Raw genomic sequence first — 139,570 nt, forward strand, 5'->3', positions numbered from 1 at the left:
CAGACAGTGAGCCTGTTGTTAGGCCTGGAATGAAGTGGACTTTGTAGTCTCTTGCAGTGAGGGAGCCGAGAAGGCAATGGCACCCCACTCCAGTACTCTTGCCTGGAAAATCCCATGGATGGAGGAGCCTAGTATTTTGCAGTCCATGGGATCTCAAAGAGTCGGACACGACTGAGCGACTTCACTTTCACTTTTCACTTTCATGCATTGGAGAAGGCAATGGCAACCCACTCCAGTGTTCTTGCCTGGAGAATCCCAGGGACGGGGGAGCCTGGTGGGCTGTTGTCTATGGGGTCGCACAGAGTCGGACACGACTGAAGCAACTTAGCAGCAGCAGCAGAGGGTAGAATAAGCCATGGAACATGAACCATGTTAAGAAAAATTATATTGTTTATTATTGCTCACCACTCATGACAAGATACTTTCTGAAACAAACGAAACAAGACAAAAAGAACTCAGGAGGCTCGCCTTCCCCTGGTTTTTGAGTTAGCAAGGTGCCCCCAGAGCAGCAAACAGAGGTACAATCTCCATCTCCCAGACAATAGCTCCCAGGTTTCGCCTCGAGATTTCAAGGAGCGGTCGAACCAAGCGTCCACTTCCAGACGGAAGAGCGGGCATCGATTTCTAAATTATCAAAACCTAGAGCAGCGACGGTTGGCGACGTCTAGACTGACCGCATTCGCCGCCTAAGGCCGTCCTCAGGAGAGTTGCACCTGGCCCGCCAGCGCGCGGAAGCATCACCGCTGGGCGCTGCACCAAAGGGCAGCCAATCACGCACCGCCTTCGCCCAGATTCCTCCGCCGGAGGCCGCGCCGCAGCCGCAGGTGGCCCGGCGAGCGCGTCCACCCAGCGCCGCCAATCGCGACCCCCGCCGCCCGTCCCGTGATGCCCCGCGGCTGACCTGCGACCTCGCGGCTCGCCTTTCCCTGAGGCCAGCTCTTCTCCCCGCCCCCCCTCACACCCCCCCCCCCCCTCACACCCCCCCCCCACCGGCGAGCTTGCTAGGGCTCTAGCGGCCGCGAGGCGTGCTGCCGGGAGCAGCTCCTCCCTGAGCGACCGCGGGCCTCCTGGCAGGCGCCTTCCCTTAGGCTCTCCTTCTCGCGGCGGGGCCCGGCGGGCGGGTAGCCGCGACCGCGTCCGGGAGGCACTACCCGTCGGTGAGTGGGCCGGGCGCGAACTCCGCGGGGCGGGGAAGCGGGCGGGCGCCGGCGGCGGCGCGGGGCGGGGCGGCGGGAGGAGCGGGAAGGGGGTGGGGCGTCGGGGCCTCGCTTCCTCCCTCAGCGCCATTTTGTGGCAGCGAGACCCGCAAATAAAGGGGAGCGCCGGGGTTGCGGCGCGGAGGAGGAGCGCGGGGGCCGGCGGCGGCGGCGCGGTCGGGCGGCCTGGGCGGCGAGAGGACAGCGCGGGGTCGGCCTATGTGACTGGGCGGGCGCCGGCGCGGCCTCCGTCTGGAGAGGTAGGTGCGGGCCGCCGCCGGCCGCAGCGGAGGCGAGGACCTCCGAGTCCCCAGGCGGCTGAGGTGCGGCCGCCCGGCCCCGGAAGGGGCCAGCTGAGCGCAGGAGGCGGACTCGGGATTCCCGGGCCCCCCGGCCTCCCGTTAGCCCCCGCCGTCTGCCCGCTGACAGGGACGACACTTCCGCCGTCTCGAGGCCATTTTACCTCGGTTCTCAGGGAGCCGGGGGCGAGGTGGGCGCTCCCGCGGGACCGGCAACGCCGGGAGGCCGTCCCCTCGGAGCGCGCGTCCCGTCCCGTCAGCGCCTCGGCGTCGCGGGCTCCCCCACCTCCCTCGGCAGGATCGTCAGGAGTGGCGGCGCCGATGAGCCGAGGGGAGGAAAGCCGCGTCCGTGGAGCACGTTTCACATCGCGCAGTAGCTTCCTACTGCAGCTGCGTTGTCTTGTAGACTTCCATTTTTAAATGAGTGCATGCCTTCTAAAAAAAAAATAGTGAATTCGAGGGTTTCGTGAAATTTTAAAATCTCGCCTTGGATCCCTGTAAACCGTATTTCTCTAGTCAGTGGGGAACACGTAGTGGAAAAATGTCCACGTTTGTTTTGATGAAGTTGGATATTTGATCCCAAAGGACTAGGTTAAAATCCGGAATAACCGTGTTCATAAGGGAAGAAATGATCCTTTTCCCGAGATTAGAGGAAGGTAGAAAAATATTTCCACGAGAATGTTATGGTCCTGAGTTCACCTAGTTTTCTATTTCAGAATTTAGTTCCATCACTGAGGAGGATAAGTTGAAGTCACAGGTCTGTCACCACAAATTCTACCGGGTTTTTTTTTTTTTTTGAAATATGGTTGGTTTACACTGTTGTGTTTCAGGTGTATAGCAGAGTGATTATCTAGAGTGTTTTACTTAAAAATTTTGACCATTATGTTTTGTATAACATAAACACTTTTGTATAACATAAACATATTGTAGCCATTCAAAACCCCGTTTTAAAAAAAAAAAAAACTATCGTGAAAATCTTTTCAAGATGTCTAAGTGTTACACATTTACATATGTCATTTAGTATCATCTGATTAGGCAAGTTGGGGAAAGATATTGGGGCTTGTGATAAGGATGAGGTTAAATTTCAGTGATTTGTTTCGCTGTATTCCTACAATTCTTTCAGATCTTACATTATCTTAAGTAGTTAGTTATAGCTAAGTGATCAGTGTTTTCACTTCCCAGTAGCAGAACTTAGGCAAACTACCTAAATTTCTAAGTCCCAACTGACAAAAGTAATGATAATCAAGTGTATCCCAGACACAGCTATTTTTTTGACTTAACTCATCTAACTTAGAACTTCACCTGTTTGAATTTTGAGTATTTGTCAGAAATGAGAGAAATACAGAAAATTCATAGCCTTGTGGCATGGAGACGAGAGTTGTAATAATTATATTTGTCCAGTCCGTTACAGCACTCAGAGTCCCTTACATTCATCTAAGTATGTATATATGTAATACACAGTTCCCCTGAAAATACTGTTTATTTTAGAGGTCTTGATCATTTTCATACAATAGAACATTATCTTGCCCTTGAAAAAAATTTTTCTTAAAAATTTTCTGTTGGATCCTTTAGCAAAACAAGACCTAGACAGTACTTGGCTTTATTTTTGTTTTTATTAATTATCTCCCACTATTTTGCCTCTAAAAGTCCTGTCTGACTCTTCTGCTACCCGGTGGGCTGTAACTCACCAGGCTTCTCTGATCGAGGAGTTTCCCAAGCAAGAATACTGGAGTGGCTTGCCATTTTCTTCTCCAGGGGATCTTCCTGACCCAGGGGTTGAACCCATGTCTCCAGCGTTGCAGGTAGATGAGCCACCTGGGGCTTAAATATATTCTAGTACTAAGCTTACTGGAACAAAACTTCTCAATATTCCTCTAACACTATATCCCATTAGATATAAAGGTGGTGCATCAGGCTAGAACTCCGTGCTATAAAGAAATGGTCTTAACTCTTGAAAATGTAGTTGGTGGAATTTAATTTTTCCTAAGTGCACGTTAAAATTCTCTTATGCTAATATTAGTATTTTATTTGAATTATATTTGTTTGTAAAGTATATGGTATTTAGAGCATTGAGATTTGTAGCACTTTGTGAGGCAGGAAATTGGCATCCTCTTTGCTGATTTAGAGGCTGCAATCTAAAGAAAATACCTTGCTCAATATCACATGACTGATTATTACGAAGTTAAGAAAAGCTGGTCTTCCGATTCCTAGCTAGTACCCTTTCTGCTGTTGTGCCTTGATTAGTACAGTGTCAGATTATTAGTTTCTTGCATTTAGTTACAATTAGTTTCAGCAAGGTACTGGTTTGTTACTGAAGTTGTGTCATCTGGTACATGCCAAGTCGCTCCAGTCTTGTCTGACTTCTTGCGACCCTATGAACTGCAGCCTGCCAGGCTCCTCTATCCATGGGATTCTCCAGGCAAGAATACTGGAGTGGGTTGCCATGCCCTCCTCCAGGGGATCTTCCTGACCCAGGGATGGAACCTGTGTCTCTTATGTCTACCTGCATTGGCAGGCGGGTTCTTTACCACTAGCGCCACCTTGGAAGCCCACACCATCTGGTACTATTTTATTAAGTGAAGTGAAAGTTGCTCAGTTGTGTCTGACTCTTTGCAGCCTCAGACTATACAGTCGGTAGAATTCTCCAGGCCAGAATACTGGAGTGGGTAGCCTTTCCCTTCTCCAGGGGATCTTCCCAACTCACAGATTGAACTCAGGTATCCCGCATTGCAGGCGGATTCTTTACCAGGTGAGCTACAAGGGAAGCCCAAGAATACTGGAGTGGATAGCTCCTCTCTTCTCCAGTGGATCTTCCTGACACGGAATTTCATGACTTAGGATCATAATGCTAAAAGCCTGGGAAGCCCTGGAATATAGGATGCTAGGCACCTAACCAACCAGAACTGAACTTAACATCATAATGTCGTTTCTCAGTGTAAAGGCATCAAGAGTACAAGGTACTTTTGACATTCTAAACTTGAGCTATATTATCTGTGTTATCCACATGGATAACAAACCTTTACATAAAACTTGAAACCATGTTTCAGCCAGTCTTTTTCAACTTGCTAAGGGCAGCTAAATTGGTCCGTTTTTAATTTTTTTCTGTTTTGCTTTTCTGCATTGTCCAGTTTGCAAAGCTTGATCATTATTAAGGATGGAGGAATGGAAGAATTACCTGTCCTCATTGGTACCAACTTTTAAGAAGCACTAAATTTGGGATCCTCAAGCCTGAGTTTTTAAATTAATAGCTGTTTTAATCTGAGCCGATTACCTAGTGATTCATAGCTTTAGGTATATATTCATTTTTTTTTTCCCTTCAAGATTCAACCCCAAATAATATTTCCAGTCATTCTGTTTTTCTGATAGATTGTTCTGAGAACCTGGTATATCCATTGTCTTTATGAATCTAGAATTTAGGTGGTTATTGTGCTTGTCACTTGTGCTAAAAAAAGTACCTTGGGGAGTAATAAGTGTTATAGCACATGTAATATGAAAGTTGTAATTGAGAATCATGTTCTGTTTGGATTAAATAGTTGAATGTTGATTCTTTTAAATTTTAAGCCTGTTTCTAATTTGCCTTTTGTCACACTGTCCATTTAACTATTGTGGTATATCATAGAATCTCAAGCCAAGATTGACTTTTCACCAGCTAAAGATAAGGAAGCAATTTCTTACGAAATGCTGATGTTTTGATTTCCCAAGTCGTATATTCCGTAATATGTGAAATGATAGGTGATTGAGAGTCAACATATAAAACACAAACATACGTACAAAACCTGTATTTATCCCTGACTTACATTACAAATTTAGACATTTATTTTTATAAAGAAAATCTAGATATCCTTTAAACAATGTGTAATTAAATTCTACCTAGTGTCAGACTTTTTAAAAAGGAACATAAGCTAGTGTTAGAAGTGTAAATTACTGTTTAGAATTCTAAAAATCAGAGATACCAAGTAGGGGCTGCAGTAGGGCTTAGAAACAGGAGCGTGTTATGATCTTATCCTTGTCAATTTTCTCCTCAGAATCTTTAAAGAGTGATTGAGTCTTTTTTGTGGTGATTTTTCTCTCTCCAGTGGGAAGAAGGAAACTAACAAAGTGCTTACTTTGTGTCAGTTACTATACTAAAGATTAATGTATGTCCTCAAAAATAGCACAGTAATTCTGAGCTTTGGCAGTGGTAATCCTTTTTGAGATGGGGAAAGTGAGGCTCAGAGGTTCTGCTGTTTTTTGTTTTCAAAGTTTACACCCTCTTCAAAAAAGGGGAGTTACTAGAACTTTCTTCATGTGTTTACCAATCCTTTAAATATCCTTTAAAAAACAGATTAGCTTATTTGTTGCTAATTAAGCTCATGGTTTTAAGAAAAGAATGAACAAATAAACCTGGGGGAAGTGTCAAATTGTACAAGTATATACTAGTTTAAACTGTAATTTATATTGAATATCATCCATGAAACTTTGTTTTACAACCAAAATTCTGAGTAGCTAGGGTGCCTAGTAACCAGATAGGTAAACTCCCTATCCGTAGTGGTAAATTTAGCTGTTTTCAAGCTGTTGGTCATAGAACTCAAAGTACGTGTTATATTGAGTTTATTCTCAGAATTTTACAGTATGGTCATCTTGGGTAATTTGGGGGGGAAATTAGGTTGTCTTATTTAGTTCACTCTTACAATTTAAATAGTAAATGAAGCTGATTCATTTGTTCATATTTTCATTTACCATATATTTGAGTGCATACTATGTATTGAGATATCAGCAGTGAATGAAACAGTTCTTTCATGGAACTTATTCTATCCCTGGGGTAGACAGATAAGTATACAAAATGTCAGCTTGTGATAAGAGTTGAGAAGAAAAATAAATCCGGATATGAGGGGATAGCAAGGGATTGGTATGCACAATTTTTGGTTTTTGTCTTTTATTGGAGTATAGTTGATTTACAATGCTGTGTTAGTTTCTGCTGTACAGCAAAAAGGATCAGTTATACATATACCACTTTTTTTTTAATGCTTTTCCCATGTAGGTTATTACAGAGTATTGCGTTGAGTTCCCTGTCCTATATGGTAGGTTCTTAACTGTTACCTGTTTTATATATAGTAATGTGTATATTACTATATATACAGAAGAGGGACAAATAAATAAGTACACATTTATATACTGTTGTTTTTTTTCAGTCCCTAAGTCGTGTCCAACTCTTTGCGACTCCATGAACTGCAGCATGCCAGGCTTCCCTGTCCTTCACTATCTCCCTGAGTTTGTTCAAACTCATGTCCATTGAATCTGTGATGCCATCCAACCATTTCATCCTCTTTCTCTCCCTTCTCCTCTTGCCCTCAATCTTTCCCAGCATCAGGGTCATTTCCAGTGAGGCAGCTTTTCGCATCAGGTGGCCAAACTGTTGGAGCTTCAGCATCAGTCCTTCCTATGAATATTCAGTTAATTTCTTTTAGGATTGACTGGTTTGATCTCCTTGTTGTCCAAGGGACTCTCAAGAGTCTTCTCCAGCTCCACAGTTCGAAAGCATCAGTTCATCAGTGCTCAACCTTAAAGTTCAGTCCAGTCACTCAGTCATGTCTGACTCTTTGCGACTCTATGGACTGCAGTACGCCAGGCTTTCCTGTCCATCACCAACTCCCGGAGCTTACTCAAACTCATGCCCGTTGAGTTGGTGATGCCATCCAACCATCTCATCCTCTGTCATCCCCTTCTCCTCCCGCCTTCAGTCTTTCCCAGCATCAGAGTCTTTTCCAATGAGTCAGTTCTTCGTATCAGGTGGCAAAAGTATTGGAGTTTCAGCTTCAGCATCAGTCCTTCCAATGAATATTCAGGACTGATGTCCTTTAGGATGGACTGGGTTTATCTCTTTGCAGCCCAAGGGACTCTCAAGAGTTTTCTCCAATACCACAGTTCAAAAGCATCAATTCTTCGGTGCTCAGCTTTCTTTTGGAGAAGGAAATGGCAGCCCACTCCAGTGTTATTGCCTGGAGAATCCCAGGGACGGGGGAGCCTGGTGAGCTGCCGTCTATGGGGTCATACAGAGTCGGACATGACTGAAGTGACTTAGCAGCAGTAGCAGCTTTCTTTATGGTCCAACTCTCAGATCTATACATGACTACTGGAAAAACCATAGCTTTGACTGTATACTAGTGACGTTCAAATGGCACAAATTTTTTTTTTTTAATTTTTAAATTAAATGTGTTACTGATATTTACCTACTGTCTGCTGCTGCTGCGTCACTTCAGTCGTGTCCGGCTCTAGCGACCCCATGGACTGCAGCCTACCAGGCTCCTCTGTCCATGGGATTTTCTAGGCAAAATTACTGGAGTGGGGTGCCATTGCCTTCTCCGAACCTACTATCTAGCTCTGGACAAATGGGGAGTTCCAAGGAAATGTTAAACTTGACATGTGGATTCCAAGAGGTTGCAGTCTAGTAAATGTACATTAAAGTCAGGCCTCTGGAGTTAAACACAGTGAGGGTTTATTTCTCAGATGATTAGATTTATTAGAAGCATGTTAGGATAGTCACTAAACAGCTATCTATAACTTGCAACAGAGGCTATAAACTGGGTGATAAGGGGCCTAAAGTAGGCAGGGGTCAGTTTAAAGAGAAAAAATACTGATTTTTAAAAAGTAGAAATACAACCGTGTCTTCATAGGTATTAGTTGGTCAGAGAGACTTGATCAGCTACATCAGCTCAGAAGCAAATGATACATACTCAGGTTTTTGTTCATTACATCCAATGACAAGATCATCAAAGAGGGAAGAATTAAACCAGTTAATTGATGGCATAATCAATATATAGTTTTTTTTTTTTTCTCTAAAATGTACTGATTTCTTCAACTCAGTGTACTGAGTTGAAGATCAGGGTTCTGAAAATCAGGGTTTAATGACAGTATGATTAAAATATTTGATGTTTGAGTTGGGATTGTATGTAATATAAAAAATGGTATTAAAGATCATCTTCTTTTGAGGAATCTCAAATATTCACTAAAAGTCAAGTAGCTTTTAAAACTCAGTTTTATACTCTAGATTCTTTGGTTATTTTTTATTGAGGTACTGACATGTGACATGTTGTTGACATACATTATTTTCAGGTGTACAGCATAATGATTTGATATTTATATACATTGCAAGAGAAGCACTCATAAATCTAGTTACCATCCATCACCATGCATAGTTACAAAATTTTTTTCTTGTGATGAAGCCTTTCAGGTTGACTCTTTTAGCAGCTTTCAAATATATAATATCATGTTACTAACTATAGTCACTGTGCTGTACATCACATCTCTATAACTTGCTTACTTCTCTTTGGTTAGCTTTTTAATAGTTAACAGAGTTTGTAATAAGTATGGGTAAGTAAAATAAACTAAAAGTTTACGATATAAGGGGACATTTATGACTTTACTATTACTAGAAGGGATATCTAGGAATAACAAGCTAATTTTGAGATTCAAATTATTCTGTGATATGAAGTTAAATAATGTCGGTAATGTAGGAATATTTTTATTAAGATGTAAATACCTTCATTCCTGCATTGTATAGTGGTGAATTATGACAGTGATAAACTTGACCTTACTGTAACAGTATTAATTCTGTAAAAGGCAAGGCTTATCGATTGGTATTACCCTTCTGTATCCTTTTAACAAGATGCCTGGGATACTGCCTGAGGCCAGTATCTGACTTCAGCACAGATCTGTCCTTTCTGCTGCGAGATGTCTTTCACAGGGCAGTTGTAAGAATGCATTGAAAAATTGCATTTCTTTCAATCCTTTGTGGGAACATTACAAAGAATGATCAACTTTTTTATGAGAGAATTCTTTAAAAAAAAAAACAAAACCTAATGACAGTAATAATGTAAGATGTTAACCAAGGAGAACCTGGGTGCACAGTATACGGGAACCCTGTAATACCTTTGTAACTTTTCTGTAAATCTAAAACTAGTCTAAAAGATGTGTTTTAATTAAAATAACCTAATGATTTGGTCATAACTGAGTTCAGTAATAAATTCTTTTGCAAAAGCCAGTATATTTTGTTTCTACCTTAACTGGAAGAAAATCAGGTGACATTCTTGTCTTTATTCCTTTTCTAGGATTCAAGATGACCAACGAAGAACCTCTTCCCAAAAAGGTTTGCTTTCTCAGCAGTTTTTAAGCACTTTATTTGAATAATAGAGTGGAAGGGACTGTCCATATTGTTTGCTTGTTTTCCCGCTTGCTATCAGTTATATAGCATTGTGGGTATATAATGTGTGAGACATCGTATCTATATGTAATGTAGATTAAGAACATTTTCAGCCTTTGGAAAACTTGTAGTATCCCCATGATCTACTTGTAACCTTTATCATATGACTGTTCCCAGCTACGTAGCTACAAATAATGTCAAAGTAGGAAAGTATTTTACAAGATCCTCTAAGTTACTTATTTTCTTTTTCTTCCTAACTTAAATCCCTTTGGTTTTAATGCAAAACCACTTTTATATTTAAAAAAAACAAACAAATAGCTAAATTCTACCTTTTCCAGTTAAGTTTTATTTTCTAGTCTCACTTTCCTTGTTTTATTTTCCTGTGTTAATTCAGTTTAGGCACTGTGACACACACACAAAAGAGGTTACAAAGGAATAACATTTTCTAAGAGGAATTTATAATGCAGTTGGGAAAGCGGGAATATGTGCTTACTAACCAGTGAGTATTTAAGTGAACCATTTATTGGATAGTAAACATGGAAATTTTTATCCTAGAAAGTCAAGTGCTTTAATAATCTGAGAGTTACTGGGTGCTTTCAGTTAGGCTTAGTAATATATTCTGATGCTACAGTGATTTTCCCTCTTTTGTTTCTGATAGTAACACTTACATTGTGGCAAATGCTATAATTTGAACCATTTTTATGAATAAAAATGTTTTAATAAGGGAAATTAATAAGAATTTTATATTAGGATAGGTTCTTGAGCTTTATAGTCTTCTTTGCTTAGAGAAAACAATATTTCTCAATTTACAAAGCAGTTTCATCTTATTAGAATATTCTCATCTTTAAAAACTTTATTTTGAAATAATAGTAAGCGGCAAAGACATGTACAGGGAGGTTTTGTGTACTCTTCACCAAGCCTCCTTCGATGTTAACATCCTGTGTAACAGTATCAAAACCAGCAGCTTGACCACTGGTACAGTCCACATGCTCAGATTTCACAAGTTACATGCACATTCTGTGTGTGTGTAGTTCTGTGCAAGTTTATCACTTGTAACTTAATGTAAATATCAGCGCAACCAAAACAGTTACCTGAACCATCACCACAAGCCTCTCGATGCCACTCCTTTCTTTATAGCCACATCCATCCTCTCCCACTCTATCCTCAACTCCTGGCAACCACTAATCATTTCTTCATTTACGTAATTATGCTACTTCACAGATGTTGTATACTTGAAATAATGCTGTATTAAGGGTCCTTTTCATTTTCTCACAGCATCATTTGCTTGCGCTTTCTCCATGTTGTATATGCTGGTGGTCTGTTTCTTTTTATTGCTCAATCGTACTTCGTGGTATCATAGCCTACCATTTACCTGTTGAAGGACATTTGGGTGGTTTCCAGTTTCTGGCTATTACAAATAAGGCTGCTGTTAACGTTTTTATACAAGTTTCTGTGTGAAAATAAATTTTCATTTCTTTGGGATATGTGCTTAAGAGTATAAATGTTGGGTTGTATGGAACATCCATTTTTAGTTTTAAAAGAAACCACCAAATTACCTCCAGAGCAGCTGTATCATTTTACATTCTCAGCAGCAATGTATGAATGCTGTTTCTCTGCATCTTCACTCCATATTTGGTATTGCCACTATTTTTTTATTTACTTGTTTTAAAACTTTTGGAAAGAGCACTTAGTTTATATCTTAATTCTCTTCGTAGGTTCGACTGAGTGAAACAGACTTCAAAGTTATGGCACGAGATGAATTAATTCTAAGGTAAAATATTCTTTTATGAAAAATATAAAAATCTTTCTATAGAACATTATGTTGTGATTTTATACCATAGTGTTTATATCAAATACTGTTTCGTTTTTAATGTTAACACATCTTCAGATCATTTAATATACTTTTTTCTATGGCCTGTTTCTTCGTTGTAAAAACATTGGGGAAAGCATAACACTTTAAAGAACTAAAGCACTAGCTTGGGTAACTTCCAGACTGACAAGTAACCTAAATTTTTTTCTTGTAGAGGCATGTGTTCAGAACTCTTAACTAGAGAAGCATTTGTACTTCATGTATATAACTTGGTATGGGGAAAGACACTGCTCTCAGAAAGCTTTCAGTTTAACAAATGAATAGACTTGTTTTGATGTTTTTGGGTTTTTTTCCCTTTTCCATGTAACACGTGGAAAAGTTGTAGCCTTCAAGGATATTCTTCTCATGAAAGAAATATATTATTTACTGATGAAGTGAAGTTAATCTGTCTTGTGACTGTGACTTTAGTCACCATTATATCCTTCATTTTCTAATCTGCAAGTTTAAAGAGTTGGATTTAATTACTTTTAAAGATGACATCCAGCTCTGAATTTCTGTGGTTGTCTTATAAATGTCTTACTAAAGCAGACTGTCAAGTACAGCATTATGTTACTCATTTTTTAAATGTAAGAAATCAGAAAACGGGATCACACATGTTTTGTGTTTTATAACTTAAATGTATTCTTTCTGCATTTTATCACTGTTGTAAGTTTTTTATGAAATAACTTTTAGATAAAAATTAATGCTTTTCAGAGCAGCCTGCAAGATTATTGAACTTTTTCCTCTAGAAATTTCAGGGAATTTTTACTTGCTGAACTGAGTAAATTTAACAGGTTGGAAGTGGGGGGAGAGTAAAGGTGGTTTGGGCTCAGTGGTAGAAAATCTGCCTGCCAGTGTTGGAGGTACGGGTTCGATCCCCAGGCCGGGAACATCTCCCAGAGGAGGAAATGGCAACCTACTCTAGTATTTTTTCCTGGGAAATCCCATGCACAGAGGAGCCTGGCAGCCTACAGTCTATGGGGTTGCAAAGAGTCAGACGCAACTTAGTGACTGTGCACACACGCATGCGAAATAGGGAGACACAGATGATGTGCTCCCTTGTTTGTTAAGAGTCTGTGCTCGTTCTCCTTAGCTCCTGTATTGTGGACATGCTCTTTATCTTTCTTTGCCATCGTCTCATGCATAGGATAGTTTTCCTATTGCATAACTTTATATTCCTGCATATAAAATTTAAATACTTAGCATTTTAGATTACTCTTGCTATTTTTTGCTGATGTAGATGCTCGTGATACACTACTCGTGTGTTGATGTTCTCTTTCTGTTTCTGGTATGGTTATGACTTTTAAGTAGGTTTTTTTTCTATCTTCTTGATAAGGATGTTTGCGGTTGAGCTTTTGTATTTGTCTTTTCTTCTAAAATCTTACTTTTAGAAAGGAGAAAAGAAACATCTTTTTTCATCCCGAAACGTTGAATAAACTCCTCTTTGGTCTCCTGTTAGGTCTAACTGAAGAGCAGCTTGAAAACATATTTCTTCAGTAAGCAAGGTAGCAGACAGCTTACCGTCCAGAGCAGTTGCTTAAACATAAGACTGGGGAAACTTTGTTATCTGCAATAGTTGCCTAGAGCAACTAGTGTGTGTGTGTATATATATGTGTGTGCGCGCACGCTCAGTTGTATCCAACCCCATAGATTTGTAGTCCGCCAGGCTCCTCTGTCCATGGGATTATCCTGGCAAGAATACTGGATGGGTTGCCATTTCTTTCTCCAGAAGATCTTCAGATCTTCCTGACTCAGGGATTGAACTTGAAACTCCTGCATTTGCAGGTGGATTCTTTACCACTGAGCTACCTGGGAAGCCCTGAGAGGTGTTTTTTTTTTTTTTTTTTTATGGCTGCACTGGGTCTTCGTTGCTTCATGCAGGCTTTCTCTAGTTGAAGAGCCTGGGGGCTACTCTGTTTTGGTGCACAGGCTTCTCATTGCAGTGTCTTCTCTCATGTGGAGCACGGGCTCTAGGCGAGTGCAGCACGCGGGTTCTAGAGCATGAGCTCAGTAGTTGCGGCCCATGGGCTTAGTTGCTCCAGGGTGGTGGGATCTTCATGGATCAGGGATCAAATTTGTGTCCCGTGCATTGGTAGGCAGATTCTTACCCACTGTGCCACCAAGGAAGTCCTAAAGCCTATATATTGAGGGTAGAGGAATGTAATAAAGATCCAGATAGCGTATGGCATTTATGCAAGTTGTTTCTGCCAATTAGATATGCTTTTGAAAAATAGTATGTTCTGTTTTTTATACTGTACAAAAAGGACAGACCCCCTTTTTTATTACTTTGTCAGAAAGCACATACTACTTTCACATAAGAGCTGAGATCACCTTCAGTCCCTTAGAATTCGGCACATTTTAAAAATGCCTTTGTTTGAGGTGGACAGCATATCTGAAAAGTGGTGGTGAGCTTTTCACTCACCTTTTACAATCCAGGCATCATGCTGAACGTCAGTGATAACGCTGTCCTGTATGGTGTGTGATCTGACTCATGGGAACGCCTCTTGTTGTATACTCAGCAGAGAACACTTTTCTCTGTACTTCCATTTATCTAACGCCTATAAGTTCAAGAAGGAATAATTTTAAAGTGACTAATTTATTACGGCTTATTATGGGTTAAACTAGATTTATAATTATCGTAAAACAATAAGAGTGTGTGCATGTACACTCATTCATGTCTGACTCTTTGCAGCCCCATGGACTGTAGTCTGCCAGGCTTCTCTGTCCATGAGATTTTCCAGGCAAAAATACTGAAGTGGGGTGCCATTTCCCACGGCAAGGGATCTTCCTGACCCAGGGATTGAACTGGAGTCTCTTGTGTCTCCTACATTGACAGGCAGATTCTTTACACTGGTGCCACCTGGGAAGAAGCCCCTGTTAAAATGGGAGCGACGTTAAAATCCACACAGTGGAATTCTTAGTATTTAAAGTTAATGGATGTGATTTCTAGTATATTTAGTAAAAGCAGTTTAAACATAACTAACGTGGCTTTATTTTTGTATTAGGTGGAAACAGTATGAAGCCTATGTGCAAGCTTTGGAGGGCAAGTACACAGATCTCAACTGTAAGTTAGAGTTTTAGCTTCCTAAGGACTATGTGAATATTTCCTTTTAGATTGTTGTTATAAGCACAGGATAGTTCGTTTTACTAAGTAATTTTTATTCTAGAATTTTATTAAGGACCTATGTCCAGGCACTGCATTTGATGCTAGGAAGTATAAAGATGAAGGAGACATGATCTCTCTTTTAGAAGAGTTCACGTCATTGGAGAAGACTGACATACAGTAATCTTAACAGTAACATGACTTCAAACTGAACAACAGGGTTCTGAGAGTGCACAGATAGGGAAATTCACAGCTACTTGAAACTTCCTTGATGTAGCCCTTCCACAGAAATACTTGAAGTGAAACATGAGTTATTACTCTAGCAGGGGGAAATGTAGAAGCAACTGGTATTAAATTTATGATAGCTTAAATTGTAACAGTAGGAGATAGCTGTGTATTTATGGATTTTTCCAAAATCTACTGAAAATAATAAAGTTTATAATTTTAGACCATTTTAGTCTTTATCACTTTTCACTGAGTTTTAGAGTAACATATTATTTGCGAGTGTAAAAACCAGTACAGTTTCCCAAGTTCAGAAAGATTAATATTTTAAGATCTCAATTGTATAATTATGGTATAACCCATAAAAGTTGTGAATAGTGTTGTTTAATGTCTGAGTCACGTCTGATTCTTTTGCGACTCCATGGACTGTAGCCCTCCAGGCTCCTTCTATCAGTGAGATTTCCCAGGCAAGAATACCAGAGTGGGTTGCCATTTCCTACTCCAGGAGATCTTCCCAACCCAGGGATCGAACCCACATCACCTGCATTGGCAGGTGGATTCTTTACCAGTGAGCCACCAGGGAAACCCTTGTGAAAGCTTAAAGTAATAATTAGCTGTGCAGTTATGGGCATGTTTATATTGATGAGGTTAAACAATACTATATAGGATTTTGTGAATACTTTGTAGTAGAAACAAATGCAAATAATGGAATTTCCTGTCTTTTTTGGGAACAGATGAGACTATAACAGCATAATTCCATCTAGCATTAAGTGGTTGTGGACCAGTTTAACACCACTAACTCTTGAAAAAGCACTCATGATCAAGAATGAAGTTTGTTGTCATAAAAGTTTAATTTAGGATAGAAACTAAAGACTTCAATTTTTGTACCATGGTTTTTATTATCCTTGACAAAGGGAGTCAGAACTTTAATTTGGTTAATTCAGTTTGATCTTTAAATTATGTTTCATGATGTTTTGGGATTTTTTTCCTTTTAATCATCAGCTAATGATGTAACTGGCTTAAGGGAATCTGAAGAAAAACTAAAGCAGCAGCAGCAAGAATCTGCACGCAGGGAAAACATTCTTGTAATGCGACTAGCAACCAAGGAGCAAGAAATGCAAGAGTGTACTGTAAGTGTTTCAGATGTTTTAACCTTTATGAGGGTTTGGGTTTTGGTTCACATTATTTTGTGTGTTAACTCACATTAAGTTAATTTTATATAATTAATACTAATTATACATGTACATTTTGTTAAGGTAGATATGTTTTGAGCTTCAGTGTGCTAAATGTAAAATTCTGATACATAATTTCTCATCATTGGATTTAAAGTAATTTTTTGTGGCCAAGAAGTCAGAAGTTTAAGTTATTCTCTGAAATCTCTGTAATTTATGAGAATTAATGTATTGGTTCATGTATCTTTTTTTTTTTTTTTTGGTTCATATATCTTTAAGTAACATAATACCTGAGGGTATAAGCACCATTTACTCATTTTACTTGGCAAGCTTTCTTGTTAATTTCTCCTTTGCTGTCTTTATGTCTTTCTACAGAAAACTAAGTATCAACTTCTACTGGGTCTCCTTTTAATTGTTAACACCTTTCATTTGTACTGTTTGCCATGTCTACATATATCTGAAATCTATTGACATATTTGATCCTTTAACCCTGGTTGAATTTAGACTCAGTTTTGTCTTCAACAGCCTTAGCCCTTGTTTTAGTGTTTTTATATGTAAGTTACATAAGATAGAGGCAGCTCTTTCCCTGTTGTTTTTTATTACTTTTGGTTTTTTTTTTTTCTTTTCATTTTTGAGCCATGCCACGCAGCTTGTGGAATCAGACTTCCCTGATAGCTCAGTTGCTAAAAAATGTGCCTGCAGTGCAGGAGTCCCCGGTTTGGTTCCTGGGTCGGGAAGATCCCTTGGAGAAGGGATGGGCTACCCACTCCAGTATTCTTGGGCTTCCCTGGTGGCTCAGCTGGTAAAGAATCCGCCTGCAATGTGGGACACCTGGGTTCAATTCCTGGGTTGGGGAGATCCCCTGGAGAAGAGAAAGGCTACCCACTCCAATATTCTGGCTGGAAGAAGTCCATGGACTGTATAGTCCATGGGGTCACAAAGAGTCGGACACAACTGAGTGACTTTCACTTTCAACCAGGGACTGAACCCAGGCCCCTGTGGTGAAAACGTTGAGTCCTAACCTCTGTGCCACAAAGAAATTCCCTGTTGTTTCTAATCTTAAAAGCTGCAGTTTTCGTGAATAATTTTGTGTAATATCCATTTGATAGTTATTAAAATCTAATGCATAAGCCAGTATTCTGGTCATTGGAGGTTAATAATCTATGGGACACACTTCTATTTCTTTTCCTTCTCTCACCAATAAAATGTTCTTTAGGATTTAATCACGGTCTTTATTCTTCCTGTGTCCACATTTGCACAAGTCTTCAGTCCTTTCTTCACTTTTTCAAAATGACTTCTTTACCTGTTACTTTGCTAAAGAAAAGGGTAGCCTCTTATTGTCTGTATATTCTCAGCGCTCCTTTTGTTTCTACCAGTTACTTTCCACCTTCACTGCCACTACATTTTTTTCTGTAAGGTCATTGTATTAAGAAAATTCTCTTTCTCATCACTTTTATGTCTTCACTTTCCCCAACTTTGGCTTTTGGCATTCCTTCTTTTGACTTTTTTTTTTAACTTGGGTACTTGGTTCAAAGAAGTCTTAACAACATTCTTAGTATAATGGGTTTTGTTTTGTTTTCTGTAACACCCCTCCAATTTTTTTCCTCTTGGGATTTTCATATCTAATGGTATGAGTAGTACTACTGAAGTGCCAAGTCCCAAAATGAGTTAATTCTTTTTGTGATACTTCGGATTCTAGGTTCAACCCTTCACTCACTAATAGTTTTAGGTTTCCCTGTTGACACAGCACTGTACTAGATGCTAACACATGCAAAGGATGGCTCTTACCTTCCAAATGCAGGCACCTGGTAGGTAGTGTGAGTGGATGGTGCCAATGATAGTGTCTCACAAAACCAGTGTGTCTTGATTTCTGCCTCTTGAGTCCTCCCTACTCTTGACATCCTGGTCCGGGCACTTCTTAACCACTTAACTTGGACAGTATGTGCTGTTGACTCACCTCAGCGATTCTACAGCCATCCCATATACACTGGCAGTTTTGATCATTTTATTCCTAATCTAAGCCTTGGTGCTGCCTCTTCACCCTTCGGTCATCTCAACCTAGATTTAAGATTTTTTTTCCAAGTAGAACCTAACTTACCAGCCACATTTTTTTTTTTAATAGCTCTTCTCTGCACATCTCAGCTGAAGCACTTAACTGATCTTTCAGTTAGAACACAGTGAGGTTTTGCAGAAAGGGCAGCAGGAGCAAAAATCACAAGGAAATGGCAAGCTTATAGTAGTAGATGAGGGCATTTCATTTTGTAAACTTTTAAAATTCCTTAAGCTAAAAGAAAGAAAATTAGTTCTGTTTTCTTGGTGAAGTAGTAATTAAGTATAGCTTGATCCTCTTAGTATATTTGTATCTTTTACTAAATTCATGTTAGACATTAATAGCTGTTTTAGAAATATTATTTTTAATCCTATTTAAGGTTTAGAATGGAGTAGGATCTTGAACCTGATCTACTTTGGGTGTGAAGAAAGTGATGCATTTAATGCTAATCAACTGTATTTCCTATTTTAAAACTGTGCTGACAGTACAACCAGAGTTGAAATTGAAGGTTTCATATATAAGTAGAGGGATTTGGTATGGTGGGAAAAGCCTTAGACTGGAAGTCAGGAAGCTTGAGAATAAGAATTCTAGTTCCAGTACTGGCATTGAACTAACTGTGTCCTTGAACAAATGGCTTCTTTAATCTCTCAAAACTAAGCAGTTTGGACCAGGTCAGTCACCTTTCAGCTTTACAGTGCTGTGATTCAAATCTGCTTGGAGGGAAAAAAGTGAATATGTGCTTAATTTTGGGTTAAGGTGCTATTTTTAAAGCTGTAATGCCAGTTCATGTAAATATGTAAGTACTATGTATTTTTATTTAGAAATGCAAATATGTTTTAAGTTGTAATCTTGTACCTGGTGTAATGTTAGGGAACAGTTTCCCAAAAGCACAGATTTGTATGAGTAAATCACTATACTCTTAAATAATTAATATTTTAAACTTTGCCTTTTTTTTTTCCCTCATTGGGCATCAGCATTTTTAATAAACACAGCAACTTTTTTTTGTTTGTTTTTTTGTACTGTTTCGATTGCCAACATGTAGTTTCCTTATATTTAAAGTTTCCATATATGGAATGCAGTCAAATGCTGTTTTTTTTCCTACGTGGATAACCTTAGTTTTGTGAGTGTTCTTTTTTGTGGGTTTTTTTGTTTTGTTTTGGAGTTTTTTTGCTGCAAGGCTTGTGGTATCTTAACTTCCCTGACCAGGTATTGAAATCAAGCCCTAGCAGTGAGAGCAACTGAGTCCTAACCACTAGATTGCTAGGGAATTCCTAAATAGTTGTTCTTAATTTGTACTTTTTTTAGAGGATTTTAAGATAGAAGGGAGAGGGGCTTAATAAGCAAGTTGGTAAACCAGTGAACAGAAAGGGATTTTATCTCCTCATCTTAGGTATGTTTCCTTTGATTTGGTAGTAATGGGGTTTTTTTGCTTTGCGCAGACTCAGATCCAGTACCTCAAGCAAGTCCAGCAGCCTAGCGTTGCACAACTGAGATCAGCAATGGTGGACCCAGCGATCAACTTGTTATTCCTAAAAATGAAAAGTGAACTGGAACAGACTAAAGACAAACTGGAACAAGCCCAAAATGAACTGAGTGCCTGGAAGTTTACGCCTGATAGGTAAACAAATCATACTCCCCAGTCAAGACTTCCCTGACAGTCCCACTGCGAGAAAGCTGTGGTGGGACAGCCACGTACTCGTTTCCACACCAAGACTCAGACTTTTTGAGCCAAAAAGCCACATTCTTATACTATCCAGCTTGTAAAGGTTAATGTAAAACTTACCAGATGAACCTTGTGTTTCAGCTTTTTTCTCTTCCCCCTCCCCTTGCTTCAGAGGCCTGATGGCGTCGGACTATTCCGAAGAAGTGGCCACCTCCGAAAAATTCCCCTTCTAGAACATGTAGACACTTGAGAAATGTTTCTGTTTGAAGAAAATAGAGGGAGAAACAGAAGTCTTAAGTCTGTGGCACACTGTGTCTTCAGACAGTTTGGAGGAATGAAAACCTAGAGATTTAAAACCATGAATTGAACATGTAAAATTCCAGTAAATGTAAAGATGGAATATGCATCGCTCTTAACCTTGAGCATAGTGACTTAGAGACACTGTATATCAGTTTTGCCAATAAGACCGTGGACTTCGTGATTGTTGTTGAACTTCTGGGTCACACTCAAATGAGGTGAATTTTGCCTTTAAAGGGTTTATTTGCTAAGAACCAACTTAATAGTCATGAGTGAATCAAATAATAGATGTCAGTACAAGTAGTTCATCTATTTAACCATTTCGTTTGGGGCTCTATATTACTTGATTGAGCCTTAAATCTGTGGTTTTACTCAATGATTTGTTCTTTGAATGGTTGCTAATACTGTAGATAATCTTACCGAGGACTGTACAAACATGAAGGTGTGGTGTCAAACTTCAGGTTTTAAACTGTTTGAAGCGTTATAAACATTCATTTCACAACTAGATTGTATAAGGATATTGGCTGTGATGAGACTCACTGCGTTATTTTTTTTCAGTAGTGAAATTTATTAAATCCCCATCCATTCAACAGGCACATGTTGAAAGAGCATTGTCGTTGGTGTTAATGGGGGAATGTGTTCCTTCATTGTATTTGGGCCTTTTGTATTGCACTCTTGATATTAAATTAAATGTGCCTTGAAATAGTTGTTTTTTTTTTTTTTTTAAGTTCAAGGATTACTATGATGATTTTGTTGTACTTTTAACATTTTGATTGGGGGGGCGCTGTGGAGAGCAGATTGATTTCGAAAAAATTGTTGGTGTGCTCTTCAAAGTGAAGGAAAAGGCTCTGTGTCTCATTTTTTGAAGACCTACTTTTTTCCAGCTGGTATCATAAAAAAACAAAGAGACTTGACACTTGTTGCTTTTTGACACCTTGTCCCAGGATATTGCAGTAGAAATTAATGTGGGACAGCTTTACAGGGTGCCTGCCAGAAGATTGGGGACAGAATATATCGGAACTGTGGGCTGGCCTAAGTGAGACATTTTATGAATTGAAAAAAAAGTATAGTGATCATTTCTAGCAAATTCATTTGCTCATTAGATAAATGAGGCATTATTTTCTTCATGCTTCCATCCAATCCTGGAGGTGAATTTTTTCGTCAGATCATTCTATAAGTCACCAATGCGAATTTTCACTTGGTGATAATGGAGTCTAAGATGAGTGGAAGATAAAATGTTCCAGATTGTCCCAACGTTTAAGTGCAGTTTTAACAAGGGTGACTTAAGTTCTCTCTTAATCATTCCAATCAATTGTAAGTATCTTGTATGTCTGTACTTGAGGGAACTGATTGTGGGGCAGAGGGCGGGTTGAAGAAGTGGTTTGTGTGACTTCACAGCAAGAAATCCGCTTCTAAGATTCTCACTGTGGGGGTTGGAGGGTAAGTAACCACATCTGTTTGAAATTAGCTTATTGTACCCGAATTAAGGCTTTTGTATATATTTTATGTCATTAAAGAATATAGTAGAAATGGGCTACGTATTTTCAGTAGGTCAAGAGATAATTAATTCATAAAAGGTATTATGTACTCAAATTTAGCCAAGCATTTTTCTTTTGCCACTTAAGTAACAGTCACGTTGAGATGGGGTTTTTTCTTATTGTTAAAAAACGTTTAATTAATAAGATAACACATGCTCATGTATAAGATTGAAACAGCATAAAGAAAAGTAGAGGTGTAAAATAAGTTTTACTCCTGGGTGACCTTCCCCTTGCCCTTTCTATTCCCCAGGAATAGTGACCATTTTTAAATTTCTTGGGTATCAAGATAATTTGTATGCATATACAGTAATTATATGTGTATTGGTTTTAAACAAATGCGGACATGCATATGTACATATAGATGATTTGTAGCATGACTTTCCCCAGGCCCCCTTTATCCTTGGACTTTTTTTCCATTTTTTAGTATATTTAGGTTACTTACCATTTTTAATGGTTGTATAATATTTTCATTGTATTACTTTATTTTAACCACCTATAAAGGGAATTTTGTAAAAAGTGAACTATAAGCTAGAGTTCATTGGGTGGTATAACTACATCATTAATTTGAAACAAACAGTGCTCAGTCAATACTCTGTCTGCAATAATTCAAATAGAATGGGTTGTGTGGGTTTTGTTTTTCACTTTTTCATTGTTTAAATTTTGAGAGAGAATGATCCCCTGAATTATGTTGTCCACTTTAGTTAAAATATTTCAATCATGTGACAGTGTGTATACTTTAGAATAGTTACAGGGAGATGTTGCAGAGTTTTGACAGTTTTCAGTTTGCATTTATAAACAGTTAGTTGTGTGTGTACACCTTCAGAATACCCTCATCCCTTCCCCTTGATAACAAAGCAATGTACAGTATCCGTTCCTTCTCTTAAATTATTTTCTACTTTTTTCTTTGTGAGTTATTTGATTTTTAGCAATGGGTTAGAATATTTTTTAATTAAAAAAAAAATTACTCCAGAGCCAGGTTTCTTGAAATTGGATTCTTACCATTTTTTGTGATACAATGAACACAACACAAATTTTACACAACATAGTAAAGTGGCATAAAATTACAGAATGTTTAAAGAAAACATTCAGTGCAGATTTGTTTTAATCATTTTAGAAGTGATAGGATTATTTTTAGAACATTTATTAAAAGGCGTGACTTCATAAATGAAATATTTTTGCGTTAGAATTTGGTACTTTCTATGAGGTTAAGTCAGGTCACAAATTGCTCTATTGATTTTACAATTGTTTGTATTTAAAAATTTGATACAAAAGAATTCTCAGGTTGGTAAACTGATGTTTTCACAAGAAAGCGGAGTTGGGGGAAGCATAGGCAGTGAAATGGAAGGAAAGCCTCTGTCTCTGATGATAGTGCCTGTTTCTTAATTCCTCGTTTGGTTTCTCTTATTCAGTAGAGGCTAAAGTCTGAGGATGCTAATAGGAAATACGGGAAATCTGGAGCTGTAATGGCAACAAACAGATATCAGCGGATAAAGTTGCCATGTTGTGAGAGAACCCTTCCCACGTGCTAACTCGTTTTCATGTGAGGCTTCTTTGTGCAATAGTAAGCCAGGTTTTGGGCCTCCCTGGTGGCTCAGTGGTAAAGAATCCCCTGCCAATGCAAGAGATGCGGATTCAGTCCCTGGATGGGGAGGATCCCCTGAAGAAGGAAATGGCAGCCCACTCCAGCTTTCTTGCCTGGAAAATCCCATGGACAGAGGAGCCTGCTGGGCTACAGTCCATGGGGTCACAAGAGAGTCAGATACGGCTTACTGACTAAACACCACCACCAGCAACCACCAGGTTTTATTTCAGATTTGTGTAAGGAAAATATATCACAAACTTTCACTTGAATCACATTGGGTTAAAACATGTGCTATTGATAAAAGAAATCTTGCATCACAAACCCCAATAACAGTGTCTCAGTAAAACTTGAGTGCTTTTCTTAGTGTCAGCAAGAGTTCTGATTTAAGCATACAATTGTGATGTTACCTTAGAGACTTGGAAAGGGACAGTTTGATATTCTTACCATAAAGTTGAGAATGATCTTACTGATGAAAAATTTTTTTGCTGACACTATTCTTTTAATGGGCTTTGATTTGCCCTATATATTACTTCACAATACATCATCTTATTAGTAATATATAGAGGATGAACCTTGATTGATTTTTGCAATTGCTGTATATATGCATGTAGAAAGTATGGCATTCCTAATTTGGCAGATACTCACATATTTGCATTATTTGTGCTGCTGCTGCTGCTGCTGCTAAGTCGCCTCAGTCACGTCCAACTCTGTGTGACCCCAGAGACGGCAATCCACCAGGCTCCCCAGTCCCTGGGATTCTCCAGGCAAGAACACTGGAGTGGGTTGCCATTTCCTTCTCCAATGCATGAAAGTGAAAAGTGAAAGTGAAGTCGCTCAGTCGTGCCCGACTCTTAGCAACCCCATGGACTGCAGCCCACCAGGCTCCTCCACCCATGGGATTTTCCGGGCAAGAGTACTGGAGTGGGGTGCCATTGCCTTCTCCGATTATTTATGCTAAATAACCCCAATCTTATTTTTGTGTCCTAAGGATAATCTTTTCAACATGAATAAAATTTCACCATATATTAGTATTAAAATTTCAAAAACTTATATCCCAGTTTAAGACAGCTCAAATATATATATACATATATATCATATAAAGTTAATTGAGGGATTGATAAATAGAAATAGTCTTGAGTCTTAAAAACAATTTTTGAACAGGCCTCACTTAATGCAATAAACGTTCTTGTGGGAACTGCCTATTAACAGGCATCCTTATAAACACTGGTCTAGCAAGAATTTATTCTCATTTGTATATTTATAGGTACTGATTTTATATATTAGGTAGAAGTTTACATTTGTGGTTGATGTTGCATTTACCCTTTCAAGAACTTTTCTGTTTCATAAAGCTAAGTACCTTAGAGTTTTATTAATATTGATATATTTGAAATGTGTGTCAAATAACTGGCCTGTTTGTATTTCAAATTATAATTTGGGATAAAAGTAGATTTCAGAATCAATTATAATGTAATAGAAAGTAGCCACTTAGGTATTTTTTCTTCAGGTTTTATCTTTGCTGCTGTATTGGCAAAATACTGAAATGTACAAGATGGATGTGTCCGGAAAAGAAGATGGTAATTGTAGGCAGGCGTCTACTGTGACATAGAGTTATATTCTGTATGTGTTATATCTGTTGCTGTAATAATTTCAAACAAAGAAGGTTGTCAAGAATTTGTCTTCATTTTGTGATGAATGGCTCTTTCCTTTGCAGCCAAACAGGCAAAAAGTTAATGGCGAAGTGTCGAATGCTTATCCAGGAGAATCAAGAGCTTGGAAGGCAGCTGTCCCAGGGACGTATTGCACAACTTGAAGCAGAGTTGGCTTTACAGAAGAAATATAGTGAGGAGCTTAAAAGCAGTCAGGATGGTAAGGGGTTTTTTGAAAAGTTTGGTTAACTTTGCACTGGCTTTAAAATACTGCCAGGCATGAGTATTATAGATTAGAGTCTTTATATGCTAATCTCTACCAATGGTTCTATGAAGTTATAAGTGAAATATTTCCAGTTGAGTCAACAAACAAAGCCATTTAATTTAGTGGTTTCCCCCTCCCCCCCCCGTTGTTTGTTGTGCAAATTTCATAAGTTTTTGTTTTTTTAGGGGTGGGGTTTTTTTAGGGGAGGGCTTTTGTATTAATAAGGCATTCTGTAGCTATATAAATTTATATTCAGTGCTTAAAAGGATATATTCAGTGCTTAATATCTTCACTTAACCGATTTCTCTAAGTGTAGATCTTGGAAATATTTGGCCATGTCCAGGGATCTAAAAATATGTAATTGATTGTGGAAGAATTCCCTAGTGGTCCAGTGGTGTGGAGTCAGTGCTTTCAGCTCCTGGGCCAGGTTCCATCCCTGGTCAAGTCACTCAAGTTCCTGCAAGCTGCGAGGCATGGCCAAAAATAAGAAATAAATACAGAGTTTCTGTTTAGTGAATAAGATGTAATATTTATTTGCCCAAAGAAATGGAACTTGTCAGCCACCATGCTGGTCTAGTACAGCTGCATGCATGCTCTTTCTCCTTTGTGAAGAAAATTAGTAAGAAAAACACCCAGTCTCTCTCAAAATTAAATTAATTGCAACTTTGCAGGTAATTGCAAAGAAGGTCAGTAGTCAATATCTTTAAAATTGCCTCTTCAAAGTGGTGGTTTTTAGCTCTTACTATTTGTAAATACACTAAATAGGAGTCTTTTTGTATAATAGTGAAGGAACTCCCTCACCCCAAGACCTTTTTAGAACTTCATAGATAACTGTATTTTCATCAATTTCAAGAGTTATTTTTTCTGAATTTTGTTCTTGAATGTAGAATAATCTTTGCTGACAGCATAGGCTTCTTTGGAGTGTTGGAATCAAGGGCTTCCCCAGGGACTACACCTGCTGTGGAGCTGAACATGGGCTAGGCGGGTGTGGAGTAAGGGGCCAGGCGTGTGGGCCCATAGGCAGGCAAACGTGGAACAGATTTTGTGGGCTGTAACCAGTTTTATGTGGCCAGATAGTTTGGATCGTTGTAAATTTGGTTGCTTTTATATATTCAGGCTTTTGCTTTCTCTCACAAATAAACTTGTTGTTGAATGGCTATTTTAAAATTCTAAGCAAAACCTTAAAATATTCTTTCGTGATTTTAGAATTGTATTTGTTTACTTAAACATTTATTGACTGCCTAGCTTTGTGCAGGCACTAAGAAGTATTTTTAATTATATTGTAAGAGATATTAAAGTAGGTTTGGCTCTCCTTTGCACAGAACTGAATGACTTCATCATTCAACTTGACGAAGAAGTAGAGGGTATGCAGAGTACCATTCTAGTTCTTCAGCAACAACTGAAGGAGACGCGCCAGCAGTTGGCTCAGTACCAACAGCAGCAATCTCAAGCCGCAGGCCCGAGTACCAGCAGGACTACATCTTCGGAGCCTGTAGGACAGGCAGAGGCCACAGGTAAAGACTGCAGTCGTCTGGCCAACGGACCAAGTAATGGCAGTTCCTCCCGGCAGAGGACGTCTGGGTCTGGATTTCACAGGGAGGGGGACACAGCCGAAGATGACTTTCCTTCTTCTCCAGGGAATGGGAATAAGGCCTCCAGCAGCTCGGAGGAGAGAACTGGCAGAGGAGGTAGTAGTTACGTAAACCAACTCAGTGCGGGGTATGAAAGTGTAGACTCTCCCACGGGCAGTGAAAACTCTCTCACACACCACTCAAATGACACAGACTCCAGTCATGACCCGCAAGAGGAGAAACCCGTGAGTGGGAAAGGTAACCGAACTGCGGCCTCCCGCCACGTTCAGAATGGCTTGGACTCAAGTGTAAATGTACAGGGTTCAGTTTTGTAAAAAAACAAAAAAATTTCCAGCAAATTTTTATACAGTGTCATTTAATTTGGAAGAGGATACTGTCCAGTTAATTAATGCATACTTTTGTCACAATTTGCCTTTTTTGTGGGTGGTTTTTTTTTTTCCTTTTTTCTTTGCTTCAATACCTCTGCCACTTTGGAAATTGTAACAGTTAATTACTTTGAATGTTGCTAAAAGGACATTTTGTGTAGGGTCAGGTTATTTTTATATGAGTTAATGTGAAGTTGTAAATGGAACTTTTTGCTTAAAGTATAACACAGTGATGTCTGTGTGAATCTGTGTCTACCCTAGAACCTGTGCTGTGTGAGGGCATTCTTACTCATGCTGTTACTATGCTTATGCACCATTCAGACTTGTCAGAGTAGATGTGGGTTTATGACTGCCAAGTTTGCCCAGTACAGTAGTTTTATCACTAAAAGTTGGACTTGTTGAAGGAGTCCTATAGTAGTTTCAGTGTTAGATACAGTTTTTCCCACCATACATCTGTGCATTTTCTCTTTAGGTGATTGAATGTTTAAGAAATTTGTGTGCATAGTTACTCAGTTTTTATGAATTGTTGTATCCTGTTAATGCATATTGCTCTGTGACTCCAGTATATCTTACCTGTACTGACCAAACTTAAATAAAGATTTTTATTGTAACTCCTTACATTAGTTGTTTTTTTGTTTGTGTGTATGTGTATAGCATTTGTCATTTCTTTTCATTGAATAGCTGAATGTCTACTCCATTTTTCCACATACCACAAAGGTGGAACTTAAGTCCATGCATACATTTAATTGTGCACTTTGTTTTTCTCCTGCCTTATACAAATAATTGTTAAAATATTTCAAAATTCAGAAAAATGTAAAGAAGGAAATAGTCACCTAAGTATTTGTTAGGTTATAATTGAAAAAGTAGGCTTTGTGAAATGATTTCCGGTAATTAGGTATCGTGTAGTCAGTGATGTTTTAAAATCTTGTCCACTTACACGGTTTTGTACTAATAACATCTGCTAATATTATGTAATAACAGTGTGGAGTGTTAGAATGAAGGCGAAATGTTTTAAAGAGGTAAGACTGTTTGCTTCATTTCCTGTCACGTTTTAAACATTAAGTATCAAGGTCCAGTTGGGGGTGGGAGGTAGTCTCAAGAGGGAGGGGATATATGTATACTTAATAGCTATTTCATGTTGTTGTACAGCAGAAACCAATACAAATTGTAAAGCAATTATTCTCCAAATAAGTATCAAGGTCTGGAATGGAATGGCTCTAAAATAGCTTTTCATATGTGTGGTTAAGATGAAGTATGAGTTTTGCTAAAAGCAAAATACTTTGTTTTATATATATCTGTAATATGATCAGGGAACCTCAGACGGAGAGTTAACGGCATTTGAAACTGAGGTACAACTTGAAAATAACTTCTTTGGTTTTGCTTAACTGGCATACAAATATATCTGGTTTTCATGGTGTAGTAAAATACTGAACTTGTCTTTTGATTAACCTTTTGTGCAGTCTTCAAGTGTTGAAAAAGATCCTACACAATTTTAAATGAATTTGCTTATATACATTTTGGTATGTACTGAAATAACTATTTCCTTGGTGTATTAAGTAATGTGGACTTTGGCTTTAATTGTATATACTTTTAACTTGCTGAATTTAAACGGAATTTCTCTTCCTTTTTGTGGTATGTAATCATTGGTGTGTGCAGGAAGAAATTTTTCAGCTAGTGATAGAATTGTGTGACTAAATGTAATAGGCCTATTATGTATCATTACCAATTTTCAGAATTCTGTTGAGTCTGCGTTAATGGGTGAATGACTTGGGCAGAGAGAGCTCAAGGTTGTTGGTATTTTTCGTTTCTGGAGTTGGATGCTTTATTTGCCTGGTGTGCCTGATTAAAGAGATGGTAAATCATAATGCAGGTTAAGAGTGACCTAGATTTTAATAGGCTGGAATCCTGGCTTTACCGTTTATCTACTTCATGACTTGAGTCAACTACTTTATCTCTGTGGCTCCAGTGTTTCCCTGTAAAGAGCAATAAATGAGTTAATACATGTAAAGTGCTCTCAACAGCACCAAGCATCTAGTGACTGCTCACTAAATGTTCACATGACTGTTACCTTGAAGTTCCAGTCCTGGTAACAGACTGTCTCCTTTGGTCATACTCCCAAGTAGAAATTTTTATTGTTTGGGTAGTTTCCACTGATGGAACAGGACAGTAGCTTTAATGTATTGTTGTATCTTGGAGGGAAAAGTCAAAAGCCGCCTGTATTATTTCATTTCTGAGTTTGAAGTGTCTTACTTCTTAATGCTGGACAAGTGCAGGTGCCTAAGCATTCTTGAAGATGGAGAACCCAGCTTTTGGCAAAAAGCTTGCCGAGTACTGCCAAAGAACGGTAATTTTATGGGCAGACAACTTAGTTAAAGCCCAAGATGATAAAGTATCTTTGTTTCTACTTGAACATTATTTTCAGAGTGTTTACTATGAAGGTAGCAAAAAAAAAAAAAAGTTCAACATTTTTTGACATGTTTTAAGTACTTACATGCCAGAACCTGACGGATATTTTACATGCATTATAATTTTTATCATCACTCCATGAGACAGGCACTTGTTATCCCCACCTACACATTAGTAGATGTGCTTAAAAGGGTCCTGTAAAAAGCAAAGGGTTGGCAAACGTTCGAGCTGCCCTTCAGGTGCTGTTACTAAAGCTCTCTGGACATGTCAACCTCAAAACTGGCCGCTGACCCAGGTCTGATGCCAAGAGCTGGTTCTTGACTCTGCCATTCTGCCTCCCTTCATCCTCTAGAGTAAGAGGAAAACAGTGTACCTGAGCTTCTAAGGAGGACACTTCACCAGCCGCCTGGGTGGTCACTGTGGTAAGCGGGTCAGAAACTCCCAAAACGGCAGTGCAGTATGGGAAAAATGCAAACCATGATTCTAAGTATATAGTTCAAGATGCTAGCTAAGGGAAGAGGGTTTAGTTAACCTCTCAGAAGTGGTTAATTTTAGCCCTCGAAGGAAATGATACTAACTAGTTTGTGGACAAAAAGATTGAGACTGCATCTGAAATTACTAGGGGATATACCAGTTGCTATCTCTTAACAAGATTTAGCGGGTACCACTGCTGGGATGATTTTAATGAGAAAAAAATGTAAAAGTGCTTGTTACATAGGGCTCACTAGACTAGTTCTCTTGACCTCTCAGCTATGTTTGATGCAACAGAGCACTCAGGTTTCTGGGACACTTGTGCAAACAACATAAAGTCATTCTGGCAGTTTTCTCTCAGATGTTTCTTACTGCTCACTAATTCTCACTGTTCCCTGTGCCCAACCATTGCCTACTGCTCTTCTCTGCTGGCACTTCCCTATCTGGCCCATATATAGCTTTGGGGTAGACAAAACTGTGAGGACTCCCCTGAGGATAGGTGCTGTGTGGCCACTCAACAAAAGCAAACAATTGTCCTCAACTTTTGCTGTTAGGTTGGTGGGTTCTGAATAGAGCCTCAGGTGGGAAACAAGTGAATACATTTCTTGCATTCAGAAGAATATAGTCATTCAGATATATAAGGCCCTGAGCTTAAAGAATGTATTAATTTATATTGTAATGTGCCAGGGGCTGTGCATAAAGCAATACAGCAAGATCTTGTGAAGACAGAAGTAGGAAGTTTAGTATGTAGAAAGACAAAGATAGAACATGCTCAGAGGTACTAAATAGGAAGTCTTCCTGGAGGAAGAGATGTCTAAGTGGAGTGCTACATGGTAGGCTGGTAAACAGAAACTCAGCTTTGAATAGAGATAGAACAAAGACTTGAAGAGGTGGGTACAATGGGTTTGGTTTAGGCATGTTAAATTTGATGTGCTTATGGCAAATTTTCATAGGGTCTGTCAGCTCAGAAGACAAAGTAGGGAGAGATTTCCAAGCAGTCAGTAAAAGGGCAAAGTAAGCCTGGCTGAGAGTGGCCAGAGACGTAAGGGGATGCTGGTATAGAACAGAGTGTGAAATCGAAGGACAGGTTCCTTAAATTCCTTAGAGACTCATGTTTCTGGACAGAACACATTCCAGTCAGAAGACTGCTGATTCCATCAGGGTTCCAAACGCTGAGGATTCTCCTGACCACCATTATCCAAGCATTTCCTTCTCCACAGGGCCTGTGCTTTATAGTGCATGTCTCTGTAAAGTCTTAATGTGGGTTCCCAGGACCTAATGAATTTTCAGTCTACTTGAAAGCTCTTCAGAAGGATCACCCCTGTCTTGTCAACAGTTTTCCTTCCACAACCTGTAACTAAATTTTCTTCCTCCAGTGTTCTCAACAAGTTGCACTGCCTGCCTGGAAACTCTTTGCTTCCTAGTATATTAGGCATTTCTCTCTGATTTACTGAACAGAGTAACTTCTAGGGAGTCAGCCTGGATGAATCAGGATGCTTTAAGTTTAACGGAACAGCTTAGCTAAGACGGGCTTAAACAATAGTATGTGTTAGTCGTTCAGTCGTGTCCAACTCTTTGCGACCAAATGGATTGTAGCCTGCCAGGCTCCTCTGTCCATGGGATTTCCCAGGCAAGAATACTGGAGTAGGGTTGTCATCCCCTTCTCCAGGGGATCTTCCCATCCCAGGGACCGAACGCAGGTCTGCATTGCAGGCGGATTCTTTACCAGCTGAGCCATTCATTAGGGAAGTCAGGACTTAAACAATAAGGAAAACTTTTCTCACACTGTTGGAAGATGAGAGGTTGAGTGAAGTCTGGAGTTGCTCTCAAAGATGTCCTCCAAAGGCCATAGTTCTGTTCATCTCTGCTCAGATGTCTTCAGAGTGTTGGCCTTGCAATCATGCTGGCTCTTCTCATGATCAAAATGTGGGTGCAGCACTTCCAGGCTTCACACCCAGACACCACAATGTCCATAGGGAAAAAGGATCTATCTCTATCTTTCAGAAGTGAGAATACATTTCCCAGAGCGACCCAGCAAGTTTCCCTTCACATTTTTGTGGCCAAGATTAGGTCAGTGTACATTCCAAAACCACTGGCCAGGGCTAAGACTATTTAGGGTAAAATGAATGTTTAGGATCCAATCACTATATAACTGGGCTCATGGGAAAAAGGTGAAAAATACCGTCTTTTTTTTTTTTTAATAAACAGGATAAGTCTATTCAGCTTGGAAATTCCAGCCATCACTGATTACCCACCAGTACCCTTTACTCAAACACCTTGTCAATACAGAAAATTGTGGTTTAGTGTTAATTATTAACTCTGTGTCTATTGCCAACTCTAACCTCTTTGTATGCAACCCTTGGGCATGGGTAAAGCTCTCGGCTAATACCATGAAAAATGCATTAATATCTCTTTTACAAGCATTAAGACCTTATCGTGTGTCCAACACTGTCTTATTGCTAGAGAGAATAAGACAAAGCAAGACTTCTCTCTGGGAGACTAGATTTTTGGAGTGAGTCCAGGGCAAAATCGCCAGAGCTGAGGCTGGCAAGCGGGGCCAGGTACTGAGGTTCCTAGAACTCTGAAGGATTTTGAACTTTGCCCAACAAGGGATAGGAAGTTGGAAAGGGTTTAAAACAAGTCATCCAACTGTTGTTATTGTACATGCTCCTTGCCTTCCAGACTATCTACACGGTCAACTAGGGGAAATCCTTTTGATGTGTGGGACAGAAACACTTTGCTCACACACTCGCTGCTATGGCTGATCCTCCAGGATAAGAAAGGCAAGGGGGCCAACCCCACAAAAGGGCACGGAGTCCTCCCACTGTTGGCAGAGAGGAACCAAGCTAACCCCCTACGTAAATGAATGATGGGTTACGGACGCCCAGGCAAAAACAAAGAGGAACTTGAGAAGCCCCGAGAGCAAAAAGCACGCATCAGAGAGGCCCGCAGGCCTGCAGCTGGTTGGATTCACACCGAATTCTCAATGCAGAGATACAGAGCCTGGGCTGAACGCCGGATACGCCTGCCGCCTCACTTGTCAGTGACTCCAAAAAATCCTTAAATTCAAAAAAAGACAACCTTCCTGAGTCGGGAAGATCCCCCGGAGAAGGAAATGGCAATCCACCCCAGTATTCATGCGGGGGAAATCCCATGGACAGAGGAGCCTGGCAGGCTACAGTCCATGGGGTCGGAAGAGTCGGACACGACTTGCGACTAAACCACCACCACCATCCCCCAAGACAAAAATAGTCAATGCAGAAACGACAGCTCTGGGGGTATCCAGATAAAAGGTGGTCGGCTGCTTCCGGGCGCAGAGGCCCCTCCCTCCGCCCCGGGCCCAGAGGCCAGTAACCCCCCCAGCCTCGCCCCCGCTCCCGTCTTGCGCATGCGCACCGGCGGCCGCCGAGGCGGCGGGCGGGGCTGCCAGAGGCCCCGCCCTGCCGCGCGGTATATCCGCGGCGGAGCTGGCCCCCTTGGTTCACTAAGCCGGCTGTTCTGGGGCCCATAGGAGCTGCTCGGGAGGCGATTGTGCGGCAGGATGAGTGCAGACTCGGACCCGGTGGTCATCGTCTCGGCGGCGCGCACCATCATAGGTGAGTGGAAAGACGGACCTGGCGTGGGGTTTGAGCCGTGAGCTAGGCCTGGCCTGCTCGTGGGGACCGCCTTCCGCCGCACCCTCAACCCACCCACCACAGGGCCTCCGGGACGCTCAGAACCCCGCGCCTCGCGCCTCTGCGGCCGGCCTGCCTTCCCTGCCCATTCCTCGCTCGCTCTCATCTGAGTGTTCTGATTGGCGTCTTGGGTAGGGCCACCGCGGCTCCTTGCCCTCCTATTGGTTGGCGGGGAAAGACGCTTTGCCGCGAGCCCCCTGATTGGCCAGCCACGGGAAGCACCATCTCAGCCTTGTGGCCACAGGGGGCGGGGTCGCTGGGTGGTCTGAGTTGGCGCGGGGCGGGTGGGGGACGCCGGGCAAGGGGGTCGCGTAGCTTAAAAGGAGAGTTAGAATTGTCCTAATGTCCTTAGCGGTATATAGATTTCAAAGGCCCTGGGCACGCTGGAGTGGGCGCCTTCTTTTGTTAGGGAAGCTTTTGCCCGCGCCCATCAAGCTCGGATTTGGGGGAGTGAATGGGTAGGTTTCCCGCGGGTCCGCAGTCTCTCCGCACACACTGGGGACTGCCTGCCTGGGATTCGACTGCTGCGCGTCCCCCGCGCTCCTCTCTCTGCCCGTAGTGGGGCGTCTTTTCCGAGGGAAAAAGCACCGGCCCGCCGGCTCCCCCAGCGCCCCAGGCTCCCTCTCCATCGACCTCGTCTTCCCTTCTGTTCTAGGCTCCTTCAATGGTGCCTTATCGACCGTTCCTGTCCATGACCTGGGCTCAACTGTCATCAGAGAGGTCCTGAAAAGGGCCGCTGTGGCTCCCGAAGAGGTCTCGGAGGTCATATTTGGACACGTTTTGGCAGCAGGTAACTGCCTAGATCAGGGTTATTGGAAGCAATAACCTCTCCTCCCCCTGCTCCCTACTTCACACACAGAAACATGTGTTCTTGCCTCTATGCATTTCATCTATTAGAATGTCTCCTGTCGCCTTCTGCCAGGCCCCATCAGTAGCTTCTCTCCAACTTAACCCGAGGGTCTTTAATATACGTTTCCTGGTCGATCCTACATCTCCGTCCTCCGCTGCCTTTTCATTCTTTAGAGGCAGGACCAGCCTGAGGTATGGGAGAGGATGCAGGGCCTTCTGTATTTCCCTAGTTTCTCACATTCAATAAAAATGCATTGACTTCTTCTGTGTCCCGCTCTGTGCTGGGTGCTGGGACAGGGCTCCACCGGCACAAGTCAGTCCTTGGCCTGCACCGGGTTCACTTCTGTGCTGGCCTGGTGGGTGGCTCCCAGAGAAGGGTGCATCACCCCTGGAGGGGCTGCTGTAGATGAATCTCAGGAGTGTTCCAACTCACTTCTGATTCCCACTAGGTTTACAGGCCCACACCCACTGACAATTCCAAGTTAGTTATCCATAACTAGTGCTCATTCAGAAGCACAATAAATTCTAATTATTCCTAGTGATAATGGTGTCACACTCACGGCCAACTTTTGTCCTTACTGTATCCGAGACCCAAACCATTTTTCTGTACATTTACTTTGCAGTTTTGTAGTTAGTTCCTCTTCCTAGTTCTCCTTTTTCACTTTGTCCTCATGGGCTTTAAGGTTGAAGCACATTACTTTTCTCCTGACTTTCCAAGGCATTGAAGTGTTTGAGTCACACCCTCAGGTGTTAACTCATTTTTTGGAACACTGCCTCCTTTCTTCCCAGACCCAAGCTCAGACTTGTTCCGTTGCCGTAGGGTCCTCCACTCCAGGTTTCTCTGTTACCTCTTCCACATCACTTTTCTCCTCTTGAGAGACTGAGTAACGAATACAGGATCACAGCCTTGAACCCAGATCTGTCCTACTCTTTAAGCCCCGGTCCCCTCCACCGTTGTGTAACTAATATTTACTGAGCAACTGCTGCACTCCAGACTGCCGGGGTCCTGCCCCGGCTGATGCAGGGTGTTCGAAGGAGAGACGGCCTAGGCGACTATTTATATGCTAATTAGAGATATAAGAGTAATAGAATGAGGATAGCTCAGTAGGAAAATTCAGTGGAGAAAAGAGGCTGAGTAGCTTGGTTTACGCGGGAGACCAATAAAACTTCAAGACAAGAAGTTTGCACCACTTAAGTAGGCCGCAGGCGCCCTCTCGAATAGCGGAAGGTGCCCCACCCTAGACACCTTCTCGAGTGGGTCTTAGAAGCCCAGGCATAATTAGTAAGCGTGGTGGGTTCCGCACTCCAGATGGAGACTTCAGCCAGAATGTGAAAAGAAAGACATGGGGAGACCAAGCGCTGGTGAGCAAGGCCCGTAGCTTTATTTTTAACAGGGGCTTATATACTCTAAGTTACACATAGAGGATAATAGGGGATGCAAAGTCAGCAGTTTTTGATCCTTATCAAAAACCAGGGTTTCTTTCCTGCAAATTTATCGTATACAAATGGTTTAGGTGATTTACATCATCTTCTGGCCAGAAGGCCTATTAACATTTTATGACTCTTGACAAGGACTTATCAACAAAGACTTATCTTCTCTTAGAGTAATTATTTTAAGGTTTGGCGCCATCTTCCGAAGATAAAATTGCATTCCTATAGGGCGGATGTGTAATGGGTTTACAACAAAGGAAAGAATTTATTACCTTAAGGGTCTAAAGTTACTAACACCAAGGCCACTACTTATTTTTTCTACATACCAACTATATTAATTAATACACATTCAAGGATACAATTCAGGGGATGTGAAAACTTGGCAACAAGCATTGGCTCATCAATGAAATCCTTTACTAGTCTTATTCTGACAGTTTCTAACTCTCTGAGAGGCTCTAAGCTATTTGAATATCTTAAGCTTCCCGTGAGACTGTAAACAATCATATGCATAGCTGTAGGAGTCCGGGTAACTTGTCAGGCAAGTTAGAGAGTCATCTGAGGGGTTTGGATTTAAACACTCCTAATTGCCCAGGAACTTTATTAATTGGAGCTGTAAGTTAACTCTTTGACAGAGAGAGCGAGATGGTGGTAGGGGACAGCCCCCAGTAAAGTCAGAGGTGAGAGCACAAAGCAATAAAGTAGGCAGACTCTGGTTTTTGGGGGGCACATGCTCGAGAATATCCGGGGGGACTCCTGAGGCTCGATCCCGCCTTTGCGTATGCTGAGCCTTCTTCCTCATGACCTTTGTCACGACTGGAATGCCTCACCGGCTCCCGGCACCAGACATTATCAACTGACAAACAATGTTCATGTTAGATGGAAATCCTCAATTCTCACTGAGTTCACTTTCTGCTAAATGCAGACCATTAATTAATTCTGTTTGGCACTCATTTCTTAACTTTAAGCAAGATCCTCTGGAGTAGGAAATAGCTAGCCATTCCAGTATTCTTGCCTGGAAAAATCCCATGGACAGAAGAGCCTGGTGGGCTACAGTCCATGGGGTTGGAAAGAGTCAGACACCACTGAGCAACTGAGCATGCACGCACCTAAAGATGGGGATTATGAATAAATGCATACTTATTTATACATACTTATGTGGAAGGAAATGGCAACCCACTCCAGTGTCCTTGCCTGGAGAATCCCAGGGACGGGGGAGCCTGGTGGGCTGCCGTCTATGGGGTCGCACAGAGTCGGACACGACTGAAGCAACTTAGCAGCAGCATGTATGAATAAATACATACTTCCTTCCCTGAAGGAAGTGCCCACAATTGAATTGTGGAAAAATATTTGTCAGTTCTGATTTTGTACGTGTCTTGTTATATAACCAGTTAATCATGGTGTGATCAATATTAAGCAAGTAAAGAGGTGCTTCTTAGTAGAGGTTTCCTAAGTAGAGGAAACTTTCCTAAGTTTAACTTCCTACTAAGAGGTTAAACCTTAGTAGAGGTTTAACCCTCTTAATCCTCCCGGGCTTTCCAGGAGGCTCAGGGGGTAAAGAATTTGCCTGCAATGCAGGAGACGCAAGTTCAATCCCTGGGTTGGGAAGATCCCCTGGAAGACGGCATGGCAACCCACTCCAGGATTCTTGTCTGGAGAATGCTATGGACAGAGGAACCTGGTGGGCTACAGGCCATAGGCTTGGAAAGAGTTGGACACGACTGACTCGAATGAGCACACGTGCACGCTTACCCTCCCAGGTATCTTAAGCCATGATGAAGAAAGCAAACAGCCCTAGTGAAAAACAGGAATAATGCCAAATTTCTGCCCTATTTTTTTTCCATGTGTGCTCATTCAAGTACACACTTGATCAAAAGATCAAGCAAAAGATCAAGAAGACAGTTCCTTCTTACAGTATTAATAACTTTGTGGAGGAGGAAGCTTATATTCATGAAGTTTCTATGGTACAGCACAAGAGAATATGTATTCAGGGCTCAGACCGGGACAGGTCCATACAATTCTCTGCCTCTCTCAGGAACTTGACTTGGCTGGGAAGTGGCCGGAGACCCAGTTGGCAGCCTCTTGAACTCTGCATGCACTTTCATCCCAACATGCTGTCTTTCTCTTTGGCTGCTGAGTGGCCTCTGTGATTCTTCTTCCAGGCTGTGGGCAGAACCCTGTTCGACAGGCCAGTGTGGGTGCAGGAATCCCCTACTCTGTTCCTGCATGGAGCTGCCAAATGATCTGTGGGTCAGGCCTGAAAGCCGTGTGCCTCGCAGCCCAGTCGATAAGGATAGGAGACTCCAGCATTGTTGTTGCAGGAGGCATGGAAAATATGAGCAAGGTAAGGCCTCTGAAGAGATGGCATCCCACTCACTGAGGAATTCTGTGCATTGCCACAGCAGGGTCGACTGATGGTCTGAAAGCTGGAACCAAACAGGGAGCAAGAAAAATTTGAATTGAACCTTGATCCCTGCCTGCATGTTAATTATTCACAGTGATTGGGAAATTCAAGTGAAGAAAAAGCTGGTCAACCAGTGTGATGTCCTTAGTTTTACATTTCTTTCTCATTGTGAGGAAAAGTCAAAAACCAGATGTTGCGCTCACCTTCCTGCACGGGACAAAGGGTATTCCTGGGGACCACAGCCTGTCGACCTTTTGTAGGTACACAATGTGGAAGAGAGGACCCACTGAGTGGTGCCCATCTCCAGTGGGCTTGCCAGGTGGGATTGGCTTCACCAAGTTCCATCCCTCCCGCTGACACAGTGGGGGAAAAGGAAAACGTGTATCCCCTGCTTCCTGCAGCAATTCAAGGTCTCCCCTGGGGAACCCCTGGGCAGAGGCCGATTCAGCCCTCCTTGCTCAGGCCTGGGAGGAGACAGGGTGAGCGCAGCAAGTGCAGAGTGATTCTGGTGGGGCCGTAGCAGCACCTGTGTGGTGCTTCATGGGGTGCTTTCACACATGCGGTCATAACAGCCCTTGGTTTGGGCTTTATTCCCAATTTACAGTTAAGGAAACTGAGGTCCAGAGCCAGGACTCAAAATAGAGATCTTCAGACTCTTCAGTCTTTCCTTTCTAGCTGCTGTTGAGTTGGTAGGAGTTGAGAGGGGGCTTCCCTGATAGCTCAGTTGGCAAAGAATCTCCCTGCAGTGCAGGAGACCCCGGTTTGATTGGGAAGATTCCCTGGAGAAGGGATAGGCTACCCACTCCAGTATTCAGGCCTGGAGAATTCCATGGACTGTATAGTCCATGAGGTTGCAAAGAGTCAGACGCGACTGAGCGACTTTCACTTTCAAAAGGAAATCCTTTGAAATCCCTCCACTGAGAAATCTCTCCCCATCGGTTAATCAGGCAACCTGATTATTCTCACTCTAGGCATTGTACGTCCCATCGAAATAAGGAACACATTGTTAGTATCACTTAAGCCCATTGATCAGTTCTTTGTGTAACAAATTGCTGGTTGCTTTGGAAGAATAAATGAGCTTTTTAAAGAAATAGGACAATATTCATAGGTTTATTTGATGGAAAGCTGCAAATGCATAGGGAAGAGAGTTACAGGTGGGTTTCCAAGGGCAGGTGGGGTGGAGTAGCCTATTAATTCCAGGGGTCTTCAGGCCCTGGGCCCTCGGTGGTGAGGAGGATGGGCTGGAATGGAGAAAGGTCACAAGGGGGACTCGGTGAAGACTGAGGAACCACTGGATGGTTTTGAGGAGAGCCTAAGGAGAGGACTAGTTACAGCTACGCCTAATCCATCTGTATTTCTTGTTTCCAGGCTCCTCATTTGGTTCACTTGAGGACGGGAGTCAAGATTGGGGAAACACCGCTGGCTGACAGTATACTTTGTGACGGGCTCACTGACGCATTCCACAACTATCACATGGGCATTACAGGTCAGACGGACGCGGCTGAAAACATCCCGACTGTAGAAAGGTTAAAAGGTCTCTAACATTTGGTTTTGCAGGTGCTTTTCCTCTTTAAGGGTAGGGACCGAGTCCTCATCATTTTGTATCCATGATGACGGGGATAGTTCCCATTTGATGTTGGGGAAATATTCCCTCTCTCCTTTGTGACTCCTTGATTGTCGGGAAGTTGGTGGTGGGAAGAGCCTCAGAGTTCCTCTGGGTCAATCTCTCATTTTATCATATGAAGAAACAGGGCTCACAAATAGTGGCTTTGTGGCAAAGGCAAAATCAGAGATAAGCTAGTACTTCTGGTATCGAACTCTGTATTCGTTGCAGTACACAATCAGGTTTTCATCCACCCGCAAGGCTTGCAATATTTCAACTGTCTTTTCATTATTGTATTCATTATGGTGTTGACCATCTGGTGATGTCCACGTATAGAGTCTTCTCTTGTGTTGTTGGAAGAGGGTGTTTGTTATGATCAGTGCATTTTCTTGGCAAAACTCTATTAGTCTTTGCCCTGCTTCATTCCGTATTCCAAGGCCAAATTTGCCTGTTACTCCAGGTGTTTCTTGACTTCCTACTTTTGCATTCCAGTCCCCTATAATGAAAAGGACATCTTTTTGGGGTGTTAGTTCTAAAAGGTCTTGTATGTCTTCATAGAACTGCTCAACTTCAGCTTCTTCAGCATTACTGGTTGGGGCATAGACTTGGATTACTGTGATATTGAATGGTTTGCCTTGGAAACGAACAGAGATCATTCTGTCGTTTTTGAGATTGCATCCAAGTACTGCATTTCAGACTCTTCTGTTGACCATGATGGCCACTCCATTTCTTCTGAGGGATTCCTGCCCGCAGTAGTAGATATAATGGTCATCTGAGTTAAATTCACCCATTCCAGTCCATTTCAGTTCGCTGATTCCTAGAATGTCGACGTTCACGCTTGCCATCTCCTGTTTGACCACTTCCAATTTGCCTTGATTCATGGACCTGACATTCCAGGTTCCTATGCAATATTGCTCTTTACAGCATCGGACCTTGCTTCTATCACCAGTCACATCCACAGCTGGGTATTCTTTTTGCTTTGGCTCCATCCCTTCATTCTTTCTGGAGTTATTTCCCCACTGATCTCCAGTAGCATATTGGGCACCTACTGACCTGGGGAGTTTCTCTTTCAGTATCCTATCATTTTGCCTTTTCATACTGTTCATGGGGTTCTCAAGGCAAGAATACTGAAGTGGTTTGCCATTCCCTTCTCCAGTGGACCACATTCTGTCAGATCTCTCCAGCATGACCCGCGCATCCTGGGTTGCCCCATGGGCATGGCTTAGTTTCATTGAGTTAGACAAGGCTGTGGTCCTAGTGTGATTATATTGACTAGTTTTCTGTGAGTATGGTTTCAGTGTGTTTGCCCTCTGATGCTCTCTTGCAACACCTACCATCTTACTTGGGTTTCTCTTACCTTGGGTGTGGGATATCTTTACGGCTGCTCCAGCAAAGCACAGCCATTGCTCCTTACCTTGGACGAAGGGTATCTCCTCACCGCCGCCCTTCCTGACCTACGTGGGATAGCTTCTCTAGGCCCTCCTGTGCCCGCGCAGCCATGGCTCCCTGGACGTGGGGTTGGTCCTCCCGGCCACAGCCCCTGGCCTCCAGCGTGGGGTTGCTCCTCCTGTCCGCCGCCCTTGGCCTCAGGGGTGGGGGCGTGGGGTAGCTCCTCCTGCCCGCCGTCCCTGGCCTTGGGCTTGGGGCATGGGGTATCTCCTCCTGGCCGCTGCCCCTGACCTCGGACGCAGGGTAACTCCTCTCGTCATCGCCCCTGACCTCGGATGCCGGGTATCTCCTCTTGGCCGCCCCCCCTGACCTCTGACGCGGGGTAGCTCCTCTAGGCCGTTCCTGCACCGTCGCAGTCTGGTACTCTCTGCCACTGCCCCTGACCTCCGACGTGAGGTAACTCGTCTTGGCCGCCGCCCTTCGGGTATGGGGTCCTCCCGGCTTCTGCCCCTGACCTCGGACGTGGGGTGGCTCCTCTCGGCTGCGCTTTAGCGCGCCCTCTTTGCAGCCAAAGATGGAGAAGCTCTATACAGTCAGCAAAAACAAGACCAGGAGCTGACTGTGGCTCAGACCATGAACTCCTTATTGCCAGATTCAGACTTAAATTGAAGAAAGTGGGGAAAAACACTAGACCATTCAGGTATGACCTAAATCAAATCCCTTATGATTATACAGTGGAAGTGAGAAATAGACTTAAGGGCCTAGATCTGATAGATAGAGTGCCTGATGAACTATGGAATGAGGTTCGTGACATTGTACAGGAGACAGGGATCAAGACCATCCCCATGGAAAAGAAATGCAAAAAAGCAAAATGGCTGTCTGGGGAGGCCTTACAAATAGCTGTGAAAAGAAGAGAAGTGAAAAGCAAAGGAGAAAAGGAAAGATATAAACATCTGAACGCAGAGTTCCAAAGAATAGCAAGAAGAGAGAAGAAAGCCTTCTTCAGCGATCAATGCAAAGAAATAGAGGAAAACAACAGAATGGGAAAGACTAGGGATCTCTTCAAGAAATTCAGAGATACCAAAGGAACATTTCATGCAAAGATGGGCTCGATAAAGGACAGAAATGGTATGGACCTAACAGAAGCAGAAGGTATTAAGAAGAGATGGCAGGAATACACAGAAGAACTGCACAAAAAGGATCTTCATGACCCAGATAATCACGATGGTGTGATCACTGACCTAGAGCCAGATATCCTGGAATGTGAAGTCAAGTGGGCCTTAGAAAGCATCACTACGAACAAATCTAGTGGAGGTGATGGAATTCCAGTTGAGCTATTCCAAATCCTGAAAGATGATGCTGTGAAAGTGCTGCACTCAATATGCCAGCAAATTTGGAAAACTCAGCAGTGGCCACAGGACTGGAAAAGATCAGTTTTCATTCCAATCCCAAAGAAAGGCAATGCCAAAGAATGCTCAAACTACCACACAATTGCACTCATCTCACATGCTAGTAAAGTACTGCTCAAAATTCTCCAAGCCACGTTTCAGCAATATGTGAACCGTGAACTTCCTGATGTTCAAGCTGGTTTTAGAAAAGGCAGAGGAACCAGAGATCAAACTGCCAACATCCACTGGATCGTGGAAAAAGCAAGAGAGTTCCAGAAAAGCATCTATTTCTGCTTTATTGACTATGCCAAAGCCTTTGACTGTGTGGATCACAATAAACTGTGGAAAATTCTGAAAGAGTTGGGAATACCAGACCACCTGACCTGCCTCTTGAGAAATATGTATGCAGGTCAGGAAGCAACAGTTAGAACCGGATATGGAACAACAGACTGGTTCCAAATAGGAAAAGGAGTTCGTCAAGGCTGTATATTGTCACCCTGTTTATTTAACTTATATGCAGAGTACATCATGAGAAATGCTGGACTGGAAGAAACACAAGCTGGAATCAAGATTGCCGGGAGAAATATCAATCACCTCAGATATGCAGATGACACCACCCTTGTGGCAGAAAGTGAAGAGGAACTAAAAGGCCTCTTGAGGAAAGTGAAAGTGGAGAGTGAAAAAGTTGGCTTAAAGCTTAACATTCAGAAAACGAAGATCATGGCATCCGGTCCCATCACTTCATGGGAAATAGATGGGGAAACAGTGGAAACAGTGTCATACTTTATTTTTCTGGGCTCCAAAATTACTGCAGATGGTGACTGCAGCCATGAAATTAAAAGACGCTTACTCCTTGGAAGGAAAGTTATGACCAACCTAGATAGCGTATTCAAAAGCAGAGACATTACTTTGCCAACAAAGGTTCGTCTAGTCAAGGCTATGGTTTTTCCTGTGGTCATGTATGACTGTGAAGAAGGCTGAGTGCCGAAGAATTGATGCTTTTGTGGTGTTGGAGAAGACTCTTGAGAGTCCCTTGGACTGCAAGGAGATCCAACCAGTCCATTCTGAAGGAGATCAGCCCTGGGATTTCTTTGGAAGGAATGATGCTAAAGCTGAAACTCCAGTACTTTGGCCACCTCATGGGAAGAGTTGACTCACTGGAAGACTCTGATGCTGGGAGGGATTGGGGACAAGAGGAGAAGGGGACGACAGAGGATGAGATGGCTGGATGGCATCAGACTCAATGGATGTGAGTCTCAGTGAACTCCGGGAGTTGGTGATGGACAGGGAGGCCTGGCGTGCTTCGATTCATGGGGTCGCAAAGAGTCGGACACGACTGAGCGACTGATCTGATCTGATTCATTATGGTGATCTGAATAACCATTTGACCTAGAATAAGACAAAACAATTGGGGAAGGCAATGGCAACCCACTCCAGTACTCTTGCCTGGAAAATCCCATGGACATAGGGGCCTGGTGGGCTGCAGTCCGTGGGGTCGCTAGGAGTCGGACACAACTGATCAACTTCACTTTTTCACTTTCATGCATTGGAGAAGGAAATGGCAACCCACTCCAGTGTTCTTGCCTGGAGAATCCCAGGGACTGGGGAGCCTGGTGGGCTGCCGTCTATGGGGTCACACAGAGTCGGACACGACTGAAGCAACTTAGCTGCAGCATCAGCAGCAAGCCAAAACAATATCGACAAAATAGGAAACAGGGAGGTTTGATCTTTGGTATTACCACTATAGCTTGCTCCAAGGCTCAGATGATGGTTAGTGTGTTTTTAACAATAAGGTATTTTTAAATTAAGATATGTACATTGTTTTTTTATAGTGCTATTGCACACTTAATACACTGCACATACTGTACAGTGTAGAAATATGGTGGATATCACTTTAATCAAGTGAGCAAAGTTGACATAACCTGAGATAAACTCCAACATGTATCCTGATAAGATACATGAAAAAATGTAAAAATGAAAAAATATCATCCAATACTTTCCCACATTATATTCTAATGCGTTAGAATATTCTAATGTTATATTCCAATGTGTTATCTAATCTTGAGGAAACATCAGGAAAATCAGGATTGGTGACATCTGACAAAGGAACTGGCCCCTACCCTTCAAAAATACCAAGGTTAAGAAACATGGAGATATGCTGAGGACCAGTTGCAAATAAAAACTGAAGAGATTGACAGTGAAATGCAGTGTGTGATCATGGATTGGATGATACTGAACAAATTAGCTATAAAGGGCATCCCTGGGACAACAGGTGGACCTTGACTGTAGACTGAGCGTGGAGATAACAGTATTTTATGAGTGTTGCATTTCCTGATTTTGGTAGCTGTGGTTATGTAAGAAGCTGGCTTTTCTTGTGGGGAAATAATACACTGACGTTAAAATTTAGAGATAAATGGGCATGATACCTACAACTTTCCATCAAACGGTTCAGAAACCAAATGAGAAGGCAAATGGGGCCAAAAAATAGGAACAATTGGTGAAGCAGCAAGAAGGAAATTTCTGAAAGGTATTTTATAGAAAGGAAAGCAGAAGGAAGGCAGCAAAGAAAGAAAACGGCTTCTTAAGAATCCTTGCAACCTTTCCATACCTGGCGGGAGGCAGGAGTGCCACAGAGGACTGTCTCAGCGCACCAGCGGGCCCGCCGGTGTTGGCCATCAGTGCTTGAGCCAGCGCCAGAAGCCGTCCTGAAAATGTTTGTTTTTCTTTCACAGCTGAAAATGTGGCCAAACAATGGCAAGTGAGTAGAGAAGACCAGGACAAGGTTGCAGTTCTGTCCCAAAACAGGACAGAGCATGCACAGAAGGCGGGCCATTTTGACAAAGAGATCGTACCAGTTTTTGTGTCTTCTAAAAAAGGTGGGTGTGTCAATCGTAAAGGTTTAAAGGTCAACAGGGCTGTCTATAAGGCAATCATTACTAGTCTATAAGAAAAGCATTAATAGTCCAAAGGATACCATACAGGAATGTCTGTGCATTGTTATCTTAGTTATGTCTCTCAGGATGCAAAGAAAAGCTGTATTCAGGGTCAATCTGAACATGAGGTGGGGAGGAGGCTCTCCTGGCCCGCGGTCTCCCCGAGGCTGTGTAGGTACAGCGGTTAACGAGACAGGCGTGCTGGCCCCCGGGGAAGGCAGCAGCCCACCTTTCTGCCCCTACCAGTTCTCTCTTCAGAAGCGACTGTCCATTAATTTCTGTTGCTTCTATGTGCGCTTCATATTTCTTGAGGGTGTCATCTTTTGGGGTTACTTAGCTCTTCTCCAACACAACGGTCAAGTTCTTTTACTGACTGACATCAATTATGTCCAGCCTTTGTGAGAGACTGGCTTTGACACCCTAGACCCAATCAGCTATAACCAGCCAAGACCTATACCCCAAACCTTAGCAACCTCTTACATGAAGAACTCCTTGTGACTGCCTTCCTCAGAAAGGGCTGTATTGGTATGGAAAACACTGAAGACGGTACTAATATAATGTCACAATAATTTGTATTACTGTGGACTTTTCTATTAGAAGTATTTTATAATAAATTTTTCTTCCAAATGTGCATCTTTCTGTATCACATTTGAGGAATCCATCATTTCTAGTACCCTGACTGCCATCTTTGTACTAATCTTGGGTCATTTATTTTCTTTTCAGGTCTTACTGAAGTTAAAACAGATGAGTTTCCTCGCCATGGGAGCAACATGGAGGCCGTGTCTAAGCTAAAGCCTTGCTTCCTTATGGATGGAACAGGAACTGTCACCCCAGCTAATGCTTCAGGTTAGATTATTTGAAGGGCGGTTTGGGGAATACCATCTTCTGCAAGGAGTACCATGTACTAAGATTCTTCTTTTTTGGATGGGGGTGGGGGGGGCTGTGCCTGTGGCCCGTGGGATCTTAGTTCCCTAAGCAGGGATCAAACCCATGCCCCCTGCATTGGGAGCACTGAGTCCTGACTACTGGGCCACCAAAGAGGTTCCTGTACAAGTTATTCTAAAATCTTGTTTCAGTTGCTTTAGGGAAAAATGTAGGTTTGACCATTTGTTTTTTATATTAGACTCATATATAATATACCGAAAAATGGATTTGGCTTCCCTGCAGTATCCTAACAGGACATACACATGAAAAAAGCCAATCAGATTTTATCTACTACCTTTGTGCTTTTCCAAAACCAGAAACTCCGATTACCTTCTGTGATGTCTGGGCTACTTCTTCCACTTCATTAACCTCCTGTCCTCCAGTGCTTCCATCTTCCTGTTCTTTCTCCCGTGGAAATGTTCTGTAATCAGTTGTATCAGATTGGCAAACCTACCATTTCTAATTACACTGTAAAGCCTAACAGTACATGACTTTGCCAAGATGTGTTAAGGCTGACTTAACTCACGTCTCCTGGTGTTAGAGAAAGTAGACACAGCTACTTAACGAGGATGGCTTCCTATTTACAGGAATTAATGACGGTGCTGCAGCAGTGGTTCTTATGAAGAAGTCGGAAGCTGGCAACCGTGGGCTCACACCCTTAGCACAGATAGTTTCCTGGGCACAAGCAGGTGTGGAGCCTTCGATTATGGGAATAGGACCAATTCCAGCAATAAAGCAAGCTGTGAGTTTAATTTTCAGTGTTGGTACCTGTCCTTTGTCGCCAAAACCTCTATGGGAGCACACCCGTAACTTGTAAATGCTTTATTTCTGTCTTCTTCAAACCTTTGCTCAGATCCTTCCCACTCCAAAATGCTGAGACGAGGCTTGATTTTGTTTTCATCTTTATTCCTATCAGGTTTCACCTGCGTGTCTCTGAGCCTTCCAATTAGCCTTAAATGTGCTTATTCATCTAGTTTTCGCTGTTCTTTACTAAAAGAGCAGCCAACATTTGGATCACGTGCTCCATAACCTCATGCGGACCTAACAAATGTAACTGGTTCAGATTAACTGGGCAGTTTTTAGGAGATCCTTCATCACACAGTATATATCCTGCTTTTACATCTACAACAAAGAATGGTTCCGCCTGAGTTCTTAAACCTCTGTTCAATTTAACCTTTCCTTTAGGTTGCAAAAGCAGGGTGGTCGCTGGAGGATGTTGATGTATTTGAAATCAATGAAGCCTTTGCAGCCCTCTCTGTTGCAATAGCTAAAGAACTTGGATTAAACCCAGAGAAGGTAAGCATAACCAAGCAATCCTGAGAACTTGCAAATGAATGTTCACAGTGCAAGAAATTGCATGCAGCTGTGCGTACAAGCGTGCTACATTGTGTCTGATTTTTTGTGACCCCATGGACTCCTCTGTCCATGGGGCTCTCCAGGCAAGAATACTGGAGTGGGTTACCATGCCCTCCTCCAGGGGATCTTCCCCAGGTCTCTGGCATTCTGCTGCAGTGCAGGTGGATTCTTTACCACTAGCACCACCTGGGAAGCCCCAGTTTTAAGGCTGTCAACACCAGAATACAGGCTATGTCCCAAGTCTTGGCCATACAGTAATGGGTGGGCACTGGGTGGGTTCCTACTGGGACTCCAGGGAAGGTGACATTTTTTTGCTTCCTAAGGCAAAAAACTTACCTGCATTAGTTCACTTCCCACAGAAAGAGTGCATTTTAAATCTTTGTTGTGGGATAGCTCCTTGACCAGGGACTGAAACCAGCAACCTCCTGCAGTGGAAGGGTGGCGTTTTAACCACTGGACTGCCGAAGAATTCCCGTATTTAAAATCCTTTAAACTAGTCAGAATGAATGGTACAAGGGTAAAATCACTTCCTAAGCAACTGAAGTAAAAACAGAATTTGAGAAGGTAGTTTACTGGTATGACATTAATGATTTTATGTCCAGAGAAAACTATAAATGACACAAATCTTTCTGCCCCTCAGGTCAACACTGAAGGAGGAGCCATAGCCCTGGGCCATCCTCTTGGAGCATCTGGCTGTCGGATTCTTGTCACCCTGTTACACACACTGGAGCGCAAGGGTGGACATCGTGGTGTTGCTGCCCTGTGCATTGGGGGTGGGATGGGAATAGCAATGTGTGTTCAGAGAGGGTGAAACTGCTGCCCAACAGCTAATTAGGCTGAGTTAAACTAAAACCACAATTGCATTTTTTACTAATAATACTAAGTCATGTGAAACCAGAGGACCAAAGTGAGGGTGGAAACTATCTCCCACTTCACAAGGAACACAAGACTCGGCAGCCTGTTGCATTTTAATGTGTAATATTCGAGGTACAAGCAAGCTGCATCTAACATTGTCATAAATAAAACAGATCAGGCATCAAGGGCTCCAGAGTGAACAGCATCTTCATAACCTCCATGCTTATCATCTTTGCTTTCTGGGTGTAATTTAATAAGATCATCAATTCGAAGAATGGTAATTGCAGCTTCAGTGGCAAATTTCAAGCTCTTAACTTTAACTATGGTTGGTTCAAACACCCCTGCTTGTTTGTTGTCACGGGGTTTACCATTGACCAAGTCAAGACCAATCCTGCAATTTAGGAAAAAAACAATTGAACAGCCTCTTCCGTAATTCGTATCCATCCCATTTTACCTCTTTAAAAGCTGGCTTACAAATGCCAGCTATTCCATTAAAATGTTAACCTTGGGAAACCTGAGGGCAGATCCCTTTAAGTAACTAATTATGGATATACAAATTCATCACTGAAAGAGGTGTAGAAAGCCTAGGTGGAAGTCAAATATTTCTAAATGCCACTTAGTATCTTAAAGGGAGGCTGCTTAAAAATAGGCATGGACCACCCAAAAATAACTTCCTCTTTCTGGGGAACCTTCCTACTGTACGTAAATGACTACCTAGAGAGAGGTGAGGAATCATTTGGTAACTAAGACACACCAATGCTAGTAATCACTAGTCACCCCCTTAATGAGTTTAAGAAGAAAAACCAAACTACCGTATATGATACACAAATGACAATGAAAAAGGGAGCGTATGCTTACCATTTTAGATTTTTTCGTTCTGGGTTAACCTGAGCCTCGTTATGAAAAGCTCTTAATTTTGCAACCAGATCTGTGGAGTCCTGGGCAGCATTAACTGCCAGAGTATTAGGAATAACAAGAAGAGATCTTGCAAACTCCGCAATAGCGAGCTGTTCCCGGGAGCCCTAAGAGGAAAGACAATGAGGTGTCTTCACAAAAGAAAGAAAACCCAAAGCAGCAGCTTATGAACCAGAACAGGCTTCAGGGTGTTCTCACCATGCTGGTCGCGTAGTTCTCCAGGTAAATGGAAAGGGCCGCCTCTACAGCGCCCCCACCTGGGACCACAGACTTTGACTCCAAAACTCTCTTCACCACACAAAGGGCATCGTGTAAGGAGCGCTCCATCTCGTCACACATGAAATCATTTGCGCCACGTAAGATGACCGATGCAGAGGTACGAGCCTTAGTGCTATTTAAAACAACAGCGATAGTCTTTAACAGTAATAAGTCCATGAAGAAATTCACTACTACTTACACAGGACATTTAGACAGGGAAGCAATGTCTAGACCATGGAGAAGAGATGAAATGGTAACTTCACCTCCATTTACAAGGGCCCAGTATTGTTTTATCCCATGCGTATAACTGCTCATATCACTGAAGGACTATAGCAGCAAATAAATGGGAAGGTGATCTGTTTTTACTCAATACTAAAATCTGTACAGCCTTACAATGTATGAAGTAGCTCTTACTTTTTAATTAAGATCAGTTCATCATCACAAATTCTCTCCTGTACCACTTCTTCTGCTTGTCCCAACATTGAAGCTTCAAAAGTTTCTTCGCCTTCCAAATTGGCCAGCGTTGACAGAACAGTTGCTATTAAAAATAATTATAAACACCTGTAAGCACTGTTCTCTCGTGAATATTTTCAACCCTGCTTTAAACATTCAGAAACATGGAATCTACCATAGAAGTGACACATAATCTCAAGTTTAAGGCTTACAGTAAGACATTCAAGGAACCATCCTATCCTAAGAGAACGATGTCACTTCGAGGTGAAGAACACTGAAGAACTTTCCCAGTTACAAATGCACAAAAGATTGCACACATTTGTACACAAAGCATTAAGGAAGTTTTCTGGATCTGCTTATCTTACCATCCAACGTAAAAAGAACGTGACAGCTGCAGGAGACATACCTCCGGAAGCTTTAGCAATGCGTTTAAGGTCCCTTTTCAAAACTCTTCGAACTGCCATAGCACCAGCCTCCACAAAATACTTCAGACACATGTCGTCAATTCCACCAGTGGTTAGGATAACGTTGGCACCAGTTGCCAGGATCTTCTGGATTCGCTCCTTGGTGATGTCAGATTCTCTACAAAAATGCAGTACTTGAGTAGTAACCCAAAGTTATCTTCTGTATTTTTACTATTACATAAAGCTTGAACTTCCATTAAATATTTTTCATAAAGTAACTACAGATTAAATGATACTAATGAGTCTCTCCCTTCTATGAGCAGAACTTACATCAGTCCAATTTACAGAAAAATTCAAGGAATTAAATACCAGTTAGCTCTCCCCACCCCAACTTTAGTTTCTAACCAAGAATGGCGCCTAAGAAAGGAAGCTTGACGGACCTGGTAGGGAGACAAGACCATCAAGCAAACTCGAAGGCCAGTGTCACTTGCAATACACAATGCAATGCAGGGAGGACAAGCACACGAGAGCCACGTGTCCAGGCTGGCAGGGGGACAAGGAAAGCTTGACAGTCTGGAGTTGAGGGGTCCAGAGTTGGAACTCCAGGTAGGAACAGAAAATGAAGAACTCTGTAGCAATGTCAGAGTCTGAATTGATAAGTTTTTTTTTTTCTTTTTAATATTTTAAAGCGAGAGTAGTAGTATCAATCTGTGTTTTCAAAGGATGAAAGAATGAAGACACTCTGAGGCAATAACTGGAGATGAGTCTATCTGATGTGAACAGATGGCCTTAACAGAGAAGGCAAAGCTTATGGCTTGGGTGACTGGGAGATTCAGCGATTGATTTCTGGAGTGAAATAAATACTAACAGGTTGGGGGCAAGATGAGAAAAAAAGAGTTCGGTTTTCAACAAGGTGAATCTGAAGCCCCCATGATATTCAGGTGAAACTGCATGGGAATTACAGGCAAACTACGGGATACACAGATCTGAAAAACAGTCAATAAATATTTACTTATTCAAAGAACAGAGAATCTTTTTTCTTTTGCCACACCGTGCAGCATGTGGACTTGCAGTTCACTGACCCCCTGGTGAACTCAAACCCGAGTCCCCTGTGGTAGAGGCTTGGAGTCTTAATTGCTGAACCACTAGGCAAGTCTCAAGATCAAAGAATCTTTATAAAGTGAAATGAGTTAAAGATGAACCTCACAATAAACCTCTCTACATCCTAGACAAATACTGTATGTATGTCAAAGCCATGAAACTAAATCATTCAGCCTCTACCTTTACAGACCTTACACTTTAAGACGTATTAATACATAGTTAGAAAATGTGGTAAGCCCCAGGAAGACAAACTGCAGTAACTCAAGGGACAGCATAATTCAGACTGAGGGGGAAAGAGAAGCATCTCTGAAAGTTACCAACTGAAAAACAAGTAAAAAAAAATTAGCCAGTCAAAACAAGCAGGCAGAGAATGTTCTGGGCAGAGGAAGGAACATTCTACTCTTAGGGGCTGAAGCTCTTAGAGAAGGAGCTTGGTGGATTCTGGTTTCGGCTGTGCTAGACCACAGTGCAAAGAGCAGATAAGGAACTGAACTAACCCAGAGTGATGGGAAACCTCCAAAAGGCTCTGGCCTTGCAAGGGGTAAGATCAACTTGGCTGCTCTGTGGGAAACAGCCTTGGAGGTGATGAGACAGGAACCAAGATGACCAGCTTGATACCCCTGGAACAGCTTGGGCAAGAAAATGGAAACGAAAAGTGGGTGAGTTTGAGATTTGATTTACAGAGAGACATCAAGTGGTCTTTGATAGGTTAGCAGAGAAAAGGAAAAAAAGGAGTTAAGGACATTTCCTAGTCTTCTTCCTCAGTAGAGGGGTCCCTAACTAAAACAGCAAAGAGCAGTTTTGGGGGTATCATCACAAGTTCAATTTTAGACATAATGACTTTGAGATGCTTAAAAAACATTCAATCAATTCAAGCTCCAAGAAACAGATTCCAAGTCTCCGGTACAAAGGATGCAGTGGCCCAGGCACAGGACAGATGATGCAGAAGCAAAATGCTGCTCCAACCTCCAAGTTTTTCAAAAGTAGCCAAAGGCTTGATAAAGATCAAGTGAAACTGGATGTGTGTAGTGAGCTTCACAGCAGTGGTCACTAGTGATCTTAGCAAGCGGTTCTCCACTGGAGGAGCTGAAAAGGGCATAAGAAATAAAACACCAGAAAAGTTTTTGTGCCAATCACTCTTCTAACATCTGGCTATACAGAAATGAGGAAGGACAGGGAGTAACTGCAATAGGATGTGTACACAAGAGGCTTTTTTATTATATTTAAGGATAAAAGAGCTACAAGTGAAGTGAAAGTATTAGTTGCTCAGTCATGTCTGACTCTTTGCGACCCCATGGATTATATGTAGCCCATCAGGCGCCTCTGTCCATGAGATTCTCCAGGCAAGAAAACTGGAGTGGGTAACCAATCCCTTCTCTAGGGGATCTTCCCAATCTGGGTATTGAATCCAGGTCTCCTGTACTGCAGGCAGATTCAAGAGGCTTTTACAATAGTTAAGGGTAAGAGAGCTACAAGAGGAATCTAGAAAGGAATGAAGAATAGAGTCAGTATTGAATATGCAGTTCAGCAAGAATAATCAATGAAGCAAGACTGTAAAAGCAGAAGGGAACAGGATCTCACACACTTATTCTAAAGGAACCTGCCTTTGAAGGAAAAAAGGACACCTTTAGATACCAGAGGAGAAACCATTGCAATGTTGGCGCACTGCAACGAAGACCCAGCACAGCAAAAAAATAAAAAAGGTACACTAGCTCTCTAGCATGTCAACCAGTAGTTAAAGACCATATGCACTGCCTAGTACCTGACAATGTCAGTTTTCATCTATTACCCCAATCTCTCTTAAGACACTGTCACCACATTTTCTAATTTCCCTGGCAGTTTAGGTAATATAATTAGACTTTGGTTAAAAATGTTAATTTTTAAAGTCTGATGGGAATACCAGACCACCTGACCTGCCTCTTGAGAAACCTATATGCAGGTCAGGAATCAACAGTTAGAACTGGACATGGAACAACAGACTGGTTCCAAATAGGAAAAGGAGTTCGTCAAGGCTGTATATTGTCACCCTGCTTATTTAACTTATATGCAGAGTACATCATGAGAAACGCTGGGCTGGAAGACACACAAGCTGGAATCAAGATTGCAGTGAGAAATATCAATCACCTCAGATACGCAGATGACACCACCTTTATGGCAGAAAGTGAAGAGGAACTAAAAAGCCTCTTGATGAAAGTGAAAGAGGAGGGTGAAAAAGTAGGCTTAAAGCTCAACATTCAGAAAACGAAGATCATGGCATCTGGTCCCATCACTTCATGGGAAATAGATGGGGAAACAGTGGAAATAGTGCCAGACTTTATTTCTGGGGGCTCCAAAATCACTGCAGATGGTGATTGCAGCCATGAAATTAAAAGACACTTACTCCTTGGAAGGAAAGTTATGACCTAAATAGCATATTGAAAAGCAGAGACATTACTTTGCCAACAAAGGTTCATCTAGTCAAGGCTATGGTTATTCCAGTGGTCATGCATGGATGTGAGAGTTGGACCATAAAGAAAGCTAAGTGCCAAAGAATTGATGCTTTTGAACTGTGGTGCTGGAGAAGACTCTTGAGAGTCCCTTGGACTGCAAGGAGATCCAACCAGTCCATCCTAAAGGAGATCAGTCCTGGGCGTTCTTTGGAAGGACTCATGCTAAAGCTGAAACTCCAATACTTTGGCCACCTCATGTAAAGACTTGACTCAGTGGAAAAGACTGATGCTGGGAGGGATTGGGGGCAGGGGGAGAAGGGGACGACAGAGGATGAGATGGCTGGATGGCATCACCGACTTGATGGACGTGAGTTTGGGTGAACTCCAGGAGTTGGTGATGGACAGGGAGGCCTGGTATGCTGCAATCATGGGGTCGCAAAGAGTCGGACATGACTGAGCGACTGAAGATATTCACAGTTGGAAAAAAAAAAGTCCAGTTGCATAATCTACCATACCCTGCTACCCATTAGACTTTTTAGTTTATCCTTTGACAGTAATTTACAAACATGCCTTTCCCAAGGTCAAAAATGAATCTCTCAACGTACCTCTGTCTAATCTGGTCCAGTTTTTCAGGGTCTGTAATAACCACTTGTACACCAAGCTTCATTTTTGTTTTCTGCAGGCTGAAGTCAAGGCAAGCAATTTTTGCATTAACTATTCTCTTGGGCATGCCTAAAATTGAACACAACATTAAGTACCTTTACAATTAACAATGCTATATTTTATAAAACACACCTATCCTTAGAAAGAACTGCACAGATTTTAAATCATTATAGGTAAACACACAAATTTAGATTTTATTACTTTTAACATTATAAACTAACACTCATGACATTAAACACATGTGCTTTCTTTTAATTGGCATCTTTCTTAATCATATGCAATTACATTACAAAGAAACTGGCAACACGATGTACCATTTCCTTTATCTCTGGGCTTCACTAAAGAATAAAAGTACACATGTTGGACAGTTCATCTGAAGATGGAGTAGATAATCCACAAATAGCTAGCTTTATCCTTTAGCACAATGGTTATATGACAAAGTGAAATCACAAGCCTTACCCTGGGATCCCACCACACAGTTGAGAGCATAGCCGTTGATGAGCATACTCTCCATCTGACTTCTGCCATGGGCTTTCAGAACATTAATGGAGTTGACTGGATAGCGAGGCTGGCCTCTGATATCTGTGTATTTAATAGCAAGCACAGCATCTACCACCAGGTTAGCGAAGAAATCACCATTTCTAAGCCAGCAGTTAAGGAAAACAAGAGACTTGGGATGGATAGTGGGCGCCCATGAAAATCAAGGGTAACACAAAGGCACTTCCCTTTAGCAATCTCACCAAAGAAACAAGCATCATATATGCCACTGAAATGTTAGAAAACTGTTTATCACCATCTGCACACTACTTTCACAATACTTTGTATTACCCTTCCCCGCGGAAAAAGGAAAATTAGGCAACTTCAATACAGCATCATCTGGCACAAAAACTAACACAGGGTTTTACTTTTAAAAAGCCTAAACTTTATTAGACCATCACAAGGATACATTCCAATGACTTTGGAAGACATCGATGTCTTAGCAGCATTAATCAGGCAATCCCTTCCAAGCTCATCGGTGTTAATAATCAGATTTTCACTGATATAACGCACTGCTTCCCTGTTTGAAGTGTGGGGGAGAAAACAATTCACTACTCAGAATCTTGTTTTATCAGTGTGTCACAATATTTAGGGCATCAATGCTCTGTTCAGCCATTTCATATAGGAGGAGGACACGAGCAAATCCCCCCTCTTCAGATCACGGCAGTTCTTATCTATCCCACAAGCATAGCCACTAAAATCTATCAGGAGATAATGTGGTAGTCAAATGGGAAAAAAGGGATACTGGCCCTAGTTAAGTGTTACCACACATACACTAAAACACAGCTTTATCAAAGTATAGTCATCAACTGGAAAATTCAAAGAACAGAGACTCTAAACTATTACATCAAACAACAAATAAAATTTTTTCTGAATGTAACAATCTTACTTGCAAGCAAGTCGATAGCCACTAATAACTGATGTGGGATGAATTTTCTGTTTGACTAGTTCATCTGCATTTTTTAGAAGTTCTGCTGCAATAATAACCTGCAGAGAAAACATCCATTGCTCTCATGTTATCCTGACATTATGGGCAACACGTATGTACAAATACTAACACACATCAGATAATAATAATGAGAATGATAGGGGCAAAGAGATTAACTCCTTATTAGAAATCAGAAAAAGATAACCCTACACAGTATCTCATATGGAAATGGATAAAGCCAGATAGGAGTCAGCAAACTGTTCTGGCTCTTAACTAGAATAAGCTAGTTCTGCAGTAGAACAGTAGAGACAATTCATTCATTCCTTTTCAAGATGAAGTGCTTACATAGCTTTCAACATAAGCTAAATGGGGAGCCTGACAATTAAATGATCTGCACTGTTTAATTATTTATTTATTTTGGACACTCCACTCAGCATCTGGGATCTTAGCTTTTGGACCAGGGATTGAACTCAGGCTCTCAGCAGTGAAAGCCTGGGAGTCCTAACCACTAGACTACCAGGAAATGCCTGATCTGTACTATTTTAGATTGTTATTTAGAAAATCATCCTTTTACGGAGACCAAAAATTACGCTTTAATCAAAAAGACTTTAAAATTCTTGCCTGCATCTTTTGGGGGAAAATTAATTGTATTTAAAAAGCTTTGGTATCATGTACAAGTTACTTAGCAAAGATCATTCTTTCAGAAGAGGTGGATTCCATTCTTTCATGGCTTAGAGATTAAACATTTCCCCACAAACCAATGCTTTTTTTTAAGACAGCAAATTATTATTTTTTCCCCTCATAAAATATTGTTTCTACTACATCAGTGTGCTGGGTGATCTTCAAGGCGTTTATATCATGTTATTGATCATGTTTACCAACTCTCTCAAACTCCCGTTTGAACTCATGAGTTCACTTGTCAGCATTTAAAATATAGAAACATCTTGTTTTTTTTAAATACTTGGTAAGGTTTTAGGAATTTCTTCTGCGCCTCAGGTTGTAAGAGAAAAAGAAAACATTTTTTTTTTCCTTTAAATGACTTACTTATGGTTAGGGCTTTATTTTCTGAAACTTTGATTTTAGGGGGGAAAAAAACACTAGTCCTCAGTTAGCAGTCTTTACCTACCACGGAGGTGGTCCCATCTCCCACTTCTTTGTCTTGCAGATCTGCTAGCTCACAGAGAACTTTGGCTGCAGGATGCTCTACCTCCAGTAGCTTCAGGATGGTTGCACCATCATTAGTAATGGTTACATCCTAAGAAATTTCCAGGGGAGAAAAAAATGACATAATCACCCACAAAAAGAGACTATCCCCTAAATTAGCCCAACCCTGTTATGATACATTCACCTTCTGTATACCTTCCAATACCAGCACTCTGACAAACACAAGTGAGATATTCATGAACTTATTCTTTAAAGTAATGAACATTACGTGTAGACATATACTCACACCAATGTCATCCACCAACATTTTATCCAAGCCAACTGGACCAAGAGAACTTTTCACAATATTGGCAATTGAAGCTGCAGCCATGACTGTAAATACAAAAAAATTTTTTTGAAAACTCAAGATCCCAAGAGACAATCATTTTGGTCTAAAAGAAGTAAATGACAGCCTCTGAATTTTCAAATTTATCTAATCTGTCCTAATCTGAAAATCAACCAAAAGTCTAATGTAAGGAGAGAGCACCCAGTAATATACAGTTTTAATTCAACTGCAGACAGACACCAAGTGTTATTAAGAGTACTCACTTCATCGCTTTAAAGAAAAAATAATCACCTACTAGTCCTCACTGCAGATTCTGCCACTCCACACAAAACAAAAAGATACCAGCCTTTTTCAGATTCTGGCAAGTTAAAAAAAAAGTTATTTAAAAAAAATTAGTAATTCGAATGTTCTGACTATACTTCAAATTTGCCCACGACAAAAATCAATAATCTATCAAATAACGGTAAGACTGACTGATTTCAACTGGTAAGATTCACAAGATCTGTGACTTCAAGCGACTCAACAACAAATGCTTTAACAGGTTAAAGTTTACTAGATAAACTCATTTTAAGTACCGCTTATGTTAACATTCAACTAAGATCATGGCATCCGGTCCCATCACTTTCTGGCAAATAGATGGGGAAACAACGGAAACGTGACAAACTTTATTCTTTGGGGCTCCCAGATCACTGCAGGCGGTAACTGCAGCCATGAAATTAAAAGACGCTTGCTCCTTGGAAGAAAAGCTACGATCAGCCTGGACAGCATCTTAAAAAGCAGAGGTATTACTTTGCCGACAAAGGTCTGTCTAGTCAAAGCTATGGGTTTTCCAGTAATCATGTACAGATGTGAGAGTTGGATCATAAAGAAAGCTGAGCGACCGAAGAATTGATGCTTTTGAACTGTGGTGCTGGAGAACTCTTGAGAGTCCCTTGGACTGCAAGGAGATTAAACCAGTCAATCCTAAAGAAAATCAGTCCTGAATATTCACTGGAAGAACTGATGTTGAAAGGGAAGTTCCAATACTTGGGCCACCTGAGGCGAAGAACTGACTCACTGGAAAAGACCCTAATGCTGGGAAACACTGAAGGCAGAAGGGGACGACAGAGAATGAGATGGTTGGATGGCATCACCAAATCGATGGACACGAGTTTGAGCAAGCTCCGAGAGTTGGTGATGGAGAGGGAAGCCTGGCGTGCTGCAATCCACGGGGTCACAAACAGTTGGGCCTCGACTGAGCGACTGAACAATGTGCAAGTCATCTGAAGTCTATGGTCACGCACTCATCAATAATACAAAAACAAAGCAGTTAGAGATAATTCTGTCTGGTTAACGGCCATAAAACGAGACCCAGAGACGCCTTTCTGGACTAGAACCGAAACAAAAGGGCGGGCGCAGGGGCCCGGCCGGCAGGGACTGGAGGTGCGGCGGCACGTGCCGGTGCGCGGAACTCGCTCTCCCAGCCCCCGGCCTCCGCAGCATCCGGTCAAACCGCGCTACGCCCTCGGCGGAGACCTGCCGCGGGACGGAGAGGCCACCCACCACTCCCAGGGGCCCTGTCGGGGGGTAGAGAAGGGAAGCCACGAAGACGGCAGCCAAGGCCGAGGCGGGGGTGAGGGGGACGCGCACCTCCGCGGGCCCGCCTTAGGCCTCGCTCAGACCCTCACCGTTCTGGGAGCGGATCGCCTCCCCAGTGCTGCGGTCCCCGAACACGGACAAAGGACCCTCCATCCTGGCGGCGGGGCGCACGTCGAGTTTCCCTCACACCGCGGGCAACCAGCGTCTCACGGTCCCCGGGCCGGGCGGTGGCCACTGCAGCCGCGACGGCGTGGAAAGGACCCGAGCGACGTCGCTCGCGGGGGCTGCTGGGAACGCCGCTCCCAGCCTCTCCCCTCCCCAGACACAGACCTTGCCGGGCCGCGCCGCGGGGCAGGACGGGGAAGAAGGTGGAGAAGCGAGAGCGCGCCGGAAGTGAGCAGACGGAAGGGGCGGTCGCAGCACGTTCGCCCAGTTAGAGAGCGAATGAGAAGGGCGCGAAGGTAGGAGAGCGGAAGTCAGTATCTTGGACCGCTAAAGGGAGGAGGTACTCGACTGACGCTTTCTCCCAATAGGCACAGGTTGCGCGTGCGCTTCTGCACATTCTGGCACCTTCTAGAAAAGGTGGGCGGTAGGGCGGAGCTTGGAGTGTGACGGAAAGTGGGCGGGTGGTGTAAGGTGGTGTGTCTGAGGTAGAACCGAGGTTCTGTACGGTTCTTGGTGGTTTATAAATCGGCGTCCTTGTTTTCCTTAAGTATGAGCTCGAGCGGAGAGCGCGCAAAACAAGCGCTCTATTCCCGGCCTCAATAGTTTAGGCTTGGGAGCCTGAGTGGGACCGCGTAAGGGTTCTCCATGAGTCATTAGGGAAAACAACCATAACATCTGAAGAGAAAACCGCCTCGCGCTGCCGTTTCCTCGCAGAGACCAACGTGTGTGTGTGTGCGTGCCCGACGATTACCGAGCCCAAGTAAGGTACCAAAACGCCTTGCGGGCCAGCGACGCAGGATGCTGCAGACAAGCGCGGACCGGCTTAACGGACCGTGCCCAACCCCTCTTCTGGCTCACTGCGAGGTGGTTGGCTGGCTCCGGCGTCTCCGTGCGCCACAGCGTATGCGCTGATTGGAGGAATGGAGATGACGGATCGCACTCTCCGTCACTCAGCTGCAGAGGCTCGTTAGCGCGGCGATCTAGGCCTCTATGACCTTACGTCGTTCGAAGGCTTTTCCCTGAGTAAGTATGGCTGCCGCTGGCGGCTCTTTGGGACGCCGTTGAGGAGAAGAGGGCGAGGTCTATCCGAGGCTTTGGCTGCGATTCTCCTCAGCGATGGCGTTTCGGTCGCGGTCCTGGGAGTTGTTGCCGGTTTGCAGAAACCCCGGTAATTCGTCTCAGGTTACACCCCGGGGTCTGCACTGGCAAATGGTCGTTGTATATGCAGCATGCATTATGCATGCTCAGTCGAGTCCAACTCTGTCGACCCCATGGACTGTAGCCACCCAGGCTCCTCTATCCATGGAATTCTCCAGGCAAGAGTACTGGAGTGGGTTGCCATTCTTTTCTCGAGGGGAATCTTCCCCACCCTGGATCGAACCTGCCTCTCTGGCGTGTCCTGCCCGGGCAGGCAGATTCTTTAGGCTCCTGGGAAGCCATCATTTCCCACGGAAAAGTAAAGGAGCTAACGGTAGCGTGGTGACGACATTAGTAGAAAATTAAGGACCAGGTTCTGTGGTGACGACACCCCGTTACCGAACATATCTCTTGTACCTTTTCCAGGGCGCGAGGCCTGAAGTGGGGAAGATGGGCACAAGTTACATCATGTTCCTGATTTGTCCGTATTCGTCATTCTCTTAAGATCCATGTGGTGGTTTTTGTTCTTTAGGATGTCGGGTGGCAGCGTTCTCGACCAGTGCTAAGCCAGTGGTGAAGCCTGAGGCGGACCCCGTGGGAAATGAAGCCGTTGCCCCAGAGTTCACCAACCGGAACCCCCGGAATCTGGAGCTCTTAGCTGTGGCCAGAAAAGAGCGGGGTTGGGGGACCGTGTGGCCCTCCCGTGAGTTCTGGCACAGGTAATTAAGTTGCTCCGTGTTGACCACACAGCCCTGCACGGCAGTTCGTTTAAGGAGCGTGCCAGGTAGCTGCTGGCGATTCTCAGACTTGTGCTGGGTCTAGGAGGGGAAGAGGGAGGCAAACGGTAAATAAATAGGTGTCATGGAAAAAAGGTAAAGAATAGGAGACTGGTTGCCTACCCAAACTCTCCGAAAATAGAATAAAAGCCAAACTATCTGCCAAGAAGAGGGTTCCTAATAGAGGAAAACAGCTAGGGTGGGAATGAGCTAGGTGTGTTTGAGGAACCGAAAGGCTTGTGTACCTAGAGCTCTGGGCCAGAAGGTGAATGGAGAGGTAGGTAGGATACACGTCATTAGCTTTGTAAATCAAGGAAGCGTTGGGGGCTTTATTTTTATTGTAGTGGGAAACTGACGGGATTTCTTTAGTTTAAGCCTGAATGGAAGATGATTCTGGTTCCTTTGAGGAGAACAGATTTTTAAGGGGGCAGTGGTAAAGGCAGGAGAGCAGTTAGGGGTTTATTCTTTGTTATAAAGATGGTGAATTATTGAATACTTTCTATTTGCCAGGAACCTGATGCTAGGCACTTTATATGCATTTTCTCATTTACTCCTTAAAAGTACTTTTTGAGGCAAGTGCAGTAAATTCCCCCATTTTATAGAGCAGGGGAATTGAGGCTTAGGGAAGGAAACACGAGGGTTCAAAGAAAGGTGGCAGGGCAGTTCATATTCAAATAATCTGACTCTTAAGTCTAGAATTTTTTTTGAAACACTCAAACTATTATTTTCTGTTAATATTTGGATATTTAAATAATTGGAGACCTACCTCCCCCTTCCCCCCATTTGTCCTCTTCACAGTACTACCAGTAGAAAATTGGAAGTGACCTTGGAGATAATGAGTCCCACTCTTTTATTGCACAGATGGTTTAAGACAAGGATCAGCAGACTTTTGCTCCTGGGCCAAAGCTGGCTTGGTAGCTAAATATTTTTACATTTTTGAAAGGTTCAAATAAAATGCAAAGAATATTTTGTGACATGAAAACTGTAAAATTCAAATTTCTTTATCCACAAAGAAAGTTTTATTGGCACACAGCCACCACCCATTCTCACCTGGCTGTTCTGGTATTACTGTGGCTGAGTTGAATAGTTGACCTATATTGTTACCTGAAAACTAGGTTCGCCTCTTGGTGGGTGTCAGACCAGAAGGCACAACCAAGATCAGGAGAGGGAGGGGTTTATTACTTGCAGCAAGTAAAGAGAACACTGGGTGTCTTCCTCAAAGCAGTGTTTCCCCAGACAGCATAACTGGGGAAGTTTTAAGTTAAGGTTACACACATATTCATGAAGGGGCTTGAGCAGAGGAGCACTCAGTATAGAATCAGGGCCAAGGTCTACAGAGTGCTAGCTTTAGTTTGTTGAAGTTACAGGGTCAGCATCGTCATTTCCTTCCTCCACCTGAGTGCAGAAATCCAAGGCGGTATCAGATTGTTCTCTATGTCCCTTGAGGAGGAATCAGGACTCTCTTTTATTCTTTTGTTTCTTGATTGCTTTTCCTTTGTTCCTTCATTCCCTTACTTCCCTTAAGATCATTAATTACTGAGACCTATTCAATAGCAGTTACAGTGTCCAATCTTAGATCACAAAATGGCTTAGGTCAAAAATGGCTTCTCTTAGGTCAAGAAAGCCACACCTGGTTCTCTTTCTCCAGGGACCCACTACCCTTTCTGCTTTCAATCTGGTCCCTTATAGAAAAAGTGTGTTGACCACTGGATTAAGAGTTTGTGATTTTTTACTAAGACTAACAGCAAAACCAGGAGTAGAACCCATATTTCTAAATCTAGTGCTTTTTATGCTGTTTCATACTAAGAACCTTTCTATAGTCTAATTTCAGCGTTTTCTCCACACCCCCCCCCCCCCGTGTTTTCTTTATCGTGAACTTAATTTCTAAATGTGTAATGTATGCAAATGTTATAAAATCCAAAAAGGAGTAGTTTCTCATGTACCCTTCTATAGCTAGTCTGTGCACATAAGTATAAACTTGTAATTTTTTTTAACATAAATCTTAACATATATGTTGTTCTGCATTTCCCCACCCATTCCTTCACCACTACCCCCACCTCCGCCACAGAATACGTCTTGGAAGTATTTTGTGTTGGTTGGGAACATTGGCTCTGGAGCCAGTCTCCTGGACTTAAATCCTGCCTATGACCATTTCTTACCATTAGTTGTAATATCGCTCAAGTTATTTAACCTTTCTGTGTTGGTTTCTGCAGCCCAAAAGGAAAGAAAGGATAATGGGATTAGTTTGAGACATGAGCTGTACCTGTAAACAATTAGGACTCCCTGGTACAGTCAGTGTTCAATAAATGCTTGCAGCAGCAGTAGCAGCATAAAGTGCTACTTTGTTCTTAACTGTGTAAAATAACTTTAAAGTTACTGTAAAATACCATTGCGTGACTGTTTTAATTCATTGATTCCGGATTGATGATTATCTTTTATTATTTCAACCAGTGTTGCAATTAATTGTCTCATGCATGCAGTTTAGCACTGAGATTGGGCATATATTCTTGGGTTTTAAGAGTCATTAATAGTTTCCTTCTCTGTGAACAGTCTGTCCAAATCCTTTGCCTAGTAAGTTACTGGTCATTTTCTTATTGATGATAGGAGGCTTTTTATATATTATGGAAATTAGCCCTTTGAACAATATATGATTTTAAAATATTTTTTGTTTCTTTGTTTGCCTGTTGACTTTACTGTTTTTTTTTTGTTTTTCTTAGCATGCAGAAAACTGTCACTTTTTTTCTTTTTTATAAAAGCCATAGGATATAGTTTGATGTTATGTTAACTAGCTTGATATAGTTAAATAGGCTTATCTTACTTTGAGATTGTTTAAAAATATGTTGTCTTCTAGTACTCACATGACTTCTGTTTTTATATTTAAATGTTTGAGCCATCTTACATTTATTTTGGAAAATATAGAGTAAGTATATCTTTATCCAGTGAAGAGTCAGCAAGTTAGCTCTGCCTCCTCAGTTCCTTTTTTGAAGTAGATACTGTGTAAATCTCAGCTCTAAAATGCCAACTTTCTTCTGGATATTTGAGGCTAAGTAGAAATGTTTGGTTTACTATTGAGGATATCCTCATAAAGGCAGAGGGAAAACAGCTCTCCCAAGTAAAAACCAGGTTGAGTATGTTGACATAAATGAACGAGACATTGCATTCTTGAGAAGTACTTTTGCACTTATTCACCTGAAGTCATTTGTCTTTAGAATTCTTCTATGATTTTTGTCCTCCTCTCACCTTGTGTAGGTTGCGAGTTATAAGGAGCCAGCATCACATAGAAGCGCTTGTTGAGCATCGCAACGGCCAGGTTGTGGTGTCAGCCTCCACTCGTGAATGGGCCATTAAGAAGCACCTTTATAGCACCAAAAGTGTGGTGGCTTGTGAGAGTGTAGGACGAGTGCTGGCACAGCGGTGCTTGGAAGCAGGAATCAACTTCATGGTCTACCAACCCACGCCTTGGGAGGCAGCGTCAGACTCGGTATTTTTGTTCTCACTACTTAGTTAGGAGGTGTCGTGTTAATTCTTGACATTAGATACTTACATAATAGTAGTTTGTTTATAAAGTTCTTTCCAAGTGTCTGAGCCTGAGTTGAGTGTCCTGATGCGCGGTACCTCACTTCAGCTTCACAGCAGCCTTAGCATCAGGACTCATGGTCTCTCTTCTGTAAGTTAGCTGAGGTTGGCTGACTGGCTCAGTGTGGTGCTGGGCAGGGTTCAAACCCATGCGACCAATTCTATAGCTGTAATGTTGACTTCTCTGCCGTTCATATAGTATCATCTTGTCCACAGAATATTTTCAAATACTGCTAATCCTTAACATCTCTACACCTTCTTTTATCTGTGTCATTATTAAGATCACTTTCTGAAAAAAACAGTGTAGGCTGGGAAGTTAGCAAGGAGCAGATCGGTGGTTTATTTCTCTTCCTCTTAAGAAGTGAGCTATTTATGGTCAGCTTTTAGTGTTAACTTCATCTTTTCCTTCTTTCTTGATCTTCAAAACCAGATGAAACGACTACAGATTGGCATGATAGAGGGTGGTGTGGTGCTGCAGGAGCCTCGGAGAATCTATGAATGAAGCAGAAGCATTGTTTGGAACTTGTAAATGAAAGCTGTCAGCTCTTCATTCATCAGAAAAGCGCCTCTGGAAGAACTGCCAGCTTGGACGTTTTATACAAAAATTAACAGCAGAATGTTATTAGTTAAGGTTGTCTCCTTCTCCCCTTCAGTATGTTTGTCTTAAATCCAGGGCTGAATTCTTCGTTCTTGGACGTGAGAGAAGTGTCTGAGAAAAATTGTTGCCAATTGTAATTGACTTCTGAAGGACAAATTAAATTGTTGTTTATAAGTTAAAGAATAAAGGTATATTATTAACTCTTATTTTTTAGTTATATGGCATTTTCTCCCAACTATGAACTCTCTGTGGCAAGGATACACATTAAAGGTTTGTGCACTTGGTCATAGCAGGTGGTCTCAGTAAATGAGAACTGTTGCTGCTCAGGTGTGGAGGCTTTTTTTTTAAGTAGGAGATGTCAGTATCAGTTTATTATAAACAGTAATGCAAAGATAAGAGCAAATCCTAACCTTATTGGGCTCCTGGATCCTAACAGAGCCAGATTTGAAGAAAGGAATGCAGTGAGAAAAGGAAATAAGGTGTCTATACCATCTAGAGAAGCTGTTGGGAGATGGAGCCTGAAGTGCATTTGGGTTAATTTAAAGTTGAGGTAGGGTAGATGGGAATCATGGCAGGTCTCTTAAATGAGTGATTAAGTCAGAGTAAGGTGTTAACTGATCTTGGCTATTTAAGAAATGTGGTGAGGAAGAGCCAGTAAGCACAGTGGCTTCTAGCATATTCCCCCCACATTTTAAATATGAAGTCCAATTCTGTATTTATATAGAAGTGAAATAATATTGCTATCATCAATCTGAATATTCAGGGTATTATTTTAAAAGGAAAATGTATGCAATCAACGTTTTTTGAAAGTTTGATTCATTCTGAGAGGCTTTCAGAATGCAATGCTTAGTTTTCCTTTTGATCTGTAGCTATTACAGTAAAGACATTTATAGGTATGTATTAATAGTTCTGGGCTTCCCTGGTGGTTCAGATGGTAAAGAATCTGCCTGCAATGCAGGAGATCTGGGTTTGAACCCTGGGTTGGGAAGATCCCCCTGGAGAAGGGAATGGCCACCCACTCCAGTATTCTTGCCTGGAGATTCCCATGGACAGAGGAGCCTAGTAGGGTCCATGGAGTCACAGAGTCAGGCACGACTGTGTCTAACACCACCACCATGATAGTTTTAATATTTTCTTCTCTCATCTTAAAGACCACAGTTCTAAAAGGCTGTCAAAACGAGTCTAGAATTCAAGGGAGGACACAAGACCATGGACTGGGGTAGTGTGGCTTTGGAAATTGACAACAGGGTTCACCTGTAAATGGTAGTGGTTCAGTTGATTAGTGGAGTCTGCGACCCCATGGACTAAAACTGGACAGGCTCCTCTGTCCGTGGAATTTCCCAAGCAAGAATATTGGAATGCGTTGTGATTTCCTTCTCCAGGGGATCTTGGGCACTTAGAGATCAAACCCACCTCTCCCTCACTGACAGGTGGATTCTTTACCACTGCACCACCTGGTGGGGATTTTTTTCTTGGAGGCATAGGATCTAGATCATCTCAGTATCAAGAATTCCTTCAGTTTGGGCAATTTTTGAGACTTGGTATAGCAAATATGATAAATGGTGTTACAAAGGCAACAGCAATGCCAAGTAGGGAAAAGGGGACCGGGGAGGAGAGGAGGGTACGGGGCAAACGTATGTTAACAGTGATGGCCAAGGTGGCAAGAAGTGATTTAAAAACCAGAGGCTATGCGGGCCCCCTATCCCCGCACCATGGCTGCAGTACCTGCTTTATTGCAGTTCCTTCAGGCTCTGTTTACTGGTCTGTTTTTACTCTTTCGGGCACTACTTTGTCCTACCATTGCCTCTTTTTTTTTTTTCTTCTAATTTTATTTTATTTTTAAACTTTACATAATTGTATTAGTTTTGCCAAATATCAAAATGAATCCGCCACAGGTATACATGTTTTCCCCATCCCGAACCCTCCTCCCTCCCCATACCATCCCTCTGGGTCGTCCCAGTGCACTAGCCCCAAGCATCCAGTATCGTGCATCGAACCTGGACTGGCAACTCGTTTCTTACATGATATTTTACATGTTTCAATGCCATTCTCCCAAATCTTCCCACCCTCTCCCTCTCCCACAGAGTCCATAAGACTGTTCTGTACATCAGTGTCTCTTTTGCTGTCTCGTACACAGGGTTATTGTTACCATCTTTCTAAATTCCATATATATGCGTTAGTATACTGTATTGGTGTTTTTCCTTCTGGCTTACTTCACTCTGTATAATAGGCTCCAGTTTCATCCACCTCATTAGAACTGATTCAAATGTATTCTTTTTAATGGCTGAGTAATACTCCATTGTGTATATGTACCACAGCTTTCTTATCCATTCATCTGCTGATGGGCATCTAGGTTGCTTCCATGTCCTGGCTATTATAAACAGTGCTGCGATGAACATTGGGGTACACATGTCTCTTTCCCTTCTGGTTTCCTCAGTGTGTATGCCCAGCAGTGGGATTGCTGGATCATAAGGCAGTTCTATTTCCAGTTTTTTAAGGAATCTCCACACTGTTCTCCATAGTGGCTGTACTAGTTTGCATTCCCACCAACAGTGTAAGAGGGTTCCCTTTGCTCCACACCCTCTCCAGCATTTATTATTTGTAGACTTTTGGATCGCAGCCATTCTGACTGGTGTGAAATGGTACCTCATAGTGGTTTTGATTTGCATTTCTCTGATAATGAGTGATGTTGAGCATCTTTTCATGTGTTTGTTAGCCATCTGTATGTCTTTGGAGAAATGTCTATTTAGTTCTTTGGCCCATTTTTTGATTGGGTCGTTTATTTTTCTGGAGTTGAGCTGTAGGAGTTGCTTGTGTATTTTTGAGATTAGTTGTTTGTCGGTTGCTTCATTTGCTATTATTTTCTCCCATTCTGAAGGCTGTCTTTTCACCTTGGTAATAGTTTCCTTTGATGTGCAGAAGCTTCTTAATATTCCAGGTCTACATAAATGACATTCTCCCCTTATAGGGATTGCAAAGGAATTGTTGCGGAGCGTAAACGACCTTTGATTGCTAGGGCGGGGGTCTAAGCGATCCTTAACCCTAGGGGATCAAATAAATACAAGATGAAACACCTGTGGGCAGGCAGGTGCGCTGCCTGCCGGGGCTGGTGGGCGCGCGCGGGGGCTGTGCGTTTCTTCACTCCCCCGCCCGCTCTCCGCGAGCCCTTTAAGGCGCCTGCGCGGCGCTTGCGTGTAAGTGCGAGGCGACGCGTGGCCGCACTCACTGGGCGCCCTCCGCCGAGCTGCTGCGTGGCCATGGACATAGGCGCCGATGAGTTTGAGCAGAGCCTCCCTCTGCTGCAGGAGCTCGTCCTGGGTGCGGACTTCGTGGGTAAGGCCCCGGGATCCCAGGCTTTGGCGCCGGAGCCGGCTGGCCGGCGCTCCTGGGGAGGGTATGGTTCTCGGGCCAGACCGGGCGGGAGAGGTGAGGCCCAGCCGGGTGGTCTCCAGGCCACAGGAGACTCAAGCAGGGCTCCTCGGAAGGACAGTGGGACTCCTCAAGTTTGGGCAGTGGGATGTTGGTCAGCAGTTCCATTCGTAGCCCCCATGTAGTCCAGGTGGAATGGGGTGGCCTGGCATCCTCGCTTTGGCTCCCTCTGTTTTCCTTTCTCGACCTCACCTGGCTTCTCGAGTGCCAAGAAGGTGAGCCAGTGCTTTTGCTACCTGCAGCGTTTATAGCATGAAGAGCCTTGCGATGGTCTGTGCCTGGGGACTCTTTTTTTTTTTTTTTTTTTTGCCTTCCCTGCAGGTCTGGACATAGAGTTCACGGGCCTTCGTTCTAACCTGTCTGGGCCCCAGCAGATCAGGTAAAGCTAAAGCTGCCTTAGAGCTGGGCTGGAAAGCCTCTTCTGTGCCCTGGTTGGCCAGCATTACTTAGTAGCGGGCACCCTGTTGGCAGCAGCTGGGCAGGACAGCTTTTTTTGGGGTGGGGGGGGTTGCGGACCTGGCTGGCTTTCCACAAAAGGCAGGTTCCCTAGTTGTTGTAACAAGGAAAGCGCTGCCCTGGTTGAGAGCTGCTAACCCAGCGTGGAGGCTGCTGCCTTGATAGCATCTCTTTGCCTCTGGACTGAGACGTCTGTTTTTCTCACAGTCTGTTTGACTTGCCATCAGAGTGGTATCTAAAGACCCGTCAGAGTGTTCAGCAGTTCACCATCTGTCAGATCGGTGAGTTTAACCTTCAGCTGTTTGTTTTGAGTTATTGAAAAAAACCTTTTTTTTATTGTCTCTGTGTTTCCTACTGGTAAAACCTCTTTGGCGCCGTTCTGAGACACTGGCTGTCATTTTGCATGCTCGTTTGGTGTTTGGCCATGTCTTGCCTGAGAGACCTAACTCTTCAGAATAAGTAGAAACTTGATCTCCATGCCGGAATCAACATTGAGGCACTTGGACCATCTTCCAGGGGAAAGTGTATGTTTTCTTTAAGCAAAAATCATACATAGCAAGATTATACTATAAATATGTTGTTCTGCATACCCCCCCCCCCGCCCCCGCAAATAGAGCTTTTTCTATATCAGCTTATACAGATTTCCGGTTCAGTTTAAAAATTTTTTTTTTTTAATTGGAGGAAATTACTTTAAATATTGCATTGGTGTCTGCCATACATCACCATGAATCAGCCATAGGTATACGAATGTCCCCTCCGTCTTAAATCTCCCACCCCATCCCTCTAGGTTTTCACGGAGCACCTGATTTCAGCTCCCTGTATCATGCAGCAAATTTCCACTGGCTCTCTACTTTACATGTGGTAATTTATTTGTTTAGCACTCCTAACTCTGTGTATGGTTTGGCTCTATCTCCTAATGATGAATGCTTTGGTTGCCATTTGTATGTGATGAAACAAGGTTGCATTGACTGTCTTAGCTCTTATATATTACTGTGCAGTCCTGAGTGTATGTGTTTGGTGTACTTGTAAAAGACCAAAGTAAATATTTTAGGTTTTGTGGGTCATATGGTCTACATATGAAGTTACAACAACTCAGTGTTGCCTTTGTTAATGAGGAATCAGCTGTAGTTAATACATAAATGAATTGAGCATGGCTGTATTTCAGTAAAACTTTGTTTAAAAAAAAAACAGGTCCTGAGATATTTTACTGATTGTTGCTTTTCCTGTGAATGAGTAACACCTGTGTGTGTTCGCTGTCTGTCTGCTGTTTTCTTATTTATTTGTCCTTTGCTGTTTTCTTATTTATTTTTGGATGCTGGATCTTCATTGTGCGGGAGGGCTTTCTCTAGTTGCAGTGCCCTGGGCTGCTCTTTGTGCATCCTTTGGAGCGTAGGATGCTCTTGTTGCAGAGCACGGGCTTTTAGTTGCCCGAGGCATGTGGAATCTTCCAAGACCAGGGACCAAACCCATGACCCCTGCATCAGCCTGCAGTTTCTTATCCACTGTATCATGAGGGAAGTCCTGCTGTTTTTCTGTTGTGATTGTGTTTAATTGTGAGTCCTCTTTGAAAGTATGGGAAACAGCACTTGAATATGTTCGTATTGTTTCCCCCTTCTTCAAAGTCTTTTACTTTTGATCTTTTTAACAACACAAACATTTAAAAATTGTTCAAATGTGTAAATCTTCATAGATTTTAGTGTCTCTTGTTTTAAAACTACAAAAGTGTCTTGTAAAGCAACTATACTGCAATAAAAATTAATAAACTAAAAACTAATAAAACTGTAAGTGTCAATATTCTGTGTTTGAACAGCCATTTACAGTTATTTCAGGAATTTGTGTGAATTACAGTTTGACGGTTCTCATGTTTTGACTCTTTCCCTTCCTCCCTTCATTCCTTTCTTCCTTCCTTTGTTTCTTTTTTAGAATTTATCCTAAAGCCTATGTAGTAACTTTGGGTGTAAAGAACTGACTCTTGATTTGATACTCAGAGAGGCAAGAACCCCATTCCAGTGCTAGAGGGGATATGTGCAGGACGTTTTTGAGTTAGCTTCCGGTAGCTTTTCTCTTGGCATTCATTCTGTCCACCATCACTCTTCTAGGATTGTCTGTGTTCTCCAGTATTGAAGGCGAGTCGAACAAGTATGTATAAAGACCTTTGGTGAAACACCTGGCTCTCGCCTGTTTCTCTTCTCCACCTGCTCCCCCTTCAAATTCTGCTTCAGGCTCTGACCCTTTTGGCCCTGGATGCCCCACAGTCTCCCTGCTCCCGGGCCCGCCACCCCGCCTCCCCTGCAGACGCCGGCTGGTCCTTCAAGTCTCTCAAAGCAGCACCGTCCCTGGGGGCTCTCCCAGCACCCCCCGGACCGTCAGTGCCCCTTGCCACGCGTCCTTCACTCCTGTGTGTTTCTTCAGGATTGCAGTCAGCAGTGTTACAATGAGGGGGACGCAGCTCCCAGGCCCCAGCGGCCAGAAAGGATGTGAATGGCACCCCCCTCTCTCAGTGGGGGTCAGACTGTGTGCCTTTGTTCACTGGCCCCCAGCACCAGTCATAGTACTTGAAACACAGCTGGCATTCAAATACAGCGAACCCTTGAATAACGCAGGGTTTGAACTGCCTGAGCCCACTTACACTCACTAAATACACACTGTGGTACTGTACGCCCCACAGTGGGGTCTGTGGGTGCAGAGGGCCTGTGGCTGGACCCAGGGCAGGCTCTAAAGTATACTCAGATGTCTGGCTGTAAGAACAGCTGGTGCCCCTAACCCCCATGTTGTTCAGGGGTCAGCTGGACTTCTCAAGGGGAAGGAGGAGCCCACTCGGAAGCCTGCTCCATGAGCCAGAATTTTAAGTGTTTTCTGTCTTTTTCTCCTTCTGTTTGTTTTTGTTGCTAGGTATGTAGCTCATTCATGTAACTTCTTCCTCTTCCCTACGACATTTGGGGTTTTGGACTCAGAGTTCTCTTTCCAGGCTTCCAGTGTTCAGTTTTTGAACCAGTATGGCTTCGACTATAACAAGGTATGGCCTGGGAGGAGGGGGCCCAGAGGGTTGAGGGGCCGGGCGTCCACCTGGTCCCAGTCCGCTTCCTGTCGCCCTTCTGACTTGTCCACGTACAAGCGGACGACAAAGGTTTCTTTCTCTGCTGTCACACAGATGATGCCACTGACTCGTTTCCTGGTCTCTCCCTGTCTTTAGTTTCTCAAAAATGGGATCCCCTATATGAACGAAGAACAGGAGAAGAAAATTAAGCACAACATTCTGACTGGGAACTGGAAAGTTCGCAGGTAAAGCCCGCTTCTCCGGGTGCTCTGTAGGTTTCTTTGTTGCTGCTGTGTTTCTGGCTTTGCTGGACGTGGTAACCTCACACTGTCCCCTTAAGCTGGGCTCAGCCACACATGACAGCCCGGAGTGCTGGTATGCTGTTCCTATGCCTGAGATCAGAAACCTCTCACTGCATAGCGTGGGATGAAGGGGCAAAAGAACTGACTCTTAACTTGGTCCTCAAAGAGGCAGGAACTCCATTCCAGTGCTAGAGGGGGAAAATGGCTCTGTGGGACTTCCTGTGAGAGCCTTAGGGTTTTTCAAGGCAGGTCACAGGTAACCTTGACCATGTGGCCCTGTAGCTCAGCTTGGTCATGTTGCCCCATGAGTTTGATCTGTGTGTTCCCCGAGGGCAGGGTCTCTGCCTTGTCTCTCTGGCCTCCAGTGCCTGTTGTATGTTAACCCGGTCGTGCTGTGGGGCTTGGGCCAGGCCTGCTCAGTGGCCTTGTGCGCTGGAAGGAGCCGCCACCTGGGCCCAGGTCTGCTGAGCATTGTGCGGTTCTGAGCCAATCCTTTAAGTTCCTTGGGTTTTCGGTTCTTTGCCTTTATCGGTGAGAGGGTTAAATTAGACAGCTTTTAATTCTGGAATGTTATGATTGTCTGGTCCAAATCATTATGTAACGTTGGAATTTTATCCTTGTTCTTGGTTTTATATAAAAACACTGCTTTGGAAGGGAAAAGCAACTTGAATTTTTAATCTTCTGTTATGTTCAAATGTTCGAGAAAAGGCTTTCCTTTTCTCCATGTGACACAGTGTTCTTGTATATCTAACACAGGAAAAGATGTACTTACCAAAGTTCCTTTCTTTTCCATTCTTCACCAGATGGTGCTTTTCCACCTCTGAGAGAGGCACTGAGGAGACGGACCCGATAGGCTCCCTTAGTGTTGGTTGTCTCCCAGCCCCTTCCCCCCACAGGCCGGTCAGCGGGAGGGGGGCGTGCCCCTGTGGACAGACCCGAGGGTGGAGGCCAGGTGTTTGGTTTCCTCTTGCGACACAAGACTCGGAAAAGAAATGGTCTCTCTGGGGTCCGTTTTCTTGCCAGGATCACAGGGTGAAAACAGGCGCCTTCAGAATCCCCTCCCGCATTAGTGTTGTCTCACGTGCCCATTTTCAGCTCTCTGGACAAAGACCAGATCAAGGTGGTGATTGACGAGGTGACGCGCTGGCTGGACCTGGCGGAGGAAGGGGACTGGATGACCCTCCCTGGTATTGCTGGTAGGCAGGGGCGGCCCCCGACCTGGGAGTTGGGAGCGGGAACTGTCACCTGTGGGGAGCATCCCTTCTCCTCCGGTGGACCCTGGGTGTCGGCTCAGCAGACACGTGGTCCCTGTGATTAGATGGAGCTCTGACCTCGGGTGGGAGGTTGGGGGGCTGTCCACCTGTTCTGAATTTTAAGGTTGAGGAAGTCAGGTTCCGCTCAGCACCATCCTTTTCATCCCAATCCTTAGTGCCCCTTGGACTCTTTCTTTATTTCCGTTAATCTCTGAATGTTTCCCCCACAGTTCAGTGTGGGGTTGCTGCCCTACATTAGCAGTTCTCAGCCTTGGTCATTGGACCCCAGGGGTTGCTGAGACCCTTTCCATGGGGTCCATGAGGTCAGAATGGTTCTGAAAACATGGTTTGGCTGCTGCTTGCTGCTGTCCTTGTGCCATCTGCACTGGCGGTCCCGCAGCCCCTATGAGTGATGCCCCTGGCGCCTCCACACAGGTGGCGTGGGAGCATCTGGCCGCACAGCACTCATGTTCTTTGTTGCCACTTCCAGTTTAAAAAAATTCTGACTGAAGAACCTTGTGAGTGAAATAATAATTCTTAGTTTTATTAAATTTCAACATTTCATTGCTCGTCTTTTACAACGTTCTGTGCATCAGTAGAAGTATGGAAGAAATAAATGTGCGTGAAATATGGCTGCTGCTTCCTGCAGTACAGTGGTTACCTCAAGGAAAAGCACTTGGGCAGGATTTTGTGTTGAGAGCTGAGTTAGCTGCCTTCTATTTTTTTTTAATTTTTTTTTTAAGGAAAGTAATTTTTTTTTTCTTGGCCATGCTGTGAGGCTTGTGGGATCTTAGTCACCTGAGCAGGAATTGAACCTTAAACCTTTGGCAGTGAAAGCAAGGAACCCTAATCACTGGACTGCCAGGGAATTCCCCAAAGGAATATAATTTTCACTTGAAGGAACTGACTGGTTGTTTTGATGTGGGTATTTTCAGTCACCTTCTCAAGTGAAAAAAGTAAGCCTTGTCTTCAGGAAGACTAACCCCTAGTGTTTAGTAGAGATGAGATTTGAGCTTTCAGTCAGAAACTGAAATTTGAGATTTCATCTCTCACGGTTACCTCGACAGCTTTATGAGACTTTCTGATGAGATCAGTGGCCACATGTACGAGTGTGTCTTGATGGCATCTCATGATATGTGAGCATGTGGAAGGTGGTGTGTATAATCAGGAAACCAACATTCTCCAGATAACCGGTGCGTGGCGTCACACAATCATAGGCAAAAGTGTAATGGGTTTATTATTTTTCAAACCTTACAGTTTTTAGTGTCATGTGTATGGTTTTAATTTCTGACATGGTGGACATCAAGACCTGTAACCCACACACAAAAAGGCTCTTTGGGGTCCTCCGTTTGAGAGTGGCCCTGAGATCAGAGACTCAGAGAAAGCTGCCCTGGTTCATGCCGGGCCGCCCCCGTCACTCGGCCTGGGGACAGCGAAGAGCTGTCTTCCCACGTGCTTCCTCCATCTCTCTGCTGCTGCTGCCTGCGAGGCTTCTCCTGAGGGGAGGGTGAGCTGCCCTGCCAGCGTCTCTGGTGGTTCCGTGCAAGCCTTGTTTCCTTGCTGCAGGCTTCCAGGCCTTCGAGGTCCAGCTCGTACTGAGGAAGGCCCTCCCTGACATCTGGACGGTGCTGAGAGACCAAGGAGTGAGTTCCCACCTGGAGGGGCCAGCCCCCATCATTTCTGTCTCATTTGGCCAAATCGGGCCTCTGTGAAAGGCTTCTTCCCCCACTCCTTCCCGTTTGACATGAGGGACCACTTCTTTGGCCCCATTCCCGGGATGCTCCATGCTAAGTCCCTTCAGTCATGTCCGACTCTTTGCGACCACATGGACTGTAGGCCAGGCTCCTCTGTCCTTGGGATTCTCCAGGCAGGAATACTGGAGTGGGTTGCCATTTCCTCCTCCAGGGGATTTTCCCGACCCATGGAAAATGGGGATGGAACCTGTGTCTCTTACGTCTCCTGCATTGGCAGGCGAGTTCTTTACCACCAGCGCCACCTGGGAACCCCAGAGAGGCCTTGGGGCGTCTGCCTGGTGGCTCAGTGGTAAAGGGTCCACCTGCCATCGCAGGAGACATGGGTTTGATTCCTGGCCCGGCAGATCCCACGTGCCACTGTAGAGCCTAAACCCACGCACCAGCGGTGGAGCCTGGGAGCATTCCCAGGATGCGGGAGCTTGTCTCCTCCTCTTGCGCTCAGGTGATCGTGAAGAAGGTGAGTACGCAGCACCGCTGGTATCTTGAGACCACCTCCTGTGATCGAGAGAGCTGCTGGAAGGAGAAGATTCTTCTCTCCGCAAGGGGCTTTTCTGTGTTTTTCCAGATGCTGGTGAAAGCCCGGAAGGTAGGGAGAGAATTCTCTTTCCTTGGTCTTTTTGCAGTGTTTTGTATCTGACTGTAGGGACAAATGAGTCCTTCAACAGTAAACTCAGATTCCTTAAAATGAGTGGTTTCTTTTTGTTAACTAACTTTGTGGATCTAACCTTGTTTTACAAAGTCATGATAGACTAATTTGGGGAAAGACTGTCCCTGTGAAATATTACCATTCCCTTGCTCCTTTCGTGCACACAGGCATTTCAATACAAATTGACTTAAAACTGCTTGGGGACCACGTGTGTCTGCTTCACAGCTTAGATCCCAGTGTGGCTGGGGCCTCAAGTCCCTCTGACCCACTGGTTTGCCTTTCTAGCATTTGAGCAGTCCGGCTGCCTTTCACGGGAGTGGATTGCGTGTGGGGATGGAATTACCATGTCATCAGAATGCAGTGGGTTCTAAAGCTACACCCTTTGGCAGAGATAGCAGTTAGTCTACAGCGTTTGTTTTATTTTTAAAATTTCATTTCTCTCACCTGTCGATTTCCTCCAAGTAGCCCTTAGTGGGACATAACATGATGATGGATCTGCTGCATCTCCATGAGAAGTTCTTCAGACCTCTCCCAGGTAGGGCCGACCCATCCTTCTCCTTCCTCTGACTCAGCTTGCCATCGGGCAGGGGGGTGGGCCCGGCTTTGTGCTCCTGAGCAGCCCCTACAGGCATCGGGTTTCCAGAGAGGTCCGGCGCATCTGTGCCTGTTACTGTTTTCCCTGAACTAGGTGACTTTCTCGGAGAAGGCAGTGTCAACCCACTCCAGTACTCTTGCCTGGAAAATCCCATGGACAGAGGAGCCTGGAAGGCTGCAGTCCATGGGGTCGCTGAGTCGGACATGACTGAGTGACTTCACTTTCACTTTTCACTTTCATGCACTGGAGAAGGAAATGGCAACCCACTCCAATGTTCTTACCTGGAGAATCCCAGGGACGGGGGAGCCTGGTGGGCTGCCATCTATGGGGTCGCACAGAGTCGGGCACAACTGAAGCGACTTAGCAGCAGCAGCAGGTGACTTTCTCAGGGAGAAAAACTTATATTTGATTGATACTCCCCACCCCCCACCCCCGCATTACAGAAGTTGTTCAGTCTCACTGTAAAACTTAGTGAAATCAGAGATGTGCAGAAAAAACAAACTTGCCTTTAATCACGGCTGTAATTCTTAGACTTTTTGCTTTTTCTTCTGTTTTGACTTTTCCATGGGCTTCCCGGGTGTCGCATTGGTAAAGTGCCTGCCAGCCAATGCAGGAGATGTAAGAGACCTGGGCTTCATGCCTGGGTTGGGAAGATCCCCTGGAGGAGGAAATGGCAACCCACTCCAGTATTCTTGCCTAGAGAATGCCATTGACAGAGGACCCTGGTGGGCTGTAGTCCATAGGGTCGCAAAGAGTCGGTCGCACACACACACATAATCTTAATTTGCTTTTTCCTTTGTTTTGGCTTTTACATATTTGACCACACAATGTATTTTATTCCGTTTGGCTTTTTTTCCACTCACCCAAAGCATTTATTTATGTCCTTAACTTGAAATCATTTCAGTGGCCATACGGTACTGTCTAATGGCTGTCCCGGTCTTTTCCATGACGGATGCTGTTGGACACACTGCAGTGTGATGGAGTGTTAACAGCATGCATTCAAGAGTCATGCTTGAATCCTCATTCTATCCCTTGTTACACATGATCCTGAGCAAGTTACTTTAATGTAGCTGTTCTGTTTCCTTGTCTGTAAAATGGGGATGATCATAGTATCAGAATTGGGGATTAAATGAACAAACACTGCTCAGAGAACACTATTCTGCTGTTCAGTCGCTCAGTCATATCCCACTCTCTGCACCTCCATAGGCTGTGGCACACCAGGCTTGCCTGTCCTCCACTGTCTCCCAGAGTTTGTTCAAGCTCATGTTCATTGAGTCAATGATGCCATCCAACCGTCTTATCCTCTGTCACCCCCTTCTCCCGCCCTCAGTCTTTCCCAGCATCAAGGTCTTTTCCAGTGAGTCGGCTCTTTGCATCAGGTGGTCAAGGCATTAGAAAACACTAGCATAGCTGGAAAGGGGTGAACAGTTTCCCTGAGACTTTTCTAGGAAATGAATTAATAAAACACCTCAGGTTGAGCATCTTGAGAGATTTGGGGAAGAATTAAGTGTCAAATAATCACTTCCCCCAAACTAAGCAGACAGGCAAACAAAGAAATTGCTGAAACAAAAGCTATGGCAGAAAGGCCCCTGGAGGCGACCGGCTGGCCCCATGGAGAGAGCTGTGCAGGTGCTGGGGGTGGTGAGTGGCCCAGGGCGGGGCAGGCGATCCTCTCACCTTGTGAGGGTCCAGAGTTAATGCCCCAAACTGGGAGACCACTGAGCAGCATAAGCTTTGTTTAGAAGTGGTGGGAGTACACACCAAAGGAAAAAATTGAAGATCACTGCCGTCAGGGAATAGGAAATGGGAGGTTAATGAGGAGAGGGTGAGCAGAGAGATTTTGGTTTGTTGGTTTTGCAGTGAGCCTCTTTAAAAGGTATGTGGTATAATTTTGACAAATATGCAAATTATAGGTGATTTTTATCAAGGCACTTACAATTTTTAACTTACTGGATTTTTCTCTGAACAGTTATTTACAGATTTCACATTTGCCTTTTCAGTAATCTCTTTCTCCCTTTTACCATTGACTACAACTTTGCAAACTGCATTAACTAAGGTTGGTTATAGACAATAGTCTGAATTTAATGGAAAACTGTTCAACTTCTGCTGTAACAAAGGGTAATGTCAGGTTGGTTTAAGATTCAGAAATCCTTAATGATGAGGAGCAAGGATGTTTTCAATTCCTGTTTTGTTTTATTTGCTTTAGTAACCAGTGTTGGTGACAAGCTAGATTGGAGAATTTCTTCCCATTTTTACCGTGAACTCACTTCTGACTACCTGGGTCTTTCCCTTCAGAAACCTACGATGAGTTTAAGCTGAATATCCACAACCTATTTCCTGTTCTCATTGACACCAAGAATGTGACAAAGGATATCTGGAAGGTAATTAAACTCCTTTGGGAAAGGAACACTTCATTAGTCCCAGGAACATTTAGCTTTCTCACTCTTTTCAGAAATTGTTTCGTGAACCCTTTTCTCATATTTTATAGCCAGTATTGGTTTTTTAATTTGACTACCTGTGAGTCATATTGGCTTATATGTGATCTTTTTTTCTTTCCCTCCTTCAAGTTCTCATGCTTTGACTTATTGCTGTCTAGTTCATGGGCTTATTTAGATGGGTCAACAGAACAACTTATTCTAGAGCTTGGTAGATACCTTGTGTGTGTTTCAATGTGCTTAAAAGTTGTCAGGGTTGGGGGGCAGGGACCCCGCTTGAAAAATTTTACAGAGCATTCGGGTCAAGGAATTTCAACTCAGATAACAAAATCACCTGAGAAGGTGAATATTGATACCTGGGCCACACCTTTAGCTCCTCTGGTGTGGAGGGGCTGGGAGCGGCATTTCTCCAGCTGCCAGGTGACTTCTGTGGTGCGGCTGGGGTTGTGCACTGCCCATGGAGAAGAGAAGCACCCAGCTAGTTAAGATCCTGCTTAAAAGTTAAACTGAGTGTTCTAAATAAAGCCTTAAGCTGACGCCACAGAACTGGGACTGGGTTACTTGGTACGTCTTTGCCCAGGGACACACTTACTGCTCGTACCTATATTTGCAGCTCTGACGGTGTGCTGTGATGCTGCCCGTCTCTACGTAACTGAGTCATAGGGCAAAGTGGGGAGGACGTGGGGGCTGATCTGAGGGAGTGAAGATAAGGTGAACTCTAGGACTTGGTGACCTGGCAGGTCCTTAGACTGCCCAGCGACCATATGAGTCCCTGGCCACAGTTTGATGCCATGGAGTCCTTAAACACTTGTCTTTGAGGGAAGATGGTATGAGTTGTTTGTGGCAGTGTTTGTTTTTTTTTTTACTGGAGGACAATTGCTTTACAATATTATGTTGGTATCTGCCATACATCAACATAAATCAGCCACAGGTATACATATGTCTCCTCCTCTTGAGTCTCCTTTCCACCTCTTACCCCATCTCACTCCTCTAGGTTGTCAGAGGGCACCGGGTTGAGCCCCCTGGGTCCACAGCAAATTCCCACTGGCTATCTGTTTTACATACGGTAATACATATGTTTCCACGCTACTCTCCCGATTTGTTGTGCCCTCTCCTTCCCACACTGTGCACCAGCTGTTTTCTCAGTCTGCATCTCCTTTGCTGCCCTGCATATATGTTCATCAGTACCATCCTTCTAGATTCCACATGTATGTGCTAATATACAGTATTTGTCTTTCTCTTGCTGGCTGACTCCACTCTATGCAGAGTGGAGTAGATGTAGATTCATCTACCTCATTAGAACTGACTCATGCATTTCTTTTTTTATAGCTGAGTAATATTCCATTGTATATATGTATGTGGCAGTTTTTTTCTAGGCTGGGTTATCGGGTCCCAACCAAGTACACTAGGTACTGTCATTCACAGTTAAGGAATAAGGACCAGGTGTGCGTGAAGAGGACCTGGAGTTTTCAAGGTCTTTTAATGGCCACTTGGTAATACCCGAGGTGCTCGCATGCTCAGTCGTGCTCAACTCTTTGTAACCTTGTGGACTGGAGCCCACCAGCCCCTCCTGTCCATGGGATTCTCCGTGCAAGAATACTGGAGTGTGGGTAGCCATATCCTCCTTCAGGGGGTCTTCCCAAACCAGGGACTGAACCCTCGTTTCCCGCACTGTAGGCGGACTCTACCACTGAGCCAGCCACCTGGGAAGTCCATTAAGCAGAGAGGAAACAAAACCTCAAATGTCTTACTCTCCCTCATTTGTTTTCCATAATTACAGGAACTCAATTTCCCAAGGGTTTCAAATCTCTCAGAAGTTTATGAAGTCCTGAACAGGTAAGGAGGCTGTTTTCGGGGGGTGCTTAGAGAGCAGGGGCTCCCAGCTGGGCCAGTTTTGTTCCCTAGGGCACCTTTGGCAGCACCGAGACATTTCGGTTGTTTCAGCTCAGGGAGCTCCTGGCACCTCGTGAGCAGAGGCCAGGATGCACAGGAGAACCTTCAACACAAAGAATTCTCCAGTCCCAGATGTCACTGGTGCTGAGCTGAGGAACCCTGTTCTAGAGGGGAGGGGGCCTGGGAGGGGACTTAGAGCTGTTTGATTTCAGTTCAGTTGCTCAGTTGTGTCTGACTCTTTGCGACCCCATGAACCATGGTGCTTTCTGTTTGGCCAGGGTTTTATTTCTCTTGTGATCTGTTTGATTGTTGGAGTGATAAGCTCCATGGGAACAGGTTTTATTCTTCCTTTGCACTCTTTCCTTTGGGCCTAAACAGTGCGAGGCACAGTAGGTGCACATTAAACTTCTGAGCTACTGAATGAACCTGGTACCTGGTCAAGTTCCTGATCTTCCCACGGGAATAGCAGTCCAGTTTTCCCTCATGCCTGGCCATACCGCGGACATGTGCCGGTGGGAACGTGTTGTCTGCAAGGAGGAGGCTGGGGTCTGCTCTGCCGGCTCCTCCCTCCCCAGCTGGTGTCTTTCCCCATCCTTCACCAGCTCCCGGAGCTTGCTCAGCCCAAGTCCATTGAGTCAGTGATGCCATCCAACCATCTCATCCTCTATCATCCCCTTCTCCTCCTGCCCTCAATCTTTCCCAGCATCAGGGTCTTTTCCAGTGAGTTGGTTCTTTGCATCAGGTGGCCAAAGTATTGGAGCTTCAGCTTCAGCATCAGTCCTTCCAATGAACATTCAGGACTGATTTCCTTTAGGATGGACAGGTTGGATCTCCTAGCAGTCCAAGGGATTCTCAAGAGTCTTCTCCAACACCACAACTCAAAAGCATTAATTCTTCAGCGCCCAGCTTTCTTTATGATCCAGCTCTCACATCCGTACATGACTACTGGAAAAGCCATAGTTGACTAGACGGACCTTTGTCGGCCAAGTAATGTCTCTGCTTTTTAATACTCTGCCTAGGTTTGGGGCGCGGAGGGTGGCTGGGGGCAGTTGCAGGTGGGACCTCTTAGGGAAGAAGCTGTCTCTGTTGGTCACCGTCGTCCAGCCACGCCCATGAGTGCCTGGCCCGGTCCCCAGTGGCCTCTTACGAGTTTCCAGGAGGTGCTCTTTCCTCTACTCACAGCATCACTTACTTGCGATGTGACAGTGTCCTCTGGCCTCTTATGCTTCATCTTTTTTTCCTTTCTCACACGGACCTCCTGGTCCTTGTGAAGCCAGAGGCGGGAATCTTTCAGCGTCCCCTCCTCGCCTGCAGACGTGTCTGCGGTGTTGTCACCTTCAGCACCCTCTCTCCCGTCACATCGGATCCCCTCCAGTGTCCTGCAGGGCAGGAAGGGCTGTCCTCCCTTTTACCTTTTATTCCTGTGGTGTCGGGAGCTCCTACCTGGTAGCTGGTTGTCCCTGACCTACTTTATTTCTTGTGCTGAGTGATCACCACTGGAGTGATCTTCTACAACGTGAATTCGACTGGATCCTGTTTCTCTTCTGTGGTTCTTGACGCCCCCATGCATCACCCGAGCTCTTTCCCGAGCCCCTGCTTTCACCGCGGGCTGCGGCCACACTCAGGTTTCGGCGTCACAGGTCGGGGCTCGCCCTTTGCGTCGTGTCTCCGCCTGCTCTTCTGTCGGCCCCAACACCTGGTGCCACCCGCTGTCCACTCAGCCCCACTGATTTCCTGGGCTCAAGGCTTCCTGGAAGACCAGCACCGTGGGCACTGCATTCCTCGGGTGCGCTGGACAGTAAAGCCCCAAGGGCAGAGCCGGCCCGGAGTTGGTCCTGGCGCCTTCCTGGGGTCACACGTCTGGTAGATGCTCAGAAAGATGCAGGTGGAGCTTCTCACATTGCTGTTCTTTCCTCTGTCCTGTTGCCAGGTTAATGAGACCCATCTGCCCATGCCTAGATCCCTGGTTTTTGTCTGCTTAAATTTTACATTCTATTAGAAGCACAGTTTGTTGTGATTTAAAAAGAGTCCTTTTTAAATCGCACACTGTGTGTGTGTGTCTGTACACACATGTGCACAGTCACGTCTGACTCATTATGACCCCATGGACTATAGCCCACCAGATTCCTCCGTCCATGGAATTCTCCAGGCAAGAATACTGGAGTGGGTTGCCATTTCTTTCTCCAGGGGATCTTCCCAACCCAGGGACTGAACCCCCGTTTCTTGTGTCTCCTGCAACCACAGGCAGGTTCTTTCCCAACTTCGCCCCCTAGTCCCAGTATGGAGGGCACTTTTGGTTAACTCGAGAGGGTGAAGGGCACACAGAGGGACCGTTTTCAGCGAACGTTCTTTACCTTTCTTCTCTCCTAGTGACTTGAACCCCACCAAGAACTCTGGGCCGGTGATCATTCACGCCAGCAGGTGTGAGAAGTACGGTAGGTCCCCTGGGCCGGGCTCCCACGTGGTCAGCGTGGCTTTGAGGTGCTGGCGCTCAGGCCAGTCCCCACGTGGAGGTGTGGGGGGGCCAGGTGGGGCTTCTCCAGCGCCCTGTCCATGTTGTAACCCCTCCCTCAAAAGGAGCAGTCCCAGGGGCCGTGAGTCTGTTGGGAAGTCCTCTGCTTCCTGCTTCCATGGGTCCTCTTGCCACCATGTGTGTGAGGGGGACTAGGTCAGGGTGGCATGAAGCTGGGACAAGGGTCATGGTCTCTGGAGGAATAGCCGTGGGTGTGTTGTGTGTGCATGGCCGATGTGGGTGTGTACCTGGGGGACCTGGGGGCGTGCCCTCTCCCAGGCTGCGTTCTAATGGCTGTCCTCGTGCTTCTGGGGAAACCCTGCAGTGGAGACCAAGTACCCCCATGAAGCGGCATACGACGCCTTCCTGTGCGGGTCAGGTGAGCGCCGCCGCCCCCTTCCAAAGTTGGGGGTGGCTTGCGTCTTCTTTGCAATAATCCCCCACTGTCCCTGGGCACCCCCCGCCCCATTTACTTCCAGGTGGGCGGCCCCTTGGAAGTAAAGCCTGAGTTTGCGTATCACGATAAGGTGGGCGGGTGTGCCTTGGTGTCTGTCACGTTGCTAGCTTCTTCTCTTCCAGTTCTGTTGAAAGTGGCGCACCTGCTCCTGTGGAAGGTACACAGGTGAGTGTCGCTCTCATCCTGTGACCGGTCCGTGGTCGAGGGTGAGCCAGGGCCGCGGGGCACCCACGCTCTCCCAGAGGAGGAGGATGCGTGTTGTGTAAACAACATGTTCATGAGCAGCGGGCAGCTCACCTCCATGGGTGGCCTTCCCCCCTGACCCCTGGGCTGGTCCCTGCCCTCCTGCCTCTTGTCCCAGCCTTGGGAAAAGTCCCTGTCAGGCCAGGCCGTGGGTGAGGCTCGGGTCCCAGTGCCGTGTGCCCGCTCCATCTGTTACCCTCCTGTTTCCTCATACCGTGTGAATCACAGTGAGCTGAGAAAACAGAGCCGATCCGGGGGACAGATAATCCGTGCCGGGTTCACAGTCGGGCTGGGGGAGAGGGCAGGGACTTGGACTAAGGCACCTGCAGGGGAGGTTCTTAAAACCCCAGACTGGAATCGGAGCCGCGCATTCTCAGGGCCTCAGCCTCCCTGCAGGGCCCTGCTCGTGGGCACCAGCTGCACGTGTGCCTCACGCTCAGCAGCACCACCCTTGCAGCACACGTGTGCCCGGTAGGATACAGCATGCCCGGGGCAGGAGCCGAACAAAGTTGTGTTCTCTGGGGCTGACCTAAAAGTTTTCAGACTGTACCCTGTTCATCTGGGTATTGCCTGCACTTGTCCATTTTGGCAGAGGGTACCATACTGGCAACCCACTCCAATATTCTCACCTGGAGAATCCCATGGGCAGAGGAACCTGGCGTGCCATGGTCCATAGGGTCGCAGAGAGCTGGACATGACTGAAGCGACTAAGCACGCATGCACTGTACATAGAAATAGCCTGTGACACGCCGGTGTGAAGCTTGTAACTTGTGAGATGTTGATAGCTTAAGAAATCCACCCCCTCCCTGCCCCCATCTCTGTCTTCCCTGCACCCTGACAGCAGGGAGCAGTGGAGCCTTTTGGTGCCCTGGTATCTGGGCCTTGCCTCCTTCATTTCTTTTACTCCTCACCACCTAACCACCCTCCTTGGTGTAGAGGGGTTCTGTGGCAGCCCAGGCCCTCCTGACCCCATGGCTCCTACTTTCTCGGACGTGTGGCGGGGGCTGGTGACAGAACCAGGCCGTGGGGGGAGGGACGGTCCTTTGGACAAAGTGGGGGGTGATGCCCTCTCGAGGGGCGACAGAAGGGACCTTCCTCTCATTCTCTGACCTGTGGCTGGTGCTCATCAGCCCAGAGGTGTTCACCGAAGTGTTGCCAGCAGATGGTGACCCCTGGACGCTCCCCCTGGGCTGGGGCTATGCTGAGAGCTCACTGGTTGTGAGGGGGACATCCAGCAACAGGAGCCCTAGAGCTTGCAAGGAGGGGTAGGAGGGTGGTGTCGGGCAGCGCAGTCCCGCTGTCCCCAGGCCCCAGCTGCGGCCGAGGGCTGGGCACGGCGCCCGTAGGCTGAGCACCACGGCGTTTTCCGCCCTCGCAGCGCTGTTCCCATCCCCGAGCCCAGCTTCCCGCTCTACCTGGACGTGCTGGCTCCCTACGTGAACCAGGTGAATCTTATCCGAGCCGGGGTCCCCAAAATCGTAAGTAGACTTCACTCTGCCCTTTGTAGGGGAGGGGGACAGGCTCGTGCTAGGATGCAGCATGCTCCTCTGGGCTCTCTAGGGCTTCTGACAGGAGCCAGACTCAGAGTCGAGAAGGGTGCTCACACTGAGCCTGTTATTTTCTTTCTCGTGCTTCCATGCCAGAAGCAAGGTGACCTCGCTTGTTCCTTCTTTCTCTTCCACCACCACCACCCCTGGCAGACAGGGCCTTTCCTAGTTTCTCTTTCAGGATGTTCAAGCTGGGTGGGTGGTCAGTCCGTAGGAGCTGTGGGAAATCTCTTCTCCCTGCCTTCTAGAACAAGCTGGGTGGGTGGTCCGTCCATAGGAGCTGTGGGAAATCTCTTCTGCTTCCCCTCCCTGTCTTCTAGAACTTTGCGGGCCCAGACTCCCCTAGCATCCGCCCCCCCATCCTCATCCTCACCGTCAGGAAGTGGCCTGGGGTCAGCGAGCAGCAGGTCTACCGCGAGTTTCAGAACCTCTGCAAATTTGACGTCAGGAGGCTCACGCGGAGCCAGTTCCTGCTCATGACCAATAAGTTCAAGGAGTAGGTGCCTGGGCTCTCGGCCCGCCCCGCCCCCGGGAGCAGGCCAGGCCCCCGCGTCCCTGACCTCGCCCTTCCCTTGGCAGCACGCGGAGCATCCTGAAGGAGTACAGGTGCCACCCGACACTGCGGATCTCCCTGTACCGCTACTGGAGACACTCCCCGGACATCAACTGCCTGCTGCAGTAAGTGGCCGGCACGGAGCCTGCCTCGCGGGGCTGGTGGTCCCCGAGCGGGGCGAGTCGACACGGCTTGCTGGCTGGAGTGTGTTGTAAAGGGGTCGTAGACCCATAGACCCGTAGAGCACGGTGGACCTCTTTGCGACCCCCATGGACTGTAGCCCACCAGGCTCCTCCATCCATAGGATTTTCCAGGCAAGGGGACTGGAGTGGGTTGCCATTTCCTTCTCCAGGGGATTTTCCCAACCCAAGGGTCAAACCCAGGTCTCCTGCATTGCAGGCAGATGCTTTACCATCTGAGCCACTAAGGAAGCCTCTCCTGTAGGGAATAGCAGATTATTACTCGAGCATCTGCAATGCAGTGGCAACCCACTCCAGTATTCTTGCCTAGAGAATCCTGTGGACGGAGGAGCCTGGTGGGCTGCTGTCCATGGGGTCGCACAGAGTCGGACACGACTGAAGCGACTTAGTATGCATGCATGCATTGGAGAAGGAAGTGTCAACCCATTCCAGTATTCCTGCCTGGACAATCCCAGGGACAGAGGAACCTGGTGGGTTGCCATCTGTGGGGTCACACAGAGTCGGACACGACTGAAGTGACTTAGCAGTAGCAGCAGCAGCAGCAGCAGCAGACAATGAACAGGTGAATTGCATGGTCTGGTAGGTGATGAAAGAGAAATGAGCAGGGTCAGGAGGCAAGAGCGGTGGCCTGAGGGGAGATTGCTCTTTGAAGGGGAAGATGGGGGCCCTTGTCGAAGACTGGCCAGGAGGGAAAGGGAGTGAGCCAAGCACACGGACAGTAGAGGGACCGGCATCCGTCCAAGCAGAGGGGGTGGTGGAGAGGGGGGCCCTCAAGTGGGGCCTCCTAGTGTTGTCGAGGGGCAACGAGAAGCCACTGAGACAGGACGGAAGGGGCAGGAGGCGAGGCCGCAGAGGCTGGCAGGTCCCAATGGAGAGGAGGGCGCTGGGTGAGGACTGGGCGAAGCTGGGTCTCCATCGATAGTCCTGGCAGAGCAGTGGCGCATCGCTCCTCACTAAGACACTGGGGGACACAGGGCAGGAGTCGTCAGGAAACCAGGCCACCTGGACACACGGTTCCATTGCAGCTTGTGCCCCTCGGTGACAGAGGGGTGATGGGGGTGGTGGAGCTGGGAGCCGACAGACAGGAGCAAGGTCAAGTTTAAATCCAGGGTCTGGCGCCTGAGCAACTGGGAAGATGGGACTGCTCTTGACTGAGCTTCAAAGGTTTCGGATTCCCGTTAGGGGCCAGATCCACTGAAAACCACGTCGTCATCGTTGTCTAGTTGGCATAAAAACTCCTTCTATGTCAACCGCATGGTGGTGGTGGAGTCGCTCAGTCGTGTCCGACTCTTGCAACCCCATAGACTGTAGCCTTCCAGGCTCTTCTGCCCGTGGAATTTTCCAGGCAAGAATACTGCCATGGGTTGCCATTCCCTTCTCTGTGCAAGCCACACCGTTGGCATATAAGTAAGTTCTTTATGTTATAATCCCAAGAAACTATTAGCTGTGGCTTGTGTATGCATTAATACTACTTGTTGTCTGCTTATAAATTAAACTTTTCTTGTTTTGAAGTGAGATGTCTTTTTTTGTAGATGTCATATGATTAAGATATCATATTTGTAGATGTTCCTTTTGAGCATCTACATATATGAAATTTGAGAAACGTTAAATAATATAACCATGGGAAAATAACCTGCAGAGATGGAAGCCTGAGCAAATGTTTCGATAATAGGCAAAGAAACTAGCAAAACAGGCAAGATATTTTGGTGACAACTAAATTTAAATGAAATCTTCATGCAAAATCCCATTAAAATAAATGCTGAAAATTCTGGAGAGAGCAAAAACTCTTGGCTGCTCAGAAGTCCATTTGCCTCTCCTCCTCCAACGTAAGCCACCAGGGAAGATGCCCTCTGCGTCCCAGGGCTGGTCCAGCCTCGAGAAAACGTGGGCTCCGGAGGCACACAGAAAGAACATGCCATCCGGGCAAGCGGAGGTGGGAAGGGAGAGGGGGCGGAGCCCGCGCCAGCCTCACCCGCTGGGTGCAGCCGGGGCCTCCGCGCGGGCCAGGCTGCTGACCCGGGTCCTTGTCTTGCAGAGTCTGCAGCGTCATTACCACCTGGGCCTTCATTGCGTTTCTCCTGGGAGGAGCTGGCCTGTGAGGGCAGTGAGGCCGCCTGCAGCTCCGTCCTGTCTGCACGCGACCCCCGTAGGGCTGTTTGCCTCACATCCTCCGTGCAAGTGGATCGGTACCGTCCCCACAGGGAACTGTGTTCTGGTTTCAACGTGAAAAAGTCTGTAAATATTATCACCGATAAGTCCTTTGTTTGTGGCCCAAACGTTTCTTTCTATAAATGACTGAGGAGAAGTAACGTCTCCTGGGCGTTTAAGCTCACGTTCCAGAGCATCTTCTGAACGGACAGCTAGGCATCCAGCGGAGCTGGCCACTGAGCGAGCCAAAGGCTCTGTTATTTCTGGCAGAGAAATCATTAGCCAATCGGTTGACAGGGATCTAGGCCTTAGAAATGGCCTACGTTTTAGTAAAGGGGAAAAGTAAAGCCAAGTGTCCATGTGCACAGGTGTTGATCTGTTTTTATTTATTTTGGGGTTTCTCTTTGGGGTTTTTTGGTTTGTTTGTTTTTTGGGTCAAAAATAGTTTTTACTGAGGAGAAAAGACTCCAGCCTACAAATGTGCTACTTGTAGTTAAAATTTTATATGTTTAAGTTGCAGAATATAGTATTTCATAGGTTAGAACAGAGAACAGTTAATATCAGAATCATGGAAAATGCCATGCAGAACAAGTAAATAGGACATCGTATTGTTAGGTTTGTGTAGCTCAACTCTAGTGAGTGTAAAGGTAGGTTGATTTTCCTTATTCATCTGTTCACTGATTCAGCAAATATTTACTGAACTTCTATGATGCCTAAGATGTTAGAACATGTCTTTTGGATGTTTATGGTAATAGTCATTTAGTTTTTGTTTTTTAATTAGGTTGCCATTTATAAAATCATACACGGCCCCTGATGTTTTGCTAAGAAGCTTCCCCTCGGATAAATAGGGGTAGAGCAGACTACGGTTTTATGGTCCATGTTTGAGATAAACATTATAAACCATAAAGCATTAATACTCACTTTGGAAACAAAGTGACCTGTAGCACAGGTGTGTGCCCCGAAACAGGTAGGATCAGATTCTTTTCTTTCCTCAGCAGTGACGTGCACGTCACTTGGCCTTATCGGGAGCTGTTCTCTGTGGGGGGTTGAACTTGGCTGGGCTGTGTGCTCAGCCTTGAACTTGACTTCATTATTCAGCAAAGCCTTGAGCTCTGTGCAAAAGAGGTTTTTTCCTCTGTAAAAGCAGAAGTGTTAAGAGATGGCAGTCACCCAGAAGAAGAGTTTGGAAGCTGCCATTCTGGAACTCCCCTGTCGTCCTGGGGTGTGAGTGACACGCTGACTGATGGGCTGCTGTCCCTACAGCCTTCCGGGCAGCTCTTGTGTTCAGACCAGTGAAAGGCTTCCCTCGGTCGGGGGAAGGGGGCTTTGTCCATCTGTCCACACAGCGTCTTAGGGGAATTTTTTTCTTTTTTTAATTTATTTGGCCGCACCAGGTCTTAACTGTGGCATGCAGGGAGTCTTAGTTGGCAGCATGTGGGATATCGTTCTCTGACAGGGATCGAACCCGGGCACCCTGCGTTGACAGCACTGAGTCTTAGCCACTGGACCACCATGGAAGTCCTGGGCATTTTGTTTTGTTTTTGTCTTCCTAGTGGATATTCCTTTGTGTATGCTGTGGAAAATTCCCACTGTTTATGGGCTTTTGGGACCCTGTCTCATGGATGTGAGCCGTGCAGTCAGTAAGCAAACCTGGGAAGTGAAAACAGATTTCTCAGCTGAGCCTGTGCAGTGGCCATGTTGACCTCCTGGTGTCAGGGCGCTGAGCGCTAAGCTGTCTTAGTTCTGGAGCAAGAGACCCTGTAGTTGTTTTATCGGATGTTACCCATTTGCTCTTTAACTCTTTGTCTCTTCATAAGTTGTTGCGGAGTCCGTGCTAAGGGTGCCCTCACCAGGGCCTCTGTGCTGCAGTCAGCGTCCTGCTGTCCATCCGTCCGTGGGGACCCCGGCTGGCCGCATGGTCTGCTTTCCCTCCTGGAGGAGGCTTTGGTGGTGGGATCTGAGCTGCTCAACCCATGACCTCGATCTGCTTCTGTTTATTAACTTCCCTGAGGATTCTCCACGGGTGCCGCGCTGGAGGTGCCGAGTCCAGGAAGCGCCCTGCTCGTACCACCTCCCACCCTGTGTCCCCAGACAGAGCCTTGGGGGCTTGGGGGGCAGCTCTGGGGCTCCTGCCCCCGCTCTCTCCTCAGCTCAGCTAGTTCTTCACGTCGGTGCATCTTGTGCCGTGCCTTCCCCGTCATCAAAGGAAAGAACCAAAGTGAGAAACAGATAGAGCAGACTGTCCCCTCCAGTCTGTGTGTACATGAGTGTGTGTGTCTCACGTGTTCCACTGTTTGCCTGTCTTGGCTGCGGTGAATAATGCTGCAGGAAACGGTGGGTGTGCATATCTCTCTTGGATAGTTTGTTTTCATTTCCTTTGGATATATACCCAGAGGTGGGACTGCTGGATCATATGGTAGTTTCATTTTTAATTTTTTGAGAAACCTCGATGTCGTCCTCCATAGTGACTGAACCAGTTTACAGTCCCACCAGTCGTGCACATGGGTTGCCTTTTCCCCACAGCTTTGCCAATACTCAACTTGCAACCTGTCGTCGTCTTGATAATAGCCATTCTTACAGATGTGAGTTTATCTCATTGTCTCATTGTGGGTTTGTTTGTTTGATTTTTTTTTTTGGCTGTGCCACTGGCTTGTAGGGTCTTAGTTCACTGATCAGGGATTGAACCCAGGCCCTGGCGGTGAAAGCGCCAAGTCCTGAACCCCAACCCCTGGACTGACAAGGGGATTCTCTCATTGTGGGTGGTTTTGATTTGCATTTCTCTGACATGGCTCAGTGGTGAAGAACCCACCTGCCATGCAGAAGGTGTAGGTTCAATCCCTGGGTTAGGAAAATCCTCTGGAGAAGGAAATAGCAACCCACTCCCAGTATTCTTGCCTAGGAAATCCTGTGGCCAGAAGACAGAGGTGGGCCACAGTCCACGGGGTCGCAGAGGAGTCCGTCACAACTTGGCGCCTCAGCAACAACAAACAGCAACAATTAGTGACGCTGAGCACCTCTCATGTACCTGTTGGTCATTTGAACGTCTTCGTTGGAAAAATGTCTATTTGGTTTCTCTGCCTGTTTTAAAATTGGACTGTTTGTTTTTTTCTTCATTGAATTATGTCAGTTCTTTATATACTTTGGGGTGTTAACCCCTTATCTGATACAGATTTCCCCCACTCTCTGAAAGCAGAGCTTTCCTATGAAACCTTCTGAAAGCCCCAATGGAGCAAAGTGAAGAAGCAGTTACCTGAGGACACATGTTGCTCGTAAAATGTCCAGATGGATGGGGATAAAGCACAGATGCTCAGAGACAGTGAGGACCATAGAGTGGGGTGCCAAGGTGCTAGAGTGTAGCTCCTGGGGGAGGAGCCTGGTAACGCCAGTCTTGCTCTTGAGGTGACGCTGCCCCTAGGACGTCTTGCTGCAAAACAAATACTGAACACTGTCTCTGCTTTTTATCTTTTTCCATAAAAATGAAAAACTTGATTCCTTTCAGCTAGGAATATCAGGTACTAATGTAGGCCTTTTGAAAAAGCAAAGTGGCTTAAAACCAAAAGTGGGGGAGATCTCTCCATGGTTGTGCAGCTCTTTCTCCCATTCTGCAGGCTGCCTTTTTGTTGTGTTGATTGTCCATTTTGCAGCGCAGAAACGTTTAAATGTGATGTAGTCCCACGTGTTAATTTTTTTTTTTCCTCTTTGTGCTTTTGGTGTCATATCCTAAAATCATTGCCAAGAGCAATGTTGAGAGGCTTCCTCCTTATATTTTTCTCCTAGGAATTTGATAGTTTCAGGTCTTAGGTTTAAGTCTGAGCCCCTTCGAGTTACTTTTTGTGTGTGGTGTAAGATAAGGGGTTCATTTCATTTTTCTACTGTATTCAGTTTTCCTAACACCTTTTGTTGAGACAACCCCTTCCTCATTATATGTTCTTGGCTCCCTTAAGAAATATTAGTTGACCATATTATAAGATCTTAATTTTATCTTTATCATTCATTATAAGAACTCATGCAAGTCCTCTAGAATGTTTTATGTAATTAAGAAGGGTAAGGAACTTTCCTGGCAGTACAGTGGTTGAAACTGTGCATCTGCTGCAGGGGGCCCAGGTTCGATCCCTGATCAGAGCACTAAGATCCCACATGGCACAGCCCCAAAAAAGGGGGAAAAAAACAAAGTAGTGAATATTTATGGATGGACATTTCTTACAATTTCGTGTCTATAGGACTTCACTGGGTACCCCCCCTTCTCCTTGCAGCAATGTAACTGCTGTGGAAACAGGACGATATTAATATTCTTACAGATCAGAGCAGACAGGGGTCCCCATGAGAACTGGGGATGAGAAGGCAGGGGACTAATGTACAACCAGAACTGTGGGCTTATTTGGCCACGTAGAGTCTTATTTACCTGAAGACCTGAAAACTCCACTTTCCACTCGTGGAAGAAATGAGCTAGTCTTACCTTTAAGATCGCCACATGCTAGTTTTGATCCAGATACTCTGCTTTTGTGTCTTCCAATAAATACAATGTGTGAAATTTCTAATCTGTTTTGTGCAGTATTTTGTTTAAGTCCTCTAGCATCCACATTTGCCTTGAAGATCATTCTGAACTTTTTGGTTGTTGCTGGTGTCAGCGCTCTGATCTCTACTTGACCTTTGGAACAAGTTCAAGGGCAGAGACCCACAAAGCTGAAGGAGCGGTGTGGGTGATGGCTAAATATTGTGACGTTATCTTGGGCAGAAAACAAAGGAATGTCATTAAAATCCCTTTGAGTGCTGCCTCGTAGAAATTCAGAATGTCTGTCATGACTTTAAAAAACAGCCTGTTTAATTTGGGGAGATGGCTCAGTGGGTGAAGAATCCGCTTGCAATGCAGGAGACTCAGGAGACATGGTGGGTTCGATCCCTGGGTTGGGAAGATCCCCTGGAGAAGGAAATGGTAACCCACGCTAGTATTCTTACCTGGAAAATCCCATGGACAGAGGAGCCTGGTGGGCCACAGTCCATGGGGCCACAAAGAGTCGGACACAACTGAGCAATTAAGCACACACATACAAGGTAAAGGAATCTTCCCTTGTCTTTTGGGGGAAATTCCCCTAAAGTAACTGTTGAAGAGTGTTCATTCAAATGATCTCCATTTTGTAATAACCTGAATCACCACTTGATGGCACCAAAAAGTAAGAAACCCAGAAGGGCTTCCCACTGCTGACCAGAGGAGGCGTTTAAACGTCATTTTTCCCAGCGGGAGGGAGGGATGCTATTGTTTGAAATAATGTTTGGATGTATTTTGTTCTCGGAAGAGCTTGTTACTTGTGACTCCCTCTTCCCCTCCCTAGGACAGACACCGTTGTCCAGGCTGGAGTTGAAATGAGCTTAGAAAGGGATGGCTCAGACAGTGATGGGGGGCTCCTGGGGAACTTGAAGGCGGCGCCATGAAACGCCCACAGGTCTGGTCTGGAGGACCATAGGCTAGAGGGTTGGTTTTAAGACAGGCTGCAGACTCTCGGGGGCTAGTGCCGGCCAGGAAGTCCTAGCAGAGCTGGCACAGGACGCAGGAAGGTGGGGGGCAGCAGATTGGGGGACACTCGACACGGACCCCAAGGGAAGGGTCCCCCAGAGAGTGTGGGACCTGCAGGGGAGGTGGCGCCACGCTGCTTCCTCCCTGGCTGGGGGAGCGGCCGCGGTGGGGCAGGTGTCACATGGCGGCCTGGGGATGACCTCCTGCTTCACTGTGCAGGGCGAGAACCAGCGCTGGGGGTGGAGGTGGGGTGCCGCAGGGAGACGTCCCAGAGCCAGGCCAGGAGGGGGCCCTGCGGAGCCAGCACTAGGCACGGCCATGGGGAGGACACTGTCCGGGGCCCGGGTTCCCCCTTCGTGTGCGCCCCGTCCGGCCTTCTGCCGGCGGATCCGACGCGTCTGCCAGCTGTCCTCCCGCCCCTTCGCTCAGGGTGAGACTCGCCTGGGGTCTGGCGCCTCCCAGCGGCTGCTCTCTTCCCGTCTCGTCTCTCGTCTCACGCCGGCATCTCACCTCACACCATTCCTGTATGCGAATCCTGCCTCGTTTGCCTCTCAGGGGCCAGGGAGGGGGGCGCTCACACCCCTCCTGACACCCCGAGGTCCCAGAGCCGCCCTTACAGGCAGCGCTGTATCCACTCTGCAGAGCGGGAGGGAGGGAAGGACTGGGTGGGCATTGAAATGGCTGAGCTGAGCATCTTAACTGCCTCTGAACCTGAAAGAAGCTATTTAAACCTGAAGCGATGAGTACTGTCGAGGCGCCAAAATTAAGGATGTTTCCAGAACAAAGCGGTTCCGGGAGTTCTCGCTTGGCTCTGGAAAATTCAAAAGGGATGTAGTTCTCCATATCTGAGTCAGAGGGAATCAAGCTACACCTGGTTCGTTGCTCACGGGACCCTGTCCGGGTTGCTCTTGACTTGTGAATCCGGGGCGCCCCAGTGACCACTCACCTCAGTGGCTCCTTTGTGGTGGGCTGACTCTGTGTTGCTAGTGGGATGGAGCTTTGGGAGGGGAATTCCTTCTTAGAGTGTGTTGAACAGTGTCCCTCCCAAAGTCATGTCCACACAGAGCCTCGGGATGTGAACTTATTTGGAAATAAGGTCTTTGCAGGTGTCACTGAGGGTCAAGCTGAGGTTACCCTGGATGAAAGTACAGCCCTGAATCCCTGAGGGTCTCCCCTAAGAGACAGACACAGAGGGGGAGGCCACGAAGACAGGGGCAGGGAACGGAGGGTGCTGGGAGCCCAGAAGCTGGAGGAGGCCTTTCTCCTAGAGACTCTGTGGGCCACAGGCCCTGTGTACACCTTGATCTCAAGCTTCTGGCCTCCAGGACTGTGGTGTTCTGTCGCTCTGTCCTATCCGACTCTCTGCCACCCCATGGATTGCAGCACACCAGGCTTCCTTGTTCTTCGCTATTTCCTGGAGCTTGCTCAAACTCATCCACCCAGGAGCAACTGCCAAATGGTTAAACAGCATGAGGGCTATCCATAGAATATGATTCAGCCTCGAAAAGGACCTTCTAGGGGGCAAAAGAAAAAGAAAAGGACATTCTAACACATGGTATAACCCGGATGGACCTGGAAAGCATCAAGCTGGGACTTCCGTGGTGGCCGAGTGGTTAAGAATCTGTGCTTCCACTGCATGGGGAGTGAGTTCCATCCCTAGTCAGAGAACTCGGGTTCCACTTGCCACACAGAGTGGAAAAGCAAACAAGAACCAAGACATCATGCTAAGTGACACAAGCCAGCTCCAGACCAGTGCTGTGTGACTCGCTTACATGAGGCATCCAGAGCAGTGAAACTCAGCTGACTAGAGCTTACAGGGCCCGGAGGAGGGAGCAGCGGGGACTTGGTGTTCAGTGGGTACACAGCGTCAGTTTGGGAAGATGGAAAAGCACTGGGAATAGTGAAGTTTGCACAGGATTGTTGGTTGCAGTTAGTGCTGCTGAACTGTATGCTTAAATTCAAGTGTACGTTTTCTGTCATGCATATTTAACCACATCAAAAAAACACAAGATACCAAACTGTTCAATATAATGTGTTCTATTGTTCGACCTTGACAAATATAGTTCAGTAACAACTGGAAGGCCGGCTGGGTTCACGCTGAGACTTCGTGGACTCCTTGGAGTTCTGGGCTGGAACACGGCCACACTGGGGAGCTGGGCCCTGACCTGTGGTCAGCCTTCTCCTCTCTCCCTGCATTGGGCCCCGTCCCTGACCCCGAGGGGCCTCACGCACGGCTGGCCGTGTAGATGCCCTTCGCCGCACATGAGGGCTCCTGGCAGCATGGTTGACCCTCATGGAGGTGGGACCAGGCCCTGGAGGCAGGCTCAGAGCTGTTTGGCCCAGAGCACCAGGGTCCTGGGTGCTCAGAGCATGGCCTATGGCTTCAGGCCGGCCCAGAGCCTGTGGCTGTGAACTTTGGTGGGTGGGACTTGATGGGGCAGGTCACTGGGGCCTTTAAAATGTGGGGCTTGGGGTAGGGGGCCCGCTTCTCAGGCCTAGGGCAGTATAGGACAGTTGGGGACCACTGTTATCTGTGTTGAGATGGGGCGAAGGCTAGAGAAGCCATCAGCCTGACCTGGATCCCTGTTTCTCTTTTTGGCCCTGCAGAATCCGGGTCCCTGCCCACCCCGCTGCCCCCACCATGGGAGGGTTCCCAGCCTCCCTTCCAGTGGGCTGAGGCATTTGACCTTGGAGAGCAGTCAGCCAGATTCAGCCTGCCTGGGCTTTGCCTCGGCTGCTGGTGACAAGAAGGAGGTGGGACACTGAGAGTCCCCCCTGGTGGGGGCAGGTGCCGAGGGGAGGACCCAGAGCCCAGGGCAGCAGCAGCAGGGCTGTGAGGGCAAGGGAAGAACAGAAGAGCTTGGCGGAGGCAGCGGCGCGTCTTGATGAAGCTAATTCTGCCGCACGATTTTAGCATCACGCAGTTGTTTTTGGCATCGTAACTTAGCCTGGATTTTTCTGTCCTCCTGGAGATTCTGTGAGTTGGCGAATGTGCTTTTAATAAATCGCTGTTCTACTCAAATTAGCCAGAGTCTGTTTCTGTTGTTTGCAGTTAAGAGCCCAGACTGATAACAGCTCCCTGGGCACACGTGGAGCTTAGGGGCTAGAAGTACCTGCAAAGTAGCTTCTGTGTGGCTTTCTTTTTCGTTAAATTTATTCTGTTTTTGGCCGTGGTGGGTCCTCGTTACTGCACGTGGGCTTTCTCTAGTTGTGGCGAGCAGGGGCCACTCACTGGTTGTGGCCACGGGCTTCTCTCTGTGGTGGCTTCTCTTGTGGAACACGGGCCCTAGGGCTCACGGGCTTCAGGAGTTGCAGCACGTGGACTTGGTAGTTGCGGCTCCCAGGCTCTGGAGGGCTGGCTCAGTAGTTGGGGTGCATGGGCTTAGTTGTTCCACGGCATGTGGCATCTTCCCAGACCAGGGATTGAACCAGTGTCTCTTGCATTGCAAGGTGGATTCTCAACCAGTAGACCACCAGGGAAGGCCCCTTTCTGTGTAGTTTTAAGTGAAGCCTCCTGGGTTATTGATTGCAGGATGTGCCTGAGAACGGGGTGGGAAAAAGGGTATTTGGGTTTTGATTTATAATGCAGCATTCTTAAAAAGGACATCCTCCAAAAACCCAAGTGTCCATCATTGGATGGACAGAGAAATCAAACGTGCTGCACACACCTTCCCCTCCACACACAGAACACTATGCAGCCTTTGGAAGGAGTGGAGTTCTGACATTCGTGACAACATGGATGCCCCTTGAAGACCTCATGCCAGGATGGACATCGTGCAGACCCAGAAGGACACGTATGATTCCACGTGTGTGAGGTCGCTAGAGTAGTCAAGTCCATAGAGACAGAAAGTAGAAGGATGGTAGCCGGGGCCTGGGGAAAAGGGCTAATGGGGAACCTTTGCGGAAGGGGCAGGGTTTCAGTTTGGGAAGATGAAGAACATTCTGGAGATGGATGGTGGCGATGGTTACACAACAAGGTGAATGCACTTAACACCAATGACCTGTACATTCAAACATGGTTAAAATGATACATTTCGTGTTATGTATATTTTAGCATAAAAATTACCGAAAGTAGAGGTCTTCCAGAGAGAAGCTTTTGTGTATCAGAGTCTGTCTGATCGTGAGACTTGAACCCGCATTAGATTTCCTAAGTCTTCAGGTGGGCCCCTAGAAACTGCTTGCAGGAGGATGTGGATAGGGCTGTCTCTGTGGTAAGGCCTGGCCGTGGTCCCCTCACGTGACCGCTCATTGAAACCAAAGCAGATGCTGACGGTCTGAGGTGGGGCTGTCTGTGTGCGTGCTCAGTCACGTCCAACTCTGGCCCCAGGGACTGTAGCCCACCAGGCTCCTCTGTCCATGGAGTTCTCCAGGCAAGAATACTGGAGTGGGTTGCCATTTTCTTCTCCAGGGGGTCTTACCAACCCAGGGATTGATCCCAGGTCTCCTGTGTTGCCCTAGAAAAGTGAATGGCAACCCACTCTAGTATTCTTGCCTGGAGAATCCCATGGACAGGGGAGCCTGGTGGGCTACAGTCCATGGGGTCGCAAAGAGTCAAATATGACTGAGCAACTAACACTGACGCTCCTGCATTGCAGGCAGATTCTTAACTGTCGGAGCCACCGAGGAGAGAGCCCCACTGCAAAACTGAGCCCTCCGCGGCACCAGGCAGCTCTGGCCTGCTTCATTTGGGGCAGGAGACGGAGGAGGATGTAGGTGGGATGGTCCAGAGCTGCGGGCCTTAGGAAAGCTTGTGTCTCGGAGGAGCCTCAACATTTCACTGCAAACTAGAGTAGAATAGAAGGCGGTGTTGACCTAAGTGCTGCACAGCCCTGTTCCAGGGTGGTCTTTCCTCTTGATAAATTGCCGGGGTCCAGCCCCGGCTGATCCAGGGTATTCAAAGTGGGGACGGCGTCGGCGAGGGTCAGGATACAATAGCTTCAATTAGATATTAATTAAAGATATGAAGAGTAATAGAATAAGGATAGCTCAGTAGGAAAATTCAGTGGAGAAAAGAGGCTGAGTAGCTTGGTTTACGCGGGAGACCAATAAAACTTCAAGACAAGAAGCTTGCACCACTTACGTAGGCCGCAGGCATCCTTCCGTTCTCCCGAAGGAGAGGAGACACTGAGGCCTCCCCGGTCGGATCTTAGAAGCCCAGGCATAATTAGTAAGCATGGCGGGTTCCGCGCTTCAGATGGAGACTCAACCAGAGTAGAGAGAGAGCGACATGGGGAGACCAGTATTTTGAGAAACTGATCCCAATTCTTTATTTTCCAGAGTCTGTTTTTATACACTGAGATGTTATACAAAAGTCACGTGGGGACAGCAGTCCTGACTTTTATTAAAGTCAGGTGCTTCACACAAATGTATACAGAGGTCTTAGGGGTGTTACATCATCTTCTGGCCAGGGGGGCCTGCTGACAATTTACGACCCTCTCCTTGTGACAGTGGTCAGAACTCTTTTTTCTCCAAGGGTGATTATTCTTAAAACAGACACCACCCAAATAAAGTTACATTCCTATAGGGTGAGGGTGTAGTGGGTTTTAGTTAAGGAAAGAATTTACTTAGCCTAAGGTCTAACACGATTAATATCAAAGGTTAATAGTTATTTCTTCTATATATTCATTAATGTGTGTAAGGGCAGGGGATATGGAGACTTAGCAACAAACATTGGCTCAACAAATGAAAAACCCTTCACCAATACAATTTCTAATCAGCCCATTATACTTATACTAATAGTTTTCTAATTTTTCTAAGGAACCTGTTTTTAGAAGGTTTAAAGCATCTCGTGCCTCTCACAGTTGGGAGGCTGTGAGCAATCACATGTGGCCGGACAAGCCTGTCAGGCAGGCTAGAGAACCTTCAGAGGAGTTTGTAGGTTAAAACACTCTTATCACGCCCAGGAATTATTATTAACTGGTGCTCTAAGTTAACTCCTTCTCCGAAAGAGGTGGTGGGGGACAGCCCCCCGTAAAGTCAGAGGTGTAGGTGAGAGCACAAAGTAGCAAAGTAGGCAGGCTCTGGTTATGGGGGTAGATGCTCGAGGATTTCCAGGGGGACTCCTGAGGCTCGATCCCGCCTTTGCGTACGTCGAGCCTCCTTCCTCATGACCTTTGCCATGGGCGGAGTACCTCACTCCGGCCCCCAACAATAAATGTTCATTGTTCTGGACGCATCAGTGATGATTGCAGACTTCGGAGAAGGCACATTCTTCCAAGAAGGCAGGATGTGGTCACTCTGAATGCCTCGAGACTACCGAATCCAGAGGGTGATATTGACTTTAGGGACACTTAGGAGTCGACTCTTCGAGACAGCAAGGCACAGGTATTGTATGTCCACGCTGGTTGTGGGAGGGACTTGGGAGCATGAGTCTGGGCATGCATTGATGTGTCTGCCCAGGCCACGTGTCCTGTTCGGGTTGGCTCCCCCTGGGCCAGAATCCTTACATTTCAGGGTATGGGCCTCCTGCTAGAAGAATCCTCTTACACAGGGGTGATGCACGCAGCATGGTCCTCAGCCAGGGAAAGGTGGAGATCTAGAACCATCCACCAACTGCTCCCAAGGTGGCCTCAACTGGGGAGATTTAATGAAACTTCCCAAAGATGCTAGATGGTTGTGTGTCCTTAATGCCCCTGGGAAACATCTCAAGTGGGGGCAACCTAGGTTGTTCATCTCCATCTGGAAGGAGTGGAGATGCAGAATCCTAACCCAGCGGCAACTGCTTTTAGGGATAAACACAAGAACTGTGTGAGGAGCTGCTGATGCATCCTGGGGCTGCTCAGAGGTGAACAGGTGAAGGCTGGGGGCCAGAGGAAGGCCTTGGGGGCTGTTGGGACACAGGGTGTTGCTGGGGAGCCAGGGCCTGCAGGACAGGAGCAAGGTGGTCAGCTGCTGAAGCCCCCCCAAGAGGCCTCTCCTGCGACAGTTTAGGCCTTACCTAACTGGTCACTGTTGTGAGCTGAGTTGCATCCCCCAGATTGATGTGTCTAAGCCCCAGCACCCCAGGATGTGGCTGTATGTGAAGACAAGACCCTTTAAAGAGATGGTTAAGTTACAATGAGGTTCTCAGGGTGGGCCCTGATCCAGATGACTGGGGTCCTTATGGGAAGAGATTAGGACACAGACACACACAGAGTGACGTGAGGAGGCAGAGAGAAGACGGCCATCTGCGTGCCAAGGAAAGAGGTCTCAAGAGGAACCCACCCTGCCGGCACTGTGACCTCAGACCTCCAGTGTAAGTTAGGCAAAATAATAAAGCCTTAATTTGTCCCAACTTTAAGCTGGACACTTGTGTTTTTGTCTGATACAATTTTTATAACCAAGCACAGGGCAGCTGAGTAGGTCTAACGTAGCTATGGTTGCAGGAGACATTTAACTGTTGTTTTCTTCTGGCTGCAGACACCGCAGAGTGTCCTACTTGGGGGCAACATACACATATTGACTTACCAATATTGAGCTTGTCGTATGGGTTGTTTTCAAACAATGGGAGCAAGGCTAGTTGGATCCATTTTCACCTCTGTGACCTGCTACCCAGATTGCCTGGCAGTTACACAGTAGGCCACAATAAGGCACTCTGGTTTTGCAAAAGAGTCACAAGCCCTTACCCTCTAAAATACCGCAGGCCTAACGGCCAAGGACCCCCTCAAAACCCTGAGCAAACAGAAGTCAGCAGCATGGCATCATGTTATATTCAGAAGCATTTGCTAGGTGCTAATTGTAATCAGTGGAGACAGATTAGTTCAGCAAACCATCACCTGAGGGCTTTGGAGTTTCCCTCTCAGTGACGTAAAGCCAGGTATTTGTCAAACCACCTGTCCGTGCTCAGCCCTGGTGTTCTCAGGGAATGTAGATGTGGTTCCTTCTCCAAGTGGTATACAGTGCAGCTGGGGAAATTAAACTAACATTCAACAAAGAATTAGAAAACAAGCAGTATTTAAAATTGTGGTCCCAGGCTTCCTTGGTGTGCTCAGTGGTAAAGAATCTGCCTGCAGTGCAGGAGACCCGGGTTCAATCCCTGGGTCAGGAAGATCCCCTAAAGAAGGACATGGCAACCCACTCCAGTATTTCTGCCCTGGAGAATCCCCATGGACAGAGGAGCCTGGCGGGCTACAGTCCATGGGGTCACAAAGAGTCAGACACGACTGAGCGACTTCACTACAAACTACCTGGATAACAATGAGTCTACTTAATATCTGATCATGATGCATGATCCTTTAAGAGACAATTAAGAATGACTGCCAAAACAATGGGTGTATTTGAGGAAGAGATAGTTAAAGCTTCCTGATACTTAGTAGGAACACTTATAAACATTTTATTTACAGCAAAAAAAACCAAATCTGCCCCCCAGTGCAGGACACACAGGTTCGATCCCTGGTCTGGGGAGGTCTCCCATGCCTGGGAACAACGAAGCCTGTGCACCACAGCTATTGAACCTGTGGTCTAGAGCCTGAGAGCTGTGACTACTGAGCCCACGTGTCCTAGAGCCCAGGCTTCACAAGAGAAGCCACCACAATGAGAAGCCCACACACAGCACCTAGAGAGTAGTCTCCAAGACTAGACAAAAGCCCAAGCGGCAACGAAGACCCCGCACAACCCCAAACAAGGAAATGCATACAATTATTAAAAGGTAAGTAAAAAGAAAATCGTGGTACTAACTTTATACATAATTGATTTATTTAACTTACCCTTTCACTCAGCCTATGCCAGATGAGTAAGACTTTATCTCTGCCTCCAGGGCCTAAGTGTCTGGAGGTAAACAGACACATAAACAAGTAACTCTAATAAAATAATTTAATAGGTGCAGTCACTGAGCACCCAAGAATGGATGCTTTTGAACCGTGGGGTTGGAGAAGACTGTTGAGAGTCCCTGGACTTCAAGGAGATCCAACCAGTCCATCCTAAAGGAAGTCAGTCGTGAATATTCATTGGAAGGAGTGATGCTGAAGCTGAAGCTCCAGTATTTTAGCCACCTGATGCGAAGGGCCAACACATGGGAAAAGACCCTGATGCTGGGAAAGATTGAAGGTAGGCGGAGAAGCGGCCGACAGAGGATGAGATGGTTCAGTAGCATCACTGACTCAATGGACATGAGTTTGAGCAAGCTCCAGGAGATGGTGAAGGACAGGGAAGCCTGGTGTGCTGCAGTCCATGGGGTCTCAAAGAGTTGGACATGACTTAGCGACTGAACAACAGCAACAACAAATCACAAAAGTTAGCGAACTCTTCTGCATGGGTCCAAAGTCCCAGCTATTCAGGTTAGCTACTTGTGGTACTCTCAATATGTGAATTTTTGTCATTTGAAGATGACTGATATTTTCAGTCTCCTTGAAAAAATTGTAGGTGGAAAAACATTGTTTACCCAAACCCATAGTCATTGGCAGAAAAAGACAATGGGTAGAAGTTTAATGTGTCCAAATTTGACCTTGGACTAAATTTGTAATTTCAGACATTCTTTTAAGTAGCCCTGTGGGACATTTGGAAAGGCAGGTCAAAAATGTGTCTTCAAGCTTCCTAGAAGGAAAAGAAAACCCCTAATTGCACACTTTATGGTGTTCTATTGACATAAACAAATTGGCTGCTGCAGTCCCTCCGGATGCAGAAATCTCTGACAGGAGACTCTGGAGTTACGGTGGGAAGCCTGCTAGCCGGTTCCAACATGAACACAGTCTTCATCTTTTTATGTCTCTCTCTCTTTTTTTTAATAGAGCCTCTAAATGTTAGCTGATGAATATCTCCAAAGGATAATTTAGAAAGTACAGTTTTATGAAGGGCCGAGACAATGCTGGCCAAGAATGCAGGGCTGAACCCAGGGTAATATTTAGAACATCCAGAGGGATGGACAAACTCCATGACCCCAGGCAGTGCTCCAAAAATACTCTTTCTCACAAGTGGAGTTTTCATGATGTTTGGACAAGGGAGAGCACACGATTACAATCTAGGTAAGGAATCTAGAGGGCAAGTGTCTATGTTGCCGATTTGGTGCTGACTCAGAGCAGAAGGAAACGGTCCATCTGTTATCATTAAGGAAGATGCCCGATGCTTCAGCTGTGTCTACACGGGTGACCGCCACACCACGAGTGTCTCCACTGCCCCTCGGGGTCGAGAGCCATCTTGCTTGAGGACCGATGGCCTCGTTGTGGGTCACTTCACACTCTCCCTGCAAAGGCACTTCGTGCTGGGCTGGAAGAATCTTTCTGGCAGATTCTAAATACCGAGGGGAGACCAGGGGAGGCTCAGGGCAGGGGACCTAGTCCCCCACAGCAGGGCCTAATCTGAGCTCCAGCTCCTCCCAGAGTCCACGCGGAGGGGCTGCTTCCACAGCCTCTGGTGGGTCTGCTTTCCCCAGCGTGGCTCCCGCCATGGGCTCTGCTCCACCATATTCTCATGGTCCCCGGCACGCCGGCCTGCCTGGTCAGAGGAAAACATAGGGCAGGGTGTCAAACGTGCATTTCTCTTTAAGATTCGATGTTTAAGAAACGTGCACTGAAAGTAAAGATCCTTACTTGGGAGAGACCCAACTGATGCCGGGCCAGAGCAGGCGAGGAGAAGCAGGGCAAAGATTCCCCGAGGCTGATGGGATTCGGAGCAGATTTCTGTTCTCAGGGTTTTATCTTGGGCTTTTATCTGGCCAATGGCATCTGAGGTCCCTTTTGCAGGACTGGAGGGCAGAGAGCGGGGCCAGGCCCATTCTGAGATCCTGTCAATCAAACAGATGGGATAAAACTTCACTCATCACTCCAATCGAGCTTGCGAGTCCCAATTTCTAGCAGACCTGAAGTTGCTTAGCTGACAAATGGTGAACCGAGACAGCTGGGGCTAAACGACTCGCCTGCCATTTCGAGGAGCTGCTGCTCCAGCACTGACTCTGGGGCCATCTTTCCCCGTGGACACGAGGGCTCACACCTGCCCCACCTGGGGCCTTTCTCTTGGTCTGAGCGGCCCGCCCTCTTCCTCTGCTAGCTCTCAAATCTTTCTAACTCTAAAGGGGAGTGCTGGCCTTTGGGAAGTTCTAAGTTCTCTAACTTCTGTGGTTCGTTGTTGCTGTTACTCGATTGCTAAGTCATGTCCCACTCTTCATCTCCTGGAGTTTGCTCAAACTCTTGTCCACTGAGTCGGTGAGCCCACCCAACCATCTCATCCTCTGTTGCCCCCTTATCCTCCTGCCCTTAATCTTTCCCAGCACTGTTTGGGAAGGGCTTTGGGAAGCACTGGATAGCTGTTTCCCCGTAACCCAGGGCTTGATAGCCAAGGTACAGTAGAGGTCTGTCCAGATGGAGAGAACATCCTAGGGTGTGACTGGAGTTCACTGGGCGTCCATGGGGTTAGCACAGAGCAAATTCCACATGGCATTCAGAGGGTTTGGAACTTAAGAGTAAACTCTTGAGGAAACGGGGCTTCCGTGGTGGCTCAGCAGGAAAGAATCTGCCTGCAGTACCGGAGCTGCAGGAGACTCAGGTTCAGTCCCTGGGTTGGGAAGTTCCCCTGGAACAAGAAATGGCAAACCACTCCAGTGTTCTTGTCTGGAGAATCCCATGGACAGAGAAACCTGGCGGGCTACCGTCCATAGGTTGCAAAGAGTCGGACACGACTGAAGTGACTGAGCACGCATGCACACTTGATGAAGGAAAGGGTTTCTACTGTGTGTGGCTCTGTTTCTGGCTTCCACCACCTGATGGGTCTACCATTCATGTGTTGCTCTACTTCTGGGTCCACTCTGTGGCCTCCTTGGTTACCAAGCTTCCTCCTCACTTGATCCCATAAAGCCCTTCCCTGGCCACGTCTGCCATGTTTCCCTGTTGTTTGATGGGATAAAGAGGGATGTTGTTTCTGTAGGCAACTTGTGGAGGTGAAAGCTAGAACTTCATCCCACCCTGGATGTTTGGGACCATGGAGTCCTCATTTTGGGTCTCTGCCGTCTCTGTTGCCCCTTCTCTCTACACTTCCCCCACCCCAGACTCTGCCTGCCTCTCAAGAGGAGGACGATTACTCACAAAGACCAGCCGGGCACAGAAATAGCCAACCTATTTGTGGTTTAAATGCAAGCAGTTTTATTTTTACAGAGAGTTGCTGCGTTTTCTCTAAGTATAAAGCATCATCTACCACGAGTGAAACGCCTGCTCCATCTGCGAGAGTCCCCGCTTTTGTTAGTGGTGCCAATTAGTCACAAAACAATCAGCGCCTCCCCCTACCCGCTTGATCAGGGGAGGAGAGTGCCATCTCCTCCAGGCTTCCCCCGGGGCGTCTCCTCCTACCTGGACCCCATCTGGCCACTCCAGGCACCGCTTCCCGCTGCCTTGTTTTTTTGTTTACCTGGTGACCGTTACCAGTTTCCAAATGTGGCATCTTGTTCCCTGCAGGATGGACAGATGCCTCTGCTCTGTTAGGAACTGGGAGAAGCAAATTGGGGAGGCCCTCTGTTCTGTTGACTTAAATCGTGACGTTGGAGACTTTCTTCCCGTGGGTCCCTCAGCTCAGAGTTTCACAGCCCCCGAAAGGACAGGGTGAAAGGTTCATAGATCCGGACAGTCCCTGAGCTTCTGAGGAGTGGAGCGCTCCCCGTCCTTCATTCCTCTTTCCCTTCTGGTCTCTTCCTTCCCGCCCGTGACCTTGGCACCTTCTCAGCCAGCCTGATCCTTCTCTCCCAATCGTACTTGCTTCTGCGTGTCTGATCTCCTCTCCTCCGACCGCTCCTTTCTCTCGGCCTGGCTGGTGGCCTCAGGCAGTCCCGGTTTCCCTGCAGTTTCTGATGATCCTCGGGGGAAAGGAAAGGTCTTCAGAAGGCTGACTCTCCTTCTTTGGAGCATCGCATCCAGGTAATGAAATCGCACTGAGTCTCCCCCATCTTCTGCTCTGCTGCTCAGCACTGCCTGCCCAGTAGGTGCCCGGACCTCACCTTGTTCTGCCTGCCGTTTGGAGATCTTCGGGGAGGCGCCCTGGTACCCCCTCCTCTTCCACTGGCGGGCAGAGCCGCAGGTCAGGTTTCCCACAAGGCCAGTTTGGCCGGCCTCTCATCTTCCTGCTTATGAAAACAGTCCGAAGAAAGCTCCGTCTGTGGGTTCCTAAGGCTGCTTTCCCACAGAATCCCAATTTGCTTTCCTGCCCTCTGTTGATCGAGTCAGTCCCAGGAGTCCACAGCTACTTTGCCACAGTAACCATGAAGGAATACTTTGGGAAAAAAAAAAAAAGGAATAAATGCTGCCACAAATGGGTGGTGGGGGTCTTCACCGCAAGGCTTGGCTACTCAGACCTTCCAGAAGCCTCTTGCTTGGTCTTGGCACCTTCACGTGGGGTCTGTTGACCAAGAAGAGGGTCTTGGGAGAAAGTAACCTGACTGCCTGGGTGAGGATCTGCCTCTCACGGAAACAGCTGCTCCCAGGAATCATCTGTGAGCCAGGCTGAGATGCGAGCTGGGCACTGGTGCTCGTCCACCCCTGGGACCCAGTTCTGGGCCCTCTCTCTCCTTCTCCCTCCTGCATTGCATCACGTTTGCACACTCACATGGGCATGAGACTCTCTGAACATGGGTTGTAGGAAAGGGAAGTGTCAGTCGCTCAGTCATGTCCGACTCTTTGCGACCCCATGGGTTGTAGCCCGCCAGGCTCCTCTGCCCAGGGGATTCTCCAGGCAAGAACACTGGAGTGGCTTGCCATGCCCTTTTCCAGGGGATCTTCCCCACCTAGGGATCAAACCCAGGTCTCCCTCATTGCAGGCAGATTCTTTACCGTCTGAGCCACCAGGGAAGCCCTGCAGGAAGGGAGGGGATGTTTAATTGTTTAACCACATGTCCCTCACTGTGCAGGTGCGTTCCTACACCTCATTTAACCATTGCAGCTTTGGGTCGTGATGAGTTCCATTCTACAGGGGACAAGACTGAGTCTTCCAGAGCTTGGCAGAGATCACTTGGCCAGTCACAGGCTGAGTCAGGAATCTGAGCTGCGGCTGTCTTTCGGCTACACACGTGATTTTGCCCTTCTGTGCAGTGTTTCTCTGGGCCGTCTTCTTCCTCAACCCTGGCTGGCCCTTGGTGGTTCGGGGTAGGGGGGAGGTCAGTCACCTCACGTGATCACCAGCCTAGTCCCACTCTGGATCGGAGTGAAGATTTTCACTTGAGCGTGTCACTGAGCGATGCCATTTGAAGCACAGCTTCTGCTGATAAGCGTGGGACCATCTGCTTGGCACATCTCGAATTTTTTCAGCAGTGGGAGAGCAGCTCTGATTTCCTCAGAGAAGGCAGGCTGCAGCCTGCCTGGAGGGGATGTGGGCACAGGGGACCCTGCAGGTCGGCAGGACAGCAGCGCCCAGGACGCGAAGGTCCAGCCTCCTGGCCGCCACCTCTGACTCTCTCTGAGTGAATGGACTGCGTGAGCCTGCACCCTGGTTTCTAATTGTTCAGCTGACCTTGACAACCAAAGTAAGATTTTTCCATCTTCCAAAAGCTATTGCCCGGGCCACTCTTTCTGTGCTGGTGGTTTTAACGGTGTCTTAGATGTCTGCTCTGTGTTGCCAAAAACCTCTCTCTCCTGCCTTTGTTTTGGAAAATTTGCTTCTATTGCTGCATTAACTGTCCCCGGATGTCGGTTTTCAACTTTTGGGGTCGAAACTTCCACACTAACTTTTTCTTTCTGACTCGTGACAGGGGGCGAGAATCTTGGGGGCAAGAATCTTGGCAAGAATCTCAGTTCCCAGAGTCAGTGGTGGACTTAGAGGTGGTCAAGGTTGTTTAAGGGGATATTATCAAGGATAAAGGAATTGGGGTTTGAAGGGGGTTGTTACCATGTGTTTGATTCCTCTGGGGACATCACTTGGCTGGAGGCAGCGGGGTTGAGTCTCCTCTGCCTTCCTCAGAGGGTACGGTGTGTTAGTCGTGGTTTCCGTCGCTTCTCAAGTCAGGTGCGCAGGTGGCGAGGTTCTGTTGAAAGAATTCCCCTGTTCTTTGATGTGAGCATCTTGGCAGCATTTCCCAGGCAGGGTGGGTAAGGGGAACTGGAGAGAGAACATGTAGGATTTCGTCCGATCACTATGCAGAGAGCAGGGAGAAGGTGGTAAGAAGCCCACCGCTAGGTATCTTGACCTTGGCATCATGACATTTGGCGCTAGAAATTCTTCCCTGTGGGAAACTCTTTCCTGTGGGAAGCTCCTAGGATGTTGAACAGCATCCCTGGTCTCAGCCCACTGGGTGCCAGTTCCCTCCTCCTCTCAATGTGACCATCAAAACGCCGAATGTCCCCTCAGATATAAAATCACCCAACTCCCCCCACGTTCGAGATGAGTGGTCTAAGGTGACCTTGCTGTACCCTTGGAAAGGGAGTGAGGAGTTTGTGCTTCTCTGTGCAGACGGCTCGAGGGAACGAGGCATTTAATACAAGGACAGATGTCCCTGCCGGCACATTCCCATCAGATCCGGTGCCTGCCATGGAAATTCCACCTCACGAATGGGTCTCTGTTTGTCCAGGTTACCGCACACACACAGAGGCAGGCACGTGCCGGTCTCTCCGGAGCTGCACACCCGCACGGTCCAGCCTGGGGGCCAGTCCCTCCTTGCGGTTGCCTAGGAGCGTACGAAGTTTCAGGTGGCCTACCCTGGATGCTGGCTGGCTTCTCACTCTTGCTCTTTTTCCTTTCCTTTCCTTTCTCCCTCCTTCCCTCCCTCCATCCCTCTCTTCCTTCCTTCCTAAGACGGCTATGATAGCCTGAGAATTCAGGACCAGGGCGGACCTTGGGCACCTGAGTGGAGAGGGAGCTATGGGAGAGGATGCTTTTCTTTCTAGATTTTAAGAGAAAACTTCAGCAAGCACCTGAACAGAGCCTTTAAAACTCTGCCTTCTACCTCCTTGAAGCTGGAATGCCCCCATGACTCTGCCCTCTCTCATCTCTCTTGCTTTTCTGTCACCCTCGCTGCCCATCTGTTCACTGAGAAGTGAATGCAGGTAGCAGTTTCAAGTAGACCTGCCAGCCCGCTTCCTTAAACATCTATGGAAACCACCACGCTTGTTTTCTCTGCTTGTTGATTTATGATCTCAGTTCGGCGTTTCCATGAGACTTGTACTGGCAAAGTGCTTTTCAGTCTCTAGCTTTTCTGACACCCCAGGCTTCCAGAAATACAGTAAAATATGTGCCAACGCTGCGACGAACCTGGGGTTCAGAGGGGCTAAGCTGCTTTGTTCAGGACTCACACCTGAACAAAGGTCAGTTGGAGTGAAAGTGTGGCTCTCAGGCAAAGTAGGATAAACAGACAGAATACAGTCACCCCTGGGACATAATTTGAACAATGTCCAACTTTTTTTTCTGAACATTTCTTTTGCATTCAAATGCTTTACTGACTATGATTCTTTTATGTTTGCGGGAGGGAGGTGGGTGTTATGTTCTATCATAGCCTGGTTCATCATCAGTTCAGTTCAGTTCAGTCACTCAGTCCTGTTTGACTCTTTGCGACCCCATGGACGGCAGCATGCCAGGCTTCCCTGTCCATCACCAACTCCCAGAGCTTGATCAAACTCAAGTCTATCTAGTCAGTGATGCCATCCAGCCACCTCATCCTCTGTCATCCCCTTCTCCTCCTGCCTTCAATCTTTCCCAATCAGGGTCTTTTCCAATGAGTCAGGTCACCAAAGTATTGGAGCTTCAGCTTTAGCATCAGTCCTTTCAATGAATATTCAGGACTGATTTCCTTTAGGATTGACCGGTTTGATCTCCTTGCAGTCCAAGGGACTCTCAAGAGTCTCCTTCAACACCACAGTTCAAGAGCATCAGTTCTTCAGCACTCAGCTTTCTTTTTGGTTCAACTCTCACACCATACATGACTATTGGAAAAGCCATAGCTTTGACTAAATGGACCTTTGTCAGTAAAGTAATGTCTCTGCCTTTTAATATGGTGTTAGGATTATCCTAGCTTTTCTTCCAAGGAACAAGCACCTTTTAATTTCATGGCTGCAGTCACCATCTGCAGTGATTTGGGATCCCAAGAAAATAAAGTCTCTCACTGTTTCCATTGTTTCCCCATCTATTTGCCATGAAGTGATGGGACCGGATGCCATGATCTGAATTTTTTGAATGTTGAGTTTTAAGCCAGTTTTTTTTTTTTTTTTTTACTCTCCCCTTTAACTTTCATCAAGAGGCTCTTTAGTCCCTCTTCACTTTCTGCCATAAAGGTGGTGTCATCTGCCTATCTGAGGTTATTGATATTTCTCACTGCAATCTTGATTCCAGCTTGTGCTTCTTCCAGCCCAGTGTTTCTCATGATGTACTCTGCATAGAAGTTAAATAAGCAGGGTGACAATATACAGCCTTGATGTACTCCTTTTCCAATTTGGAACCAGTCTGTTGTTGCATGTCCAGTTCTAACTGTTGCTTCCTGACCTGCGTACAGATTTCTCAGGAGGCATGTAAGGTGGTCTGGTATTCCCATCTCTTAAGAATTTTCCACAGTTTATTGTGATCCACACAGTCAAAGGCTTTAGCATAGTCAGTGAAGCAGAAGTAGATGGGTTTTTTTTTTTCTGGAATTCTCTTGCTTTTTCGATGATCCAATGGATGTTGGCAATTTGACCTCTGGTTCATCTGCCTTTTCTAAATCCAGCTTGAACATCTGGAAATTCTCAGTTTACATACTGTTAAAGCCTGTCTTGGAGAATTTTGAGCATTACTTTGCTAGCGTGTGAGATGAGTACAATTGTGTGGTAGTTTGAACATTCTTTGGCATTGCCTTTATTTGGGATTGGAATGAAAATAGACCTTTTCCAGTCCTGTGGCCACTGCTGAGTTTTCCAAATTTGCTGGCATTTTGAGTGCAGCACTTTCACAGCATCATCTTTTAGAACTTGAAATAGCTCACCTGGAATTCCATCACATCCACTAGCTTTGTTCTTAGTGATGCTTCCTAAGGCCCACTTGACTTTGCACTCCAGGATGTCTGGCTCTAGGTGAGTGATCACACCATTGTGATTATCTGTGTCATGAAGATCTTATTTGTATAGCTCTTCTGTGTATTCTTGCCTCCTCTTCTTAATATCTTCTGCTTCTGTTAGGTCCATACCGTTTCTGTCCTTATCGAGCCCGTCTTTGCATGAAATGTTCCCTTGGTATCTCTAATTTTCTTGAAGAGATCTCTAGTCTTTCCCGTTCTATTGTTTTCCTCTATTTCTTTGCATTGATCACTGAGGAAGTCTTTCTTATCTCTCCTTGCTATTCTTTGGAACTCTGCATTCAGATGGATATATCTTTCCTTTTCTCCTTTGCCTTTTGCTTCTCTTCTTTTCTCAGCTATTTGTAAGGCCTCCTCAGAGAACGATTTTGCCTTTTTCCATTTCTTCTTCTTGAGGATGATTTTGATCACCGCTTCCTGTACAGTGTTAGGAACCTCCATTCATAAGTTTGTCAGGCACTCTATCTATCAAATCTAACCCCTTGAATCTATTTTTCATTTCCACTGTATAATCGTAAGGGATTTGATTTAGGTCATATGTGGATTGTCTAGTGGTTTTCCCCACTCTCTTCAAGTCTGAATTTTGCAATAAGGAGTTCATGAACTGAGCCACAGTCATTTTCTGGCCTTGTTTTTGCTGACTGTAAGAGCTTCTCCATCTTCAGCTGCAAGGAATATAATCAATCTGATTTCGGTATTGACCATCTGGTGATGTCCACATGTTGAGTTGTCTCCTGTGTTGTTGGAAGAGAGTGTTTGCTATGACCAGGGTGATCTCTTGGCAAAACTCTGTTAGCCTTTCCCCTGCTTCCTTTTGTACTCCAAGGCCAAACTTGCCTGATGAGCCAAACAATATGAAAAATGACTCATTGTGGCTTGTATGAAGTGGGGGAATCTGAGCAGGGGAGGAACAGCCATCGGGGAGCAGCCCAGCTAGGTGAAGAGGGTGGTGGTGATACGGCAGGGCAAGAAAGCCATCTGCACAGCAAGGGAGGAAACCTGGGGCCAGGTTCAGGTCTTCTGTTGGGAGACGTGTGTCCCAGGGCAGGAGACAGTGGCAGTGTTAGACACAGGAGAGTGATTGCCAGTAGCGGGGTTGATTGAATAGGTAAATGCTTGAGGGCGATGGGAGCCAGGTTTCTTACCATCAGAGACAGGAATTACAAACGAGAAGGGGAAGAAAACGAAACTGAACTCAGTGATGCTGGATCCAAATTGGAGATACTGATGTGAATTCATTGGTATTCAATGCATATGTAGAAACTTACAAAAATATGGATGTCAGTCTCTATATGTATGTATATATGTATTCATATACATATATTCCTTAGCTCTGTGCCTGGGAGCAGTGACACCTCAGTAGCACTGGGTATTCACAGTATCCAGATCTTGGCTTCTATAGCCCCTTCTCTGCTAGGAGGAACCAGGGCTCCTTGAGAAAAGCCTACTTCCAGGGACTGTGCAGGGAACATACAAGGTGAGTAGTGCCTGGTAAAACATCCGTTTTTTTTTTTGGTTTGTTTTGTTTTGTCTTGGCTTGGAAGGCTAAAAACATCAGAGGAGGTATGGAACAGCCTTTTCATACTGTTCATGGGGTTCTCAAGGCAAGAACACTGATATGGTTTGCCATTCCCTTCTTCAGTGGACCAATACTCTGGCCACCTGATACAAAGAACTGACTCATTGGAGAAGACGCTGACACTGGGAAAGACTGAGGGCAGGAGGAGAAGGGGACGACAGAAGATGAGATGGTTGGGTGGCATCACTGACCCGATGGACATGAGTTTGAGCAAGCTCCAGGAGCTGGTGACGGACAGGACAAGCCTGGCGTGCTGCAGTCCATGGGGTCGCAAAGAGTCGGACGTGACTGAGCGACTGAACTGAACTGATGGAACAGCAGGGAAGCTCTGATTTCTGTTGTGGATCAGCTGAGGTTTGTGTGCTGCTATGTGAGGCCCAGTTAAAATCTCCAGGGCTATTATTAATAGCGTCTGATAGTCTGGAGAGATGTCTGAGTTAGAACTGTCAACTTGGACTCCATCGGGATATGATAATAGTTGAAATGAGGGAATCGAATGAAACCACCAGTGCATGTTTACAGAGTAAGAAGAGAGGAGGGCCAGGGATGGAGCCTGGTGACCCAAAGAGAGGGTGAGGACAGATCCAGGAAGCGAGACAGAGAAGAAACTACAGAGAGACAGGGGGAGAGCCAGAGGGAAGAAAGCACGTCCAGGCAGCAGTGTCCCCTCGAGGCCACAGCGTGGAGATGCAACGGCATCTCATAACACACGCTGTATCGTGTCTGGGTGAGGTGGGTGTGAGAACTCTATCATTCCTAATCTGTTTCGGGGGACTTGTCTAAAAGCTGTTGAATGGATCACTTTGCTTTAATTGTTTTCTAATAGAGCTGTTGATAGTGGTGATGACTGTGGTCACTCCATTTTGCAGAAGAAAGTAGTGGATGAGCAGAAACTGAAACCATTTTTATTGTTGTTCTGTGTTTGGCATTGGATAGATGGTGCTTTAATAAATAAAAATCTACCCACTGATGAGTAATAACATTCTCTGAGAAACAAAAAGTCCATTCCTTGGAACTTTAAATAAAAATCTTTACTACTAATCACTTTGATTGAGGTAATCACTCTGGTGACATTAAGGCCATTGCTAAATGTCCCCAAAGTTCTATTTGCCGCTTAACGTGGGTGAGTGAATTTCACACACACATCAACTATTGACAGAAGCCTGGGGTGGGCAGGAGAAATAGTGCCCACTTGAACCTAGGCAATGTAGGGTCCATTGCTGGCGTGGCTGCCAACTCAGTATGTGATCTTGCTAGTCATGAGCTGGATTCCTCACCTATAAGACAAAGAGTGGTTTACAGTATATGTAGAATCCTTTCAACTTCCAAACCTCAATTATCAGCAGAGTACAGGCAGACTTGTAACAGTTGTTACTGTCCAGTTGCTCAGTCGTCTTCAATTCTTTGCAGCCCCCTGGACTGCAGCACATCAGGCTTCTCTGTCCTTCACTATCTCCAGGAGTTTTCTCAAATTCATGTCCATTGAGTCAGTGATGCCATCCAACCATCTCGTCCTCTGTCATCCCCTCCTTCTCCTGCCTTCTATCTTTCCCAGCATCAGGGTCTTTGTAACAGTAAGGAAATGCTTTTAAGAAAACTTCAAGCTGTATCTTACATCTTCTACCCCAGTTTCAGAGGAAAGAATTTCTAACATATATGGCAAAATATTATATTTACAAAGAATTATTGCAGCTCTGTAAAAGAACATGAAAAAAGAATCTGTCAAAGAAGAAATTCAAGTGACTGTTAACATGAAAAATATTCAAACTCATGAGAGATCAAATAAATGCAAATTAAAGCAAAATGCCTTTTTAATCAGCTACCAAAGTTGGGAATTTTAAAAAGTGGAAATGCTGTGGGGACAAAAAATGTATATATGCTGTGAAAAAAAAAAGTTATACTGTTGATATCAGTATAATTGGTACAGTTTTGGGAAGACAACTTGTTAAAATGTTTTAAAATCTTGAAAAATATTTATACTGTTTAATTCAGCAATTCCACTTTTAGAAATATGTCCTAAGGAGATGATGAAAGACGTGCACAAAATTTGTATCCAAGAAAGTTCATTATAGTCACTTGTTTTTTGAAAAATAATGGTGGAAAGTCAGAAGCAACTGGGATGTCCACAGTTAAAGGATTATTAAAAATAAATCATGGCGCATCCACACAGTGACAGTCAAAGTCATGTTCTTCTGTAATATATGCTGACAGAGAAAATGTTTCCAATATGACACTGAGTGAAAAAAAAGAAAGCAGGCAACCACACAGACTATAAAACGCAGTCTCAATTTTAAAAGACAGTGTATGTGAGATGGGGGAAAAAAAGACTAGAAAGAAACATCCCCAAATGTTCGATCAGGTTAATTTTGAGTAATGGTTTAATGTGTGATTTTTTTTTTCCTTACTGAATTTTCCAAATTTTCTTCAGTGAACAAAAATATTGTTTTATAATTAGAGAAAAAAGCAATGAAAAAAAGTTAAATCCCCCTCATTTTGTGTTAAGATTAAACTGGCTACAAAAATGAGCCCATCGGGGGAGCCCTCGGGTCCTCTGGGGCTATGTAAGCCGCACTGGCGGCTCCTTGGCTTCACGTGGACTTGGAATATGGAGACCATCCAGTGGTCTCCATCCAGCATTAGCAGAGTCATAATCAGGAATTAAATGAGAAAAAAAAATCCTATAACATAAGAGAATGTGATGCCTTCTGTTCCTTAAGTAGGAAGGATTAGAGGCAGGCTAGATTAGAAAATTTATAACAGAGAGGCTATAAAAGGTAAGGTCTTAAAAATAGGATTCCGCCCCAGGGCAGAGTGGGATGAGCTCAGAGAAAGAATCAGGAGCTCCCAGCTGCTGGGCCTGCAGAACTGAGTTGGGATTTTATGTGTCTCCAGCTTCTCTTTAGTGGTCGGCAAAATGCGGGTGGCTGGTTAGAACAGTGGTTTCCAGACTGTTTTTTTTTTAAGTAGGAGACTGGAACTTGGGGGACCTGGATTCCCGCCCTGGCCACCAGGGTTCAGGATCCACGTGAACTTTCAGGCCTCGATGCTCTGCAGGGCCCAGGGAGCAGGGGACTCGGAGCGGATGAGTGGTGGAGCCCCCTGGAGCTGTGTGATGCAGTGACTCTGAACCCTACCCCTGCCGAGTTTTTCCCTGTGAAATGAGGGCAATGTCTCCTTCCTTCCTTATGTTGACTGAAAAAAAAAGAAACAACCCCCCCTCAAAACCATACAACCTAAAAATGGATGGTGGTGTTCAGTTGTTAAGTCGTGTCTGACTCTGCAACCCCATGGACCACAGCACGCCAGGCCTCCCTGTCCATCATCAACTCCTGGAGCTTGCTCAGACTCATGTCCATCGAGTTGGTGATGCCATCCAACCATCTCACCCTCTGTCGTCCCCTTCTCCTCCCACCTTCAATCTTTCCCAGCATCAGGGTCTTTTCAAATGAGTCAGTTCTTCCCATCAGGTGGCCAAAGTATTGGAGTTTCAGCTTCAGCATCAGTCCTTCCAATGAATATTCAGGACTGATTTCCTTTAGGATGGATTGGTTGGATCTCCTTGCAGTCCAAGGGATTCTCAAGAGTCTTCTCCAACACTGCATTTCTAAAGCATCGATTCTTCAGTGCTCAGCCTTCTTTTTGACCCAAGTCTCACATCCATACATGACTATTGGAAAAACCTGGATTTTTCCTACTGGAAAAATCTACACATCCATACATAACTACTGGAAAATAATAGTTATGCTTTATTTGGTGGAAAAACAGAGGACTAAAGCTTGAGACACAGCGTCTCAGATCACTCTGAGGGACTGCTTCAGAGGATAAGAGTGGAACCAGGATATATAGGAGCTTTTGCAGCAAAGCCAGGTAGATGGTACACCAAAAGATTACTATTAATTAGAGAAAACCAGGCATCTCAAATTACGGGATTTAGTGCATATCTGTGTATGAGAAGATGTAAGGCTGGGCTCACTGAAATGACTCCTTTGATGTGTATCTCAGCTATCTGGGCCCGGATCCCGTGATTTTTCACCCGAGTCTCCTCAGGTGCACCTTTGGGGTGGCTGCGGCATCTGACTGCCTGATGGTGGGCATCAGGCCTCCATCCTGAGTTCCCTCGGGTCTTACCATCAACGGGGTGGCTCTAATGTTGGCACTTGACGGTTACAACATCCTTTGTTTACTGATAATGGCAGGCGATGTCAGTATTTTCATTCACACTTCTCAGCCTCCCAAGCCGATTGAAGGACCCAGAGCTGACCCGAAGGGAAGTCGCTTTGAACCCTGAAGTCCTATGTGACGGCATTCTCGCACTCCACCTGACAGCTGTCTCCTGGGGACTTGTAGGGAATAAGAGGGAAGAGAGGCTGGGATAGCGCTTCCCAGAATCATGCTCCACTCATATCTGTTCTCAAGCACATGGTGGGGTTTCCACCCACCACTGTGTTGCTGTGTTACTGACCACGTTGCAGGCACAGAGGGCCGTCAAGACGTTCTGCCTCCATCCAGGACTGTCAGTTCAGTTCAGTTCAGTCACTCAGTCATGTCCAACTTTTTGCAACCCCATGGACACAATCCAGGACAGTCCCTGCCGGCTAAACATTGTTGTGTTGTATTACTTGCTCAGTCGTGTCTGACTCTGCGACCCCATGGACTGAAGCCTGCCAGGCTCCTCCGTCCATGGAATTCTCCAGGCGAGAATACTGGAGTGGGTTGCCATTCCCTTTTCCAGGGGATCTTCCCGACCCAGGGATGGAATCCGGGTGTCCTGCATTGCAGGCGGATTCTTTATGTTTTTTTGAGCCACCGCGGCAGGTATGTTTGCCACCTAGAAACAGACGTACATAAAGAAGATGCTGTGTGTGTTGAACAGAGGAGCCCACAGGACCAGGACTGGGTTGACCTGGAGACAAGTTACCCACGGTGGTTAATACTGCAGTGCTATTGCTTCCTCCCATCTTCCCTGCTATCTGAGCTAGACGGTCTTGTCAGTGAGTCGCACCCACCCTTCTATTCTCCTTGTTCTTCCCGACCTCAAACACCCTAGTCATCCAGCCTCAGAGATGAATGGTATCCAAAATGACCAAGGTGCCCAGAGGAAGAAAGATTTGGGGAGCTGGTGAGCAGATAGGACCAGCTGTGTTCAAGGCACTTCTTGCTACCCTCTGCTATTTCACTTGAGGGACTGAAATTCAGTTTGGTCTGGTAAGTCTGGGAATGTCATTTTTAGTAATGTGTTCATTTAAGTAAAACCGTGCTGCAGCAGATCAATTTGGAGGGTTATTGTTAGTTTTTAGTGAGAATTAGTTTTAATGGGATTTTTTATTTTCTTTCCAACCACATCATGACCAAAGTCTGCCCAGGTACGGGATTCATGAGTTATATTAATCATTAGAGAACCTTTTATTAACTGTGGCTGCCTAGGCTCAAGACAGCGGTTTTCTTTCTCAGGTAACCAGGGTACATTCTCAGGGCCATTGTGATGGGCTTTATTTCTTGGAATAATTCAATAAATATTTATTGAATGGCTATGCCAAGTCCTGGAGAGTCAGACGTGAATAATACAGTTTTGCCTTGGAGGAGTTTGTGGTTTAACAACAGAGATGCAATTTTAACTCTATGGGGAGGAATGTCATGGCTATGGAGGTAATTAATGGGTAACACCGGAGTAGTGGAGGGAATATTAGAACAGGAAGGGATGGCAGCATGAGGGTCTGGGGGGGCAGATTGGTGCAGGGAGCAAGGAGAACAGGAAATGAGGGGAGTGATCCCAGGAGGCTAGGCCAGAGGCCTGAGACTAGAAGAGGAACACGTGGTCTCAGGTGACTTCTGCATCTGAAATTTACTTTTTCATTTTCATTTTTAAAACAATTTTATTGGAGTATAGTTGATTTGCAATGTGGTGTTAGTTTCAGGTGTATACCAAAGTGAATCAGTTACACACACTGCATTTGGCAAATGCACAGTAACAATGTTCTAAAGGTCTCCTATGTGTGTCTATTATTAGTATTTTTTAAATGCAGTTCTACTTATTAAAGGATGTAGGCCCTCAGGAGGGAGAACATACAGGTGAGCAGATCTGGAACCCACCCTTCTGTGTGTCCACTGATGCTTCATTCTCAACACACCGTGAACCCAGTTGCTGGTTCCCCCGGCCACTGTCCCTCCTGCTCCCGATCTCAGCCACCAAGCATTTGTCTACACAGCCTCTTCAGATGGGAGGCTCAGTCCACTCACTGCCCTGTCTCTCTCCCCCTTGGTGGACACAGGAATCTGACTGGCCTGCTCTGAAATGTCTCTGGAATCCATTCGTTCCTCTAGCCACTATTCTAGTTCTCATTTCTCACTGGGGCTATTTCAACAACACCTTACTGGCTTTCTTGCTCCGTCTGTAACTCCCTTCCATTCAGGCTGTAGACTGTGCAGGGTAACCTTTCTAAAACATGGTTCAGGCCACCTCCCAGGCCTGCACTGAAACTTTAATGGCTCCAGAGCTTTGCAAAGGGTTGTGTTTTTCAAACCATGGCCTAGGACCCATCTGCATCAGAATCCCCTGGGTTATGAAAATTCAGATTCCAAGGCCCCAGCCCAGGCTTCTTGAAATAATGGGGCCCTGGAATTTGCATTTTTAATAAGGAACCCTATGTAATTTTTAAGTACTACTGTTGGATAAGTATAGCCTATAAAATAAGTCTGATATTTAAAGAAGCATCATAGCCAGGCCTTCATGCTTCAGTCCAGTTGTTTCTTTGTAAAGCCATACATCCACCCAGGGCCCACCGGGTTCCTCAGACTCCACCACCAACTTCCTGTGCCTCCTGCCGCCACACCCCTGTCCATCTGTTCTCTTTTCTTAAAATGCCTTTCTTTCTCTTCCTCAGCTAACAAACTCCTATTGACCTTTCAAGGCCCAGCCCTGTGAAGCCTTCCTTGAAATCCTGAGACGTGGCTTCCTGGTGTGTGCTTGCTCTGATGCGATCAGTCTCCTTTATTCCATTTCCCATACTGAATTAGTTTCAGTTCTGCCTGCCTCCCCTGCCAAACTGTGCATGAGGTTGTATCTTGTTTATTTCTGCCTCTTTGACTCTTAGAATGGTAACTGAAACCTACGTGTTGGTTGGGAAATGAAAAGATCACCTATCTTCAGAGAGGGACTTGGTGACTTGGGTTTGACTGTAATAGAAAAATGCAGTTTGGTCTCGTGGGTTGAAACATCTTTCCTAACTGATTTTCACGAGTACACGAGCGCTCTCATGCACACAATGACAAACTAAAGGCTGAATGGTGCTGTGGTCCACACGAGATTCTGGCGTCTGAACCTGAGTCAGAAAGATTGTTCTTGTCCCTTTTCTTAGAAATTTTGATTAGGTCCTGATTTTACGTTCTAGTCTTCGATTTTGGTTTAAGTTCTCTCGGCTTTGACAGCCCCACTAGACCTGCAGCAGCCAATACGGTGGCCACGGGCCCGCGTGGCCACCTACGTGTGAGACGTGGCTGGTCTGAGGCAAGATGCTCCATGAGAGTAAGATACACACTGGGTTCTGGAGACTTAATGTGAAAAAAGAAACTGAAGTAGCCCATTAATCATTATAAATCAGTTACATGTTCAAATGAGATTTTGAGTACACTGGGTTAAATAAAATATTGAAATTCATTTCGCTTGTTTCTCCTTATATTTTATGGCTCTCAGAAAACCTTAAATTACGCATATGGCTCACATTGCATTTCTGTTGGACAAAGCTGATCGAGACCCTTCCTCCCTCTACCATTTTTGTGTCTCAGGTTATTCTGTTTGCTTCTTCTCTCCCCCCGAAACACTATTACCACCACCACCACCACCAAAGCACCCAGCTCTGAAGTGCACACCATCCAACCATCTCACTTACCACCCCCTTACTGTGAGCATCTACAGACCCCCGGGCCGCTCTCTCAAATTCCTTGAAGATTGAACACCTGGCTCACAGCCAGCTTTTCTCTAACGATGTCCTGTATTCCAGCCCTGTTTCCCAGTGATTTCAATGTCTATGTAGACAATTCTTCTAACACTCGGGTCTTGATCTCATGTCAGAAGATATTGTCTTCCCCTCTCCTCTAGCTATTCACTCCCATGGTCATGGGCTACATGTATCAATACCAATAACCACACTTATCAATACCAATAATCAATACCCAAACCACGCCACCGCAGGCTCGGCTTTGGGCATCCCGCTCTTCGACTTCTGCCTCCGATTTTCCAGTTCTCTGCCTTCAGGACTCGGGCCTCAGCAGTTAGTTCTCTGACACCGATGGGATCTACAAAGGCTCCTATTTCCTGTTCACCAACTCTCACCTCTCTCCTGGCCTCAACTCTCTCCTAATCTTGTTGGATTCCATAGTCTCTGCGCTTCAGTTCCTTTGGTCTCCAGTTTCCTTTGCACCAGCCCGGTAGAACCCCAGTCCTGGTTAAATCCAACTCTCCTCTTTCTGCACATTCACACCTGGACAGCTGAGCCATAGCTGGAGAAAAACAAGTGCTAATCATCTCACTCAAGATTCCTGAGCCCCAGTCCAGGCAGGCTCTGTTTGCCTAGAAATGTTGCTCTCTTTCCTGCTTTCACTTAATTATATCTTGCCCGCTCTCCTTAAACTCATAACACCTCCTCATTCTTAGCAGATGACCTTGCTCTTGACTTTGCTGAAAACAGAGATACTGTACATCCAAAAGAGAACTTCTTGTAACTTCTAACACCCCCTCTTCACTTTACCTAGCTGTCTGTACTTTAAACTGCACACTCGGCCTTCCCTCCTGCTCTCATGAATAAATTATGCTCCTAGCCTCCCAGATTCTTTTGCTTCCTTCTCCTCATCCCCCAACCCCTAAGCTTTGAAATGCCCCAAGGCTCAGTCCTTGGACCTCTTCTCCTTTTTAAGGACCCAGGTTTCATAAGCAATCTCATCTAGCCTCATGATTTTATACTTCACCTGTTCTCGCTGCTTCTGCCCCAACCCCAGCTCCCAACATGCTCCAAGACAGCTACATGTGGCAGCTGCATAAGATTCCCAAGCTCCATATGACCCCTCCCAACCCGCTCCCCCTGCGCCTTGTCCAGACAACAAATGGCTAAAAGCCATTCTCTTTTCCTACAATAACTCCTGTCTCACCTGGTAGCAACTCAGAGTGCATCTAGACCCTAACCACGTCTCACTGCCTCCACAATTACACTCTGGTCCCGCCGTAGTCCAGGCTTTTCTTTTCTCTGTGGCGCTTATTCCAATCGAACATCCATTGGTTTGTTGCTGCTGTTATTGGGTATTGACTGCCTCCCACTGAAATATAAACTCCCAGAGGTTGGCACTTTGTCTGTTTCATTCACTGCTGTAGCCCCATTCCTGGAACAGTGCCTGACCTGAAGTTGGCATTGAATAAATCTTTGATGGACGAACTTGGGGAACACGGCTATCTCACACCTACAAACTTTTAACAAAGCCTGGTCTGTACAGCAGTGCCGTGGGATTGTGAATTCTGGGCCTTGCGTTGGGCTCCTGAGAGCTTTGGAGTCTCTCCCTCTATGGTCTGATTATGAAACGAAAAGAGAATATGCTCCAGGAAAAATAATTTCCAGCATCTCAGCAGAGCAACTGAGGGGAGTGTTGGTAAGGAGAGGAGAGCTAGCTGTGTGGGCTCCAGGGTCTCATCACCTAGAATGTGACCACCACTCCCGCACCTGCTCACAAAATAGCACGTCTAGGTTCTGTTCTGCCTCTGGTGAGGTCATGAGGAAAGGCGGCAGTCTGCGAACTAACTTTCTTTTTCTTTATTTTTGGCTGTGCTGAGTCCTTATTGCTGTTTGGGCTTCCCTCTAGTTGTGGCGATCAGGGGCTGCTCCCTTGGTTGCTGCGTGCTGACTTCTTATTGCAGTGGCTTCTCTTGTTGCAGAGCCTGGGTTTAGGGGCAGGTGGGCTCAGGAATTGCAGGCTCTAGGGCACAGGTCAGTAGTTGGGGCACACAGGCTCAGCTGCCCCATGGCACGTGAGATCTTCCCGGATCTGAGATGGAAGTAGTTGGGGCACACAGGCTCAGCTGCCCCATGGCACGTGAGATCTTCCTGGATCTGAGGTTGAACTGGTGTTCCTTGCATTGCAAGGCAGAGTCTTTACCACTGAGCCACTGGGGAGCCCCTAGTAAGTAACTTTCTAAAGGTCGATTATTTTGCACATATAGGGCCCTGGTCTGCAAGGACCAAAAGCAGAGAACAATATTTTACCACCACCATCAAAAATAAGAAGCCAAGGACGCCATGAATAGAAGCAAAGAAGGTGACCTCTGTGGGCACCTGCCTTTTCTGTTCCCCAGCAGTGGAAGCGGCTTATGTACATTTGTTACATAATAGGAAAGGGGAGGGGGGCGTGCATACATTTATTTAGCAGTTCCTAAAGTGTGAGGGGAAATTGCTGATAATGGTGTTTTGCAGTCTCAGATATTTAGCATTTTACTGGGCTTGGGTCAGGGCTTTGTTTACTATCGATCGGTAGTGTTTTCCAGCGTGGTCTGGCCCATGGAGCTCGGGGATGTGAATACATCTTGTTGAAATGTGCCATCTGTTCCCCAGGGATGGTTTGCACTGCACACTTGGTCTGAGTTAGGTACACAACTTCATCACAGATATTGAGACTATAGAAAACACATACTTCTAATTGGTCACACTTGTGAAAATATTGGTGCACTATTGAACCTATTTTTTTCTATGTCTCCCTTCTCACTCACCCATCACTTATGGCACTTTGTTCAGTAAAAGGTGACAGCAATAGTGTGGCCCCAACATGTACTTTGTCATCGAATTCTAACGCGGTTAACCTGGTCTCTCAGGCCAGGAGATGAAGGAACAGAAGATGAGATGATTTTCAAAACGCCGTTCAGAAAGCTTGGGCCAGACCAGAAATGGACACCAGAAACCTGATCCTCTTGCTCTGATGGACCCCCTTTGGTGCTGAACCACAAGCAACAGTACAGAGCCAAAGGCTGCCGGGGGGGCTTCCAAAAGGCCATTAGATCAGTTCTCTCTTGGTGAAGTGCCTCATTTTCACCTTCGTTGGAAAGAGAATTGTATAGTCCAGTAGACATGTTCTCCTGTATGACATGAAGGTTACAAGCCATAGCTGAAATCTTTTACTGCAATTCATCAACCTTGATTTTCTTTCTAAACTTATTTACAGAAAACTACCCGAAGAACCCAGACTGAGGCCCCCTCATGGATGAGGCAAACGGGACATCATTTGTTGCTGAAGAGCCCTCCAACGCCTCAACCAGCGGGAACACCTCCGTCAAGGACCCGCACCGGGAAATTCCCATCGTGCACTGGGTGATCATGAGCATCTCCCCGCTGGGCTTTGTTGAGAACGGAATCCTCCTCTGGTTCCTCTGCTTCCGGATGAGAAGAAACCCCTTCACCGTCTACATCACCCACTTGTCCATCGCGGACATCTCGTTGCTCTTTTGCATCTTTATTCTGTCTGTTGATTATGCTTTAGATTACGAGCTGTCTTCTGGCTATTACTACACAATTGTCACGTTATCGGTGACGTTTCTCTTTGGCTACAACACAGGCCTGTACCTGCTGACGGCCATCAGCGTGGAGAGGTGCCTGTCTGTCCTGTACCCCATCTGGTACCGGTGCCACCGCCCCAAGCACCAGTCGGCGTTCGTCTGTGCCCTCCTGTGGGCACTCTCCTGCTTGGTGACCACCATGGAATACGTCATGTGCATTGACAGTGAGGGACAGACCCACTCCCGAGGAGACTGCAGGGCCGTGATCATCTTCATAGCCATTCTGAGCTTCCTGGTCTTTACTCCCCTCATGGTGGTGTCCAGCACCATCTTGGTGGTGAAGATCCGGAAGAACTCGTGGGCGTCCCACTCCTCGAAGCTGTACCTGGTCATCACCGTCACCATCATCATATTCTTCATCTTCGCCATGCCCATGAGGCTCCTCTACCTGCTCTATTACGAGTACTGGTCGACATTCAAGAACTTGCACCACGTTTCTCTTCTCTTCTCTACCATCAATAGCAGCGCCAACCCTTTTATTTACTTCTTTGTGGGCAGCAGCAGGAAGAAGCGGTTCAAAGAGTCCTTGAAAGTGGTTCTGACCAGGGCTTTCAAAGATGAAATGCAGCCCAGGCAACCAGAAGACCACACGGCCACCACAGCAACCGAGACTGTTGTCTGACCAGCGGAAGGATATTGTATAGACCAAAACAGTGGGACGAAGGTGAGCCGCAGTTTGTACTTGGGAATGAAAATGAATACCCCCTAAAATACGATATGGAAGGACACCCTACCCCACATGCATGAGATGCAAATTAATGCTGAGATTGTACTCTTGTGCTGTACCTTCTGGAAATGCCTGATTACGTGTCGAAATTTCATCCTTTCTGTAACTTCCAAAAAATTCCTTCTATTCCTCTTCAGCTCTCCTGGAAGCATTTCTCCATGAACTATAAAAATTACACCAGCAGGAAGGTTTACAGGTGTGTAAAGGCACAAGTATTTGATGAACCTTGAAAAAGTAAAGCCATATTGTAGGAAGAACATGAGTTTCGGAATCAGACTGACTCTGTCCTTTGCCGCTGGTTTGACCTGTTTTAACCCCCAGGGACCTCATTTCCTCAGTATAAAATGGAAGCAGTAGTAGTCCATACCTCCTGGACTTGTGGTGAAGATGACACTGGAAGATGAGGTATGCGAAGGGTCTGGCACACGTCAGTGTTAAGAAACATCAGTCTCTGTGACTCTTTGAAGTGGAAGAAGAAATACACATTTCTGTTTTGTAAAGCACACACACACTCCCACACACACAGCTCTATCATGTACAAATAATTGTTACATGTTTTTAAATGATGACTGTAATTTACAAAGGTCTTCTGTCCGTTTGCTGCACGAGAACTCTTTGTGGGACATCACCATCTGAGATGTTAGGACCCCCAACCGCTGTGTGCTGGGGCATCATTTTGGGTTGGGAGGGGAAGCATTTGGCCACCAGCACAGGAGTTCCTTGCGGCTTCCCTTCCCTCTGCGGGAATGCTTCATGAAATGAAAGTCTGTTTTGAAATCCTTTGCTTGATATAAATGTTCATGAATGAAATCATGCGGGTGATTGTGTTTTTGGAACCCCCTCCCTTCATGAAGAGGGTTATGTATTTATAGTCACAAAGTTCCCATTGGCACAACAGGCCAATAAATCGGCAGACAATTTGTTGGAACCAGGAATAACGGCTTTAATGGGAAAGCTAGCAGACTGAAAAGATGGCAGACTAGTATCTTAAAAGAAAAACCCCATCTTCCCTCACCGGGTTCCTTTTATTTCCAAGAGGGAGAGGGGCCCACTGCGGCACCAACTGGCACCTGGACCTCTTGCTCGAACTGGTGCCTGCCTCACTGCCACTGCGTCCTGCTCATCTCCTTGCCTTGCTCTGGAAGGAGGCTCAGCAGCAGGGCTGAGGACAGCATGGCCACATCTCAGAGGGAAACAGGACGTTTCTCCCCAGACAGACCTCAGCAGGATTTCCCCGCACTTCAGGGAGCTGTGGCTTACCTGTTGGGACCTGTGTCTGCACCTTCGGGCGGCACGTCCTAGCCTGGAGACCATGCTTGCTTTCCTGCTCTCCTTTCTGGGCGTCCCACGAAAAATGGCAATGCTCCATGTGGCTCTGTGGGGAGTAAAATGTTCACATCCATAAATGGGCCCATTACTATTTATGGACTTCCCAGGTGGTTCAGTGGTAAAGAATCCACCTGCCACTGTGGGAGACATGGGTTCAGTTCCTGGGTCGGGAAGATCCCCTGGAGAAGGAAATGGCAACCCACTCCAGCACTCTTGCCTGGGAAATCCCTTGGACAGAGGAGCCTGGCGGGCTACAGTCACAAAGAGTCGGACACGACTGAACAAGTATTTCTGTAACTGTTGGGCTCCGAAGGGTCAGAGAAGCTGTGATAACCTGGGTCTCAATTGCCACCTGTTTCTGCTCCATCCCCTTTCTTTAACAGGAAATGGTCACCTGTAACCAAGGGGGCAGCCTCGCTGGGAGAGATGTATGAGGCTTTCCCACCCAGCCCAGTTTGGAGGTGGGAGGCTTTTCAGTGGGTGATGACATCTGATCAGAAACAAGGCAGCTTGCTTTCAGGAGTCCAGATGGATGTTGAGTGGTGACATTTAGGATGATCTTGTTTTTGATTGAAAACAGAGCATCTTCACTGGGGAAGAACAGAAAACGGGAGATCAGAGTCACTCTGCTTTGTTTATGTCATCTCCCCTAATGCCTCTGGGTCAGTGAAAAATGGAGCAACTTCATCTCGTCTCAAATGGATCTTGGTCTCAAAGAGGAACTCAGATACTCTTGGAAACAAGGAATTTTCACCCAAGGAGAATATGATGAACTAAATGGGAAGCCCCCCACTTACTGCCTTCCTAAAGCAGGGAAATTTAACGTAATAATGAATATAAAAATTCTTCTAATGTTTTAAAGAGTAATGCCTTGCAAAGAAGTGAGAGTCAGAATCTGACAGGGTTTCCAGGACAAATGTCTCTCTCTTCATCTAAAACCTGCTCCCAAAAATGATTTATAAAGTTAAAACTAAAACAAGAAGAGTTAAAATAATATGCAAATATGAAGAGGAGACTAGATCATCATTTATATCCACTGGATATTTAGACAATCTGCTTAAGTCATCATGGCTTACTAGGTGCCATTCTGAGAATTCCTAGGGCACAGGGATGAGGCTGCTAGAATAGAATGCTTGGTCTTGATGAAGAGGAAGGATTTGAAGCATTTCTGCTGCAAATATTCACACATGGCTTTCTCTGCCAAACTCCAGGATCAGAACAAGGCCAAGATGAGCAAGTAGAAGCCCCGGTCTTCTAGAATAGGAGAGGAAGGTACACACAGGCAACTACAGCTCCAAGCTGCACACAGTCAGTGTCAGGAGGGTGTTATAAACAAAGTTGGGTGGCAGTCAGGAGAAAGGGGAATCCAATCTTTTGTAGTAAAAGGGGAATGTTCCATGGAGGTACCCTTTGGTTGCTGGAAGGGAGGTGGGATTTCAAAAAACTAAGGAGCGAGAGGATTCCAGGCAGAGGGCAGGCAGGAGTGAAGGCAAGGACACGCCACATGGGGTGGGGGTGGGAGGGGTGCTGGGGAGCAAGGCCAGCCACTCTCTGTCTGCAGACCAGCTGGAGAAGTGGTCCTTGGAGACCCATCCGCTCCTGCCCACCACCCCCTCCTGTCTCTCTGTCGCTATTATTTTTGGCATCCTGGCACCACATTCTTCAAGTTCCTTGGAATACGGCTCCCAGGCCTCTTTCTCTTCCCACTCACATTGTCGTCCAGCCTGGCCAGGGTGGCATTCTAATGTCTTAGAATTTCTCCACAAGTCCTCCACTGGCCTGCTTCCCTGTGTCAATTCAAGGGACCTGCAGCTCCTCTCCTTTCTGGGCTGTACCCTGAGTCTCACTGCAACTCAAGCCAGTCTCCTGGAAACCAAAGCCCCATGGCGCGACTGTCTGATCACAATCACCTGCTTTCTCCCTCACTACCCCTGGGTTTCTACACCACAGAGACCCTTACCTCTGATTGTGGGCCCACCCCTTCTTGAGTCCCCTCTGTATCATCTCTCGCCCAGTCTGCGAGACCTCTGGTGGCCCGGGTCCAGCCACTCTCATCTTATGTGTCTCTTGAGTCTCTCACCCCCTCATTCTCTGTCCCACCCAGACTGCTGAGTGGAGCAGAGAACCCTCCCTTTGATCTTATTAGGTAAATAGAATAGGGAAAAAGGAGTCCAGAATAGCCGAGTCACAGCACCATAGATGTCGGGGGAGTTTGTAATTTCCTCGGTTCTGTCTCATTGCAACAAAAATATGAAGTGACGGACGGACCAGTATTACAGCTCTGTGTTACAGCTCAGTTTTATTTAGAAAGTAAAGGAAAATAAATCTTTGAGGCATGTGGGCATGCTGACCCAAAAGACTCGAAGAGAAGAGAGGCCCCCAGCCCAATTTTGGCCCCTCTTTTTATATGTGTTTTCTCCTCCCACTGGGCCTGCCCTATGTAAATTGGGATAGCCAGGAGTCCTGCTTGTTTTACCTGAGGTCCTAACTCCAATACTAGGACCTTCCTTTGTTCTATTTTTGTGGGCTTTTTCCTTCCTTGTCTTTTAGCCACCACCATTCTGGACTCCTTTTTGCTATTCTACCTAACTGCCTGATCAGGGCTTCTGCCCAGGGGTTGGAGTCCTAGCAGACTGGCCTCTCACCAGGTTCCCTTTAACTCCTCCTCCGTCCACTGGGCAGCTCTTCCGAACTCCCTCTGTCTCCGCACTCTGCCTGGCACTTTCCCCTCACCCTTTTTCTCTCCTCACTACCCTGCTGGATCGATCCCTGAAAAAAGAAAAGCTGTTAGGCAAGAACTCTCAGATTCCCCCACCGAGGAGGACCCCAGCCCCCATAAACCTATTCATTCCACACTTGTTTATAGTTATCAGTCTTGACAGATCCAGTATATCCTGCTGAAAATAGGACCATTTCCCTGAGTACATTTTTACAAAGCAGTCTGATTGAGGTTAGATTCTCTGTGAGCAGTCTCAGTTGAGGCCATTTGTTCCCCAGGGCACTCCCTGTAAGAAAGAGAGTTCTAGGCTAACACTCCCTTTCTAATCTCTCTCAGCCAAGACCAGACTAAATGCTTGGGGCAGAGACCTCGTCTTACAAGGAGGGGAGAAGCGAGCGGACACTGCACTTGGAATGAGAAGAGGAGGGCTAAGGTGTACTAGGTGCGCATGGGTCAGCATGTTACCCTCTGACTCTGTTATCTATATTCTGTAGTATAGATATGTAGACAGTTATCTATATTGTCCAAAGCAGAGCCTGAGGCAAGGATTTTGTGTCTGTAGTCTCTGTGGAAGGTTGTCCCAGGGAATACAAGAGGGAGTGAGGAATTCAGACTGAAGCGAAGAAGTCAAAATAGGGTGACTCGGGGAGTACAGGGGCCCAGGACAGTGGGGACCCTCTAAGGGATGCAAGTAACTCACCTCAGAACTGTCCTCCTTGGGGATGAAAGTGGTGCCACCTCCCACCCCTCATAGGCATGAGCCACTCTCAGAGTGACAACCTCCAGCTCTTCTGGGCCTTTCCTGTGTCCAGGTGCAGTGTGGCTCGAGGTGAGAACACTGTTTGCAGGTGACCTCAGGGTAGCCCCAGAGTTGCCTGACAGATTCTGTTCTAATGGAGTAAGATAACCTGCCCCACAAAGTAGCTGTGCCAAGTCAGAGAGATAATGTGCGTGAAACTCCGTGTAAACTGGGAAAGCGCAGTGAAAGTGTCGGTCGCTCAGTCATGTCTGACTTTCTGTGACCCCGTGGACTACAGCCGGTCAGGCTCCTCTGTCCACGGGATTCTCCAGGCAAGAATACTGGAGTGGGTTGCCATTCTCTTCTCCAGGGGATCGTCCCAACCCAGGGATCGAACCTGGGTCTCCTGCATTACAGGCAGATTCTTTACCATCTGAGCCCCTAGGGAAGCCTAAACAGCCACCAAAAGTCAGTTGTTCCTTGAAGACATCATTCTAAGCAATGGACCAATCACAGAAGGACAAACACTACATGATTCCTCACAAGTGAGGTGCCCAAAGAAAGCAAATTCCTAGAGACAGAAAGTGGAGGGGTGGGTGCTAGGGGCTGCAGGAGGAGGAGCAGGGAGCTATTGTCTAGTGGGGACTGAGTTTGAGTCTGGGAAGATGAAAAAGCTCTGGAGACGTGGTGATGGCTGCACATCACTGTGAAAGTCCTTAATGCCACTGAACTGTATACTCAAAAATTAACATGGTGAATTTCATGTGACATCTATTTTAGGAAAATAAAACAATCAGTGCTCACACTTTTGAGGCAGTAGGTGTGCTTCTCAGCTCTCTTGATGGTGTGTAGCCCATGCTGAGCACCAAGCTCATAGTATTAATGACGAGGAAAGGAGACAGACTTCCTCTGTCACCCAGGGTGCGTGGCCCTGGTGCTGTCCCCAGGGCCAGCACAGAGACAGGAGGTTAATCAACAACATAGCTCAGAGTCAGTATTTTCAGATGAATGTGGTCTCCTCTGAAGCAGACCCACTCGACCTCAGCAAAACCATGCAGAGGTCACAGAGGAAGCCTTTGGGGTTTGGGGGGCCTTGCAATCTATGTTTCAAGAACTCAGCTCTGCCATTTTTTTATTTGAAAGCAGCTGGAAACCATAGTAAATGAATGAGCATGGCTGTGTGCCAATTGTACTTTATTTACAGATACTAAAAATTAAATCTTGTATAATTTATGTGTGTCATAAAAATTCTTTCTTTTTTCTTAAACCATTAAAAAATGTGAAAAATAACTCTTAATTTGTAGAAAAACAAGAAGTGGTGGCCAGCTTTGGTGGCAGCTGTCCCATGCTACTCCTGACCTAGAGAATTTAGGGAATCCCTCTTCTGGAATTGCCTTCGGGTTGACAGCCCATCTACTTGAGATCCTGACCTCGCTGTTTCCTGGAGACTGGACTTTGGAAAAGGACCAGGAGACATCCGGACTCAAACCTGAGGGATGAGACTGGTGTAAAGCTGAGAAATGTCATTTTTCAAAAATCATAAGGTGATACTATTAGCAGAAAATGAAGAAGAAATAATCTATCATCGAAATACTCTTGGTTGTAAATATGATTTCAATTCTATTCTCAGAGACTGTTTTATTCAGCCATACCAAACTGTATTCTCTGAATCCAGAGGCACTTATTGGAGTTTTTCAGGAACTAGGAATGAAATATTGGTGAATAAGAATTCTTGTTAGGGTTTTAGAAGGATAAAACTCTCACATATGGCTCTTGGGTACAGCATGAATAAACCCTAATTGCTAACAAATTTAAAAAACAGAACATTCTTAATATTGGATTGATTAGTACTTGCAAGCTTTGTACCATCACCATCCTCATGTAAGAACATAAGCCTTGTCCCTAGTTGTGGGATAAATATTTCAGGATATTACTAATGCAAATGTCATGATCACACTGACGTACCGATGTAGGCTTTTCATCAAAGCATCCCCTTTAGAATGACTCACTCTTAGTCAAACACAGAAAGCTAACAATATTCCTTAGAACACAAGTAAAATAACGGCACAATGAACCACCATTAAAAATCCTTTGGCATCCTTACAGCTTGAGTATGCACAAATATTCACAGGAAATCCAAGTGGGCTCCCAAGCCTTCCTACCTTCCTTCTTCCAAGGAGAGAGGAGATAGATGTGGCTGAGAGAAACCAAGGGGTCCTTTTCCTCCTGCGTCTGACTAAGTCAAAGACTCACTACCCCAGTGAGGGCAGCTCAGATTGCATTTTTGGAGGGCTTACCACCCCCACCCCCATCTTGCCTTTTATCTCTGCAGACCAAGAACAAGGGTGTTTGTGATTGAGTGTCAGATTTGAAGGGCCTTCTGTTAGACACATTAAGTAAGGAGATCAATGTTAGTCTCACTTGCATGGAGCGTGTCCATCAGCTGGGTGGCCCTGCTCCGTCCTCCCTGTCCTCTGTGTTCTCTGGGCCCGACCTCAGGGAGGCAGGTACAGAGCCCTCTCCACGCCCACCTGCCGGTGTTAATCATCACTCTTAGACTGCTGCTGCTCACTTTGACGTTTTTCTCACAGAATGTATCAGAGAAGGCAATGGCAATCCACTCCAGTGTTCTTGCCTGGAGAATGCCAGGGATGGGGGAGCCTGGCGGGCTGCCGTCTATGGGGTCGCACAGAGTCAGACACGACTGAAGCAGCTTAGCAGCAGCAGCACCAGCACAAAATTTACTCCTCACTTTCATTTTCCTTGTCTTAAAATCTGATGAACTGAGATGAGGGAAGATGATGCTAGAGATGGCCAAGCATCACTGAAGATACAGATGTCAGAGACCCTGGGTCCTCGTGTGTCTCCTCCCCGTGCTAGTGTGTGACTCTCTGCAATCCCATGGACTGTAGCTTACCAGGCCCCTCCGTCCATGGAATTTTCCAAGCAAGAGTACTAGAGTGGGTTGCCATTTCCTTCTCCAGCGGATCTTCCCAACCCAGGGATTGAACCTGGGTCTCCCACATTGCAGGCAGATGCTCTACCCTCTGAGCCACCAGGGAAGCCCGAAGGCAGCACAAAGGAGAACAAAACAAAACTGTAATGCTGGGCGAGTGGCCCAGGAGATGGAGTGACTGGTCCCCTCTCTGAGTGACCGGGGTGCTCATTAAAGCTGGTCCGAGTTTGGTGATGGCAGTATCAGGGAGGACAAGGCTGGACACTGGGGTCTTAAGAGTTGAGTGGTGTTTGTTAGATGCTGGAGAACTAACTGCAGGTTAAGGTTATCTCAGGAGGTGTCCCCAAAGACATGCCAGCTCCCTGCTTGGTCTGCAGCCTGGGACAAGACCAGGGGAGGACTCCTGTTCTCAGAGGAAGGCCTTCTTCCAGCCGAGTGACTCTTGGACTGGTTCCTGGTCCACAAGGAGATCACACCGAGAGGAAGCTTTGAGAAAGGTGATAGTCATTAGGGAGAAGAGTTTCACGTCTGGGTGGAGTCTGATAATGAAGACACTGGACTAGTACTTTGCACGACTTTGTCTCCCACTTCATTTTTCCAGTCGTTTTCTTTTGTCACATTTTGCAAAAGAAACAATCTGCGATGGGTCGTTAATAAAAGTAAGAAGATAATGTCGTGGTGATGGATCGTTGGGAAGCACAGCTCTGAGGCTCTGTGGACTTAGGCCGTCCCTGCTTCTTGTCCTCTCTCCCTCGGGGGAGTCGTTCTCACGAAGCCCTGCTGTGGTGTCCTGCTGTGCTGTACGGGTCACCCTGGACACAGGGCAGCAGGCATCGGTGTGTGACCTCACCAACAGAAAGTGCCTGGGCTGCTGCCCAGTGGGCTGAGTGGCGGCGTCACGCAGAGCTGGTCCGGCTACTGCTGTTGACACTGGCTGCGTCCCCATCGCCTGGAGCCTGGGCTGGGCCGCCTGTCGCCGCTGCCTGCCACGGGGTTACTGTGCTGGGCAGAGTCAGGACCCCGCTGCCGCGGGGCAGGTGGAAGGGGCTCCTCCCTCCAGAGGCCTGGACCTCTGCAGTCCACAGACGCTCCGCGTCCTCGGACCCTCGGAAACGGCAAATGCCTGGTCCGAGTCCTGGTTGGCCCACCGTCTTTGCGGCCCTGCGGTCCACACAGGCCCCGCCCCCATTTCTACGGACCACCCCCGACCTACCTCCTTCTCCAGCACAAGGCACCTCCAGTTACCGCATCAGCTCCGAGTCCAGAATGTCCGGAGGTTGCCTTTTCTCACTCTTTTTTTCTTTTTGACTATGCTGGGTCTTTGTTGCTGCTCGGGCTTCTCACTGCGGCGGCTTCACTTGTTACAGAGCACGGGCCCTAGGGCGCATGGGCTCAGAAGTTGTGACTCCCAGGCTCTAGAACACAGACTCAATAGATGTGAGGCACGGGCTTAGTGCTCCTCGGCACGTGGGATCTTCCCGGTCCAGGGATCGAACCCATGTCTCCTACATCGGCAGGCAGATTCTTTACCACTGAGCCATCAGGGAAGCCCCTCTCCCACTTTCTTGCCCTGAAATCCTGTTCTGGATTTAGAGGGAAGCAACGAAATAGGAAATTCTAAACATAAAGGCACGGGGTCGCAAATATCCATCATTTCAGTAATTAGCCTCTGAAAAATTAAGATATTTTTCATTCAGTTTACATCCTGTTGAGCTTCAATTTGAGCATCTAAGTGATACATCTTATGGTACAGTTTTCACACGATCTACATGTGGTGAGTGGAGGATAATAAACAGTTATATAATGACCAGCAGCATGAGTTTTCCTTCAATTCTATGATTTTTCATAAGAAGCTATAGGGCAAACTTTCTCACTGTTTCTAGAAACTTAGGCAACTTTACGTTTGGGTATGTGTGGGACTCATGTTTTAAACAGAAGGGGGAAGAGTTGATTTTGTGCGGCAAATTTTTCACATCTCTTAGAGCAATGTTCTTTGGTAAAAAAGATTCATTTCATTGAAGCAGAGTTGATTTACAACAATGTGTTCATTTCTGCTGTATAGCAAAGTGATTCAGTTATACATACATGTTCTTTTTCCTAGTCTTTCCCACTGTGGTTCATTACAGGATATTGAATATTCCCTGCGCTATTTAATGGGACTTTGCTGTTTGCTCATTCTGTATTGAATAGTTTGCGTCTGCTAATCCCAAACTCCCAATCCGGCCTCCCCCTGCCCCCACCCCTGGGCGTCACACGTCTGTGTCTGCGTCTGTTTCAGGATAAGTTCAGGATAAGTTGTGTTATTTTTAGGTTCCACATGTAGGTGATGTCACATGGTATTTATCTTTCTCTTTTCGACTCACTTCATTTAGTAGGATAATCTCTAGGTCTATTCATGTTGCTGCACATGGCATTAGTTCATTCTCTTATGGCTGAGTAGTATTCCATCGTGTATATACACCACACCTTCCGTATCTGTTGATGGACATTTAGACTGGTTCCGTGTCTTGGTTATTGTGCATAGTGCTGCTATGAACATAGGGGTGCGTCTATCTTTCTGAATTACACTTTTGTCTGGGTATATTCCTAGGAGTGAGATTTAGAGCAATGCTCTTTTCTGGACTTTGCGTGAGTTCAGAAGTAAGACCAATTGGCCACTCTTATGAGACTTTGCGTAAAGAATGACACCTACTTCGTGAGAAGTAGAAATTAATACTACAAGCTTGAATGGATATCTGCTATTTGACAGGCACTTCTCTTAGATTTAGTGAGATATCTATCTCAATTAATGCAGACTTATGAAAGTGTTAGTCGCTCAGTGGTGTCCGACTCTTTGAGACCCTCTGGACTATACCAGGCTCCTCTGCCCATGGAATTCTCCAGGCCAAGAATACTGGAGTGGGTGGCCATTTCCTTCTCCAGGGGATCTTCCCAACCCAAAGATCAAACCCAGGTCTCCTGCATTGTAGGCAAATTCTTACTGTCTGAACCACCAGGGAAGCCCAATGCAGTCTTATAAGGACATACTATTATTATCCCTATTTTTCCGACCTACGTCCTCACGCCAGTTGATGGTAGCTGTGACTACGAGAACCCAAGCTGTGACAGTCTAACTCCAGACCTTCTCCTCATCTTACTTCTGTATTAGAATCTTTTTCATGGTGACCAAAGATGGCTTTCAGTGTGAGCTCTGAAAAGGAAGTGGAGAGATCTATATCGTGTAGATGACATGAGGAATCACTGGGGAGAGATTAAGACTTCCTTCCAGCTCGACATCTTTTGCAGAGATAAGCATGGCAGAGTTTCGCTGGTAGGAAAACGAAATCTTGCTGTTCTGGCTTCTCAGTTTTGTCCCCTGTCTTCCTCCCCCAATGCAGCAGCTAATAGCACTATTAAGCTCTAAGAAGAAACAAAGCTGGGGCCTCTCCAAGGTTCTCATCTCAGGTTTTCAAGGAAGGTTCTGTAGGATGCTAAGCTGCGACTCCCCACCCAGCAGACAGCAAGAACCGGGGGAGTGAAGGATTAGGGCAGCCTCTAGGGAGTGTCTCAAATTCCTGCTTCATGGGCCATTTTTATTGACACTTTGTGGTGGTTCTTTGGGAAATGGATCTGGTGGCCCCATGCCTTGTAGATGTTCCTGTGCAGAATGTGGCAAGTTGCAGGGTACAGAATGAAAATGTAAGACAGATGGAGCTGGAAGCACAAAGGGCTAAAGCGTCTTCAGGGGAATCAGAGAGAAATCAGTCAATGTCACATGAGGCTAAAGGACATGACCAAACACTCGAGCAATGAGCGAAGAAGGCTGGAATTAGTTTGAGAAAGATAAGAATGAACAGTACACAAGATTATGAATAAAACATGAATTGTGTCATGGTTACAGGAATCGAAATCTTCTTTCATCAAGGAGCTTAATGTTTCAAAATAAAATTTAAGCTCTTTATGTACCCTGTCTCCCTCCCCCCTTTTGAAGCCCCTTCCTTTCCCAGATTGAGCCAGGGCTGACCCACCCACCCTTTTAGCCTCCAGAGAAGACCCCTCTCTGACAGCTCTTGTCTCAATAGCTGTTGAATGAATGAAGGAAGGAAACTTTCACAGCAAAAACTGACCATGAATAAGTGATTTGTCCTCTTTCGCCTTCTGTGTGCCAGGCTCAGATTCTGCTTTTGGAAATTCCTTCAGGGCAGCCAAGACATCCACGTTGAATCCATTCCACTCCCACTGATCACTGTCTTTCAGTTAACATTTCTTCATGCATGTTACCTAACATGTCATTTACCTTTGTGTGTTTCGTAAAAAATGGTATCATGTTCTATGTAGTTTTTGTATAAAAATGCTATCATATTCTATGTTGTTTTCTGCAAATTGCTTTTTTCCCTGCACTCAACATTGTGTTGAGAAATTCCCCTATGCTCTTGTGTGTGGTGTAGTCCATTTGCTTTGACGGCTGAAAGACCACAGTTTATTTATTCTCTTGTAAGTGAATTGTTTTCAGGTGTCTTTTTTTTTTAACCAGAAATGCTGCTATTTAGAAGTTTTACTATATATGTCTTTTGGTGCTCTTGGGCGAGAATTCCCCTCGGGCACATGCCTGGAAGCGAGCTTGCGGAGGCATCATAGCGGAGTGTTTTCTGCAGTGTGATGGGTTAGGTGGCATGAACCAGCTCTCGCTTCCCCACACTTGAGTCCACCTGATCCATTCACTGGTCTGGAGGATCTGGCGGATCCTCTCTGCACATCTCAATGCTCCCAGTTGAGAAGAATGAAAACCAGTGTACTGTGGTAGACCTAATTTGCATTTACCAGAGTCTGAAAGGGCTGGACATCTTTCTGTGGTGATTAGCCATTTATGACTTGAATAGTGTCCTCTCCTCCCCCCCAAATTCATGTCCACTCCAAATAAATAAATAAAAACAAAAAAATTTACATGTCCACTCAGAATCTCAGACTGTAACCTTATTTGGAAACAGAGTCTTTGAAACTTATGCAGTTAAGTTATGATGGGGTCATTTTAGATGAGAGCAAGCCTTGAATCCATTGACTGGTGTGCTGGGAAGGGTGCCACGTGGAGACACAAGTGGAGACTGAAGATGCATCTACATGCTGAGGACCGCTAAGGATGGCAGAGACAAGTGGAGATTGGAGATGCATCTACACGCTGAGGACCGCTAAGGACGGCTAGCAGCCACCAGGAGGCAAGGAAGACTTCCTCTCTCGAGCCCGTAGAGAAAGCATGGCCCTGCCGGCACCTTGAAATTTTTTCCACTGGTCAAATTTTTTAAAAAATCTCTCTGACAAGACCATACTGCCTTAATTACCAATAGCTTTAGATAAGTCTCGATA

General features: G+C 45.7%; 6 protein-coding genes, 3 long non-coding RNA genes and 2 other non-coding genes across 33 annotated transcripts; 6 read left to right on the plus strand and 5 right to left on the minus strand.

Moving 5' to 3' along the window:
- Window positions 1-796: 796 nt before the first annotated feature.
- WTAP (WT1 associated protein) lies at window positions 797-27,636 on the plus strand. Of its 15 annotated transcripts, none has more exons than XM_086316644.1 (9): window positions 845-1,157; window positions 3,143-3,297; window positions 9,583-9,620; window positions 11,390-11,445; window positions 14,529-14,587; window positions 15,851-15,978; window positions 19,510-19,688; window positions 24,862-25,016; window positions 26,384-27,636. In XM_086316644.1, the coding sequence occupies exons 3-9, from the start codon at window positions 9,591-9,593 to the stop codon at window positions 26,965-26,967; spliced, it is 1,191 nt and encodes a 396-aa protein (XP_086172770.1). In that variant the 5' UTR covers window positions 845-1,157; window positions 3,143-3,297; window positions 9,583-9,590; the 3' UTR covers window positions 26,968-27,636. The 15 variants fall into 15 exon arrangements, 8 of the variants coding, with proteins under 8 accessions (XP_086172768.1, XP_086172770.1, XP_086172773.1 ...); XR_015132480.1 differs by lacking the exons at window positions 845-1,157; window positions 3,143-3,297 and adding exons at window positions 1,283-1,456; window positions 2,212-2,252 and having other exon boundaries at window positions 19,510-21,344; XR_015132478.1 differs by lacking the exon at window positions 845-1,157 and adding an exon at window positions 1,283-1,456 and having other exon boundaries at window positions 19,510-21,344.
- Window positions 27,637-33,377: 5,741 nt separating this feature from the next.
- Window positions 33,378-48,885, plus strand: ACAT2 (acetyl-CoA acetyltransferase 2). 4 transcript variants are annotated; one of them, XM_086316658.1, is made up of 9 exons: window positions 33,378-33,491; window positions 34,225-34,359; window positions 38,009-38,190; window positions 39,619-39,736; window positions 45,363-45,506; window positions 46,287-46,409; window positions 47,075-47,229; window positions 47,673-47,783; window positions 48,484-48,885. In XM_086316658.1, the coding sequence occupies exons 1-9, from the start codon at window positions 33,437-33,439 to the stop codon at window positions 48,652-48,654; spliced, it is 1,194 nt and encodes a 397-aa protein (XP_086172784.1). In that variant the 5' UTR covers window positions 33,378-33,436; the 3' UTR covers window positions 48,655-48,885. The 4 variants fall into 4 exon arrangements, with proteins under 4 accessions (XP_086172784.1, XP_086172786.1, XP_086172785.1 ...); XM_086316659.1 differs by lacking the exon at window positions 33,378-33,491 and adding an exon at window positions 33,777-34,027; XM_086316660.1 differs by lacking the exons at window positions 38,009-38,190; window positions 39,619-39,736.
- Window positions 45,155-48,293, minus strand: LOC147366428 (uncharacterized). The gene is made up of 3 exons (XR_015132484.1): window positions 48,180-48,293; window positions 46,818-46,908; window positions 45,155-45,362 (listed from the first exon to the last, which is right to left on the minus strand). It is a non-coding gene; the product is annotated as an uncharacterized LOC147366428 (long non-coding RNA).
- On the minus strand, window positions 48,794-59,811 carry TCP1 (t-complex 1). The gene is made up of 12 exons (XM_086316657.1): window positions 59,543-59,811; window positions 57,837-57,922; window positions 57,513-57,641; window positions 56,348-56,445; window positions 55,868-55,978; window positions 55,381-55,562; window positions 54,864-54,990; window positions 50,731-50,906; window positions 50,286-50,409; window positions 49,812-50,004; window positions 49,557-49,720; window positions 48,794-49,089 (listed from the first exon to the last, which is right to left on the minus strand). Exons 1-12 carry the CDS (start codon window positions 59,604-59,606, stop codon window positions 48,873-48,875), a joined length of 1,671 nt encoding a protein of 556 aa, XP_086172783.1. The 5' UTR covers window positions 59,607-59,811; the 3' UTR covers window positions 48,794-48,872.
- LOC147366430 (small nucleolar RNA SNORA20) lies at window positions 50,093-50,222 on the minus strand. Its single transcript, XR_015133510.1, has one exon. It is a non-coding gene; the product is annotated as a small nucleolar RNA SNORA20 (small nucleolar RNA).
- Window positions 56,057-56,193, minus strand: LOC147366431 (small nucleolar RNA SNORA29). The gene has a single exon (XR_015133509.1). It is a non-coding gene; the product is annotated as a small nucleolar RNA SNORA29 (small nucleolar RNA).
- A 114-nt stretch (window positions 59,812-59,925) lies between the features above and the next one.
- LOC147366432 (uncharacterized) lies at window positions 59,926-60,469 on the plus strand. Its single transcript, XR_015132485.1, has 2 exons — window positions 59,926-60,035; window positions 60,333-60,469. It is a non-coding gene; the product is annotated as an uncharacterized LOC147366432 (long non-coding RNA).
- A 170-nt stretch (window positions 60,470-60,639) lies between these two features.
- On the plus strand, window positions 60,640-65,911 carry MRPL18 (mitochondrial ribosomal protein L18). 2 transcript variants are annotated; one of them, XM_086316663.1, is made up of 4 exons: window positions 60,640-60,786; window positions 61,288-61,474; window positions 64,781-65,012; window positions 65,538-65,911. In XM_086316663.1, exons 1-4 carry the CDS (start codon window positions 60,735-60,737, stop codon window positions 65,607-65,609), a joined length of 543 nt encoding a protein of 180 aa, XP_086172789.1. In that variant the 5' UTR covers window positions 60,640-60,734; the 3' UTR covers window positions 65,610-65,911. The 2 variants fall into 2 exon arrangements, with proteins under 2 accessions (XP_086172789.1, XP_086172790.1); XM_086316664.1 differs by having other exon boundaries at window positions 64,781-64,863.
- A 2,990-nt stretch (window positions 65,912-68,901) lies between these two features.
- On the plus strand, window positions 68,902-93,703 carry PNLDC1 (PARN like ribonuclease domain containing exonuclease 1). Of its 4 annotated transcripts, none has more exons than XM_086316654.1 (19): window positions 68,902-69,038; window positions 69,456-69,513; window positions 69,798-69,871; window positions 71,690-71,729; window positions 72,483-72,606; window positions 72,784-72,872; window positions 74,025-74,125; window positions 75,749-75,825; window positions 76,379-76,522; window positions 77,048-77,117; window positions 79,473-79,558; window positions 81,393-81,448; window positions 83,876-83,940; window positions 84,343-84,396; window positions 84,597-84,639; window positions 86,096-86,195; window positions 86,585-86,760; window positions 86,844-86,942; window positions 89,053-93,703. In XM_086316654.1, the coding sequence occupies exons 1-19, from the start codon at window positions 68,963-68,965 to the stop codon at window positions 89,114-89,116; spliced, it is 1,596 nt and encodes a 531-aa protein (XP_086172780.1). In that variant the 5' UTR covers window positions 68,902-68,962; the 3' UTR covers window positions 89,117-93,703. The 4 variants fall into 4 exon arrangements, 3 of the variants coding, with proteins under 3 accessions (XP_086172780.1, XP_086172781.1, XP_086172782.1); XM_086316655.1 differs by having other exon boundaries at window positions 86,096-86,162; XR_015132483.1 differs by having other exon boundaries at window positions 86,096-86,760.
- Window positions 93,704-99,919: 6,216 nt separating this feature from the next.
- LOC147366435 (uncharacterized) lies at window positions 99,920-107,173 on the minus strand. Its single transcript, XR_015132486.1, has 3 exons — window positions 106,987-107,173; window positions 105,180-105,373; window positions 99,920-105,084 (listed from the first exon to the last, which is right to left on the minus strand). It is a non-coding gene; the product is annotated as an uncharacterized LOC147366435 (long non-coding RNA).
- A 180-nt stretch (window positions 107,174-107,353) lies between these two features.
- Window positions 107,354-127,300, plus strand: MAS1 (MAS1 proto-oncogene, G protein-coupled receptor). 2 transcript variants are annotated; one of them, XM_086316665.1, is made up of 2 exons: window positions 107,354-107,489; window positions 125,370-127,300. In XM_086316665.1, exon 2 carries the CDS (start codon window positions 125,405-125,407, stop codon window positions 126,380-126,382), a length of 978 nt encoding a protein of 325 aa, XP_086172791.1. In that variant the 5' UTR covers window positions 107,354-107,489; window positions 125,370-125,404; the 3' UTR covers window positions 126,383-127,300. The 2 variants fall into 2 exon arrangements, with proteins under 2 accessions (XP_086172791.1, XP_086172792.1); XM_086316666.1 differs by lacking the exon at window positions 107,354-107,489 and adding an exon at window positions 108,776-109,087.
- Window positions 127,301-139,570: the final 12,270 nt, after the last annotated feature.

Source organism: Bos grunniens, chromosome 9 (genome assembly GCF_055505025.1).
Source record: "Bos grunniens cultivar Pamir isolate PY7600 chromosome 9, Bosgru_T2T1.0, whole genome shotgun sequence".
In the NCBI taxonomy this organism is placed as follows: domain Eukaryota; kingdom Metazoa; phylum Chordata; class Mammalia; order Artiodactyla; family Bovidae; genus Bos; species Bos grunniens.

Bases quoted from the DNA above. Each gene is read 5' to 3' on its own strand.
- TCP1 (XM_086316657.1), bottom strand. From the start codon at position 59,606: ATGGAGGGTCCTTTGTCCGTGTTCGGGGACCGCAGCACTGGGGAGGCG. The intron at 55,563-55,867 runs GTATCCTTGTGA...CTGCTGGCTTAG, and splicing joins TCTTCCAAAGTCATTGGAAT to AAATGGTGATTTCTTCGCTA. The intron at 50,005-50,285 runs GTAAGAGCTACT...TGTTTTAAATAG, and splicing joins GAACTGATCTTAATTAAAAA to CACTAAGGCTCGTACCTCTG.
- MRPL18 (XM_086316663.1), top strand. From the start codon at position 60,735: ATGGCGTTTCGGTCGCGGTCCTGGGAGTTGTTGCCGGTTTGCAGAAAC. The intron at 60,787-61,287 runs GTAATTCGTCTC...TTTGTTCTTTAG, and splicing joins GCCGGTTTGCAGAAACCCCG to GATGTCGGGTGGCAGCGTTC. The intron at 65,013-65,537 runs GTATTTTTGTTC...CTTCAAAACCAG, and splicing joins GGGAGGCAGCGTCAGACTCG to ATGAAACGACTACAGATTGG.
- PNLDC1 (XM_086316654.1), top strand. From the start codon at position 68,963: ATGGACATAGGCGCCGATGAGTTTGAGCAGAGCCTCCCTCTGCTGCAG. The intron at 86,761-86,843 runs GTAGGTGCCTGG...TTCCCTTGGCAG, and splicing joins ATGACCAATAAGTTCAAGGA to CACGCGGAGCATCCTGAAGG. The intron at 86,943-89,052 runs GTAAGTGGCCGG...CTTGTCTTGCAG, and splicing joins GACATCAACTGCCTGCTGCA to AGTCTGCAGCGTCATTACCA.
- WTAP (XM_086316642.1), top strand. From the start codon at position 9,591: ATGACCAACGAAGAACCTCTTCCCAAAAAG. The intron at 15,979-19,509 runs GTAAGTGTTTCA...TGCTTTGCGCAG, and splicing joins AAGAAATGCAAGAGTGTACT to ACTCAGATCCAGTACCTCAA. The intron at 25,017-26,383 runs GTAAGGGGTTTT...TCCTTTGCACAG, and splicing joins GCTTAAAAGCAGTCAGGATG to AACTGAATGACTTCATCATT.
- ACAT2 (XM_086316658.1), top strand. From the start codon at position 33,437: ATGAGTGCAGACTCGGACCCGGTGGTCATCGTCTCGGCGGCGCGCACC. The intron at 33,492-34,224 runs GTGAGTGGAAAG...CTTCTGTTCTAG, and splicing joins GGCGGCGCGCACCATCATAG to GCTCCTTCAATGGTGCCTTA. The intron at 47,230-47,672 runs GTGAGTTTAATT...CCTTTCCTTTAG, and splicing joins TTCCAGCAATAAAGCAAGCT to GTTGCAAAAGCAGGGTGGTC.
- MAS1 (XM_086316665.1), top strand. From the start codon at position 125,405: ATGGATGAGGCAAACGGGACATCATTTGTTGCTGAAGAGCCCTCCAAC.